Source organism: Anopheles moucheti, chromosome 2 (assembly GCF_943734755.1).
Source record: "Anopheles moucheti chromosome 2, idAnoMoucSN_F20_07, whole genome shotgun sequence".
In the NCBI taxonomy this organism is placed as follows: Eukaryota; Metazoa; Arthropoda; class Insecta; order Diptera; family Culicidae; genus Anopheles; species Anopheles moucheti.
In genome coordinates this window covers 19,133,243-19,267,018 of record NC_069140.1, presented here as the reverse complement: position 1 = coordinate 19,267,018, position 133,776 = coordinate 19,133,243, and the positions used below count along the sequence as shown (strand labels likewise).

Sequence of the window (133,776 nt, the reverse complement as noted above, 5' to 3'; positions counted from 1 at the left end):
TCATTGGTCGGTAAGAACTCTCTGCCGATCCAAAACAATCCCTATTTTTATGCCGTTCACCAGAGCTTTTGCTCGCTTCGTAGGAATACAAGCTCAGTCATCGTAGTATCACTTTTTTTCCGTGGTATCGGTTCGTGTTGTGAGTTCCTTCGTCAAAGCCAGCCGACATGGTTCGTTCCGGAAAGTGTTATTCAATGACACAGCTCAGCTGAATTCGATGACGAAGCATTTAAAGTTTTCAGTCTCGCAAAGCCGCTACGGCTATCCAGTTCTCCGGCAGGGTGCTTAAGGTCACACACAAAAAATGGTAACAACAGCGACACAAAGCACGGCCTGGTGTGAACCACACCTTTTATAGAATGAACGTTCGTAAGCTAACGTTGAAGAAAAGGAAGAGTTCGTCCAGAGATTAAACTGTAGATGGATTTCATTCACCTTAAGCTTACACCAAGAATCCACTTGTGTCCCGTAATGAATAGTCCAAAACCAAGACAAGCTTACAGAGATGTTCGCTGTTTTTCTACACTCTCTGGACAGGCCGGAATCGGAAGATTCAGATTGTTGTGTACACATTCGATTACAAACAAAAACATAACCCACTCACATACTGCCGATTGCGGCTTTAGTGGTCAGAAGGTGAAGAAAACAATTGATCAACGTAAAACACAGCGCAGCATAAGCAAACGCATGCAGACGTACATTAATTGAATGTTTTACGCAATCACAGCTACTGGTGTACCGTGTACCGGCGGGTGTTGGTACGCCCAATGCTACCAATGTAGTGCAGGCATTGGCAATGTTGCCATCAATCAATCAACAATGGCGTTCGCGTTCCACCGACCTGCTCATCCACACCAAACACACGGGGCACGGTTTCGGTATTACACATTCCACACATCGCACTCCGGGTGTCCTCGTTATTCCGTCCCATGTCGACCGGAGTTCGGGTGCTGAAGTTTTTAATCGCTAAAAGTACGCCCATTGCATAATGGGTGCGCGATCACCGACGAAGCACGTGGACGGTTGCTAATGGTGAATAACATTTGAAGCTTATGTTAGTTGATAATTATTTATAAAGATTGTCAAAAATCACTCCTTATCGGAGATGAAAAACACCTTTTATACTGTTTTTGTTATCGCATCCATAATTTCAATCATCTTACGCACGGAATGAATTGATAATTGAGCCATTTTCAGCCAATTTCAGACACACAGATGAACTTCCAGTTTTATCTGCTCCCTCGTCTGTCAGATTCATGCCAATATACGCTAAATGATCCAGTGCGCACATCTGGAGTTAATGGTGCTTATCGGCATCAAGAGGTCGCTTCACTCAGGCTACCAGCGCTATCGCAATGTAGGATCGACTTGCAGACGGGCGAGTTTCCGAGCTCGTTGCCTCCGGGTATTAGCTTTCCACTGGAGGCTTTTCCAACTGATGGAAGCATCGCACCAAGCCGCACGTTGATGTATCGTATCGAACTATCATTGAAAACGCTCGTGAAAAGCACACTCCGTGCGAGGCAAGGTGGAATTTTTGAAACTCCCATCATATTCACACTCCTGTCAAGTGATCGTGGAGCTAATTTTCAACAATAGCTTCATTGACACGTAAAAGTGAAACGATCCCATTTCGATGGAGACTTGCAGGTTAGGCAAATGATGATAATCGTTCGGTTTACAATATATCACTAGCCTACCATTCGATACCGTTTTATTGTACCTATTTGCCATGCCATCGTTTCGGCTTAAGCATCCATGAAACAGCGCGTACCCAAACAAATAAACTGCATTTTATTGTTCACCTCGTTTTGATGTGCCGATGCCTTAAGCAACGGCGCCCATGCTTTATGGTTAATCGCCCATGCATGATTGACGATCGTTTGGTGTCGGTTTTCCTCTGGCAAACAATCCATTTTAAACGGTCATCGATTGAATTAGCTTCACTTAGTGACAAAAGAAAATTGACGAAAATTGCACCCCACCGAATCATTTACCTTTAGTAGTTTTTTGTTCGCCTCTCGCCGTTTGGAAAACATTATGCTTTGTGTAAGTGATTTACATCAATCATATGGTAACAGTGGGGCAAACTCTTTAATTTATCGTTTGTGGTAAGTTTACTCCCTAATTGAGCAGTTACAGGGCAAGTTTTATTGTTTTTAAACAATTTAAAGAAAAATCTAGGTCATTCTCATACATGAAACGAATCACGACCTGTGCTAGATTGAGATTACAAATATGTCAAAACTAAGTCTAATCCCGTCCTTTTTGGATAAACATTGCACCAACGTTGATCACGATTCACGACATTACTTGAAGAAGCATCTTTTTCTCATCTGGATCCGTTCTATACTTCAGTGCTATAATTTAAATCTACTGTCCTCCATTCACTCTCTAATTATAATCCGTTTGAAGCTCACGAATTCGCTGACTCTAATCATCATCATTCGCTCTGGTCTACACCTAGCCCGCTTTCCCATTGGCAAACATGTCAAACTGATCGTATACTTAAGTGATATATTTGACAGCTACGATCACGCACTAGAGGTCGCCTCTTGTTGTATTATTGCTCTATTGCTTTACTACCAGTCACGCATAATATTAGCGCATGCGTCCATGTCCAGTTCACGCTGTCTATTCAACTCACACGCATAAAACTTTTTTTTTCTGCGCTATAGATGTGTTCCAGAAGTAGTCATACGTCAAGAACAATGCCCGATAAATATATGCCGATCGGAAGCAGCTATTTGTCAACGGGGTTTAGTGGCAATCAGTTTTTGCATACATCTCACTGTCCCTTCTCTTCGGCTGAACGCCAGAGTTTCAATGCCAATGGTTGTGGTTCGCTGTGGCAGCGTGTTGTTTGCGTGTCAGTAACCACTAGCAGCTCACCACTAGGTGACCGTTGCAATTTATAGCTTGCTGGTTGGTGTCCAAGCGTTGGCGGTCAGTGCTCGCGGTTTCCATCCAAGTGGTTGCATTCGTGAGAAAGGGGTCAAAGCTATGGAAGCGGGGTGAGAAGATGGTAAAGAAGTCGATAAATGCAACCGTATGTAGTGAACCAGCACACACACACAACGACCAAATGGTGAGACTTTTTAGTATGGCCGGCCGGCGATGACCATATTTTGGAGTGGCGTTGAGTGGAGTAGGGTGTAATTACTTTTATTTTCGGTTGGTCACGATGGGAACGAACCAAACCTAAATTTGACATTTACTGGTACATATGACAATCGACGGTGAGCGGCCCTAAGTGAATAAAAACATACAGTACAGTGGCGCCATCTTGCGCATAATTGTCAGAAAGAATAAATTGATTTTAGTTAATTAAAATAATAGTTACTTTTGACGTTATTTTACTGGGTTTACAAGTAAGTTTCGATCGTTTTACAAAACTTGTAGCCACGATAAATCGATCGAGTAAAGCACTAAATGAAAAACGGCCAGAATATGAAGCTAACCACGAGCCAGTAATTTTCGATGCTCAGTGAGAACAATAGAGGATGGGAAATTCTACCTTAACCGCCTAATACTTCAAAATGTCTTTGCTCGATAATTATTTTGAATGATGCAGAACGCTCTTACTAACATAAGCCTCTTTTTTCTGGGCTCCAAAGACGAGAGTTTGTGTTGATCTGGAATCCATAATTGTTCAGTAATATGGGAAAACGTTGTAGTTTCTGATAGCCAATCTACTGAAACATACGCTGTAAGCTATTTTGGCTATCTATAGCAAATCTTTTAAAGTTTCTAACTAATTTTTGTTTTGTTTTTTTTTACTAATTATTTTTTACAATTTCCCACAGACATGTTTTCCACTGAGTTTCACTTTCACGTTCCCACAATGCCCCATTAATTGAATATCACATAATAATGTTAAACATCGCATCGGTGACAAAAGTAAATCACGGTTTATATAAACCACCGCACATAACATGTGCAAGCCGCGAAGAGCTTGTTCGTCACAACCCAATAATCTTTCCGCGCCATTGTTGTCGCAAAATTGTCGCACGAGTATCCGCAAATGCGATAAGGTGCGTACGAGAACGGCTTTGGCCCAGTAACGTAACTCGGCAATCTGTAACCAAACCCTACAGTAAATGCATCTTGCCGATGTAATGCACGTAAGGATATCGAAACGTACAATCTTTCGCCATTATTGTAACGTAACGGCGCCAACAACGGCTGCTCTCAAGACGAATCGTTGTAAGATTATATCGGCATTATTTGAATCTCCATTACACACCGGAACCGGTGGTTGCAAAACATCAGCGTAGTGTAGCTTGTCATGGCTCGCTACAATTAGTGTTAAGCACCCTTTTAAGCTGTCAAGCGGTACAAGATTTACCGCAGCATTTTTGAAATTTGCAAGGAAAAACGCATTCCAACTCGACCGGACGTCAAATTCCAACCCCAAAATACATCGGACGCTACAAAATACCGGTAGCAAGCCCATTATCAGGAAGGAAGTGATCGAAAGGAGTATTTGCTCGGTATTTGCAAATCGTTAAAAGCCGTCCACTTCCTCCCCTTTTGAACACACACACATGCACACGCATACACAACGATCATGTTGAAACAGTATCGGTTTTGCCCTCGGTGGTATCGGATCGGCATTTGACGCTTGGTGCTACACATACCTATTGTTCTGCTGCTGCACTTGATTTTGTGTGTTTCGACCACCCAAACACTCCTCTATCGGCCGGGAAGCATATCCGCCCTGGAGGACGCTGGAGGAAGGGGTGTGTACGAGCTTGTTTGATGCTTAACGCACCACGCACACCTTTTTTTTTTTGCAACACCAACAAGCAGCATAAGCCGACCGCCGAAGCGTTTATGCTTACGCGCCGTGCCGCCGACGTTGCACAGGGTGTATTTGCCTGCAAGCACGCGGAAGATGCGCTTGTTGCCGCTTCCATGCTTCCACCCGCCCGTCTTGTGGGGCGGGAATCGTATCGGAACGGACGGTGGTGGACGGATTTGTTTGTGCGAGCTATTATCAAATTGTGCACAGGGCTCGAACGATGGCTCACTCCCTTTTTGCGCGAGCCGGAGTAGGGGTTTTTTTTTTGAAGCAGAAGGGGCCCTTAGTGTCAGGTAGACCACTTTTTGGGACTTCATTTACGATCGACGGTTCATCGGTGTTGTATCGGGGTAGATTAGTGGTGTGAACCTCACAGAACGCTACCGGACCTGTCATTCACCTGTTAGTGTTGTTTCTATTGCTCGCATAAAGTGTTTATTAGTTTCATTTAAGCGTATCTAGTGCTCTAAATATTAAAAGTGTAATCTGACGTGTTTTTCTTCGATTTGTTTTAGGGCTCGGACATTTCTCAACACTAACGCGATCAACGAGAATTTTAAAGTGAAAAGCAGTGCAACACAAGTGCTAAGCAGCAGCGCAGACACACACACAACAATATGATCAATCGACGAAAACCGTTCACAATTGCAGTGACAAGTGCGCTGTTCCTGCTGCTAGCCGGTAACTTTGAGCTCTGTTCCGGACATGGACGTTTGATAGAGCCACCAAGCCGTGCGTCTGCCTGGCGTTACGGCTTTTCGACACCTCCAAACTACAACGATCACGAGCTGTACTGTGGTGGGTTCAACAGGCAGTGGCAAAAGAACGAAGGCAAATGCGGTGAGTGTGGTGACCCGTTCGATGTGCCACTGCCGAGACCTCACGAGTTTGGTGGCAAATGGGGCCAGGGTGTGATAGTGCGTAGATACAAACCCGGCTCCACCATCACATTGCGAGTCGAGCTGACAGCAAGCCATATGGGGTGAGTGTGCGGCGATAAAAAAGATCTAGCAAAGAACATCGCGCTAAAATTGTTCCCACGCTTATTTGCAGTTACTTCGAGTTCCGCATCTGTGACAATGTGCAAGCGAAGCAAGACTGTCTCGATAAGCATCTGATGAGGATCATCAGCGGAACGCCAAGCATTCCACATCCAAATGATCTGAAGACTAGATTCTATCCTCGCAACGGTAGCCGAATCTACGATATGAAGGCAGAACTTCCAACAGGTACGCGACATCTACACGCTACTCGCCACGATCGTACTCTACTCTCTTTTCACTGTTCACTTCCTTTCATACAGATTTAAACTGCAGCAACTGCGTGGTGCAGTGGAAGTACGTCGCCGGCAATAACTGGGGCATCTGTCCGGATGGTAATGGTGCGGTTGGTTGTGGTCCGCAGGAAGAGTTCCGTGCCTGTGCGGATGTCACCGTGAGCGAAAAGGATGGCCAGGACAACCGTACCCCGCTGCGACCGGGACAGAAACCGACACCGACCCGTACACCCGACTCCAGCACGGAACCGTCCGAGGGCGAGGAACCGATCGAGGAACCACCGAAGGGTGTCAAGTATATGGGCCCGCTGGTGGCGATTATGTCGCTTTTTCTGGTCCTATGTGGATTTGCTGCACTTTATATTTATCACTATCATGGGGGGCGGATAAAGGCACTGATGCGCTGGAACCGGGAAAAGACACAGAAGAGTGGCCACGCAACGGAACCGGCCAGCGGGAATGGTGTCCCGCCAACACACCATACCGATGTGGAAGCGAACGCACCGGTACCGCCACCGAGGATGAAGCGAATTTCCAGCCAGATCCGCGACATCGATGCCCAAGAGTCGAGCGTACTGTCCGGTAGCACCAAGCGGCAGTCACCACTAGATATTAACGTGAGCCGGAAACCGAGCGGGACGGACTGAGCGGGTGGGCCTCGTGCAGCTAGACGTCCTGCAGCTTGTGTGGACGTGCATGTTATAAGTTTTTATTTATTTGTACCACAATGCGTACCATTTTACAACGTCGGACAGCTGGTTGTCACGTTGCAGCGAGAAGCGTCACACAAAGTAGAATAATTTGAGTAGTGTTTTTCGTTCCATGTTCTTCACACACACGATTTTATAGTATGAGTTGGGTAGTATGAGAAGTAAACCAGCGAAATGTGTTGTTACAAATTTACTATCGCGCCCTGCTCAGTGATGATGTTGTATGGGAAAATGGCTAACTCGTTGGAGATAACAGTTTTCATGTTGTTTCTACACCGATGTTCATTACATGCACAACTCCAAAACAAAAGTATACAACAAGCATTAAAACGTAGTAATGAAAAGACGTAAATAAAAGAAGAGATTTAATTCAAATAATTTAAATCGTTTCGTATACGGCGCCGAAAAGTATGCAAACTGCGACACACACATTGTGCATAGGGGTGTCAAATAGGGGTGTAGCTTTCGTTGATTGTTAAGTCGAACAAAAAGGGTAGCGAACTACTGTTAATTGCCGTAATGTGTTTAAAACAATACGAAACGAAGGATGCGGCACGGCAGTCGAAATTATAACCACGTGTTGATGAAAATCGTTTTCAGTAACACTCAAAAGAGACATTATCTACACCGAGGTACAGGTAGGTCGACAAAGCGCAACCAAAAAAAAAAGGGCAAACAAACATTTTATCTGATTCGCTAAAAATTATTATAAATCGCTTAATAAATTTTAACTGCATTAACTCTTTGGCGTATACATGTTCACGATGCAGACAAGATATCGCAACAATTTGCTACAAATGACTAGCAACAACTTATTCGTGTGACGATAATATTTACCACTGGAAATGATAACTTTTGCATTTGTTTTTGCAAAATCTTGCTTTGTCGAAAACAGATTTTTTTCTGTATTGTTTAAAAATATATTATAACATTTTCCAAACAACCAGGCCCACCATAAACAGGTGGTTAAATTATAAGAAAACATGTTTTTAAAAAACGAATAATACCGCACCGGTATGATTGCTCTAGTGAAGTCGCGCTAGCTGTGAATCCACTATCAATGGTGGTTTATCAATCTCGCGTGCCATAGGGCGACATCGAAAAAAGGGCCCATCGCATCACGTACCGTCGCCCACTGTTGGTTTAAACGTTCAGACGTTTCCAACACCTCGTGTGATCAGCGTACCACATTTTTTTCCTGTTCTACATGAAACAATCTACACGCGTTACAGCCGGATGAGGATAACTTTGCGGTTATTCGCGCCTATAGGGGTAGTCATCATTACGGGGTAGTACATTGAAAAGTTTTGCTCCTGGTCGTGGTCATCCTGAGCTTCCCGGTGGCTTATTGTTGCAAATGTGTTGTTTTAAAAGCGCCACAAACATTTGTAAACTATCGCCCAGGAGCGTTTGTGCGATGGTTCCCCACTGGCACATATTTCAAGTTCGACTGATGCGCCCTCAAATTCCGCCACTCGATTGTACTACTAGCTCATTAATGTATACGTGATTCTTAGTAGCTTTACCAACACCATCAACAACCGACGTGTGTTTACGATACGCGGTGTATCATCAACAAACCGTCCCACAACGCCACTGCACAGGGCGCTCTGACGTGAGTGTCGGTCGGTTTGAATGTTCTATTATAACATCCCCACCGCGATCGATCCGTTACGATCAGTACGTGTTCAACCGTTGCCCGCTGCACAACATACCCAGGGGAACCAGGACCGGACGATACAGCAGGGGGACAACCATTCAATCCACGGAAAAGCAACGGCGGATATGCATGTGCGGTTGGGTCTTATCATGCGCGTGGGTACAGTGGCTGTACAGTGATTTGTAACAACGCTGATGTTTATCGATTTTTCCCCGTGCTGATAGATGCATCCGACACAACACGGGCACGTTCGGCGCGTTGTTCTCATCACAACGCAGAAGTGATCCGCACAAAAGTGAACAAACAGCAAACGTTACAACCAAAGCATATTCTACGTCTAGTCCGCAACGCAAACGATTCTAGTTGCTCATATTAATTAGTGATCAGCAGTAGAACTATAAAGTGAGCGAGTGTTCCGTCCACGAATACGCGTGCTGTGCATTAAATGTTTTTTTTTTCTTCTCTTCGCCGCCCAGTGTTGAGTAAAAGGTGACGGAGAATGATCGGTTCATAATCGTCTGAACACAGTGGGTGAATACTTTTGCAGGCCCATCATTAGGCTGGATGCACACGAATTCGCATTAAGTTATTAAAGCTACGGACAAACAGGAAACGGTGCTTTCGGACGGTGACGGATAGTTTCGTGTGCGGTTAAGGCAGTGAAGAGAAAGCAGTCCCCTAACAGGTGACAGTTACCATTCGTCTAGCGGCGACTACACAACGCAACGCAGCACGGAAGAAAGAATGAAGTCAACAGTAAGGTATGATCGATTTAATTTAACATTCCACAAACAGGCCATTTGACTGGCAACAATCTAGTAGTGTTACAAACTGAAGGCATGTTTCAAAGGCATACCAAATCTGTTTATCGCAGGCGTCGCTTAATGGCTTGCAATTCTCAATCCAGCGCTTCACAATCTTGTCGATTGTCATTGACATTCATCTTCAAGGAGCGAAGCAAACAAGCGATTGCAAACAAACTGAAACAGTGAGCTTAAACAGCAATAAGCGCAGCTGCTCTTCTGCCTAGCCCGATGCGTCGAACTGCCGGCTGTGTTTACACAACTTAATACTTTAATAAATTCTGCCCCCCCAGAGCCGTAATAGAGGGTAATTTCAATTGGAAGTTTATGTTTGAGTGATTTATTTCTGATGTGTACTTCACGATGAATCACTGAGGCTGGAGGTGGAAATGGTGCGTTTTAATAACTTTCCCTAATTGAATGGAGCAATTAACTTCCCACCGGGGAATTAACTAAATATTCCACCGGGGTTTTTCACATCTCTTTGGTTTCACATGGCTCGCACACAGTTAGTAGAACAACACTATCAAACTGTTGCAAGATTGTCTTTTATGTGCAAGCAATGAGGCCTATCCATTTGCAATTTACCCCTCGAGTCGAAACCTTCAGCGATCTGCGTTATCATTCAGACGTCCAGCTTCAGTAAACAGCTGCATCACGTACGTATGATATACCTACAGACCCAGGCCAGGCCCAGCAAACCATATGTCCAGCTTTGTTCTTCACTGTTGTTTACGCAAAGAAGTCCGATGCTTTGCCTTATCGGACAGGGTAACCCTTCCTAGGCGAAACAATCATTTACAATTGCACCACCTTTGGGCAGGCTGGTAAATACGGGATGTAGACCTTTCGCACCGTATTTCGATTACATCGGCTGCACCGGAAAGCGGCACAAACCTGGGAAATAAAACCAAACAGTCGCAGCACTAGAATTTTTATTCCCGCCACTGTACACACCAACCTCGGTGGCTCGTGCTTGTCAAGGTCACAGCAGGCCGGAACAGGGAGGAACACCGTTTCGTTGATATGGCGACCCGTTGCCGGTTGTGAATTACAGCACGCCACCGGCAGCCGTGTTATAATACCATTAGTATGCGCAACTTGTCCAGTGAATTTAATTGGCGGTAATTTTATTCGACGCGTTGATAAAAAAAACGGGCAGATTCACGGGCAGCACATTTGCGATCTCGCTGCATCATTCTAGTACGAAACGTGGAGCAAACGAAATAAGTCAATTCATATTTTTGAGCGGAAAGAAAGGCAACAAAAACAATCAAAGGGAATCAAAAGGAGAGTGAAAGTTGTCCATTCAATTTGATTTTCGAAAGGTTCGTTGCTTGACGCGCGCTGTTGGTGGAGTCTTTCGTTTTCCTGTGCTGTCCGCATATTAAAATGTTGCCGACGCGTATCAGCACACCTCCTGAAAGCGTTCTAATGGATGTTTTTGATAAATTGATGTAATGATTAATTGATGAAACCAATCCAATAGGAATCGTGACACATTATTTCAAAAGCCGTTTTACTCTGACGTTAGTACACGAATGGGCCGAGCATTAGATAGATCTCATCTCTATGCATCCCACATGCAAATGGGGATCACCGTTTATTGTCTGCTAACCCGTAACCCTAGCACATGGAAGGCTTTGCCCGTGGTTCGTAATGGATGTTACAGAAAGTCCTAGTGCAACCACAAGCGATAATGCTGTTGGAGTCAAATAAATGTATAATTATTACGTGATGATCGATTGTTAATACGACGTCATGGAGCGTTGCTTTCAGTGGTTGCGAGCGAAAAATTGCACATAGAACCGTGCAAACCGATAGGGACCAACGATGCGGTATGTGCATTCTATCACAAAAGGTAGTACCGATTCTGTACAAAAGAATAAACAACCCACCCGGTAGTTGCCGACCGGTCTACCGGTCACGTTCGTTGCTGCAGTTGATATCAAATAGCTGCGTTTGCGCTCTTCATACGGAATAAAAAGGCACATCATTCCGACAGTTTTGCTCGTATTACCTTTTTTTGTGATGGGATTGCGTTCATATTCATGCAGTGTTCATCATCTAGCCGCTTGTTTTCCTGTTTTTAAACTGTCCTACTCTCTTTTCGTTGCAGACTCACAATAGCGAACCTGTGCGTGACGGCTATCTGGTTGCTGTCGGTTGGTCCATCACGGGGCGATGAGTGTGTCAATATGAAGCGTGATCGACACCGAACGATCATGGAGGAGTACCGCCATTCGCCCAACTGGAATGGCTACCTTACGGAGGACACGCTCAACCTTCGCAACAACGAAACGGAGGTGGATCTCTCGCGACAAGGCTTCAAGGAGGTGCACTGGCATTTGAGCAGCTTCGTCGGGGAAGGGTACGAGATATTTGAGCTGAATCTAGCGTTCAACAACTTTGAGGAACTGAACGAGCTGACGTTCCTAAAGTTCTACTCGCTGGAAACGCTCAACCTCTCCAACAACCGGTTGGAGTCGGTCAACAACCTTACGTTTGGTTCGTTGATACGTCTGGTCGAGCTGGATCTGTCCTTTAACCTGATCCACACACTCGAACGGCAAGCTTTCGATCGGCTGTACGCGCTCGAATCATTGAGCCTGCGGGAGAACTGTTTGATTACCCTAGCACCCAACCAATTCCACTTCAACGATCATCTGTCATCGGTGCTGTTGGATCACAATCAGCTGTCGTTCCTACCGTCGGTGCTGTTCGATCCGATCACGATGGTTGACGAGGTGTACGAGTTCGATCTGTCGGACAACAATTTTCGCCGGATGCCGTACATCGAGACGAAGGAGATCGCACTGCTGAAGATCGACAACAACCACATCGAAACGCTCACGGTTAACAAATCGTTCAATGTGCGTGCACTGCAGATTCAACACAACAACATATACGACGCGGATCTTTTCAAGTTTAACCGAGCCGAACACATCGATCTGTCGCACAACAACCTGGACAACATTGTCGGTCTTCATGAGATGAACCAGCTCGAATATCTTGACCTATCGTCGAACAACGTGTCCAAGTTCGACTATAACCTAAAGTACTCGATCCGGAACATACCGAGCCTGGTGACGTTGCGGCTACAGAACTGTAGCCTTAGCGAGCACAACATCCAGGGTTTGCTCGCGTCGGACTCGATCCTCAATCTCGATCTTTCACAGAACAACTTTGTGCGTTTGAATGTGAGTGAACTATCGCGGATGCGCTCGCTGCAGTATCTCAGCCTGAACTTCAACTACCTACGGGAGCTGATCAGCTACGAGCGGTTGGGCCAAGAGTTCCCGTACCTCGAGCTAGTCTCGCTCTCGTTTAACCGCTGGAACTGCACATACTACGATCAGCTGAACGCGTTCCTGAACCGCACGCACATCCGTTCGACGAGTGATCCACGTGATTGCTACATCAACGGTACGCACGTGACCGATTCCTACGTTACGGATACGTTCGAGCCCCAGTACACGATCAACCACATCAAGCGGGACATGACCGTTTTGCGCAATCTTGGCCGCAATACGATCTATTTCATGTACGCGCTGTACTCGTCGATCCGAGGACAGGGCAATCAGACCGTTGTGCACCAGCAGCAGCAGGACGAGGAGCTGCGTAACCTAGAACGGGACGTGGACCGATTGCTTGGCATGCTTGCATTTCTGGTTGCCATCTTTGCTAGCGTACTGTGCGTAGCCGTCGCCTACGGTGGATGGCGGTTGTTCCGCAGGTGGCAACATGACCGGGCGGTGAAAGTGGTGACGTACAATAAGCGGGCGAATGAGTTCAGCAATGGAGTCACGGTTAGCGATGTTATTCGTGACAACTCAGCAGCATAAAGATGTACCGGTTTACGGAAATAGCAACCTACATGAATAGTGATTGTTATTATTCTGATCGAAACGGGAATTTCCCGTATTCTAAAGAATTTGTACGTACCAAAACATATCTATATGCATACACACAGCTAATAAGATGGGTGCTGATGATCTTCAGTGTAGATCATCTTCCTGGGTATCCTTTGAAATATCCTTCCAGCCTTCAGATACAACGATCGTGGATCTTCCGATGCTGATATCGATGCTAATCGTACGCGGTGAGGACATCCGAACATTATCGCACATCTCGATTGCAGGTTGTACGGTGCGGTGAAAACTAAAATTGGCATAAAAACTAAACAAAATGATAAGTGGCCTATTGTGGCTTCATCAAATCTAGTTACCAAAAATAAAAGATATTGCTGACATGTCCAATAAACGTAAGAATTTAATTTGACCCACTACTTCAACGACCATTATTCTTGGCTTTCGACATTCCAAAACTAAACCGAAAGCAACTGCAACAGTTGCGCAACAACCATCGCTCGGTAACGGATTTGGGTGACTTGGTATAAACGTGAAATGGCGTAATGGTATGACGTGGAAATCGCTTTTTTATCTTTGTTAAAACCGGATTCGCATGCCGGATTGATCGCTATGAGCCAAAGGCACACGATCAAACGACACATTTGATGCGATGTTGAGAAAAAAAGGCACGATATCACAAGATGACTATCATCTGATTGGATAATATAAAGCAAAATAATTAATTTAAAATTTTACATTAACAATATTGCTGTCCAAGACGGCACAAACACATGCTCGTGATTATTGGCATCATCATTATTGCATACAACACAGTGCAAATAGGTTTGGCGCACGATCCGACGATCACATACACCAATCGCTGAGGATGCTATTTTGAACAACGAAAAAAAAATGCATTCGGACAACAAAGTGCATCTTGTAAATTCCCCGCACCGAACAGCAACAAGCAATTCAGTGCGAGGATTATGTATGTGAGAATTGAAACGCGATAGAATTTCTCAGGCTCGTAGCGTCTCGCGTTCAATTTAATCCCCGAAGCGATACTATCGCTCTCGTGGTTCCCATTAATTGCAGCCTGGCGTAACTTAGATTATTACAGTTCACATTTTGATTTGTTGTTGTGTTCGTCAGATGCATTCCAATAGTTGTAGTCTCACGAATAATTCCCATTTTTTGCTGCTCGGTGAGCTTAGGTAATCGATGATGTGCCGCTGGACGAAGCGTATGCGAAGGTTTGATCTGAGCGACGAACAAAGCTTTTTGGTGTTTTCGTTGTCCTTTAATGCACATGTAAAACACTGTAACAGGTGCACCGATTCTTTGCCAAGGTAGTTACTTTCATCCTTTCTGCACTAGGTCCTAATGCGGGGGTACTCAAACGCACCTTCTTCAGCTATGGTTCTATCCGAAGCACTAACAGGGACACATTTTTTTTAGGGCGGTCCCACACCCTTCAGCTACAACGGAAGCCAACCAAAACAAACCAGACAGGTGCTGGAATTCCCCACCAAGGTAGTTCATTAATGAAATCTTACTCGTGCCTAGTTTTTAGGGGCTGTCCAAGCGAAAGGTCCTCTTACCCGTTCGTCTTCGCGGTGGGTACTACTGCTGCACGTACACCCAGCAATGACGGCGACTCTAGCGGACGGGCCCATTCCACGGGTAATTCCCCACGAATGCTTGACTCAAGGCAGTTGACGACTTGGCACGGGTGAAATACACACACGCACACAACCACAAACGTGAAAGAAAGAGATCAACCTTGAGGGCAGGGTATGCGTACAGACCGTGAATTCTGCCGAGATGAAACCCGCATCGAGCGTCTCCCGCATCCACAGCCGTGCTGTGCGTGACAAAATACCTACACACACGACGGGAACGATGAAAAGTCCGACCGCGGATAACCGGTAGTGGGTACGGTGGTGTTAGTATCGAACAATAAACCGGTGGCGCTTGATGGCACTTGAAATCCCTTCCCACACCATTACCCTGCGAGCCGCTCATGTCCGTCAGCTAACCGATCGCAACCAACGGCACGAGTCGTCACCCGTCAAATCAGTGTGTATTAACATCTTCAACCGAACGGATCGTTGAATCGCGAAGTGCGCGTCGTGTGTTGCTCCTGACACGCACTTGTTATCAAACGCGGGAGTGTTTGGAGGCTGTCGTTTCCCTGATCTTTCCGATCCCTCGCACACGCACACATCGTTGGTACCAGTTATTTGTTCTCTGCTCTGTTTACGCACTGCTTTCCTAGGTGAGAGAATCATCCGACTCATCGCAGCATCCGATAAGGAGACGTATGAGAAGCCACGCAGTAGTAACCCCTGGCAGTGTCAAAACCGGAGCTTGTGGTTTAACATTTAGCATGCGATCGGATTCTCCCTCCATATAGACATCAAAACATTATTAGACCGAATGAATTTTAACACCGAATTGTTGTAAAACCTGTTTGGGTGACAAAGTGATGCGGAGTTTCCTGGATCAGTTATACAAAGTGTGCGATCAGTCATCAGTCAAAGTTTGGTGATAGTGGATGATTCTTCCGGATTCCGGAAAACTGAACGATTGTATCCCTTGGGTGAATTATTAGAAGGGAAGAAATTATGAAAATTCAAACTTGAGGTGGAAGAATCAGACGTGTATTGTGATCGTCACCTCCCTTCGCAGTGCTTCCTCGCAAAAGTGTACAGTGTTCCGTCCCAGAGAGACCCTCTGCTAGTAGAGTCATCTTCACCATGTTGACGGTACGAATAAACGTAGCCAACCGTTCGTCGCGATCATCTCCCACGTTCAGTTTGCTGATGCGAACGTGCGTCTGCTTGCTGGTACTGATCGGTCCTCTAGCACACAGTCCGGTAGAGGGTCAATATCTGCAGTCACCGTGTCCGAACGTGTTTTCATACCGACTCGACCCAGGCACCAACCAGGCGTTCGGCTACGTCGAGCTGCAGGGTCTACGCATCGGTCAGTTGGTCAAGCTGAACATCGATCTTTCAATTGGTATCGCCGTACCGCAGGTAAGTTAGACGAGAGAAGGAAACACACAACCAGAAACTTTAAACACTAACCTGCCCGGGGAGGGTTTCGCGAATTTCACCAAAGACCTCAACGCTCAAGGTGCTGGACTGTCTGTTGAATTTTAATTAACAAATAACAAATAAATAAGAACAGGTCGTCAGATGCGTCTTTTAGCAGGAATGTTTTTGGAACCGTTTTAAGCATTTTGGAATATTAAAAGCGAACTGTCGTTGAGTACTCTAAAGCCAACAGTATTGTCAGGCTTTTATAAAATGGCATAGAAATAGGAATACTACAATTAGGTTGCTATATTCATTTCGTAATATTATCTTAATGTTAATAATTTTTTGCGGTATGTTACCTAAACCGGTTCCATATTCGAGATGAAATTAAAAATTCCAATTTATTTTTATCTGTCCTTTAACCTTGTGATATCAGTCCCACCATCTTTCTCTTAAATTCGGTTCAGGGAAAACCGAATATTTTAAATTTATTCTATTTTATTTTATATCTATTTTAAATAGATATTCACCTAAATGTCATTTTCAAACCGTTGAAAAGTGTCCTCAACACGAATTGTGAGCATTATGTTTTACATTTTCTGTTCAGAAAACAACCGATTGGTCATCTACGAGATTGTCTCTTAGGTCAAAGCTTCTTGAATTCCCGCGCGGACTGTAGCGGATGTTTTACCTTTGTCAGAAACTCCATCAATTCGAAACGCGTATTGTGAATAAGCGAGCGAAAGCATCGTTATCGATCAGTATGGAAACAAAACTTGCTCTAGCGGTGGAAACCATCTTTTGAAAATTCCAGCCTGTCATCACTATCTGCTCCTATGTTGTTTATTCTATCAATCATGACGCGAGCTGAACGTGTTTGAAGATACGATGGGATTCCCTACCATGTCCTGTGTTCGAACTGCGCGCCAGAGAAACGCCATCCGAATGAAAATTGCTCGGTGCTACGATGACATCTCTTATCTCAAAAGCCGGCAAATCCAAAATCCATGGTTTTACACAGTTTTTGCTTTTCGTTTTGTTACACTGTGTAGGGTAGAGAGGGAGAAACCAGTTTTGGACAAAAGGTTTTTAATAGGACACGACGTTCTTCGCCGTTGTCTTTATCTGCGTACTTACTGCTATAAGTTTATTGAAATAATATTTCATGGGTTTCCTATTTCCTATTCCTGAATCCTATTCGGCTTTCTGTACCTTAACACAAATATACACTAATTATTCTTTTTCTTCATTTTAGAACAACGTTGGATCGATCACGCTAATTAAATCGAGAGAGCAAACGTTTCGCGACATCTACAACAACCAACCGGCACAGTATCGCGTTAATTTCCCGTTCAAAAATGTCATCCCAAGTGTGTTGGCAATTAGCGTGAACGGTCAAACGATCTGTACCGGTCAGAAAGCGACCGGACAGGTAGTGACCACGATAAACTTGGAGCATACACTCTTCACACAGATGCAACCCCTTTCGAACGGAAATGGTAACAACTTCAACACCATACAGTACCAACCGCCACAGAATACGGCCCCACAAGCTCCCGTATATCAACCGGTGCAGATACCTCAGCCGGTGGCAGCACAAAGACCTCAGGTGGTACAAACGCAACGACCACAGGTGATACAAACACAGCCACCACAGGTGATACAAACGCAGCGGCCAGTGCAACGTCCAGAAGTGGACACCAGCTCAAATGCCGACGAATCAAACATGTAAGTTGTAACAGCGAAATATCTACGATGGAACACGTAGGATATTTAACTAATCCTTCTGTCTTTTTGCTGAAAACCTCTACGACTAACCTATATTGTAGATTCTATAGATCGAATGTTTCGATATTCGATATTTTGTGGTATTCTTCAGTAGCCATGTTAAGAATAATTGATATTTTGCCATCTGTTTAACACAAATTTTGCACGTTCTTGTATTTTAGTGGATGTGGACAACCGGCAGCAGTTTTTAATCGTCTGTCGATCAACGGAATCCGATCGCCAAAAGGGCAGTTCCCATGGGCGGCACCAATCTTCGATAACGGCGCACCAACCAAACCTAGGTACATCTGCGGCAGTACAATCATTTCAACGCAGCACCTAGTGACTGCAGCTCACTGCATGTACGATTCGCTCGGTGTCCCACGAAAGGCGGAAGATGTAATAACCGTGCCTGGCATGTACAACATCGACAACTTCTTCGATGCGGATCTGCAGGAGCGTAAGGTATCGACCATCTTTATCCACGATGATTACTACTTCGAGGATTCAGGATTGGTGGATTCCGACATTGCGGTGATAAAGGTCGACCAGCCCATTGTCTATAGCAGCCTAGTGCGACCGATCTGTGGGTGGAGCGAAATTGACAACCTGGAACAGATCGTCGGCGTCAAAGGCTTCGTGTCGGGCTGGGGTGTCACGGAGAATGGAGATGCGAAGTACCCTAGCTATGTCACCGCTACGATCGTCAGCCGACCTGCATGCTCCCGCAATCTAGAAAAACTTATTGCCGGCTCGGCACGTTTGTTCTGCGGGGATGGACACGGATCGGTACCGTGCACCGGCGATTCTGGCAGTGGGCTTGTGATCAAACGTGGCCAAAAGTACTACCTGCGCGGAATCGTATCCATCGGCCAGTATGACCCTAATACACTTACTTGCGCACGTGACAAATACGTAGTCTACACGGATATAGCACCATTCCGTTACTGGTTGTCGAAAATTTTAAAATCTTAGGCGATAAAGCTGTGTCCTGTAGCCTGCGCATGCTCCAAGCTTGCAACTAATTCTGTGAAAGTCCTGACACTCGTACATACCCAAACATCGCGTACAACTGATTCTGAAATTACGCTCCCTAGAGCATAAAGTTTATTACTGGATCTTGGATTAAGGTAAAAACTAGATGCCTCATGCCCACCCGAGGTCGATGTGCTGCTCGCAGGGTTACTCGGCCAGTGGACAATCGATACGAAGTGTAAAGATAAGAACGCGAAAGATATGCGTTTGTTCTAATAAGTCGAATACACTGATGCGTAATAATTGTTTACAATAATTTTATAATAGTGTAACGTAGTGTCATGAGTGTAGGTAAGTAACTGCGAACACTCTTTGTTTCGTGGTTATTACAGATTTGTTACAAAACTGTCTCGTGCCTATCGCAAGAAACAAGAACAAATCAATCGTGATTTTATGACTAGAGCCGAGTTGATGAGTGTACATCTGTACAAAAAGATTGAGAACCAAAGTCGTTAAAATATTTACAATAAGAGTTTCACACATTCTACCACCGTAGTTCAACCTCATTTACAGCGTACATTTTTCTGGTGTCCCTTCATATGAAATTTCCATTGCAAACATTGTAAACGCAACGTTTATAATCCTGGCGTTCACTTGTTCAACAATACCTTGCTTTAATTTGGATGATAAACCTTCATCCATAATGACTGCTTCCTACATCTTGGTGTGCTAAGTCACGTTGGCCCGGAACCTTGTGTTCCAGCCGATCCGATGAGGTTTTTTCCCCAGATATGCCCTATGCTTCCAATAACGCCTGCAATAGTAGTTGATAATATTTACAGGAAACTCGATCAGCTGTATCCTATTTCCGGCAGGTTTGGCTCTACTTGGTACAGCCAACAAATTCTTTGTGCTACTCCGACGAGAACTTTGCTGGAAGGGTATGAATCCAAGATCATTTGCCCTAATCATTGTATCCTTCCGGCCATGCCCATCGTCAGGATACGCTCCACCGATCTGCTCAGCTAGCTAATGGTTCTACTCTTACTGATCACATCCTGCTCACACATCCGCCAAGCATAGTACACCACAGGGGTTATTCTTCATCGTAAAGTATCCGACAGAGGACATATTCAGCTTTCTCTAGCAACCATGCTTCCCCTTCTTCGCCATCTGTCTCCTTCAGCTCTAAAATTCCTTTCCAATCTAAAAACACTGCATTTCAACGGCAGAACTTGAGTTTCACAAATCGCCAGATCGTCCACTGGTATCGTCCTTTAGCTGGATACTCACAATTATGTAATCCTCCTCCTGTTTGTCATTATTATTTCTCATAAATACTATATCGAACAAATCTTAACTTACGCATGGGTGACTTACAAATCGTTGAGCGCACTTTCAAAGTCGTCCAAAAGTTCACCTATCTTAGGTCAAAGATCGACGGGATTATATAGAACTTATATACAGTAGAACGTCGATTATCCTGGACCTGATTATCCAGTGTGAAGATTATCCGTCGGCTAATAAACCACAGCTAGTAGAATCGTTTTGACTTTTTTAACCGTTCAGTGTTGCCCCGAGAAAAACTTTATAGTATAAAGAGTGTACCAAGTGAAGCCCCAGGAATAAGTGCTATATTGTTAGTAAACAATAAATTCTAATATTAAAATCATGTGAATGCTTTTAGCGATGACCAGTCATCTTCATCTTCAATTATTGCACGTACAAATCTGCAGGGTGTGTTATCTGTGGAAATCGATAAAACGGCCGGTCCTGATGATCGACGTTCTACTGTAGTTCCAGTACTCACTTACATGAGTATACTAAATATTTCAGAGACATGGACTTTGTCCGAGTTGCGTTCGAGAGCACACGGAGCACGCCATACAGCACGGTGCTTAAATCCGAAATCATCGATCTGCGAAAGATCCTTATATAAAATGATGTTGAGCTGCACAATCCTGTGCAAAACTATGTCACGAATTTTGTTTCTTCGGAAGGTTGGAATTATTTAATTTGTGACGCAATAACATCGATCGCTTTCTTGGGACTACTTTTTCATTTTCTTGATGTCACAACTGTTGCGAAAGCATTTGCTATGTTTATAATCCATTGTTCCGTATTTTTATCTTTCATTCGGCTCTTTGGGGCCGGCCCGGAGGCATGATGAGAGCGGTGCCGGTCTTCATACAAACGGACCGGATCAACCTCCCGTAGCAAGGACTGGCTATCCGGCCACGTGGTAAAATAAGTCTAGTAAGCCAGAAATTGCAGGCATGACCTATTAGGACGTTACGCCAAAAAGAGTTGGAGTCATCTTGGTCTTTCGTCGCAGTTGTATTTAGTCCCTAATCCCCATAAACACGTAGCAATCGCATCGTCTATAAGTTAATCATTAATTTATCCAAAATTTATTTTTTAGAAAAATGCTTCAAACGATTGTCAAGAATCCGTGTAGGCGATTCGTCAACAAAACAAAGCAAATAAATGATAAACTGCAAACAATTAACCGGTGATGTTCGATGGCACTTGAAATCCCATCCCACATCATTAGCGTGCGTCCTGTCCGTTAGCTAACCGATCGCCACCAGCGGCACGAGTCGTCACCCGTCTAAGCAGTGTGTATTAACATCTTCAACCGAACGGATCGTTGAATCGTGACGTGCGTGTCGTGTGTTCCATTCTGCTGTTTAGTTTTAGCTGTATTTTCCGCGCGAGGGCGGGCGAACGAATCGTTATACTCATCGCAGCATTCGGCAAGCAAATGTATGGGAATCCATACAGTAGTAACCCATGGTATTGCTAAAACCGAAGCTTAGCATTTATGGTTTAGCATTTATGATGCGATCAGATTCTCCACCCGCATGCGCTTTAAAATATTGTTAGAACGAATGAATTTTAACACCGAAATGTTGTAAAACGTTCGCAGTGCTTCCTCGCAAAAGTGTACAGTGTTCCGTCCCAGAGAGACCCTCTGCTAGTAGAGTCATCTTCACCATGTTGACGGTACGAATAAACGTAGCCAACCGTTCGTCGCGATCATCTCCCACGTTCAGTTTGCTGATGCGAACATGCGTCTGCTTGCTGGTACTGATCGGTCCTCTAGCACACAGTCCGGTAGAGGGTCAATATCTGCAGTCACCATGTCCCAACGTGTTTTCGTATCGGCTCGATCCACGGATCAACCAGGCGTTCGGCTACGTCGAGCTGCAGGGTCTACGCATCGGTCAGTTGGTCAAGCTGAACATCGATCTTTCAATTGGCACCACCGTACCGCAGGTAAGGTAATAAATAACCTGCTTGGGGAGGATTTTTGCGAAATTTTATGTCCACACTACCGGCTCAAGATGCTGGAACAAGAACTGCTCATCGGATGCGTGAATCAGGGACAGCTTTGAAACCAATTTAAGATTCACGTATTCAAATTGTTTACTATTTGGGGTAGTTGAGTTTTAAAATGTTTAACTTTAAGACATACATAGAATTCACTTAGGATTAATTTATTAAACTTCCAAATCGTCCACTAGCAAATGATTAGAATGTTGCTTCAATAAATAAGAAATGAGAATGAGAAGACTTGGAACTTTATTCATTTTATATCTAGATTTTATTTCACCTGAATGCTCCCCAAACCGGTTTCAGATGCGAGATAATACGAAACATTCCAAGATTTTTGTTTCTGTTCTTTAACCTTGTGATATCAGTTACGCCATCTTTCAGGGGAAATAAAAATAGATATTCGCCTAAATGACATTTTCAAACTGTTGAAAAGTTTCCTCAACTCGAATTGTGAACGTCATGTTTTACATTTTATGTTCAGAAAACTCCACGAGATTGTTTCGTAGGTCAAAGAATCTTAAATCCCCGTGCGAAAGCTACGTGATATTTCTAGAACATTATGGAAAGAAAGCAGTAGCAGGTGTCAACCAACTTTTGAAAATTCCGACCTGTTACCACAGAATAGAGGGCGAGAAACCAGTTTTAAAATATTTGGTTATCAAAAAAAATATGATACAATGTTTCAATATGATACAATGTTTTTCGCCGCATCCTTGAAACGGAACTAAAACAAGGAACTGAATCCTATTCGGTTATCTAAACCTTAACCAATGTAAATGTTCTCCAAATATCTTTTTTTTAGAACAACGTTGGATCGATCACGCTAGTTAAATCCAACGAAGATACGTTCCGCGACATCTACAGTAACCGGCCGGCACAGTATCGCGTTAATTTCCCGTTCAAAAATGTCATCCCAAGTGTGTTGGCAATAAGCGTTAACGGTCAAACCATCTGTACCGGTCAGAGAGCAACCGGACAGATAGTGACCACGATCAACTTGGACCATACACTCTTCACGCAGGTGCAACAGCAAACAAACGGAAATGGTAACAACTTCAACACCATACAGTACCAACCGCCACAGAATACGGCTCTACAAACCCCCGTATATCAACCAGTGCAGACACCTCAACCACAAGCCCCCGTGTACCGACCAGTGCAGGCACCACAACAACAAGCCCCCGTATATCAACCTATACAGAAACCTGTGCAACAAGCCCCCGTATACCGACCAGTGCAGACACCTAAACCTGAACGACCAATACAACGTCCAACAGTAGACTACAGCTCCAACGTGGATGAATCAAGCATGTAAGTTAAAGTAATATTGTAGTAATATTCATCTTATTATAGATACTAGAGCATTTTACGCTTTAGGCAACTATGGAACTAGTAACTAATTGGTTTTAACGGCAATATTTTACACCTTATATTCTAGTGGATGCGGACAACCGGCGCAAGTTTTTAATCGTCTATCGATCAACGGAATCCGATCGCCAAAAGGGCAATTCCCATGGGCGGCACCAATCTTCCATAACGAACGATCGAAACCTAAGTACATCTGCGGCAGTACAATCATTACTAAACAACACCTAGTGACTGCTGCTCACTGCATGTACGATTCGCTCGGTGTAGCACGCCAAGCGGACGATATAATAACCGTGCCTGGCATGTACAACATCGACAACTTCTTCGATGCGGATCTGCAGGAGCGTAAGGTATCGACCATCTTTATCCACGATGATTACTACTTCGACGAGTCGGGTCTTGGGGATTCCGACATCGCCGTAATAAAGGTCGACCAGCCGATTGTCTATACTAGTTTAGTACGGCCAATCTGTGTGTGGTCTGAAAGTGGCAACTTGGAACAGATCGTTGGCGTTAAGGGTTTCGTGTCGGGCTGGGGTATCACCGAGAATGGAGATGCGAAGTACCCCAGCTATGTCACCCCGACGGTAGTGGACCGAAAGTCATGCTCCCGGAACCTGGGAAAATTCATTACCGGTTCGGCACCCTTGTTCTGCGGGGACGGACACGGATCGGTACCGTGCACCGGCGATTCTGGCAGTGGGCTTGTGATCAAACGTGGCCAAAAGTACTACCTGCGCGGAATCGTGTCTTTCGGCCAGTATGACCCTGAAACACTAATCTGCGACGTTACGAAATACGTTGTTTACACGGATATAGCGGCATTCTATTCATGGTTGCTAAAGGCTGTTAGGTCTTAGGCGATTGTTCTGTAGTATGCGTATAAGTGATTGGTTCTCTGGAGCGCACCCACGATTTTGAACCGTAGCCGGCTAGTGTGACCACGTTACCAGCCTCCGAAATCATCTTAAATCGTCCGGATCTGTCTAAATCGTCAGCGTGGATAAATCGCGTACAACTTATTGCTGGATCTTGGAATAAGGAAAACATGATGACCCATGCCCAATCGATGTGCTGATTGCAGGGTTACTCGACCAGTGGACAACCGATACATAGCTTAATGATAAGATGCATGTCAACAAAACAAAGCGAAATAAATGATACTTTGCGTTGTATCATGTTGTAAATTTGTTACAATCTATTCGAACACTATCCTCACTTTTCGACAGAAAATCATGAATACAAAAGGTGTTGTTATACACGCGAAAATACGTCATTTGGCGTTCTCCGCTATGATACTGGTAAAAGTTATGGAATCGAAATAAATCAAATAAATTGAGCAAAAGTGTTAGAGTAACTTTACGGTTGAAATTAAGCAGAGAAGAGAGCAATCGATTCAAATTCTACACGCGCAAATATGAGGGATCATAACGATCTTAGATGCGTTACGAAAATTAAGGTTGCTAATCGGACGAGTGTCGGACGATTGCTACAGAACAGGACTAGCGAAGTAGTTGTAGGGCCGGATAGGAAAACAGATAAGAAAATGAAACCGAAAACTACAAAAAATGCTCCTGTTTTACTTCTGCAAACAGCAGATATTTTTCAAAGCAGATAGCAGATAGATAGGGATCTTAAACCCTTCAACCCTACAATCTTGTAATTTCAATGTACCAACTTCATTACCTAAAATATCTTCGTGTGATCGCATTCAGTACGCAAAACCATTGCCAACCAGGTGTTTGAACCTAATCTGCAGACTCTTCTTCCTTCGCTGAAACCTTGAACAACGAAGCTAAAGTTGGAACCAAGGCGAAAAGTTCTAACGTCCAAATCTGCTGCTGTAGCAGCCGGTTATGCACACTACAGGAAGTTCAAAACGAACAGCAACAAAGCGTGAACACGTATGTCACGGCATGGTTTCTTCCCATCCACGGTGACTCACGGTAAGATTAGTTCAGGCAAAACTCGTTCTCTGCTGCCGCAGTCGGAAACAGGTTGATCGGACGGAGCTAATTATGCATGCCCCACAAACACATGCACAGACGCAGCCGCGCGGATTAAGACAGGACGCTCCATATAAGTACATTATCACGAATGCCGCACGCGCTTGTAGTGCCGCGGTGCCGTTTCACTGTGATTACAGACGAGAAAATAAAAAAAACTTTATTCGAAACGGAATTAAGTTGTGGGCCGAGAACGGCCTTGCTTACACAAGTGGCGTATTTTCCCAATGCACGGTGATGTACTATGTTCTATATAAGCTTCGTTCGGAATTTACTGCCGTGGACTAGGCAATTATCGCGATAGCGGTTACGTCAGTTTGCCACTCACGAACGAGGGTAGCTGCAGCTCGTCATCCTGCAGAGACGATGCACCGCCCGGTGTAATGACCTGCTTGCGGTAAGTGATCTCCTCCCGGATGTACTTCACCGAGGTGCTGTTGTCCTGGGGATTGTTCGTCTCCTCCTTACGCTCGATCGTGCGCTGATACTCGTGCTGAACTGCTGGAGTATCGCCGGTGAGCTTCTGCGCGGAATCCGAGCCATCCTTCACCTTTGGAACAGACACCGGTGCCGCAATTACCGCAGTAGTAGGTACTGGGGGACTCAGCTGCAGGTTGAGATTCGTTGGCACCAGCTTCGTTCGGTCGCACTTTTCCTTGCACGAATCGGATCGCAGAAAGTGTCGCAGTGTAACGGCACTGACGAAATTGCCGCGATCAGCCGGTCCGGTGCAAAGTTCCCGCTCGTTGAAGATCACTTTCGTTATTTTTGGCAGTGGTTCCTGGATGGGGAAGTTGACACGGTACGTCACGCCGCGCCCTTTGCCGAACTGTTCCAAAATCTGCGCACTGTCCTCGATGGCTTCTATCGAGCCGACGTACTTCTGCAATGTCATGGTGCACGGGACGCAGAGTAGTTAGTGGACCGCAGAATCGTGTCATCGCGCCACTCGTTGTTACTTACCGAATGCAACTCCCCTGCAATCGAGAGATGCAGTTCCAGCTTGCCGATCTTGTCCACCTGCTGCTCACGCGTGTCAACGATACCATAAATTTGCTGCTTTACACTGTCGGTCGCGTACCGGAAGATTGCGGGACATGGAGACACTGCGTTGCCATTACTCAACGATGCACCGAAGGAACCTTTGGATAACTCCACTAGCACTGTGGCCATTACCAGCACCAGAACGGTCACTAATCGAACCATTATTCCGTACTGTTGTATACTGCCGTATATTCACCGAATGATACAAAGGAAGAACGCCGTGGCCGATTCTCAATCGTTGATGGAACCACACTAGACCTGTTAAAATCTTCCCGAGGAAATCAGTGTGTCCGTACGCACTACGTACACTGTGGCGAGTTCGAGCGCGAATAATAATCCCGGCCGCACTGGCACATGCTTAAATGTGAGCCGTTCGTACGCGGGTGTTCGTTCGTGAACGATCGAACTCGTTCGGTGACAGCGCGTCTTAGCGATCGTGCATCTCGGCGGGCGGATGAGGCGAAGCGCTACGTCTGCAGATGGAGCCGCAGCTTAGGGGAGGTTATTCGCGTACCGTACCCCAAAGCATCCAAACCACCCTCACCCATTTCATCGCAGAGTTCGTGTGGTGCTACTAACCATCTCTTTTTTTGCGTTCGATTTGCATTGATAATGATCCTGTAGGGGCTTACGAGGTCTTGGATCGATTTATTTCGCGGGTCACTTTTGATGGGCCTTGAGTTGTTTCTTTTTTTTTTTCTCGCGTACGTTTGACATGGTGCCTACACTAGGACGGGTGGCGTAGTATTGTTTTAATCGGTTTCCCATTTCCCAACCCGGTCCCGGCAGGCACTGGACATTGGTTTAAACTGCTCGCGATCTTGTGGAAGGTGTGTCCGATACATTTCGTGCGAATTAGGCGCGTGTACACTATGGGTACAATTCTAGACGCCCGGTGCGTGTGAGGAAACCTAAGATGATCAGCACACCCCACGATCGTGCCAGAATATCACCGTTTTATTGCGATCCATCGGTCGCAACGATACTTTTCTTATTGCTTATGGGGGTGAGAAAAGAAATACAATTAGTTGGATTGGATTGGATCGTACTTTGCTCCATAGTCCACTGGAAGGGTGTGTCTTTATCTGGAGCGCCTAAAGATATGCAAAATGTGTTCAAATCAACAACCATCCATTATGGAAAGCAGTTCTACCGAAAAAGCGGGAAATATCCTTAAAAAAGTGGGATAAAAATCAAAATTAATAACAAACTTCACAATTGGGTTTAAGTTTTTTTTTGCTTGAATAGACGCAGTCGATTTTCAAACCAAAACCTTTAAAACTCCAATATTTGATGCGAAACTATGATGGCCAGCATCCAAAAAATAATGTTTACTACATTCTAATTTTAATATTCCCATAAAAGAAAATACGTAAAGTTATCTTCATCTCTTAGTAGAGAAGAAAACGCTTCCTTCTCTAGGGGTTACTGGACGGGCGGAAAAGAAATTCGATCGCTGGCGCCAACGTTTATGCAAAGCGTTTAGCATTATAGTTTTAAATGGCGTCGGAGATCAAATTGACTACATCATAAAACTGTGGATGGAATTGTAGTTTTTACGGCTTATTAATGTTTAACCCTTCGGCACGGGTGGGCGAAAGAGAGCCCCAGACGGGATCTGCAGGTGTGACAACTTCACCCTGTTCCGCCAGCAGTTTAGCGTGCCATCCATTCCCGTCCCATATCGCGTCCCAGCCTCGGGGTTAAAGAATACCACCCACAGTGTGGGACTCCCGGCAACATGTGTGAAGCGTGTTACGAGCGAGTTATTCCACGGTTTCCCCATATATCATACTATCTGCCAGCTTAGCGTCTACCGGTAGCTTCTGTTTTCTGGCGGAATCTGCTTGCGAAGCCTTTTGTGGAGTTTGGGCGGTCTTACTTTGCGGCGAAATGGAAATGGCCGAAGATTCCAAAGACAAGCCGGAAAGCCGAACACTGGAAGCCGCTTACGCGGTGGACATTAGCGCGTGTGTTTGGGTGCCGCATACCGCAATAATCCTGTCAAATTTGGCGCATATCCGCGACGTACATCCGCATCCAGGCGCGACGGATCGTTGTCGGCGCCAGTTCTGGACCACTGGGATCACAGCCTTCGTTAGCACGTTGACGGTCATTAGTATGTCACACCCCGAGTGCCAATCCGTGCTACCGTGCCTGCTAGTTATTGCCCGTCTGGTGGCCCATGCAACATGACACCTCGGACCACCCTGGCCTAACAAGCCACCCAGCGTATCTGGATGCTCGCTGATGATCGTCGTGGATCGTTTGAATAATTTTGTGCTTTTATCGATTTGCTAATAACATATAAAATTTCTAACGACCCTCGCCCGCTGCTCTGTATGCCGTGTTGCTTTTGGTTCTTGTCACACTATCCGTTTCCGTCTTGCTGCAAATATTGTTTCATCTTATTAGGTAACATCAAGGCGCCACCATTTAGTGTCTGCTCAACATGATACATTTCCCACCTGTGGACTGGGGTGTTAACTGACGAGGGTGTTTTTGATTCTGTCGAACGAGTCGTTCTATCGCTTCTTTCGACAACCTGATTAACGCTGAAGAATTTATATACCAACAATCGTTCGTCTTTTTTTTTTCTTACAATCTATACATTATATACAAGTCTTACAATCAATACATTGCAGCAAAACAAACGTCTTAATTATCGCTTAATTTTAAATTAATACTAATATAAGCTATCAAATATATCCTAATCGAAATGAAAGAAATGTGCTGTGTTTCAATATCAAAATATTGTACAGAATAAATCGCTTGTGCAAGCAAAGAAAAATTTCCAAGATATACCTATTCTGGGTGGTTCGATAATAATAGTTAATAGAGAATTTTAAAATCCAATACCGCCCATACTTCTGCTTCTTTCTTCGACTTCTTTCGTAGCTGGAGAGGTCACAAGTCCTGCGTACGTAGAATTGATCTTGACGGGATTTTAGACCGGTCCTGTCGTGTGAAGACCGGCGCCGGCTACCAATACATTACCGGGCGGCCGCAAATCGCCCATCCAGCTCAACCACTAAGACTTCATGCTAAGCAGAACATTTACGTGTGCTCAAAACTAGAACTGGAAATCACAGAATCTCCGAAAATCGGATTGAAGAATCGGACTCACTATGAGATCCACAAACTTGTTCAATTTAAAATACTCTTTTCCGACAGCCGAACGACTGTACGCACATTCAAAAAGATTAGTACCGAAAAATATTAGTCAGTTTTTCTTCTAAATCTTCAACAAATGGATCTTGTGGCCTCTCGATTTGGTTCGCTGCGTTTTTTATGGGATTATCTCAAATTCATTATCTAAAAATATAACCTCCTGAACCGAGGAGCAGCTACAAGACAAAAATTAGCCACGCCAAATGTGATCGGATAGTGTACTGCTAATATGAGGTTGCCGCCATTTGTTTGTAATTCTGAACCCACAAATAACAATCACAAGAAAACCGAGAACAAGCAGAAGAATACATTTTTCGGTAAACTGCGGTAGCAAAGGGGAAGTATCTATACTTCGAATTTGCGATTACATGCCTAATAAAACGCCCACTTCACATCCGCAAGGTTAATTTGATTCGCAAACAAATCTATAGTATTTTATTCTTTTTCGACCAAGAAACTGGCCAGCTTACTAAAAAAAACATTTACACTTGTTTACATGTACACTATGCTACTAATCATCAATAATACCATCTATGGTGAGATTTGATGGTTTTCATCTATATATTTACCTCTACAAACGAATTTTCCTCAGTTGATAGTCACATTGCTCTCATTGCTGTTCCTTTAGATTTTTAACCCTTTGTTTCAATTAACACATATTTTTATAATAGAGACACCTTTTGCAAGGCTTTTATGTCCTTCTTTCGTCATCGATACTCTGCATAGTGATTCCACTTCCCTGATAATTTGCATTACTCGCAGATTTATGGCTCCGCGCCATGGCGATCGAGCACGCAGCGTCTAAGCTCCAAGCTCCCATTTGATAATGTGCGGTTCTATGCACAATCGTTGCAGCATGATCGATTGCATCACGTACTCGGTGGTGCAAATTTGACACACCGCGTGTTTAGTCTTCTGTATGAATGGCTGTATGATGACGCGATCCTCGGGACAGCTAACGATAACATAGCTGCCGGGTTTTTCCGTGTTTGCCTCGCGTATCCGCTTGATCGTGCGGGGATTTTTTTCCACCACTCCACCGCCCAACTCTATCATCTGCCGCACATCCTTCTGGGCTGGTTTCACCTGCGGCGTGACGAAAAACACTTTGCCCTCGAACAGCTTGCTACGGCCGGGTGCTTCCAGCACCTGGTGCAGATCACATTTGAACTGCTCGTTTAGTTCGCCTACATCCAATCGGTAATTATCGAGCGGAAGAAACTGGCCTGCTACTGCACTATCCGTTACCCACTTGCTGCTTACTAGATGACGCGCGGTCACTAAGGCTAGGATAAGTTTCACTGTGCGAGCGACTCGTGTCATTACAAGATGGGTTGCTTCTGTCGGGCTGTTCGTCACCTTTCCTCCAAGCGTTCTGCTTCAGCGGGGTGGGAAGAAGAAAGGGAAACGAATTAATGGTCAGATTCAACTGAAAAGTAGATCGTCACAGCAACTCTGCAAAGAAGACACTTACGTTATAGCGCGCGTCAGACCCTCGCTGTTATCGACCTGCGAAAACAGTACATGCGGTATGGCATCGGCGACCGGTTGCCGCTGGCATACTATCTCCATCGGAATTGACTCCATCGGTGGAAGTGTGCGTTGCTTCTTTGCACCCGTAATAGGTGGAGCCAATTCGCTCAGGGTTCGTTTTACCCGTTCATGCGATTCCTGAGTTAGATTTATCGGTGATTTCCACGCAGCTGTTTGCGGTAAAATTTGAAAACAATATCGTTAGCTTATCGGCGTCTTATCTATGAACACTTCAGATCGAACATCTCGTAATTTAATTGTTTTACTACATTGTTCTGCAGCTTTAATACTAAATTATCGAACACTAAGGCCACCAACGCCATGCGTCATAACAGAATACTTACTCATTAGATGCATCACCAGGTTGTAGTCGACGCGAAAGTGGCAGCTAAGTGTAAACTGCTGATATTTCGGCGCTTCGCACTGCTGCATCGCGTTCAGATTCCCCAGCAGTATATCGCTCAACCACACTGTGTTGACCGCAGGTACGTTCCACTCTTTAGCGAACTTATACTTTTGATTTTCGACCTGCCGGCAGATCAGCACGGTGTTCGACTTGGAGAAGTAGGGCGTCATCCGTGCCCCGGACTCTTCGATCATCTGCTTAATACGCATCCGTTCCTCACCCTCGAACCCGGTAATGGACATGTTGTGCTTCGTAGCTGGCTTCTGATTGCCGAAAATTGCTGGCGTAGGTAGATGCAGTGCCTGCCACGGAGGCAACAATTGTCGTTTCAGCACGATGTCATTCAGCCAGTATGAGGTGATGCATCGTTTAGCATCGCGAATGGCCTGCATAACTACGCCGTGACGTTGCGTTCGGCACAGCACATGTGTTACCTTCGGCCCATAGAACGACTCGATCTCGCCACCATGTTTCTTGATGATCGTCTTCCATTCGTCGATCTCAGCCGCGGTGTGCAGCTCATCGTACTCGATGATATGGAAAGTGCACCCGAGCAGGAACAGTTCCGGATGCAGCTTTAGATTCGGGTTGTGACCGTAGTATTGGGGTCGAGGTAACGGTGTCGGCCGTCCTGGACTGAACTGTGCGGGAGCTCCCTTCTGCATCATTACGCCTGGACCACCGGCTCCGGGTGGTATCGGGATGATTCCAGGGCCACCTCCCGCAGTTTGAACGACTACAGGGCCGCCGGCCGGGCCTACAACCATAGGAGCACCGCCACCAGCAACCGGCATTCCACTGTTGGTAATGTTACCGAGCGTACGACGAACGATCTGCTGCTGATGAACTTGTTGCTGATGAACCTGCTGTTGGACTTGTTGGTGTTGCTGCTGATGCTGCTGCTGTTGCTGCTGCTGCTGCTGTTGTTGTTGGACCTGCTGCTGCTGTTGTTGCTGCTGAAGTGCTAGCAACTCCTGAGAAGAGCGTCCCATCGTCTGTTGCTGTAACGATGCATTATGCTGCGCTGTCATCAATCTTAACGTACCGGCAGCGGAAGGTTCTCCACTTGCTCCACTCTGACCACTCGGACTACCATCTACTACTGTGGTAACACCACCTGCCGGAGCCGTTCCACCATTGCCCAATCGGCTAGACAACATATTTGCCAGCGCGGTTTTTGTCTTATTTTGCATCTGTTGCTGTGCCTGTAGCGAACCGACAGGAGTGCCGGTTCCATCGATCGGCGCTTGCGAGGGAACAACTTGTTGTTGTGTTCCTGTTTGCGGTCCAACAAGTGACTGCTGTTGCACCACCATCGTGCTACCATCCGCTCCAACCACCACTTCCGGTGCGAATCCTCCCCCTGCCGTGCGTGGAGACATCATTTGGTTCTGCAGGGGCGATGATCCAGCTTGCTGTCCTGCTACAGCAGTTGCTGCTTGTTGCTGATTTTTCTGAACCTGTTCTCGCTGTAGCTGCATCTGGAGTAGGCGATGCTGCTGCAAGCGCTGCTGTTGCTGCTGTGCCGGAGTAGCATTCGGATCCGTCTGATAGTTTGTTCCCAGAACCGGGCCAGGTCCAACAGTGTGTTGCGTAATTGGGCTTAGCCCCGGTGCACCGGGTTGGCGCACAACAACTTGCCGTGCGTTTTGTAGTTGCTGCTGCTGCTGCTGTTGCTGTATTTGCTGTTGTTGCTGATGATGCAACCAACGGACTTGCTGCTGCTGGTTCAAGCCCGGTGGCATTGGGCTCCGAATGACAATCTGCTGTCGAGCACCGGGATGAGCTCCCGGATGTCCTGGCCGCCCCTGAAATGCAGCTTGCTGACGCTGCATCAAGCTCTGTTTGGCTTGCAGACGATTTATGTACTCCTGCTGTCCGGCAGGATCCAGTTTCATCAGCTCTTCCCTTGCTTGAGTGTCGAGATGGATGAGCTGTCGCTGCATTTGCGGTCGAACAGTTGTGCGAATGAATTGTGGCTGACCGGGTGCCAAACCTTGTGGGGATTGTACTATCGTTTGCTGTACGATTGTCGCCCCCGCAGGTATCATGGAAGTTCCTTGCTGTTGCTGCTGCTGCTGCTGAACAGGAGATTGCAGCATTTGGGCTTGCGGTGATTGTGTATGAAAAACAGCTCCGGGGGGAGTCTGTTGTTGCATGGGGCTTTGTGGCGTCCATTGAGGTTGAGGTGTACCGGCTGATTGGGTTGGCGTTTGCGGTTGCTGTGGCTGCTGCTGCATCATTTCGTTCCCTCCAAGACCGGCTTGAAGCATCTGCTGCTGCTCTCCAGTGTTGCCAACAACCATCATCTGTTGTTGCTGTTGCTGCTGACCCCCATTAGACGTCAAAATTTGTTGTTGCATGATTGGTTGCTGTAAGCTTCCTGTTTGAATTTGCTGCTGCTGTTGCTGCTGTTGCTGTTGCTGCACCATCTGTGGAGTGCCGTTAGGCCCAATAGTTTGCTGTATTATCTGTTGCTGTGGCTGCTGCTGAAGCTGATTAGGCACTACTGTTTGTTGTATGATTTGCTGCTGATTTATGATTAACTGTTGCTGTTGTGGCTGCTGTACCATGGCACCTTGCTGTACGATTGTATTCGGCGGTTGTTGTTGCTGCTGCTGCACAACTATTGTCTGCGGTTGTCCGCCAGAATTGGTTTGGATGATTTGTTGCTGCATTGGGGGCTGCTGCCCCTGAATCGGAACCTGCTGCTGTTGCTGTTGTGGTTGCGGCCCTTGCATCATAGGAGAACTCTGCTGATGTTGCTGCAACTGTGGTCTTTGCTGCAGCATCACGGATTGACCACCGTTTCCACCATCCTGAGACGTGACAATGGTACGCTGGTGCATCATCTGTTGTTGTTGCTGCTGGGAGTTTGGGGCCATGGAACCAGCGCTGCTAACTATGATTTGCTGTTGTTTTTGTTGTTGTTGAATCTGCTGCATATACTGTAGACGTTGCTGTGGGTTCATCTGTTGCATTCCGGTGCCTGTTATAATTTGCTGCTGGTTAGTCGATTGGTTTATGATAACAATATTTTGGCCACCGGATTGGGCGGATCCAGGTGGACCTTGAAAGACTTGCTGTTGTACGATTCTTTGAACAACCTGCGGTTGCCCCGATTTCATTGTTTGCTGTTGCTGCTGCAGCTGGTGCTGCTGCTGATGCTGCTGCTGTTGCTGCTGCTGCTGCTGCTGCTGCTGCTGCTGCTGCTGCTGGTGCTGGTGCTGCTGCTGCTGCTGCTGCTGCTGCTGCTGCTGATGCTGCTGCTGCTGCTGCTGATGCTGCTGCTGCTGCTGCTGCTGCTGCAGCTGCTGCTGCTGCTGCTGCTGATGCTGCTGCTGTTGCATCGATTGTATTTGCACTTGCTGTTGTTGTGCGGGTTGTCCTTGATGCTGATCTTGCGATTGTTGTTGCTCCAAAACCACCTGTTTGGTAACAGTTTGATAATTCGCTCCCATAGGTTGATGGATTATCGTTTGCTGTATAAACTTCGGTTGGCCAACTTGCTGTCCGCTTGCGGCTTGCGTACCGCTAGTTCCCACCATCGCTATCTGTCCTGGTCCAGCAGACGGAGACGAAGTGGCCACTAGATTGCTTTGTTGGAATTGCATTTGCTGTTGCTGTCCCGGTGGATTCAGACCAGTACGCTGTACCTGTATAATTTGCTGTTGAAGCGGTTGCGACTGGGACACCTGCATCGTTTGTTGTCCTTGCTGCAGTTGTTGCTGTTGGCCCGGTTGTAGCTGAGATTGGTTTATCGTAATTTGTCTTACGATCTGCTTCTGCTGACCATCAGGACCTGTCTGGGTAGTAGTGACAGTTGCTTGGCTAAATTGTGGCTGCTGCATTTGGTTTTGGCCACTTTGTTGCTGTTGGAGCTGCTGTTGTTGCTGCTGCTGATTCAATCCGCTCTTATACAAAACTTGTATGTTTTGCTTTCCTGCTTGGGATTGCTGTTGCTGTCCTTGTTGCGAGTTATTCTGAATAGGTGTTTGTATTATTTGTTGTATAATGGTACCGCCAGGGGTCGTTGTCGTTTGGAAATTCATGTTTGTTTGCTGCATCGCCTGAGACGAATTCTGCTGCGGTTGTTGTAATGATTGTTGTAAAATATTCGTATTTGGAGTATTCATTGTAACCTGTTGCTGCTGTAACTGCAGTTGCTGCTGCTGTTGTTGTTGCTGTTGCAAAGCTTTTTGAAGTTGTTGTTGCTGCTGCTGCTGATGTTGCATATTCGAACTTTGTGGCCCAGGTCCACGCACCCGTGGCGATTGTTGCTGCTGCAATTGTTGCTGTTGGCCCTGTGCCCTAACAAACCGAGGAGGTGTCGATTGAATATGGTTCATGTTTGTCCCACCAGCTGTTTGTTTCGGTGCTGGTGATGCCTGTTTTGCGGCACTCTCTGTCCCCGATAGCCGGGTCTTGGGATCATCCTTTTTACCATTCGTAGGAACTTCTGTTTTAGCGATTCCTTCCTCAAAGTCAAACCCTAAAATGTTGTTTAGAGTTTGCTTTTCCGATGTCGCTTTCGCACCACCCATAGATGCTGATTGTTTGAAATACACCTGTTCCCGTAACAGTCTCGGATGATACACGGCCACCGGTTTCAGGCTGCTCGTTTTTAAACAGTCCGAAACCCAGTCTGGTGTCACTATTTGTACACCGGTACCACAGGTAAGAGCTTTAGTGTATGCCGGACCACGGGCACTACCACATACTAGGTGCGTAGTGGTACGATCTAACCGAGTGTTGAACGTGCCTCCATGAAACGTCAGTACGGCGTACAGTTTACGCAGATCGCGTAAATCTACCTGGGTTACGGCAAACCGAAGGCCACAAAATATTCCCGACTTTAACGGAAAGTAAGCTTTCGTCGAGGCTAGCCGACCCAATCGGGCAGACGCCACTACCCAGGCCTCGGTTACTGACGGTATGTCGTATAGCTCTCCGGCTTCAGTAATGTCATTTTCGTCGTAATTTTCTCCACACACGACATGTGTGCTGAAGTCCATGAATTTCGAAAGCGATACACCACCATCTTCGAGTAGTTTGGTTATCTGAAAGGGAACAAAACAGGGTCAAATACGCAGAACAAACTAAATACGTTACCATTCTAACATCTACCTTCGGATCAAGTGATCCCGTGATAAAACACTTAACACTTTTGAACAAATCATCCTTTATCTGGAGACCGTCCAAATTTATCGCCACAGTCGCCGAATCGGGATTCATTTTTCATGCAAATTTCTTGTGGAATATTTCTCTTTCACATAAAGCGGAGCAAGCGTTTAATAAAGTAGTTTTCTGCTGCTTTGAGGCACTCAATTTTGCTGACATTTGATGCGGGAAGGTGCACGTTCCGATTTTTCATTCCGAGCTAATAGCAGCACACTATATCACTAGATGTTTGTTTGTATATACTGTGTGGCAGGTACCGCACAGAACAATAGCAAAATCCTTTCAATACCAAATCCCTCTAACCCTAAGCATCTTATCCATCACGACTGCGGGCAAAACAAAACCACAAAACTCACTCGCGGACAGCATACATGCTTTAATTTCGACCCATTAGGATGCAATGGTAAAGGTTTGTTGGGCTTATTGGAGCTAGCCAGGGGCAAAGGAACCTTTTTGCATGCGAAACAAACACCGAAACTTATCGCTTTTCGACGCGCTTGATCTTTTTCTTTTCGGCTTTGAAAATTTCATGACATTTTGGACAGCGGACGTTTTGACATGGCGGAATATTGTACAAGGTGTACATAGAAAAGCAATACAAATCGACGAAAGTTTGTATTTTGGTTTGCTCTATCAACATATCATCATTAATTTAATTCGTATCGACAATCTCATTTAGTTGGATAAAAAATAGGAATTTGGAGCGAACCATATTAATTACGTCAAAAGCATCGATTTCGAGAGCATGAGTGTAAATTTTGGAAACGTAATTTCGGATGCCTATTATATAAAGCTTGGGAACAGATGTAAACAATCGATGATGGAAATTCCTATTCTAAATTTACGTAACTTCGCACGGCGTTGTCAAAATCCTGTCGATAGCAAAAGCAAACCCTGAAAAGTTTTGCAATAGTTTGCAATTAGCAAAACTGTTCAATTTCAACCACGAATTGCGAAGAAAGCAATAATGTCGGCCGTTAAAATCTTTTCCCTGGCAAAGCAGAGTAAGTACTAACCGTTAGTCGTATAGTGAAGCTTGTGTAACGTTGTTTTATTTCTATTGACGCGCATTTTGTAGGCAGCCGATTGATTCGCCCGTCTTCGTTTTCGGCTGCCGCCAGGTGCTACAGTTCGCAGCCAAAGCCTGCTGCAATTAAACCAGAAGAGTACTATTATGTGAACAATAAGGAACAGAGCATGGATATGAACGACATTACCGATCGGGCGGCACAAACGATCTTCTGGACCGAACTGTTTCGTGGCGCTGCTGTTACCCTTGGGCACATCTTCAAGGAACCGGCAACCATCAATTATCCGTTCGAAAAGGGTCCTCTGAGCCCGCGTTTCCGCGGTGAGCATGCCCTTCGTCGCTATCCGAGCGGAGAGGAACGTTGCATTGCGTGCAAACTGTGCGAAGCCATCTGTCCGGCCCAGGCGATCACCATCGAGGCGGAGGAACGTGCTGATGGTAGCCGACGTACGACTCGTTACGATATTGACATGACCAAGTGCATATACTGTGGCTTCTGTCAGGAAGCTTGCCCGGTCGATGCCATCGTCGAAGGACCGAACTTTGAATTCTCGACCGAAACCCACGAGGAGCTGTTGTACAACAAGGAAAAGCTGTTAAGCAATGGTGATAAATGGGAATCGGAAATCGCCACCAACATCAACGCTGATTACTTGTACCGCTAAAAAGGGAGCGCGCGCAATACTTTGGGCAGTCCAGACCCGTGGATAGCAAATATGTATCATAACAATTACCACTGAAAAATAAAGCTTTGAAGGCTTCATAATCGTGCGCCCATCCATTTAAAGACCATTGGTTAGAGAACTTACACGGAATTTATTTTTATCATTAAAAGGAATTTGATAGGGACAAAAATGCAATATACGTAATTAAAAGCCCATCCCTGTCAGTGCACAATATAGGTAGTTAAACCTTACTGACCCGGTCCGGATAGCGATTTGTCCATGAACTTCTTCTTGGCGAAACACAGCCACCATTTGTTCGGCTTACCGTCCTCACCAGAGAAAACACGCTCGCAAACACGGATGCCCACCTCCTGGCGCAACTGTTGCAAATACTGTCTCATTAGCTCGGCATCTGCTGGCGAATTCGGTCGGGCGTACACGGCATTTAGCGGAAAGCCCGCCTCACCCGGAATATCAAAACGAGAAATGGCCAGCGTGTACATTTCTTGCAGACCTTGATTTTTGTTCGAACATCGCTGCAATTTCTTCAGACACTCCGTCACATAGAGCGTGATGTAAATCAGCACCCGATCCACCTCGGACTTGATCTCGTACGTGCGAAAGAAAACATTGGCCTTAAAGTAGTACAGCGTTTCATCGATAATGTCCTGCTCCAGGCCAGGATTCACTGGTGCAGGACCGCGCGCCTGCGTTCGGATGGGCAGAATGGCCATATTTCCCACGGATTGAGAGTAATCCTTTATCTGCGAATGGTATGCCTACAATTGGAAAGTGGGAACGTAGCAGTATTGTTATCTATTCAGATTAATATCAACGACACACCCCGACATAATGATGACTAATGCTATCAAGAAAGCCCTGCCGTAAATCCCACACATCTGTTCATTTATTACGTGCACTAAATTGGCAAACTTACGGGCATCGTAGTGGCAGTACTTTGCACAACTTTGACTAAGTTTTAGTGATTATTATTAATTGAAAATATCCTAAACAAGAAGCTTTCGGGGTACCTATTTGGATGCGATTTTCTTCAATTGTTTTGCCAATTCAACACAAACCTACGTCAAAACGGTTGAAAGACCGGGCTCTGCCTTGGAGTACATTTTGACATTTTGTACATCTGACAACACGTGTCTGTCCAGTGCTGCCAACAAATAGCACGTGAACATAAAATGAAATTCAAAATTATAATGGGCAGAAATGGTTTACTAGGCAGAATGGTTTAAAGAAGCTGTTTTACTGCTTGATTAGCTGCAACTTTTCATGTTTTTTACTAACACAATTGAGAGAGTGTTTCAGAAGGAGTTGCTGTTGTTGTTATGATATGTTGTTTACTTCTCTAATTAGAAACAATTTTATCAAACCAGATAACCACGATGCTGGAAACGCAGAATTTTACTGAGTCAAGTCCCAATGGCTAAAACGCCATTAAATGCAAATAGGAAACTTCTTTTGAATGCAAAGCTCGGTAAAATCATAGTTCAAATAACAACAATCGTAAGTTCAAATCACATCCGCCAAGAGAACTGGCTTCTATCATCATCTTGATCATTGTACTTCACCGGGTATTTCAGGTTTGCGATTGCAGAATTGTTGCCGTCCATGTTTTTACGAGACGAGAAGATTTTTAGCAGGGTAATTGATGTTGGAGTGAGTATTCCAACTCATGATTAAATTAAATGATGCATATGGGCATCACAGTCCAGATGGGAGCTTAACGCAATCAGGAAGTGTCGTATATTTTTGCGATACATTTCAATCTTGATAACTGACCAACCCCGGGACTTCGGGTTCAGGACTAATCAACTGCACTAACTGTAGATATGACTAAATATCTACAACACGACGCTAGATGTCCAGATCATACGAATGGCTATATCAAACTGAGAGACGAACCAAGCCACTAACGTTCAAAGTCTGTTAAATCCAACAACAACAGAATTAGCTATATGTGACTTGGAATATGCTTTGCCAAATAGTTTTGATGAGAGCCGAAGTGGCCGGGCAGAGAAATTTGATGATTTATTTAACTGAATAAAATTAAATTAACACCTTCCACCAAGTGGGAAGAAAACCTCTTTTTAAACATCTTTGTAAACTCAAAGACACAACGGAATTCTGTTGCATAGCCCTGTAACCGGGCCGATTAGCTAGTTTTAGCAAATGTTTGTTTACCGTTGTCATCCTCTGAAGTGATTATTGTTAATTTGAATGAAGTCCTGCGGAATTGCTCATAGTAGTTCTGCAACAAGCGTTCTACCACTGTGGATAGAACTTGAAAAAAATAAACACCCCGAGCATAATGCTGCCGACTGTTGCAACATAATTGTTGCCAGTGTCATTTATAGATGACAAATCTTATTCACCAGCGTTCTGACCACCACAGGGGACACGTATTCCAGCGTCAGGGCCATTATGCAATTACCACGCAACTTGCACTCTTTTTGAGCCAACGGCAAAGCCGCATCGCATCATCCTTTACGAAACAAACCCACCGGTGGGTCGCACGATAACGTGAGACACACATAGGAACCACCAGGTTCAAGGAGCATCGGAAATGGCGCGAGTCGCAGCATTGGTGAAGGTCAATAGCAACGCACTGTACCACGTCATACAACACGTGCACGCTTGAACATATGCACACGGGACGCGTCGCACGGTTGGGACAAATGCCGCCTGTGTGTGTTTGTGTGATGAGATGTGCGCGGTTTATGACTCAACGGCAGCGACACGAAACCCCGTTGCAAGTGAAGAATTTAATGGTATGGATGGCGTGATGTTGTGTTCTAGTTATGTCTGTCGGTTGCGCTCTTTCTGTGCGTACCGCGGTTTTCTTCGCTCGCACGCTTTTGCATTCAATCAACAAACAACAGCCGATTTCGACGTACACCGCTGGTTGTCTCGTTTGCGCACGCATCGCTAGGAGCAACCGGCATATCTTCCCACCTTGTCTGCATGTTAATTTAGTGTGTGCAAAAAAATAACAACATCAACATATCCAAATGTTCTAGCTTTAACATGACTCTCTCAAATGCTCGCTGGCTGTTCGCAGCATCAAACAACGGAATCGTTACTAATACCAAACATAATGCACATTTGACTCACTTTTTGCATTGACCATTGGTACGTACTTGCGAGCCACCTATTGCGCATAATTCGTTTGGTACATTTCCTATGACGACGATTCTGATAGTAGTGTTTATAAATTGGCCTGACGCGCTGTAAACAAATCGGACAAAAAGAGTAATGCGTTATGAATTGAGATGGTGAAACTGTTCTGCTTTACACGTGACGCAGTCCATATTTGCCTTCAAAAACGTGCAACAGAGTGACGTCCGGTCAGTGTGACTTTCAGCGCACGAATGATGCACTACCCATTTCCCTAACATTAGCCACCTTATTTCTGGCACCTGATTATGGGTTATCATGAAATTCTTTCACTTGATGTACACGTGATTCTCATTGCTATACATCCGATAATAAATCATAGCGCCCATTCGTATCGAGCGTGTATCGAGCGAAACGATAAAGCACACCTGTCGATGAGCAATCGCGTAATGTTCAGCTTGCAGATAGCAAACGACAAAAACAAACCCTTATCTCGGGTTCCTTTTCTACAAGCTTGCGCGCGAAACAAACGCTAAAAACAATTCTGCTTTAAAGCCGGTTAGCTTTTAAATTAAGCGTGGGAACGGTTTGTTTTGGTATACGGGGATTTGCGAGAATAGCTTACCAGTTTCCAAAGACACGTGTTTGATGAATGTTCTTTCGTCAGTTTCCTTATCATACACTGAATTAAAGATCTGAACTGATAAATAGCTAAATAGATTTAGCATCAAGCCTGAGCTTGGACAATGGAAAAAAACAAAGACATTTGCACAAAAACATTTGCCCAGTTATAAGCTGCAAATTGCAATCGGGATAATTTGTATGTTGGTCGCTTCAGGTTAAATAGGATTAAACTGGGAATTACTAGTTCAAGAGCTCAGTTGAAGGATTTGTTATCGTTCTCCTCCAGATCTAATGCCTCTGTTTGCACGGACGTCCATTCATTCTATTCACTTATAGATATTTTGAGCAGGTTAATTCCTGACAGCAATAATATACAAATCGCATAACTCGATAATCGGTGTACTTCAAACACAGATAACAGAACAATAGTTCCCTTATGCTAAAGTCCATCTTTTGCTAGAGTTTCGTAGAAAATCCACTTAAAATCGTACAAGGCGAATTGTACGCAACGCTTCAAACCCCATTCGTTTGCGAATTGTAGTTTATCGTCGAGCGAACAACGATTTCAATACTCTCCCTAGCATAAGCGCCGGTTCATGTATGTATGTGTGTGCGTGAGCGATCATAGCAACCAACGGCGAATATCGTACGATTTCGCACAGTTTTCCCCCTTCGTAACCGGTACATTTTCGTTCAACTCTTTACAGTGCGTGGTCGTGTAAAGTGTTGCAGTGCTGGGGCCAGTGCAGTGAGCGTTTCGGGTTTTCTGGTGCTGCTGCATTCTGTCTCCGGTGGAAAAATTGCGAATCCAATACTGAACGGTTACTGAATCGGTGGATTATCATCAATCGACCCAGTTGATTCGGAGGTGGTGGTTGCCAAATATTGATAACCACACCAAGGTATGTATAGTGGGCGATTCTTTTGAAAAGAAAAAGTAAATAAAGTGAGTACGTGCACACCGGCGTGATTGTGTCCAGCAAATTGCGCAAATTGTGAGGTTACCGCTATGAAAAGCCTACATTTTACTGATAAGAACATGGTCGTGGTCAAGAGGATCTCGCTAATCCACGCGAAATGAAAGTGCCGTACCGGGCGGGAACTGGGAGACAGGGTGACCGGCTTGGAAAGCCAGTTTTTTGCCTTCACTTTCTTACTTTACGTTATTGTTGCTAACGTTTCTTGTCTCTTTCTCTCGCACACACATACACATTCACCGGGTGACGTGTGTATGCGCGCGGCGTGGTTTCCTGATTGAAGGAGACTCAGGACTTCGTGCTGATAGCGTAGGATCTTTTTGTCAGACACCCTTCCTCCATCGCTCCCTTCCGGAGAAGGAACGGAACGCGAGAATGCTCGGCCGGATGACGTGATGGGACAGATCACTACAGCTACAGTCACACGAACACGCACACAACACAGCGCTCTGCTGTGGGGAGATGTGTAGGGGGGCTTTTACTCACTGCAACACAAACCATGATGCGGATCCAACGCGTGCTTTGATCATATATAACGTTCCGCGCTCCATTCTAACCAGTTCAGTTCGACGAAGTGTCAACCGACGAAGTAGTAGCAGCAAACGCGTTTCTGTTCCGCAAACATCTGTTCCTGCGAGCGGTCTGTGCTTTGCGGCCGGAAACCGGAGTGACAAAAAGCTTCCATCCTTGGGAGTTTTTCGCGGCTGGTTCGCCCTTTCGCCAAAATATCAGGGCTTGCCGTATCCTCAAGCAGGCGGCGAAGGAAATACATACTTTCACATCTCTACACATTCTGGTAATAATCTTTTTTGATCGTGTTAGTGATTCGGTGTGTTTCTGTGTGCGGCTTCCATCACAGTGCATTGCGTGGATAAAGACAGACGCAGGAAAAACAGAGTGATTTGGGCGAGAAAAGCATAGGCGCGCTCCAATTCCAGATTCCAGGGTATAGTGGCAAAAAGTCACCGTCGTCGTTACAGTGGTCACATAGTGGTGAGCTGGTTTTAGCATTGTTGTTTAGCTTTATATTTTCGCCACGAAACAATGGCATTGCAACGAAAACAGCGCACCCTGTTCCGGTTGGTCGATTTACGCTCCTGTCAACGTGCGTGCGATGGACAGAGAGTTGGTCTTTTTCCCCGGGAAACGCCAAAGCGTAGGGAGAAAAATCGATTTAAAAAAACTTTTTTGTTTCAAGAAGACAGATTGGCGTTGGAACCTTTGCAATGTGGAAGATGTTCTTGATTATTGGACTCAACATTTAAGATATGTAATTTCATAAGACAACTTCTACCACGAAATGGTTTTTCGTGTGTAGCCCTACACACGTTGTTCCGAGCGTGCGTCTCCACCTTGATCATCGGCGAGAGGTGAGTTGTAGGTCATATTTCACCGTTAGCCGGAGACACAGGGTGTGAAAAATGATGCGATATTACGTAAAAAAGAAGCATTGCTGGCCATGGAAAACCCCTCGGATTGGCCCTCGAAGAGCACAGCACAGGGCTATACGAGCGTGAGTAGATGCAGCACGAACGTGCACCTTGTCAATGCTGAGGTTGGTGCTGTTGGCTTTGCGAAAAGATAGCATATTCTATACATGCCTGTATCTCATCTTCTCGGCTGAATGAAGGTGTGAAACACCTTCCTTTATCTCGTCCGGAACGGGAATTGATAGCGCGATGGCTTGACGATAAATGCATTCTGCATTGACCGGATCTCGTTTGGCACTTTCAATAAGTAGCTGCATGATCAACACCTGGAAACATTGAATTTAGCAGGCTTTGAAAGTGGTCTACTGCTTACTGCTGAGTAGCGGTTGTCAAGGCTACTCCACCCTCCCTACACAAGTTATGGGAAAATCGTATCTTTATAGTGACTCGAATCCCCAAGTTCCCAATTGGATGGAGTACAATGTGAAATCGTCAATTGCGAATCGTTCTATCACAGAATTGAATATTCCGAATCCCGAGTATGCCAACATTACAGCAAATAGCTCTACGAGAAAGTAAAAGTTAGTGGTAAGCTTTAGTAGCTGGAGCACATTGTATGTATAGAATTTAAGACTAAACAGTATGGTCCATTTGTAGGTATTGGATTGAGAGTATCGGTTTGTGTTTGCGCACCACGAATGGACGGTTGTTTAAATGTATCTTACCATTCAGCATTGTTTGGCAAGTGGAAGCAAATTTACCCGTCCCATCTCGTTTCCCGCTAACAGCGGTACGACATGTGCCACTGGCCACATCGAAGATCGATCCGTGCACGGGTTGCAAAAATAGAGCACCCATTACCAAGCATTTAAAAAAATGCAGTGTTCGCATATATACTTCTGTGTGTTGCTGACGGGAGAAGCGAAATTGGTTTTATTTTTACACGTTGTTCGGCTGTGCTATATCGTTCGCACATCTAACTAAGACTGAGCTTCGATTTATGGGATGCTGAACTCACCTGCTTTCTAATATCCCATGAGCGCATCCTTCGGTGAACTTATATTGCTCGCGAACGTATTATGCGAAAAAGGGTTGAGTGATTGAATTTCGTTTTGTTTGAAAATTCCATTCAAACAGCTCAAAACCCGACACGAATAGCATGCTGTGCAACATAATTCTCCATTGATAGGAAACTGGAGCGATTCGTACACGTTTGTGCCCCATGTGTTAAATGGGAAATGGTTAAATTAAATGATGTTAAAAAACTACACAAATCCAGGAAATGCTATAGCGCGTACCGTTGCAGTTTAAAAGCGAAATGAAAAACAGCTAAAATAATATGTAAAATGCAGTGCTGCACCGCGTTGCATAAGCAACAGGTGAACACTTGCACCCTCGTTCGCAGGCGGAATGTTTTATATGTTAGTATATATGTAGTTTGGTTAGTGTGTGTGTATGTGTAGCGCATATTGCATCGCTCTGTCCCTATCCTCAGCAATAGCGAGGATTGGTTAGTTTTGATAGCATTTCTTAGTTTACCTAATCGTGTGAAAGGTAACCTGATGTGTACCCCATCTCTCCCATCGTAGAAACCCACTGATGGCGAACGAACAAGCTTTCCGTTTCGTTGGCTCGCGGGAAGTGTTTGGACATGTGTGTTATGTAGGAAGAGCAATAAATTATTTGCGAGGGTTAAATATGAAGCATAAAAATCGCTTCCCCCTTTGTTGGGGTGTTCTTTGGGAGCGAGTGAACACTTCTTCAATAAAGCTCTGGTGTCGTTGGTGCCCTTTTTTGTAGGTCACCATTTTGAACGCATAGGAAGCTTCGATCGTCCAGCTGTTGCCATGGTGAAATGGGAATTGTGCTAATTTCTTTGCTCTCCTATTCAATAATGGAAGACAGTTGAGTTGGGAAGTCGATTTTGCGTGTTCCGCGATACGATTGGGCCTAGAGCAAGAAAGTCGTATAGTAATTTCATCAAGCGGTCAATAATTCGGCAGGCTGCGTCGTTATATTTCGGTTAATCTCTTTGTTCATCGTGTTGGGCAGTTTACTGAAGTAGGCTTGGTAACTGACTGCGCTATTCACTGTGGTTGAGTTAGGTTGCGGAAAACCCAATCGATTGAATGTATCCGAGAAGAAAAACATAGCGAAGAATGGGAAGAAAGAAGCGAAGGAAAACACCCACCGGCCAGACAGACAGAGACCGGCCGTGTCAAAATGTTGTGAAGTACGAAGGGCTATAAGGTAAGAAATGGCGAGGGCGAAAGCAGAATGCAACTAGAGCAACTGCCAGTAGCTTTTAGAGTAGTGCGCTGTGTTAAACCGCGTTATAGATACCGGCAACAGTGCAATAAGCTTCAGTTTGCTTACAAATATACTAGCCGGTTGTGGAGGATACCGCATACTTAACACGCACATACGCGAGTTGCGCCAACAATCCAGCCGCAAGCTGTAGAAAAGAGGTTCTTTTCGGCAACACAAACAGTACCCTTCGGACATTGCAATCAAAGCGTTTGGTTATGCGTGCATTTATTGTCTGTGAATATTTAACCCCCCCGAGCACCGTATGATGATTGCAAAGAAGATGGAATTAAATTATCTTGTTTTCGGGTTAATCCACAATTCAAAAACATATAAAAAACAATACATCCATAAACTTACATCTAATGGGACAGCGGTCTTTGGACAATTATGTTTATACAGAAAAAAGAAACACGCAACCACCATTTCCAGTTCTCTTTTTAAGTTGCGCAGCGACGGAACAGCGTAAAGTAAAAACATGTTTATTTCGCCCTACACAAACGAATGTCGGTTGCTTTCAATTTGCCACTAAGTACGAGATAAGCTAAACCCAGGCTCGTGTGCAGCTGTGATCTGTGGTTTTTTTGTTTTTTGTTTGGTTATTTGCTTTCTCGCAGAGCTGTGGTGTATAGTTTATCTGTATTTAATTAAAAAAAACATAACTTTTCAATTTGATCACGTTAACGTCATATCTCCTACCGTTCGAATTTGTTTAAATCAAATTGAACTTGGTGGACGAAATTTGCCTTTTTTCTTCCATTTTTATCGCACATACACGTGATCCAACGGCTGGACAGTGGCTAAGGAAGATCATAGATGCGTTTTGAATTTAACCGGTTTACAAAATCCTTTTGGCCGAAAGATCATTTCCAACCTCTTTTCAACTCCTCCATTAAGATCCAATTGTCTGGTGATTCTGCCTTGATTTGGGAACAAGGGGCTTCAACCTAATTTGATTTCGTGTTGATCGTGGGATTGACTTCCCTCCCGTATTTCTCTCGTGTTGGTGTGCATTGTGCTTACAATATGAATGCAAGCAAGCATGAAACATTGCTCAGTCGCACACAAAAAGCTTAAATGCAATCACTGCTGCAGTGGAGAGCGGACAAGAGTACGTCCAAGCGACGGAGGAACTGTAACACGTGACAGTGAGCTGATGCTGTGACGATCGTTTTGTTCGGTACCGCGAGATGGTGTGTTTCTCTTTCTCATTGTAGCTAGCCAAAGGAGTGAGCCGATTGAATGGGACGTTGGACAAATCGTTCGGAATGGATTTGAATTTGCTGCAAATTGCTTCAAACAATCTCTTCCTTAGGTTGAGAACGTGCTCAAGTGCACCGTGCATGGGTCTGTAACGATACTGTGTCTGTGATTCCACTATCAGACACTGATAACCGGCTTTTTGCTTACGAAGACGATCAGCTGACGGTAGCTCCGAATTGACCTCTCAGGGGTGGTACGCCAGAGAGTAGGTAATTGAGCCTCTTCAACTCATGCGCGCTTACGGAACCACACAGTAACAGATACCGGCACGGCCAGGGTAACGTCACGTTGTTGTGGCAGAAACAAATCGCGCCAGATCCCCCGACAGTGATCGCACACCGATCAATGGTGTCGATTTGACGTGATCGGGTGGGATGCTAAGCACTAGCGCCGCGTGCCATACCAGTGCCTCGCAACGTGCACCTGCATCAGTAGTGTATACAAGCGAATAACAAGAAGCATACATGCGCTACATTATTCTTGTTGTATGACCCCTCTGGGATGGCGTGGACGTCAAAGTTAGAGTTGCCGTTTAACAACATTCCACCTTACGTAGACGTTGGGTCTTATCAGCGCTGGGAATGACTTTCACCTCACGAATAGTGCGAGAATTTGTGCTGACGGGGGTTGATTGTGATACAAGTGGCCGATAAGACTTAGGACATTCTACGGCGATGGGGCGTTTTAGTATCTCCTTGACATTGGTAGTGTTTAGAACGGTTAGAGTGACAGTGACACTGAACTTGCGGTTGTTTTCACAGGTTAGCAGTTAGCACATAATTACCACCAGTGTGTTGTGTGTAGGTATTGCACTACTGGTAGATGCACGATCGTCATTCCCGTCGTATATTTTTGGCATTTTGGCAGTATCCAATTGACACACGGCGCTTTAAAAATAAAAACGCCAATGACGACACGGATCCGAATGTGGTGATAGTGCAGCCGCGCGATACACGGATTAGGCAGTAGGGTTAACTCTTCTAACATAATAGTGAAGAAGCTACAAAACTCCTTCATAGATTAATGCGTTAGATATTACAATACACACATATTTATTTAATGTTGTTTTTCAAAACAAGGCAACTTCAATTATGGCCATCTCTAGGCCATGAAAGGAAACGTTCATTGATATTCATATATGTTTTAGCGTGAGATAGATAGTATGGTATGGTGATGATCGATTCACTATGGCAGCTTAATCATATCTGTTTGTTTTATTGATCATTTGACCAACGTCAGGCTGTGTTGTGGGAAAGACTGCTTAACACATTACAGTTGGGACGGTTATTAAAATGGTGCGCAAAAGGCGGCCTGTGTCCGCACGTGGCCATCGTACGCTGCGACAGTTGCAAAGCTGCTTGCGCAGAATGTTAATAAGCATCGCCACCAGGAAGAACACACCAGGTTTGGTGGACGCGCGACGTACTTTAGGGAGCTCTGTGACGTATATGAGTAGAGTTTCAATGTGACTTTCCGGACCGCATAGTTACTGTGTGCCGGTTCTCTTAAATGCGTTAATGAGACAGTTTGGCGCTTTAATTAATATTTAAGCTTTCTAAAAGCAAAAAAAATCTCACACATGAGTTTTATCGATTCAAAGTGAAGTGCGTCATACCATGGAAAGCACACCAGCTTCGTAGTAGGTTCTTAAGTTGAATAAGCTCGTATCAAGGTTGGGGAGGAAAAAAAACTCTACAGGTGGTCTTTTATGTTTAATTAGCAGCACTTAATTAAGAATGTGGCTTTAGTTTTTTTCTACTTAAATCTTTTTTTTTTAGTTCCCTTTTATGCACGAACGTGAAACGTGCTTATTAGAAGCAATTAAAAAAATATCCTGTAGAAGTGGGTGGGAAAACTAACGAGATCATCAACAGAAATCCCGCATCTTCCACACTTCCAAAAGGAAAATGGAATCAGCTGTGTTTACTATCCTTAGGAATAACATTGTGTCATTCCATCCCAACCCCCAATGCTTGGACGTATCGTATCGATTTTTTGTGCCCCGTCGCAACATCTGGCCGCGAGACGCAGAGGAGCGCCGTGGGTGTGATGGGGCTGGGCAGAGAGATAGGCGCGACGACATCATGTCGGTCTCCCTTTCCATTTTATCGATCCCATCCAGTGCGCGCTGCACAGACAGAAAGTGACCGATAGGGGTGTGGGTGAGATTTTCTCTGCTCTGGCTTTTCGCCAGTGCTCTGCTGAATGCTGCTTAGTTTCCAGTTTTTCCCATATGATGTACCGAGAGAAAAACTATACCGTAGAACACATTTTGGCGAGTAAGAGAATGAGTGAGTGAACCTTGGAGAGGTTGGGAAGTAAAACAAGATATCTAATTATAATCGCACCGTGCTCCCCAATTCCTGTACACTCCGCGGGTTCGATCGTAATTATTTTGTTTACACATTTTATACTCCTAACATGTTTCATAGTTTGCTGTTTATTTAAGCTGTTCCCTAAAGTTCCAGAAGTCAGAATTGGCCGTAAAACATCCTGCAACTACCACGCATGCAGAGAGCCATCCTTTCCTGCGTTGGTGATTGTGCTGTTTTCCCCCGAATTGTGAGAGCAGAGCGAAACTTGTTGTTGCCAATTTTGCAAAGCAATTTCAGCTTTTCCATCAATTGTGCTGTGCTGCCAGTACCACCAACCGCGTTCTACCAAAACTGTTCAGGAATCGAAACAACGAAGACGTGCTTTTTGGGGGTGGTAGTTTAACAGCTTGCGAGGAAATAGCTTGTGTGGAAAAGTTGAAGTAGCTGAAGCAAAATTGTTGTTTGCGTATAAGCGTGTAAGTGTTTTGCTACAACTCTGCTGCTAACGGTGATGGCATTCGCAATTGCGTCTCCAATTTTCCTCTTAACTATGTGCGGGGCGTGCAAAATCCACCCCATTCATGCCATTTGCGTTTGCGTCTCAACGCAAGTACACGCGCGAGCACCGTTGCGTGCGTTGTTTGATTGCGTTTGTGTCGTTCTTGCGTTCTTTGTGTCTTTTGCAGGATTGATTAGTGTAAATGTTTTGATTTTGTTTCTTTTTCTAGTGCATTAAAACAAATTACGACCATTTTTATCGACAAATGGATAGCATTTACATGTCGTGCAGATGATAGAATGATTAGTAATGAGAAGGCTTTTATGTGAAAAAAACAACACCAACTAATTTACATCCCTCGTAAGGGGGAGATGGAAGAGGATCTACTCCTGTCAAATCCCTCGGGAAACAGACTACCATCGCTTCTAAATTGGCTGTGCGTGTGCGACGTTCCCACTCTCCAAACCATCTGTTGCTCCTGAATAATGCACGCGCTGTGAAGGGCATGTGGCAATATGGGTTGGGTCAGACACGGAAAGGGGGTTGTGTGATATGCAATGCAGTGCGTTTTTCACACCCAAAGTGAGGTTTTCAGCATTCGCTGGTTGTGATAAATGTGTAGCTATGTTCCACACCTTTACGCTATGGAAAAGTGGACGCACGCATGTCGAAGGATTTAGTCGTCTCTAAACTATCGAAACAATGGCGATAATGCAAGGAGCATAATTTAAAAAAAAGCATCGCATTTCCCGTGTAATTGGTGTGTATTAAACGAAATTCAATATTCAACACGCAGAGAAAACGCGATTTTCAAGCGATGATATTTTTGTCCATCAACATTGCTTGTGAATATTATCGATTAGCGCACGGGTTCTCGCCGCTGGCTCTCTGGTGCTGCGACTCATCGATGGCCCTGACCTTTTTTTGCATGGTGTGCACAAAAACGGGGAAGCAAAGAAAACGCCTGAATTCACACTCTACATATCCTCGTTGTTGATGTGTCAGGGAAAAATATATCCGCAGTGGCAGCAACACACACAGATAATAAGCTGATCGGCGTCGGTTGTGCGTTTAGCAAGGTTATAATTACAGCCGATTTCGATTTTCTCTTCGCTTCTTAGGCTTGCTCTGCTGGTGGAAGGTTGATAGAAACGTACAGAAAAAAGGTCAAGGGACAAGGATGGCCCCGAACGCAACTGTGGAGGCAACCGGCGTGCTGAACGAGCTTGACGCCGAAACGATCGACGGAGGTTTGGCGAAGGATGTGACCCCGCTGAAGCGTGCGGAAAAGCGCAAGATAAAGCTGGTTTGGAGGAATGTAATTGCATTTGGTTACCTTCATCTGGCCGCCGTTTACGGTGCCTTTCTTATGCTGACATCGGCCCGTCTCTACACTATCGCATTCGGTAAGTTTCCGTGCTGTTGCGAAAGCTGGCCCTCCCCCATTTCTCCCATCGCTGACAAACTCCTTCGTTTCCGCTTTCTTCGCAGCATTTGTTCTGTATGTCGTATCTGGGCTGGGCATTACGGCAGGAGCGCACCGACTGTGGGCCCATCGATCGTACAAGGCGAAGCTACCCCTGCGCATCATACTGGCCGCGTTTAACACGATCGCGTTCCAGGACTGTGCGCTGCATTGGGCCCGTGATCATCGGGTGCACCACAAATACTCCGAAACCGATGCCGATCCGCATAACGCAACTCGTGGATTCTTCTTTTCGCACATCGGTTGGTTGCTGTGTCGCAAGCACCCGGAAGTCATCGCCAAGGGCAAACAATTGGACATTGCGGACTTGGAAAGCGATCCCGTGCTGCGCTTCCAACGCAAGTAAGTACTTTTGCAAAGGAGATCCGGGAGTGGTTCTCACAATATGATGCAATCCGATTGAAATTGCTTGCAATGCGTGCACTAAGCTAGAAATGGCTTACTCATCGGTGCAATGTGCAATAATCGCAATAACTTGGTATGACTAAACCTGTAGAATGGATTAGTAACTAATACTTTTTCTGGCTTTCCTTTCACAGACATTACATGATTCTGATGCCGCTGGCCTGCTTTGTTCTGCCCACGATTGCTCCGGTGTACTTCTGGAACGAAACCTGGACCAATGCGTGGTTCGTTGCCACGCTGTTCCGCTGGACATTCATTCTGAACGTGACCTGGCTGGTGAACAGTGCTGCCCATAAGTGGGGCGATAAGCCGTACGATAAGTGAGTAATCATTAGCAAACGGACCGCGCACGGCTAGACACAGCAGCAGACACGCTTTTCCCATGGGCTATCAAATAGATTGTTTGTGTTTGGACACATCAACATTAAACAAATCAGTTATCCCTCCCCCTATTCGCACTCCTCCCTCTTTATCCACATTATTTGGTGTTTGTTTGTCGTTTGGTTATCAACAGCAATTATAAATTGAGTATTATTATTTTTTCTTCATACCTAAAGGTCTATCTCGCCCTCGGAGAATCGCACAGTGGCTTCGTTCGCTTTTGGCGAAGGATGGCATAACTATCATCACGTGTTCCCGTGGGATTACAAGACGGCCGAGCTGGGCAACTACCGAATGAACCTGACGACGGCATTCATCGATTTCTTTGCCAAGATTGGTTGGGCGTACGATCTGAAGACGGTCTCGCAGGAAATAGTGGAGAAGCGCGTCAAGCGTACCGGTGACGGTACCCACACGACCTGGGGCTGGGGCGACAAGGATCAGGATCAGTACGAGGTGAAACATGCAACCATCATCAACCAGAAGGAGGATTAAAATAATCATCATGCAAGGAGGGGATTAGTGTTACACCGTCCGAGAACACAACATGTTGGCGGAGTGATGATACTGATACACATCTTGGAAAGAATTCATAGAGCTCAAAACTCATTCACGATGAGAAGCAGGGAAGAGGTGCAGAGACTAAAATTGTAATGCTGTGTGATAGAAAAGAAATCGAATGAAGGAAAACAAATAGGTGGGTGTGTGTGGGGCGAGAACTCGCAGTTCTATTTAGAAGTTGCGAGACACAAAACAAATGGGAAAGATGGTTTACAAACTAATGCTCGAAGCAAAGAATAATAACATCAACAAAGGCTGGTTCACATAAGTTACGTAACGTTAAAAACACATCCCCAAACGCAAAACGCACTTACCGATTAGGAACACATGATCGGAAACTAAAGGCCGTACATTTTGGAAAGTAAGAATAATGTCAGATTGTCATTTGCACTTTCGTTACGCAACACCAGGCGTACCACAACAGATAATGGATGCGATATTGAAAAGAAAACAGGGTTTAACGTTAGTAGGGTTCCAGGATTGCGTGGGGACAAGGGTAGAAGCCTCCATTTAATGCACGGCACTGAGCCATCCATTGATTTAACCCAGTTTGTGACAGAAAGATTGGTGTAGCGAAAAGAAGTAACTTACCTCCCACAAGGGTTTGTGAGACAACAACACGTACGGCGGCAACTCTTTGTGATAGGAGCAAATGTTTGTTTTGCTTGTTTTGTTCTTCAAGATGAGCGCACTCTAGAGATTAGCTTCCATGTTCTGCCACATCCTTCGGATTAGTAATATGCGCTGATACAGTTCAAAACGGAAACTAGTGACTGTTCCAGTATAGTTAGGCGCGTGGGGTGGGCACGATTTTTTGGTTAAATAGTTTGTAGTAAGAGGGGTGGGATTTGGACGCCAATTTCGAACCGGTGTGGTTCATCGATGTTTCGAAAGTTCAATTTGCGTAGCTATAAGTTAGTAATTTATTGTTCAACTCCTCCCTCTGCGAGGGGTCACACCATGGCGCCATGCAATGAAGTTTTTCTCTCTCTTCGGGGTTAGAATTGTGTGTAATCTTTCTATACTCTCTGGAACAATACATTGCAGCAGTGCGAGCAATTGGTTGATATATTGTAAAAGTTCGTTAACATTTGAGAGGCCATCACCATCGGCAGAAACAGCAGCGCATTCTTGACGAAGCGGAGATACAGAGTTGGAGTTAGGCATACAATTGAATTGATTGGAGAGTCGGAGGAACTTATCTATGCATGTTGTGTGTAGGGTTGAAATAAAATGGAAAGCGTATACATTAGAATACAGGCGCCATGCATTGATTACTGTACCTGAAGTCCGGATAACTCTAGACCAAGGTCATGATACTCAGGAAGCGTAATTACAGTACAGAGTTACTGTAAACAATTACATGTTTGTTCGCTTTTGTTTCTTCGCATTTTGCTCGCCGTAATATGCGAACTTTCCGAAATCCTGTTCCGTTGGTGCGGCTAGAGATCGGAAATCTTTTCCGATCACAATCTGGGTTAGATCGTGTGATCAGCTTGAGTGAATCGAGATGGAATTCTAAAAGACAGCTCGGTTTAAGACTGTTCTTCGCTTTTGTAAAGTGAAATGAACATCGAGGAGAAGGCTGAATAACACCAAATGCACTTATATACGCAAGGACTTGGCGAGTAATGGGACAACGTTCCATCGGGCAGGCATATCGAGCAAGAATGGGGCTTTTCAACGAATTGGCTTTATTATTGTACAAGATCCGGCACCATTTATCTCTAGCTTGCACTTCAACGTCAAGAACTATTATCGAACTCGAATATTATCGAACCAGGGATGGTGTGTTAAAACAGTCCTTAACAGTCAGCGTTGAAATAAATAAAACTAAACAACGCACAACTCTTGTTCAACGGCTGATTCTAGTTCCCCGCATCTAACTTCCTTGTGAATCAAGCTACATCAAAGAGAGAAATCGGCAACGAAAATGAGGAAAAGCGATTGGGTGGAAAGAATATTTTATTAAATCAAATGTAAAAAACACACAAAAATATTAAATGTTAAATACATAATTTCACGTTAGCAGCGACAACGTGAATAAGAACAGAACGCAGAACAAATAATCCCTTTTTTAACTAATTGAATAGTAAAATGAAAAGTAAAAGAACAAAAAAAAAACTTCGTAATATACACACATACACACAGAATAAACCCTAAACACAGCACAAGAAACACATAGAAACTTTTCACAAAACCAGAGATAATGTGAAAAATTGAACAAACTCTAACCGGTATTCGGAAGTACAGTTTTAATCGTAATAATACATGCGAAATCGAACAAATAGCATACGCTTAAAACGGCAGCAAAATGAAAAAGGAAGAGAGAGAGAGAGAGAGAGAGAAAGAAAGAAGGTGATGAAGAGAGAGAGAGAGAGAGAGAGAGAGAGAGAGAGAGAAGGGGGAAATTTGCTGGAAAATAAAATCTAGTACCGAGTTCCAACAAATTGTTTCCCCCGGTGACGGCAGAGTCCATCAGGTTCCGTTTTCTTCGATCTTCCCCTCGGCGACTCGTAAGAATCAATCACTAATCGTACAACCTTTAAAAATCAAGAATCGTGTCCTTACGCTCCGGGACTACACGGAGGCTAGTGGCCTGTGGGAGAAATTTGGTAGTCTTACCGTACTTAAATATATTTAGAATAGCAAGAAAACCAGACGATAAGAAATAAGGTGTTTTTTGTTTCTTCTAATTGGCAGGCTATATGCCTAAGATGTGGTGATGTTCCAATTTACTTATCTGCTACTATTAAGTCATAATAAAAAGACTCTTGTCCACGCTTGCGTGCACGGATGATACGCGTGTAGAGCGACAACTTGTGCACTACGAAGGCGACGGCGAATTAGGGATGTGTTGGACAGTGTTGCGCGATTGATCGTAACTGGTCTTTTGCTAGCAACGGCCGAAAGGTTTCTATGGTACTGTATGTTTTTAACTTGTCCTTCCAATTCTTACTATCGGCCTGAACAGTGATCTAATTAAAGGACTACTAATGGATGTTTTCTTGTAATCAAAGAACTAACTTCAGGCCAATCAGTAGCTGTGTACGCTCCTTCTTTGTGTGGTGTAAGTTCTATCTACAGTTTCGCTGCAAACACAAATGAAACCCTGAAGATATAAATGTCAATGTTTTCTTCCATTACTTGCAATATACTTGCTTGTGACACGGAACAGGATTCCCATGGGTCATGTTGGATAGGAAAAACAGAAATTTTAGTAAACCTCTGGTTAGATAAATTTGTTGTATTTTTGCTAGCATTTTCTTTTCTTTTGATGACCGATCTAAATGCAAACCTGCGTGTAGATTTTCGAGTATTTAACCTTATTCATCATCTGCTCTAAATGCGCTAAATTTGTTTAAAAAGTTGTAAAACTCGGCTGGTAGTAGTGGCTGTACACCCATGTCCCAAAATAGAGCACCTATTTCACATATCCTCGATAGTATAGTGGTCAGTATCCCCGCCTGTCACGCGGGAGACCGGGGTTCGATTCCCCGTCGGGGAGAAACATTTTTTTCCGTTTTAATCCTTTGAATATATTTTCCTTCTCTTAACTAATACATGTTACAAAAATGGTTCATGATATTACATAAAACCTAATTTTTTCTTTCGTCTCATTTTTCCGGTAAAGATAACAACATATTGCATAACATGTAATTAAAAATTGAGCTTTTAAAGCTTACTATTTAGTAAAAATGGATACGTGAGCCTGTACAAGTTTAAATTGACTTTATACAACCGTCGCATTGGGTTATAGTTTCGATTCATGTGTCATCTCTGCCTTTTCCCAATCTGCCAGTTTACGCTCCTTGACTCCACTGAAGCTTCCGCCACGGCCGATCCCTTGCCGGAATTTTTCCGCCCCTTGTTTCGCTTCCTGCAGCAACTCGACAGAAACGTTCGATGCCTCGCGTTCTAGTGCTTCCTCCAACGATTGAGCTGAGAAGGTACCATAATACGCTGAATCGCGATCATGACGGATGCATAACTGTGGATACTTTGCTATGCTCATCGCTAGGTTGTAAGCCTGTCCGAGTCCTGCTCCGACGGCCACAACTCGATTGACCAGTCCGATTTCGAGCGCTTCCTTAGCGGATACCGTCCGTCCAGTAAGGATCAAATCTAATGCTCGCGAAAGGCCAATCAATGCTGGCAACCGGACCGTTCCACCATCAATCAGTGGTACACCGAACCGTCGATTATAGAATCCAAGCATGGCATTTTCCTCCATTACGCGCAAATCACACATTAGCGCTAGTTCCAGCCCTCCGGCCACACAGTACCCAGTGATGGCACAAACAAGCGGTTTCCGTATCATTCGTCTCGTGGGACCCATCACTCCTTCCGGGTTGTGAACAATGGATTGTGTCTTCAGTGGGTCGTCGTGTTGTCCTGCCAGCTCACTCAGGTCATACCCAGAGCAAAAGCTACCACCAATTCCGTGCAGCACTCCAACGTCCGCCTTGGGATCATTCTCGAAGTCAGCAATTGCGGCCGATAACTTCATGCCCGTCATCGAATCGATAGCATTGCGCACCTTTGGTCGGTTGATACCGATCAATGTAATGTTGTTTTCCTTCTCGACGACGATAGAGTCTGCCATTCGCTCTAAAAATCGGTACCCAAGACGAGAATCATCAAAGTAGCAGTAGGATGATGGATTTCATCCTTCGTGTTTACCTTTCCCTAGATCGTCCACCACAGTTGTACACCCACGGGAAAGAATTTTTAGTTTGTTCCTGCTTATGACCTGCCCACAACGATAGCTTTTCAACACATTCATGGCCATTTGCTGGCTAAAAGACGTGTTGATAACAGCTTAAAGATAAGCCAAATTGCGTCCACAGAGTTTTAACAAAATCGAACACCGCCGGTGTTTTTGGTATGTTTTGACATTTCTCCAACGTAAACAAACCTCAACACACATAGGCTAAGCCCACGGTCATTTGGAGGATTTTATATGAATAAAATTTATCCAAAAACTATTTCATTCTCCAAGCAAAATCACATTTCAACGCGCTTAAAAACGTGTATTCACTGTTGAAGCAAACATTCGAGACCAACAGTACGCAAAACATATGATTTTAAACACAAAACTGCTAACGGTGCTGTCGGAAAACAAGGCACAGCAGACAGCGTTATAGTGCGTTACATCGTTGGATAGGTAGTGTCGGAATTTCAAAACGACGGTTAAGCTTGGACATGGTAGTTCTATTTCAAACGAGCACATTCGATGATTCATGTGCTTTCACCATAATAAAAGTAAATTATTTTAAACACTTTCGTTCTTTTGAACATTGAACTGCATTTCTTTATTATCGCTTTCGTACATTCGTCTTGCATACTGCAGCAATAGAAATGTGTTACGCTTATTGCCACAGGTCCTTTCAGTTCGTATCACTTGCGCTCGTGAACGGTCGTACTTTTGTGGTTCAATTTTTCTACACATGCAGCTCCTAGCCAATTCCAATTCCTTCACAAACGTAGCTCTCTGCCAGTGCAGCAAGCTTTGTAGCTCTTTTTGTTTTATTCTTGTACCTCCAGCCAGAATCTTTCCCTGTCGCATGCTTAACGTGTTTGGGGCGGGGATTTGTTCTGTAATATTTTACGCAAAAATGATGTACATTTCCGTGTTTTTTCCCATCTAAAAGCGCAATTGAAACACATTCTATTTCCACCCGGGGGTGCTATAAATGTTTGTTGTTATTTTTCTGTAAGCCCACTCGGCAAGCAGTCAACTTTCTCAGTAGCTGAAGCAAAAACGAAGATCTTTCAAGTTGTCTTCCACTAATGAACGTACTAATCTTTCCACTGATGACTAACGGGTTTCTTTGCGGACATTAAAAGCATTGTCCAGCGCACATCAAAAGACGTTTCTTCAAATCTGGATGGATACGTTGCGAAGGAAACATAACTTGTGTTTTCAATTCTATTCCGCATCTATTCCGTTTATTGTAAACATATAATAAAAGACGTTATATTTTGATGGGCAATCGACTAGGCAAGGGAATTGCCTCACGCGAGAGCAGAAATTACCAGAGACATGTTCAACTGCACACTCGAGAGAAGCACCAAATGAATGGACCTAGCCACACTTGTTACCAAATTAGTCTAAAATGTACGGAAAATCTACACCATTGCACAACGAGAAGGACAGGTATGTACAAAGGTAAGTAAATGTTTGTATTGTTCTTCTCTATGGATCTTTTGCTGTGGCAGCTACTTCTCTACAACAATATTTTTATGGGTTTGTGGTTTTTTTGTGGTGTTAAAACATTGCCTTTTTTGTTGGTTTTTTCACTGATTTTTTTTTATTAGACTCCTGCTCTTTGGGAAGCTGTTCCTTCTGCTCTTGGGAAGTACTGGCAGCCAAGCTGGCGGACGTATGCGGTGTAAAATATTTCTTATGCTGAGTCGTTACATTTGTTTGTTTGTTTTTCCGTTCTTACTAATTTTCCAATATAAGTGAGCCATTTATTACAGTTTGTATACAAAAACACAAATTCCAAATCAAACTGTAAACTAACATACGTAAACGAGCGATATGCAAACGATACCGTTGGATGGAATTTCATATTTGGCTTTAGTGTCGTTTTTTCATCATGTTTGTAGAGCTGTAGCACTCACTTCTGTACTGCGTTTGAAACAAAACGCTCTATTGCGTTTGACGATGGCATTTTCCGCATGGGCTTGTCGTACTAAAATGGGCTTACATTTTTTTTTGCGAAATTTTCTTCTTATTCTTCCACTGCCCGAGTTGGTTAAAGAAAAAGGTGTTATTTTTAAGCTTCGCAATAATGTTTTGCAGTATTTTTTTTGTACCACACAGTTTCCAGTTACTGGTTGGGTGATTTTGGGCGAAATTTGAACTAAACGCAATAAAACTTTCCTAATCACTTAGTACAGTGTTTTTTTTTTACTAGAGACAACAGAGAGCAAAAAGCGATGAGGCTAGAAAATGTACAGCTTGCAGCAAGAGAGTATAAAATGGTGTAAAACAGTTGCTTAAAATTAAACCACAGCATCGTTAACGTAACAGTAACGCACAGAAAACAGCAACAGAAAGTAACGTACGCGACTGTAAAAGGCGTGTATCATAATATTGCACCAATATGGAGATCGACTGAGATGATCCTAGCAACCGGATATTGCGCTCCTCGCGTATTTACAAACAGCAAACAATGGGGTCTTAAAAAGTTTACATAAATATGGGACAAAGGGGCAATCTTCCTATAGTTACATGGCCACCCGTGGCCACCCCATCGCACCGGTGACAAACGTACAGTATGTATGGTAATGGATGATTTTGTGTAATTGAACTACGCATAATATGTTTAAGTACACGCACCGATTGATAACTAGGCAAAAGAAATGGGTGAACTGGTTCCTGCTTCGTTTCATGTTTGGTAACCTAGGTGTGTGAGTTTAGTTTTGTCTTACGTCCCGGGTCGTATCGTTTAAGACGGTTACAAAAGGTACAAAAATCGTAATGCTTCTACTATTCCCACCAATGGCGTTATTTACATTTTTCGCTACAAAATGCACCAGCCGATTTGTCTCAAACCTCACTGTCACGCTACAAAATACTCTTGCGGTTCGCGGCTCTGGCCTGACTAGAAGACACGCTGGATCATGAGTAGATAAGAAATGGCTAACCCACAAGCTAATACAGCGCTGTAACAAAAGGTAATAAAGTGTTGTCAGAAATTGTTTCAATATTGCAACCATTAGCTAAGAGCGACTACAGCACGCAATGGACGTTTTCCCGGTACGTTCGGTGACTTCTTTAATGCTGGCGCACGCAATGAATTCGAAAAGCAATTGTCGGCTCCCTCGCTGGACAGTTGCCGTATAAAACCTAACCCCCACAATATGGAAACGCGTTTGATGTTTTCAGTTTAGCTAATTTCATGTTATCTAACAATTTGTGGTCACCTTACGCGCCATGGCCATGTGTTGGGCTGAAGGTAGGTTGGCGTTGTGGCTTCTATTAAAACAATAATTATAATGGAATATTACACCCTGCACAGTTTTGCTGCACGGCAGCTTCGTCTCGTCGTCCAAATTCATTTCCCAACTATACAAGAAAGCGTCGCCTAATGGGTTTCTCCTCATTTCATTCATTTAAAATGCGTCCTTAATCCCCAAAAGATGCTTTAGAAAAGAACACAGAATTCGCATCCTATCCCGTATTATGTTCGTACTTTTCCGAACATGACCATTCTTCTCAAACTCGACCGTCTTACGATGATGTTTTGTTTTTGCTTATGCATTACACTAATGTTAATGATATGTGATACGATGAAAATGATCGACATGGAGTAACAATTGGCGAATGAGTAATGAGGTGACATGAAAATGGGAGTTGAGGCTAGTCAAGTGGGCGAAGTCGGCACTTCTCCAAGACAACAGCAAACGACAACGACAGCATACGGGGTGGACAATGGTTAAAGCTCACACCGAAAGATGACTAAAGCAACATATCGAACTATCCCGGATGCATGAAGCGCAATTATTAACAACGCGAATTTTACAACACCTCTACGCCGCTCCTGCACAGCGCCAATCGTTTGTGATATGTAGAGCACTTTGTTTGGTGGCCGGCGAGGTGCCATCACTGCACCACATCAGTGAGTGGGGAGTGGCAATATTTTAAGGCGATTAGTACTTGGTGACTCGGTCGTGGACGCCGGCATGCAAAACGAAGCAAAGCGCACACTATTTAAGTCGCTGTGTTACGTTGGCCAGTGCGACAGCAAACGCTTGCAGCGCCGAGAATGGGTACTGAAAGTCGAGCGTATATGCGTTACCATCGATGCGTCCAAACTGCATAACCTAAAAGTGTAAACAAAACAGAACAGGTTAGTCGAAGGAGTTTGGGTTGGTACGCTTCTCAGGAGACTGAGACTGTGAACTGATCTTTGCCACGGTGTGCGTACCTGTTTACCACGAAATTCGATTTGAAAGTTTTTCGCCGATTCCTGCGTAACGCGCCCTCCGAAATCTAGCTGATAGACTTGACTGTTCTCATTCCACATCGGGGCCTTATTGTGCATCACAAACTCGCGCCGTACCGGGGCGGGTGATTGCGAAGAGCTGGCCACACCGTTCGGTTCGATTTTTCCACGCTTTAGCTGTAAAAGGTAGATCACAATCGCAAGGATGACGTGTTACTGCTTCTACTACTAACTTACTGCTACTAACCTTCTGTCGTAGCTGTGCCTTCTGGAACGTTTCAAGGTCTCGGTACTGTTTCGCGCTTGTACTGCCACTGCTGTCATCCGTGTGGTTACTAGGGCTGCTGTGATTGTGGCTACCACCACCACCATTCTCATCGTCTGAGCTTTCGGTGTGCTGCTTTTTCCGCTGCCTCCGATTTAGCAACGGAGAGTTCAGAATGTGCCTTATGGGTGAAGCACTCTGATGCCGTTTGCTTTTTTTGCTTGGTGTTGGCGATGCCGGAGAACTTCGCGCAAGCCGGGCTGGTGATGCAGGTGGTGTAGACTGACGACCACCGTCCTCCATATCGCGCCATCTACTTATAAGCCCGGTCGGTCCACTATGTCCCGATCCACTCGGTCGTGGATCTTCCGTTTGTGACGATGCGGAGGCCATCCCAGCGGATGATTCACCGCCATCTATCGACGGCTCGTTACTCGGTCCCGGGCAACTTCCGTTGCGACGATGCTTCTTCGGCGAATCGACAGAGTCTGCTTTACCGTGCTTGTTGTGGCGGTTTGCGTTCCATCGCAGCAGAATCGGTGTGCTGGATTCGCTCGGTGGTTTACTGGAGTCTGCTCCGCTTTCCAGTGCTTTGGCTTGTCGGTTGCGCCGTGAAAACAGTGGACTATCGGTGAAGCTCGTTACGATCCGGGCCACCGAACGGGAAGGTGTGCTATTGGACGGAGCTGGTGCTGCGGATGGGTCCGGAATACCTGCCGGACATTCGCTACTTGCTACCTGTGACTGTTGCAGGTTCTGTTGCTGATGGGTGGATGATGATTTACGATCGAAAAATCCGCCACCTTTCCCCGAGGACGTAACTGCACCGTTGGAGTCTTTCCCGTTCGAGTGATCTCCGTAGTGATTACTACAAGCGGATCGGATATACTGACCAAGAGTGGTACGTTTAGCTTTGGGTGGTGCCTGCGGTGGCTTTCCGGCGCTCACCGTATCATGGCCGTTTGCAATCACCTGCGAATCAGTCGACGAGGTTGTACTCGGTACACTCACCGAAGGTTCTTTTCTACAGTCATCAGCCGGCATATCCTGAACGACACCACCTTTTCGACACTTGACACAAATGGGTTCGGTGGAGTTAACCGTTGGAGAGATCTGCTTGCAAATGGAGCAACTTTTTGGCCTTTCTTTACGATTCAGTACTGGAGTTTTCGATCCACCCTGGCCGGATACCCCCGGGCCAAACTTCATCGGTGCACCTTTCCGTGCGAGTATACCGCTAACCTCCTTTAAACAACTCTTCCCACCAGCAATCAGTTGATCGGACGAAGAATATTCGGTTTCATTTTCGGATAGTTCGTTCACCTTCGGCATCTGGCGAAACAGGTTGATAAGATCTCGGTTTAGGTTGGGTACATCCTGTAGAATGTCCGAGCAGGAGTCAAGGCTTTTGGATTTTGCGTCCACCCGTAATCTGGTCGCTTGGCGCAGCTCGTCTAAGTTGCGTTTGTATTTTTTCTGTCGCTTCTTATCGACTAGTACGAGTCGCTTATAAGGTGCATCACGTCGCATCATTGAGAGTGCCTCCTCGCCCGGTACAATCGTCATGTTGTCCAGATATCCGACACTGCAGCTACGCGTAATTGAGTCGGGAATACGGGTAGACGTAGCTCCGGAAGAAGCCACAGGGATGAAAGGCATCATCGAGGCAACGGTAGGAGTCCGGTGCATACCGCCTATCGTTTCCGACATGGGTGTCTCTAGTCCGTTCGTATCTACAGCGGTTGGCGGTGCAGCGGAAGAAGCTACATTAGTGGTAGAAGGAGCCTGTATCGCATTCGGAACGACAACAGTAGCCGATGTACTGGGCGTCGATTCTTCATCGATGAATTTGAGGTTTTGCTTTTTCGGTGTACATCGGGCATTGACTAGTTGTGTGTCTTTCCCACTGCTACCGTTCGTGCACATCGCGCGGTTTGTATCCGCACGATCAAGGTTGAGATTTAAGTTTAATGGCATTGTCGTATTCACTGTGCCACGTCCATGATGGTGATCGGATGACACAAGGGCACTCTTCACCTGCACCAAGCTACCAATGTAGTCGTTATTGCTTGAATAGCTCATAAGCGTCGTCTGTCCTGCTGGTGGGCGATCGAAAATAATATCACTCGGTGCAACAGCGTTCTTGGGCGACTGAAGCGTTGGCACGGAACCCTCACAGTACAGTGGACTGATGGCAACGCGTGATTGATTGCTGGAGGCGGATGATGGCCGACTAACGAGACTGTACCCAATGCTTTGCCGCGGAGGAGTTCGTGCGGCTGCACTGTGAAGATCGCTAACGACTACAACGGATGATTCTGCCCCATCCGTATCGTCCTCGTACGATTCGGCACGTGCAAGTGGACCCAACCCCGGGACTCCATTGCGAGAGAGTCCTCCGCTTGCCGATGAACATCCGGCCAATGCAGATGGTTGATGCTGTTGCCGGCGAGGCCGCGAAGGAAAGCGATTCGGACGTGGAGACATCGGCGCAATTGGAGGCGCACTTTCGTTCAGCAATTTTCGGCTAATAGCACCGGAACCGGAACTATCTCTAGAGGACGTGCCTAACGATTGGCCGTGTGTTCCATTGGAATGGTGTTGTGAGTGATGTTGCAATTGATGTGTGTGCTGTTGATGATGCTGATGTTGTTGCAGCTGTTGCTGATGCTGCTGATCTTCCTCGTCTTCGGAAAAAATGTTCGGATTAAAGTTGGGATCCGGACCGGTGGGGAAGTCATCGCGCAGCTCGGTGATGACTAGCTTCATCTGGCGAGGCTGGAGATGTAGTAGCGAAGTTTTGTATGTGACCTGCCCGAGATTAGCCGGCAGAGTTTTGGCTAGTCCATGTATCTTAAACTTCGTTCCCCAGATGTTGGACGTTACTTCGACAAGCTTCACATGCTGAAAGATACGATACGAACAAAACTATATTGCAGCATTCTGCACGGTACTCTAGGATGACGCATTTGTTACGTACCTCTGGTAATGTGTCGAGATAAGCTAAATCTTCATTATTTTCTGTAGAGTCAGAATTTTGGTTTGGAGATCGATCGTTGCTGCTAGGGTTGCGTTTTTTCGTCCCATTCTTTCGTTTCCGATCTAATCTCGGAGATCCTACAACAAGAGAAACTTTCACATATTTGTTCGACTCATAAACTCCTTAGCTTATTGGCTTACGGCATTCGTCATCGATGTCACTCTCCGAGCTATCTGATCGACCGTTCGTGCCAGTTGTCGAGTGACTAGACGTCGAAGAACTTTTCGTCGTGGTTGTGGTTGTGGTCGAATCAGATGAATATGTACAGTATGTAGAAACTTCTGTGGTAAATACATCAATCAACGTTAAACCATTGCACAAGCGCATCAAAACAGCACGACCATCTTACTCACCATCAACCTGAGGATCGAATATCACAAATTCTGGCCGTATTTTGGAGGTTCGTTTGCCTTTGAGCAGTGGCACAAGGCCACCGAGAAACTCCAAGTAGAGCGTGTAGCATGTCCCTGAGCTCTGGTTGGAATCGTCGTCGTGTCGTATCATCGTACAGTGCAATCGCGTCGAGCAGGCTGGCGGACGTGACACAAACTCTCGAAGTGACTTCAAATCGGGAACACAGCACTAGAAGCAAGATTAGAAGTCATTAAGCCATTAAGACATTTGATAATGGTGTTCGATCGTACCCGTATAGTTTGAGCAAACAGATTCCCGATCAGTGCCTTTATCCGACCGGGCAGGGGCAGTCTTGGCAGCAATGCTTCCGAAGCCAACGAGGTTTGAACTTTCAGACGACAGAACAGCTGCAGCGATGCGACGCGCCTTGAAACCCAAGCAATATGTACTTGCGTTCCCGTCGCTATGAAGATACGCTTATCATTATGACCCCAAGTAAGGGCGGAAACAGGATACTGCAAAGTGAAAGATGTCGTTGCCGTTGAAAATGTTATGGAGCGTTTAAAACTGTCCGAGTACTTACCGTACTATTTGGAATTTTGGCGGTGTAAAGAAGATTACCGGATTCGGTGTAGAACTTGAGTAGATTATTGTACACCGTAGCACCATGGATATCAGTCACGTGCGGGCTGCCCAGCTCGGTCCCGGCCACGGCCAACAGTTCCCGCGAGTTACTCCACTCCATCACAATTCCTAGCTCCCCGTTCATGCCCGTGTGGATTTGGCTTGGGGTGATATCGTCGTACGACTTCAGCAGATAAATATACCCGTTCTGGAAGCTCACGGCCAACACGAAGCTACGCTTCGATGCATTGGTAACGCCCGGTTCCGTATCTTCACCTTCCTCCATCTTGAACTTTTCGCACGACCACGCCATTGCGGTAATGCCTACGTCCGAGCTGAGCGGTACCTGTGACACCATCGCACCGTGTACATCCATCACAATGATTTGTCCCTGGGTAGTGCCGAAGTACACCTGTTGGTCGTCCGGCGTCCAGATGCCGCAGGTAATGGTTGCGTCCAGGTTCAGCATCGACGACCAGTACCGCTGCCCAGCGACGGAACCCACCAGCACGAAACCATCCTGATAGCAGATCAACGCCATCCGCCCATCGTGTGACCAAGAGAAGTGTGTCACCGGTGTGTTACGATCGTTGATGAGCTCCACGCTCCATCGACCTTCATATTTTATCCATACGAAGATAATGCCGGAACTATCACAGCTTGCCAGCTTCTGGTAAGGTTCGTTCCACTTAACCAGGATCACCTGGATGGTATAAGATATAATGGGAAAGAGACAAGGTTTAGCAAGGAGTCGATATCTTAAGGATCGCTGCGTTACACTTACATCGGACCGGTGCCCACGCAGGTTGTAGTTAGTGCGTAACGGGTAATCGACATTTTTCTTGCAGTGTGAGGTCGTGAACGTGACTCCGACGATGCCCCGCACATTCCCCGTGGCTAGCCATCCTTCCTGATAGTAGTTGGTACGGTTTAGTTTCCATCCCTCTTCCTGTAAAATAGTCCCAAATCGAAACACACAAAAACATACGCAGTTAGACAATGTGATATATACGCATTGATGCACAGGGAAAGGAAACTCCGTAAAAGGCAAAGGTGAACAAAACGCCATGTTCCATAAATTGCGTGAACTTGTCTTCGCTTGTCACAACTGACGATTACAACGCAACTATAGCGCAATCCGGAATTCAGGAAACACACACACACAATCTAGCAAAAATAATCGTCCCAATCTAGGATATAAGCATTTCAGAGCCAGAATCATGCTGCAGAAGTATCAAAACTTCCGCTGTGCACGTTGCACCCGCACGCGTACGTTTGAGGGTTCAATTGCGTGCCATAAACATATTTTGCAACTTTGGCATGAAGGCTTGTTATTTTTTTTGCCAAGCAGAAAGTACTCACTGCTGTAGTCAGAAGCAGAGCCACCGTTCGTCAGATTGATCGACGGCGTTCAGAAGTTCGTTAAACATTCGCAAAGTTGCCACGATATGGCAAAGCTGTTCTAAGCCAACATTGCCGGCCTTCCGCTTCATCAAGCCTGGTTGTTTATTGTTGTGATACACGACAGTGTTGTACTAAAGAATAACAAAACAAGAAAACGCTGGAAACGATTGAAAACCCAAGAATAATTTGAAACGGAGCACTTTACGTAAATATAGCCTAAAGCATAGGGGTGTCGCACGAACAAGGAACGAATTTTGTATATTTCAAAACTAAAGATCCTCCCATATTACATCTGTAAGACCTCCAAAAGCAAGGACGATTAATTTAGAAACATTCATTAATCATCTAATGACCATCAGACACGCTATATCGTCTACGTCGCCTAGGTACGATGGAGCAACCAATGTTTATTTAGCCTTTTAGTAACAGTAGAGATTGGAACAGCACTCACTCACAACGGACTCTGGACTCGGCTGTAATGGAAGACCAATAGTAATATGGAGTAACGTAAGACTCTACCCACGCGACATCCACTTACATTTCAATTGATCCAGTAAACGTTCGGTCAATAGTACAATCCACGATAACGGCGTGTTCCATTCTATTCGGAAAATGTCCCACCCATTGTACTATTATCATTCCAACCATGTTCTACTTCCGAATGCTCGCCAGTAAACATTCTTTCGAAGCTGCTGTATTTGCTTTGGGATTATAGTTTACATTGTGGGGACGCTTTAGCGGCCTAGTTCAGGCGTCCTTTCTGGCTTCACCCCGTAGCAAGTGTCACCCTTGCTCCGAAGATTATCTTTCGCGCAAATGGCGGCAACTGGTCTGGTGACCTACAAACACCGACCATGCCCCTTGCAGCTAGTCGGGATAGGAAGCGCACTAGCGCATTCCAATCGTTACTAATATTCCGTCCCTACCCGAGAATGTTTCAGCATTCAGGGCGGGCCAGTGTCCCTGCAGTGGACGGTTGGACGGTTGGAAAATCGATTAAAACATCCACCATCGTGGTCGTGAAGATACTTTACCGCCGGTAACGTTTGCCGCTAATGCCGTTACAATTCCTCGTCCCACTGCAGGGGTAGTAGAAAGTTTTATCACCCGCGTACGTTAGGGGTGGACGCGGAAGTAGGAAAAAGAAATTCGATTTAGCCGCTATAAATAGGATGATGTTCCATTATGGCAACCGGCATGGTACCATCATCAACCTGGACAGTGTTTTTTTTATTATTATTATTTTGTAGCAAATATCGTTCAGAATAGCAGTGACCGCTCTACCGCGCGGTGCCACGAAGCAAAGGCGATGAGACAAAAACGGCAAACCCATCGACGTTGGCAAACGATAATCGACAGCCGGAAATTCGTGGAGTAAATCGTGCCCGGGAAGCAGCACAATGTGCAGCCCGGGCACGCGTTTAACAAAGAAGCTTTCAGGCATCCCGCCCGACTACGCGACCGACTGAAGGACCGAAATGGGTGACGTTAATTTACCGGCGACGAAAATGGTACCGCCCGTGTTAACGTCCGCAGCGATGTCGTACACTTAATTGAAACATTGTTGATGAAGCTTTTCCTGCTAGCTAGTGTTTGGGGTAGTTGGGTGGGTGAAGGGGTGGGGTTTGAGCCAGTGCGGGAAAAACGTTGCCAGTGTTGAGTGTATCGATAATACAAGAAAAAAGCTTGAAGCACGCTTGAAAGTGACAGAGGAAACTAAACGAGTTTAACGAGACACTGGAGTTGTAACGATACGATTGGTCCATTAGGGCAAGAATATAAAAACAGGGTAGTATTGTACGCAATTGCATGAAAAACATTGGGTAGAAAATTAAGTTTACTTACTATACTTTAAAACAGTATCAATGACAAGACATGGCAGTCTACCAGGATGTATGTACAAGTATTGTATTACTAACATGCAAGGTGCTGGCAAGCAATTGTCGATCTAATAGGTGCAGGACCAGCTGACAAAATGCTGACAAAATGCTGACAAATTTGTCAAAACGGAGCTTTTATCACTATTTGTGAGCGCCACGACAGAACGCAACGCAACGGTGTAGTGGTTTTTTGCAGTTGACAAGCTGATTTTGTCACTTGACAAATTTGTCAGCATTTTGTCAACTCTGGTGACCCTGCACCGAATGATTATGTCGACTTATACCTAACATTTTAAACCTGAAGAATTATTTACTATTAATGCCACAACGGTGACCGACCGGCGGTGTATGGGTCTTCACATGACAGGATCGATCCAAATTCCCATCCGAGACCAATCCTCCGTACGCAGGACTGACTATGCGGCTACGGGTTAATAAAGTCAAAGAAAGCTAGAAATAACAGACCTCTAGACCTCTTGAAGTTGCCGATGAAGAAGAAGAATGTCACGAATGTGAGCGCCATTAGGCACAACACCTTCTCACAACATAAAAGAGTCATTTTTTTTAAAATACGACATAACAAGCATTCAAGGAATCTTCATTTGTTGCTTTCAATGATTTTTTTTGCTCGTAAAACAACTTCAGACAAAAATTGCACCCCTAAATTCATTTAGTTGAAGCTTCCGCGCGGAGCACACGCAAAGCTTTTGCTGTTGCGAAGAACGATGTCATTCTTTAGAACCATTATTCCCGCATCAGGTACATCATGCATCATGAGTCACCAGCTACCCTTGTAGCTACGTACCATCACCCTTCCCAACAAAGATGTCGTCTAACATGGCTCTGCAATCGCTGGTACCACAACAGAATTTTCCCCTCGGCTGCATTAGCTTCGCCGATTGTTTGACGCTGATTAAATTGAAATTTATTGGCCGTTGTTTGTTTGCTGGGAGAAAATTTATTATCTCCCATTCCCGTACCCCTTCTTTCCCTCGTGATATGCTGACCGGCGGCAAGGGTATGCGTTGGTTTGGGTAAACCACATTGGCAACAAGGATCACGTGGCGCCGCTTTCCAAGCGGCATCATCATGATGCACGTTCCCTCGGCCATTCGAGGTGCACGTACCTCGTGTTAGCTCATGTACGGTGAACGGCCATCATCCAGCACTCCACCGTACGGGTGTTGTCAAGCGATAACAACGCCTTTTTCTCGTTGACAGCATTCGGTTGGGACCAAACGGCAAACGGCGTCGGGAAGCACCGGAACCAACAGCATGGCGAAACGGCCAATCCCAAATGGGTTAAGTTTACCGACCGTGCTGGATTATTTCCCATTATAAAATTTTCCAACTGACCCACTTCCGGACGTGAATGGAGAGGTAGGGAAAATTTAACAAAACGCGTACTGTACGCAACGGGAAAAAGCAAAACCGAATAAAAGGAAGGAAATTTGAAGGCACTCTGTGCAGGGAAAACTTTTCCTTCAGCAAAATGGATGCAATTCAGCTGGAGCGATGCAATTTGTGCTGCGAAAGCAGCACACGAACTGTGCCCAGTTTCAAAGAAGTTGTCAATGAAAAATAATTACACTTCTTTTTGAATTTCTGCTGGCTATTCTATCGATTAGATTAATTAAGTCTCAGGTAAGCAATTGTTGCTTGTGCCCAGAAATATGCCATCGAAACACACCGTTGTTGTTATCCACCAGCATAGGAAAACAATTATTGTAAGACAAAGTTATCTAAATTCTACATTGGGATCAACGGCGAATCAAACGGTAGGCGGAGTAGGCGGTCGCCGATTGTGCGATTTTTGAAAATTTAACAGCAGAATTAATTTAAAGCAAAGAAATTAATTTAAAAGGTAAAAACATTACCAAAAACATCTTCCTTGGTTATATAAAACATTTGTTTCTATGTGATAAATTAAATGCAGAGAAGAATATCGACTTTGTGACTTTAAAGTGTAAACGAAATTGCACCAGGATTTCCGAATGTATAGTACCAGGAATGTATAGTCCACGGAAGAGGTAGGTCCTGGTACTGCGCCGCAAAAAGTGTTGTGAAATTGTTGGTTTAAAGGTTATCTAGATGAATGTTGTGATGATATTGGATTAGTAAAATATATGATCGATTGGTTAATGTAAATCGTGAGATAGATTTGTACAGATTTTAATATCGCCGTTGTGCTGTGTAATTTGCATGCGTTAGTGGCTGCAAAATGAAGTTGCGAACATGTCGAGTTGTACGTTGGTACGTGTAATAGGAAAAATCCAAAATCCTGTGTATGCACCTCGAGTGCCATTCAATGCGTGTAACTGAGCTCCAGCAAAAAAATAAATAACACACGCAGCAGCAGCAACAGTCCAATCTGGGTTCAATCGTTCCCGGGTCGATTTGGATTTGGCTGATGGACAATTCACTGGGTAAACCAACACAATCACGAACTGGAACTCGAAAGAACCGCGGGCTAAACGTACATCAACCGTCGAACAACGGTGCACCCTTCGTACAGAAGTCCTGTTCAACCCTAGAGCTTGGAGGTTTTGTGGGAGGTTTTCATTGGTCGAATTTCTTCTTCGATGTTCTTCGACGTTGGACAAAGTATCTGTGCTGTACGAGTCGGCATTTGACATGACAGTGCGCTGGAGTGTTCGAAGGCTAGTTCGAAGCGTGTAGAATTTTTGCATAGCACCACATAGACGATACTCGAACTTCCCTGCGAGACACTGCTCGCGCGTAATTGGATTTTCATGTCGATGGGTTTCCATCTATTTTTTGCACCCTTTTTTTCACCCGAACGCCAGGAGGGTCTTCTCCAAAGCCAGTGACCGGTTAAATCGGATGACCAGACCGCTACTGCCATCCATTGGCCAGTATTAGCCCGGGGATATTTTGATGATTCAAGAATGTATTTTTCACGCTACTCATATCCCGGAAGCGTTTCATTGCTTTCCGGGTCGGGTGATGATGGAAAATTTGAGTGGTAACTTTATTCGCCAGCAGCCGCGAGAAAGCTCATATTGAATGCATGAAGTAAAAAAAAAAAGATAACAAGTCTTTTTATTTGTGGACGGGAAAGAAAAAAAAAAGAAAGAAAGCCGAATAACTCCTGCTAGAACGTGTGAATCATCTATTTTTGCCCAACATTTCCGGAAAACACTTTCGGATTCGGTTCCGTTAAAAAAAAAGGGAACGAAAAAAATGGTGAAAATTTTGTGCTGATTTTTTTTCCGGACCGGCAAGAAAGTTATCGTCTTAGAATGCGCCGAATGCGTTTACCGTGTGTGAAGGAGGGGTTACATTTTTTATCGTTATCGATTTTGGTTCATTTTCTCCTTTGCCCGGAAATAGCCAGCCAAAGATGGTGGGTTCAAAGTTGTGCCGTTTGCATTGAATCTCGGGCCGCTTGCTTCGATTGGTATGTCATCTCGTTCGAATCGTGTGCCGCTACGATTGGATTTTTGACCACTTTTGCCTGAAGCATTTGATATCTAGAAATTTCCAGTAATAGTTTAACATATTTCAACTTAATTTACAGAATTTACCTCCTATTTCCTTGTTTTTACCAATTCACAAACGAGTTCCAACTGGCTACACCGTAAGAACACGGTCTAAGATGTCATGTATTCGATGTATTCGAACGATATGGCAAGACAATCGTAGCAAGCGGCACACGATTGAAACGAAGGTGGAAACTGGTGCATTCCGTACAGCACACTAATTTCACAGCTCGTTCGTGACAGTTGTCTACGTTATAGCCATGAACAATATGATCCACCCTTTTTTGCACACACGTGTTTGTTCAGCATCGTTCTCAAGTCAGTGGAAATTTTTCATTAACGCTTGTTATAATTGTTACTCCTGCTCCTAATCGCCATAAAAAAACCTCATCCTGCCATTTCTGGCTTCCTTTGATATAATTTACCGTCTTTTACCGTCCTTTGATATAATTTACCGTAGCTGCCGTCCAGAAGACCGGCCCCGCTACTAACATACCACCGAACCGCCTTAAGATAGATGAATGTTACTATTACGGGGAAAATTGTACGTTGTTTCCACTTTGTATATCGTTTTTAGTTTTCAAGCAACTGACGTAAATTTCCGCGGTACATATTCTACCATCAATGGCAGCTGTAATCGAAATCGTAGCCACATCAACACCTTCAAGGAGAGCAGTTCCTTGGTACATTTATTGGATGCCAAGCAGACGAAACCTTCAGCCGAAATAAAAACCGATACCGTTGCATGGAGCAAAAAAAAAAAGAATTCAACATTGCCATCTTCCTACGTTCCTGCGGTCGACATTTCTTGCCGAATCCTTGAAAACGAATGCCAACAGCAGAGACATCCATCGCTTAGTCGCTGGAAAAGAGCATCGTGGTATATTGTTTTTCTTTCTTGTTGTTGGTTGGCATCGTGTCAACGAAAATATGTGCACCGTTGGGACGAGAATGCCGAGGTCAGCGAAGCGTGTGAAACTTTCGTGATTTACTCTGCGCTCCATTTACACACCTTCCAGTCTTAGACACTTACGCCAGCCATACTGACTCAAAACCTTTAGACTAAGTAAATGTAAACGTACAGTGTGGTTTCTGAGTAGTAAAAGAAAGGGTGACATGTGTGAACATGGGTTCGTGTCAAAATGCGGGATTCACTTAAAGAAACTTTTGTGGAAAAAAGGACAAAAGGCGCTTGTCCGCATGTTCAGCGAAGGTTAAAATGTGACGTTTGTATAACCCGCAAGTCATAAAACGTATTGTATAGCCGCACATATCAGAGCCAAATGTCATCCGGCAGAAGGCAACTTTAGCCAATCGAGTGCTTGCAGGTGCTTCTGCTAGTAGCAGTCACTCCAGAAATCGAAACCACGGTATGATTGGCCGTCCACCTAGACCGGGACCGGGAGCGTACTGTCATAAACTATTGTCGAATAGGGTACCCCGCATGAAACTCGGCACAAATGCAAACGCTAGGTCGAAGCGGAGGACGCGTTTCTACGTACCTACTCTATTTGAACCGCACTGCACTGCAAAACGAGTGCTGATTTCGAGTGACGTAGATGATGCCAAGGTCGTGGTTTTTCTCTCGACTAAAGAAAGAATCGTTACATCATTCTGAACTCTTTGGTTCTGAAGCACTTTTGCAATTGCGTTTGCGGAACAATTCTTTCCCAGTCTCGTTCGTACTGGCATTGCCCCCTCGTTCATGTTCATGAAGATCGCTACAGGAAGCTCTCGAACGCGTTTTCAACTATAAAACGATAATCGAAATTCTACTCCGTACCATGGCGTGGATACTGACAGAGATGCGAAAGCAATCGTGGCATTCCGTCGTGCAGAGTTTTGCAGTCGATTTAAAATTAATGTTTAATCAGCAAAATTTGAACCTGGTTCTCGTGAACAAGTTGCGCCGGTGAGAGTTGCCACTCAAGTGCGATTCTGGCTAGAGGAACAAATTTTAAACTTTGGCTCAATGTAAACAGAAGCGAAAGGATAAAGTTTCAACGGGTGAGGAAGTTGTACTACATTTCGCAGTGTACTTATACACACTGCATTGGAAATGTTTTGATCTATTGTAGTGAAACTATTGGTAATTGCAAAAGTTCTTAAAAACTTGCAAGAGTATTGGTAAACATCCATAGAACAACATCTTCCATAGAATCATCTTTCAGAATATTGGGAGAAATGGGGCCAAGATCGCAGATTACAACCTGGGTGATCTTAGCCTGCCGTTGGTGATATTTTGTGTCCTATGATTATATACTTCCAAACGATATAATTTCTCTAAATATTTCATCCTTTAAAAACTGGAAACCTTTATCCCTTTACTCGTTTTAGTACAAAATAAAATTCAATAATCTGAAAAATGAATGCCCGGTAACGCAAAAATGAACACGAATGAGTGCCAGTAATAAACAGAAAAGAACGCTTTAGTATCTACCCTTGTCTGATAAGATAAATTGATAAATCTCGCTTAGCGTTATTGCTGACATAACACATTGACTTAACATTCTGATTGGTTATCAACAATCTGTGACATGTTCCGTACAAATCAATGATTGAAAATAACAACAAAATGTTTAACTTCATTGTGAGTTACAAGCGGTACGCTACAAAAGATGTAAGGCTATATATTTTCACATAAGTATTACACATTAGCTTAATTAGCCCAATTAAAACCATACACCGTCATTGTTACAACGAATTCTGTTATCGGTGTTTGGCTTGTCAGCGTTGTTTGAACATGTTTGCTAATATTTTCCGGAGGAGAGGAAAACGAACACGAAGACGTCGATGCGGTCTGCACTTCGGCGAAGGTAATCTCCTGGTTTAACAGTGGGCTTGCTTTATAGTCGAGATGTAATTGTAGATTTTCCGGTCCTTCGGTGGCACGTTTTGTAACACGAATTGTGTGCAGCACATATTCACCTGCGATGAAAATGATGCAACCAACGCGTGAGTCAACCGTTCACGGGTGATCGAGTCTTTTACGCTTACCTCTGACACGCGTTCCAAGACCGAAATTGCACACCCCAAACACAGGTGTCAACCCGACAAGCAAAATGATTGAAAGAGCTAGCAACGCTGTAGGTAATTTCATTGTGCACTGGGGTAAAGATCAACACGAACTGGGATACTTTAATTCCTCCTTTGTATAAATCTACGGATTTCTCCAACATACGAACGGGAACATATCTTATCGCTTTGCACTACCGTTATCATCATTTCCGATAGTAATTCCAACTGTGAATTGTGAGCTGGAATTGGGGACGTTTTGAAATCAAGATTAGCCGTTATCGGTTTACGATAGAAGCTTGTCTGAAGGGAATTAGTCATGAAAAACAAGCTTATTCCGATTGGCAATACATTCCAAACAGACCCATTCTGTTGCGTTTGGAATAGAAGCGGTGAGTAATAGGATTCGCATTAATCCATTGTTTTTTGTCTACACCAGCATTTCCATAACGCATCATCAATCGCTTACTTATTTGAGCAGGTCGAACGAATTCCGATTACTTGCATAAATATGCTAAACATGTTACGTGGCCGAATACCACTCGTTACCACATCCAATCTGTGAGAAACATCGTACCGCTGCGTGATGTTAATCCTTTTTTGGTTTGATCCACAATCACATACACACGGGGAGGGGTCTCTCGGGATCTTAATTTAGGGTTCGAGAATGATGAACGATTGATGGAAATGGAAACTACGGCCTCCGGTCGTACCATTCGGCATACCGAATCGTTGTTTCCCGTTTGGTGAGGGAGATTTATTCAATTTTGGATTGAACGATGGGTTCGAACGAAGCTTCCGTATCGTTAGGAGCCCTTCTGCACACCAATCGTGTTGTTGGTGGGCTTCATGTTGCATCGTAATTTTCATGATGATGACTGAATTAGATGATTTATAAGCAATTTATATGACGAGGAAGGAAAAATGAGCATAATTTATACCTTTACTAAAGCGAAGCTGTAGCTATTGTGTAGGGTTGTGCCCTACACTGATAGCATTTTTAAACTTGCTAGTCGAGTATGTCTATGCGATCATAAATCAGCAAACATTTCAAATTCATCAGAGAATATTTTCAATTGTTTAGTGATCGCTATCCCGCTAGAGATTCACACTTGATTTGCATGCTGTGTAGTTTGCGGATAAATAATCACTTGCTTTTTTTTGGGGAATAATATGTGAAAAGGTTTTATTATACTTAATGCTAACAAGTAAGAAGGTCATCATTATAGTTATATTACAAATATAATATATTTAAATCCCCGATCGACGGTCCGCTGGCGAGGAAGAATAATTAAGTAAAGTTCGTGTCGCTAGTGACTATTACGAGTTGGTCACGGCATCACACGCTATCTGCTTCATGATAAGCGCGAGACTACTCCAGGTCATGTAATCACTGCGAAAACTTGTCCACTACTATGCCGTCATATCGTTCCTTACTCCAAAAGGATCTTGCTCTGTTGCTATTTAACACAACTAACAGCCTTGGTTTAGTATTTATCATAACTCACATGTGGCGCTAGGTGGCTGGTTTTAAAATGTACTACCTTGTAGTAATTTGTTTTAGTATGACGGAGTGCCTATACGCTAGGCGTTTTTTTAATCCGCAATAGTCATGCTTGTTTGAGTTATATTTAGCAGAAAATTTCAAATTGAAGCACTTAGTGCATTGAATGCACTTACTATAAAACAATGGACATTTTAGTGAAGAAAACACTTCTTTCAATCCGAAGAGAATCAACCCCCCGTTTCCGGAAAGAGACAGAAGAACTGCACTCTTGCAATACAGCTCCATTAACCGCTGGACATTTAATCTGTCAAGCTGCCGGCACATTTTTATTGCAAATTGTGCACAAAAGTGCCCCATAAAATGAATCTCTAACCGCAGCAATCGTTAAGGGATTGTCCTCGGTTGCAGTCGTAAGGATGTCTTGGCGTTAGGTTGGTGCATACAATGTATTTACAGTGTAGTGGAACAGTGAAACAGCAACACATCGACGACCACGAACACTACTTGCAAGTGCTGGACAATGTATGCTCTTGGCGAAACAGTAAAGATGAAGTTTCGTTCTTTACATATGCGACGGATGAATATTTTATAACAAAAAAAAAAACTGTACACCATAAAATGAAAAAGCATAGTAAAAGTTTTACTCTTCTTGGTGCAAAGAACCGAATGTCTACTATAACTGATTTACTAGTTACGCGCTAAGGCGGACAAGGTTGTTACGTAACAACAACAGAAAAATGGTAGTTTGGAGCACAAGAGAATAGTGTTGTTCCGTGGGAAATATACATGACACGCTATAGTTTCAGATGATTACATTAAGGAGAGGAAACATTTTGATTTATTCAAACTCGTAACCCATCCTATTGTACTCAACCATATCCTATATCAATTTGAGCTATAAAATCTCCCCCCCTTCACTATTTCATCACTTCCGGTAAAAGGAACGTTACACTGAACGAGATGCGGATGCAGACAAAAAAATTAGCATTTAACGAAGATGGAAAGCGCTTCGTGAGTATTTGAAGTGCAGGGATGAGGGATGAAAGCAAAACCGCAATAACAAAAAGTGAAAGTCCCGACCACCCGAGCGCTCCTCCACACCACATCGCGTGGCGTAATGCGATACAGCGAAACGAAATGTCCTGAATAATGTGCCCATAACAGCACAAGTGAAAATAGTGAAAAGTTCATCAGGGCGAAACAGTGTTTATGTTTTCCTCCAGTCAAAACCACTCGCCCCGGTGCCCGGAAGTTGCCGCAAGGGCAAGCCCAACCACGGACAGTAAGACGGCACAAAAATCGACCGAAGAACGATGTCGATTATTTGTCGAACAGGGCCGCACAGGGCGTATGAAGGTGGGACGAATAAAAAGGCAGTGCCGAAATAAAAGAAAAATACGCAAGAACCAACATTCTGGCAAAAGCATCTCAGATTCACAGCGAGCGTCTTTAGATCGAGCACAACGACGATGATTCATCTCTCCCCCGGCCAGCTGGTACACCGCCGGGAACCGAAGGAACTAGTTTTCACTCAATGGGTTTTTGGAGCACTCGGCGGGACGGAGGGTTGGGGTTAGAAGCATGGAAAGAAAAACACACTGCAAGATTGATGACGAATTGTGCTGGGAAGGATATGAACGGGGCAGTAGCGGAACCGGCTCTGTCAACATGAATTGACCTATTTTGCAGAAAAGTTGCAATATTAACGAGGGTTACGACTAGCGCGACTTCCTTCAATTTGAAGCGTAATTTCTAATGCGAGAAAAGACAGCTACGGCTTCACGGGTGCTGGTGGATTTCCATCGGCTGTTCTGGCACCGTTTGACATTTATTCAATAACATAGTTTGAAATTTGTTGCAACGATATGAATCGGAACGTAACACAACGATCCCCATTTATCCTTAGGGTTGGATGGAAAGCAATATATGGGGACGGGCAACATAAGACCCATGTACGGTCGCAAAGTTTGCTGCGAGGAACTCGGCGATATTACCATTATTGGCGTAGCAGTACACCACTCCTGCACTGCCGTCGGCTATCAAACGCGCAGCTGCGAGGCTAATTTCCATCAGCCGTAACTGAACCCTTCCGGAGACAGCAGACAAGGGAAGCAGCAACGGTTCCCGAACCATACACCGCGTACGGGTACAGGGGGTAGTGGTATTCCTCTGTTTAATTGAGCACATTTCGCTCAATTTGCTGAATTTATTATCACCTCGTTACAAGTGCCGCCAATGTGAAATGGAAATTTTATTACCTTTTTTTTTGGCTGGTGATGGTAAACAGGCAGTTCGAAAAGTAACTTTGAACTGAATTGAAGTTTTTCGTCCATGTGTGAAACACCTTGATTGTATAACGCGTTGTGGATCTGTGTGGAACATTTTCACATTCAACAGACACAAGATGAAAGGATATTTTTGGCAGATGATTCTAAATTCATGTATTGCGTATATGCGTTGTGTTCAAAGGACCTTAATTGGAATGAGCCAAAAGAAACACATACCAAGGTTAATACAGCAAATTAGTAAGTAAATAAAATTTTATGTTCGATCATATTCACCTGCGTAAAAGGTCTGGGTATAATGGAAATTTGAACTGTATTGCGTAACTTTTACTCAGGAAAAACTAGCTACGATTAATTCAAGTCCCAGATAACCAGTCATTAGGCAAGACCGATCAAATACAGGTTTAAGTTTCACATCAAACCAATGAAATAGGAAATCACCAGAATAAAACGAATGGTAAAATTGATACATAAATCGATGAACTTTCGTTTATTTAACTTACTATACTAATTTAGACACTAAAAAATATCATAAAAATACTATGCTTTTCTTAGCACCACAGCACTCAAACGCTACACGTTATACGCCCCTTCAAGGATGCCTAAGGGAAAGGTCGACCCTTTGTTGCACAAATTGTCTCACTCTCTCCGGCACTGGCAGCAATACACGTACGGTGAAGGTAACAGTACTCCACATAATCGTGCCGAATGCCTGTAGGCGTAAAACTGGCATGTTCAAGTTTCGGAAAGATTGTTTTAGACACACCCGCGATCATCCCAGTCACGTTCCGTACTTCAAAAAACCGATGCCGGAAAATTGCCGCTGTTCCGCAAAAAGGGTGGGTCCGTGTGGGTTCCACCTGTTCATCCCGGGCAGCAGAAACAGGAAGTGTGAGCGGATTTCGCGTGTTTTTTTTTTGCTCTGCTCAAAACTTCGCTTCACTTCCCTTATCTGGAATCTAGCATCCGATTGCTGCCTACCTGCCTATAGAGGTACGTATTCCTTATCGGGAAAGCGGAGAGAAAGTGGAATTCTGGTGGGGATAATCACAAGAATGGTGTGTCGGCAAGAGTGTTTTGTTATGTTTGCCAGTTTTTCCCTGGCTTGCTGTTGTCAACTTGATTTTTCATCGGTTCATCAGTGGCTCACTGGGGAGGGGGGGACAGGAAAACGATGCTTTCGAGCACCGATTGGACTGAAGCCAAACAAGCTAAAAATGGGGTGGCAGACACATAACATGGAGCTTATAAATTGTTGCTTGTCTACTGCGCGAGCAAATGGTAAATTAATTCATTTTTCATCAACCAAAAACAGAACTACCTCTCCGCGAATGGATGAAAGGCATGGTTGATACAAAGAAACAACAAACATGTTGTTCACTGAGTGCCAAATGTTCAAAATGCTGCTGGAGCTTTGATCTTTTTTTTTTTTTGGTAATTAATTTATACACAGGATGGATGCCAATTAACAGATGGAAAGTAAATGGAATGCGAAAGATGGAACAATTATAAAACATGGGAACAGGCAAAGTATGATAAGGAGAATTATTATTTATTATCGCGCTTCGCACATTGCTTTCGACGAGTTGTTATGGAAGAAGGATTTTAAATGATTTTGAAAATTGCATTAAAAAAATGGTTATATTTTTGTAACAACTTTCCTTTGCTTGCTTCATTGTCCCCCAAAAAGTCCTTAATGCCTATAGCAAAATGGTGACATTGAAGGTAATGGAAGGAACCATGAGTTAATCCTGTTTGTCGATCACTTTTTGCTCGTATAAAACAAACAATTTCTTAATGCATGACCGGGTAGCATGACCGTATGTGATTATTTTCTGCAATCGCTTCCCGTCCATTCCGAACGTTCCACTTATCCGCATGTCACGCGCCACGACATTTATAGACAAGGACATCTTCGACCGGCCGGTTGTGCAAAGCGATGATCTCACCTTTTTTTGTTGCCGAAAGAATTGTTCACAATCCCTTCCAACAACTGCACGGGAACCATTGAATACCAACGACATGCGGTTGGATTCCTTTCTACAGCACGTGAAAAATGCTTCGCACCGGAAGTGTGTGGTAAGGAATCGATGAAAGTATAACATCCGAGTTTCGAGGCAGCGTAGGCACGGATGGGGATGGGCTCGAGCACTCGAGTGCTTGATTCGAAGTCATTTGCAGTCGGCACATTCTCTGCCCAAGACACATGCGGGCTGCTTCAAGGACTCCGCACCAATGCCCAAGCAGTGGCGATGATGTAATGGATTCTTTTCCCTCTGTTCTCTAGCCGTCCCGACCAAGCGCCGGCTTGTGGATTTCAAAACGGAAGGCTTCGCGCAACTACGCCGACCGAGTCAGCGTGACTGGTGCTACGACTGGTGGACTGTGCATAACTTTCAGCCCCCGGAATGACAGCACGTGGCCGGTCGGTAAGGAGCTGCTGAATAAGTTATTCCTTCCATTCCCACCCAAGAAACACCATACGTGAGTAAAGCGTCCATAAAGTCCAGGGATTACGTAGCACGCTGAGGACAATCAACAGTCGAGCACTGCCTCCGGCACGATTGTAACGAATCTTTCCGCGACGTTACCTCAGCACGTCAGCCATCCACGGTCACACCGAATCCCAAGAAGCTTCGCCTGGCTCTACGGCACACAAATCGCCTACCGTCGGGGACGGGGCACTGCCCATGTAATGTTGGTCTCCGTGATGGTGCACGTTTGCGGTACGTCTACGGTAATCCTCTGTGTCACACGTCCGGGTGGCTAGACAGCACGCAGAAAGCCGAGACTCGACCTGTCAATGCAAGAATCGGTAATGACTCCGTGCCGGGCCGGGCGTAGGTTCTGTAGCGGCCAACCCACACCTTCCGGTGGCAATTCGGAAGGCAAATCGGGTGGAAAAAGTGCTCACACGTCTTGTTGCTCATGCAAAAGGAAATGTTGTAGCGAAATGGGCAAAGCAAACGCTGCGCGGTAGTTTGGTAAATTGAATTGAAATCGGCCCTGGACCCAAGGCGCCATATCGCCCTGTGGCCACGTGAAAGTGCATGTGAAATAAACTGTACAGCTGCTCTGCCGGCACAGCGGAGAGTACCATTTTAATAATTTATGGCAAGTAATTTACAGCCCAGCGTGTGGAGTCTACAGATGGAAGTCTACCGAGGGTACCACAACGCCAGCGAGCAGAAGGACGCGGTTCCGAATTGATGATCAGTCAAGGGTGTGATGGATAACTTACTAACACCGGATGCATCCACAGGGATGGTGGTGGTCAAATGGTGAACCATTTCCCTCGTAAAAGTTGCTCATCGGAGCAGCACTTGGGCACGGCATCGTCAATGGGAGCGTAATGAGGAATAAGGGGCTGGGGCTGTGGTAGCTAATGTCAGTCTATGCTCTATAATGCATGAACGCTTAGTTTACTACCGGCAAATGACATCATGCAGACGGAGGAGGATCTCATTTGTTGAAATTGTATGTGAATGGTTTGAAAAGTTCACCGTAATGGATGGGCACGGTGCAATTTAGTCCCTTCACTTTGCAGCGAGGTTTCACCTAATAGGACAACATAGTCACCATTTATCACGAATACAGCAGAAAACGTTGTAAAAGCTTCAGACAACAATATAATGTCACAGATATCGGGCGGTTTGGTGGCGGCGATGGTCCCACCTGACAGGCCCGAGACAAAATCCCATCCGGACCGTTCTCCCGCAGCAAAGGACTAACTATATGCGACCAAGTGGTGTATTAAGTCTACTAAGCTCGAAATGACTGCAATGACGTAGTAGGTCACTACTGCAAGAAGCATAAGAGTAAGAAGAAGTAGAACAGTATTAAGTAAAACACCTCTAACTTACAGAGAACGTTCAAGACGTCCAACAGACAACATGAAGTCCGTTAAGTGGATTAATGGCTTGATTCTAGCGTGCCCATACTTCAATAAGATATGAGGGGTTTTTATGTAATGCAAATTCCTCCAACAAACATCTTACGTAAGTAATTCTTCTATCGTGCACATTAGCAACAGCATTATGCAATTAGGTGTACCGTGAAAAAGTGAAATCCTTCCTGAGTACACAACCATTACATACCATTACAAACGTTCGTACCTGGCATAAAAGGATCGCATTCATTACACGTCTAGCCGGTCTAGTCATTGTTTACCGCAACAGACCGGCTAACATACAGCCTGATGGTAAGTTCTAGCCCGCAACTCGATGAAATGCAAATTTCTCTCCCTCGACGTTTCCGTCGGTCTCGTCACCTGGCACTTCATAACATACCCAATTAAATCAGCGTCATCATTCGCGTTATCGCCGACCCGAGCAGGCAGACGAACGGGTGTATGACAAACGACATATCTGTTTGCTTAGTACCCGCCGTCCCAAAACACCCGGGCTTGCAACATTCCGGAACACTGCTCACTCTCGGTATTTCCGGATGGTTGGAACGTTGCCGAATAATTTTCCTAATTTGCACACCCGTTCGTTTCGTTCCATCGGACCCTACAGTCAGGTCCCGGATGACGTCGGAAGTGTGTATAGCGTGCCAGTGAGTGAGCGTCTGAGTGCAAACACAAGTGGTGGCATGGCCGTGGTTGTTGAGGTTTTCTGGTTCTTTCAAGTGCAGTCGCGCGTATCCGACGCTTTCTCGCGTTAAGAATTACTTCGTTAAAACGAGGCAAGTACAGGTTTGAAAGGCCCCCCTTTTGCAATCTGTGCATAACGAGACTGGGAGACTGAACCATTTTTTCAAAGCAATCATTAATGGCGTTGGGGGGAGAAAGGGTACACGGTGGGGAGGTGCCCATGGGAAGGCGATACACCTGAGAATATACTTGCAAAGTGTATAAAATATTCAACCCTTTTCAAAATTCAAACAACAAGCGGGAGTTATGAATGTACTTGAGTATATCCGATCCACAAACTCCGTCTCTCCCTGCTCTTGTTATAAAAAACCACACGCCAAGGGCACCAAGGGCGAGAATACTTCAATCACAGGTTGGGTGCAATTGTTTACCTTTCTGATCGCTTGGAAGAGTCGAAATTTTCTTATTACTGCCAGATCCGGGTGAAGCACATTTCCTGTCAATGAAGCAAAAGTGCAACTCCACTGGCTGACGAGCGCGTCTCCATTCAACATCCGGAAAGGCGTTACCGTTGTGTGTGATGTTAGACGTACCCGGCACAGAACCAGCGCGTTCTTTGCGCTGGTTACGAATGTAACACCAACGAAACCGATGTGCAATAATCCCTCAGAAACACACAAAACATGTGTATGCTGTCGCCATCCTTTGCCGATTCGGTTCACATTTACCACATCATCGTTTAATCCGATTAGTAGCCAGACCAATAGACACTTTTACGACATGTACTTTGCGACCTTTTCTTGTTGGTGTGTGGTGATTACCGAAGAAGAATATGGGGGGAATACTGCAAATCAATTGTCTTACAATACAAAAGTTTTAGTTTTTATGTGTAAAAATACTGATAAGTAGATTATAGACGTTCACAGAATAATATTCGAATTTCATTATTAATAACCTTTTCCTCCTCTTTTCTATCAACCATATTATCGACATTCGATTACCCTAACGATTTCTCATTAGATTTGTGTTGTCCACAAAGATTTCCCAATCTTTTCTGCTCAAAAAGATTTCTCTTCTCTGCTCGAATACACCAACACATGCAAAAAAAGATTTGTAGAGGGTGAAAAATCGAGCAGGAATTGCATCGTGTGAACATACCTAAGGACCTTTCTAAGTAATCGCATCTACACAACGCAATAATCCACCTACCAAGCTTAAAGAAATCCAACTAGATGTCGTGTTGGACATTGTTCAACAAATAGAGAATAGTTAATGATGTTGTCTTTCTTTAAATCGTTCCTACAGTAATGAGAAAAGTTCCCGAAAAACAAAGTCCGCTTAACTGTAGACTTAACACTATCTTCTCAATAACCAAATTAAAATATTCACGAAGCCAAAACATCCCCCATTCAGTATCAAAATTCAGTTTTTTTAATCGTTCGTTATCAGTTAGATTTCAACATCCGGGTTTCTATGTACGGTGCACCGAGTAATCTGACATCTGGCACTGCATAATGTTGATGCTTTGATGGAGTCACAATAGCTCTCGAAAGATTGAATTATTATTTGCCATGCAATCGTATTTAATTTACTCTCACTGCTTTTCCTAGGCGAAATCCGTAAATTTCTAACGTCGCCGTTAGCTCGGTAACATTACCGGAGCTCTCTATTGTATGAAACACACGGTTCTTGTCTTTTGAATTGGGTATCACAATCGTACATGTAACCGAGCCTTGCGTTTTGGTATAGGTGATCTGTTCGTTTAGAGACGGATTTGCTTGGTAGCTGATTACAAGCGATAACGGTTTCGGTTTGCCTGCTGTTGAGTTTTTAAAGTGCAACTGCTCTAGCAAGACGTCCCCTAGAAGTCGATTGTGATGGAGAAACAAAGGTTAGTATTACAAAAACATCCACACCAATGTTACAATAATACCTTACCAAAAGTGCGATTGCCCAACCCAACATTGCAAACACCAGCGACCAATGGAATTGCAATTAATGCGATGCAAATTACAAACGCCGTTCTGTCCATAGCGCCGGTATGATAATGACTGAACGGTCACTTTCGCGAAGACACTGAGCAAATCTACAATGTTCTTATCAGGATGGGTCGAGCGTAAAAATACGAATTCTGATTATTTTGTTTTGTGATTTGTGTCTTTGGGGACAGCGTTTAGAAAGGCATATGCGAAACGTTGTTACAACCCTCAGGCTAATGACTGAAGCAGGGGTAAAGAATACCGCCACACTTGTAGAGAGAGTTGTCCAATTAGTGTCCCGCATACATTCGTGGTGCATTCTTTTTAACCTTGCGAGGCTCTGGGAGCTTGGTATCACGCTCTGTGCAGCTCTTGAGCACGTTTAGCATCATGCTAGCACAACCATAAGATAGTTTGTTTCAAGACCGAATGGTGTCACTAAATGTTCGGAGGGCAAAACCATCGTTTTTAATTTCCACTAGAAACATTCTTGCCTACAACTGTACAACTACAGAGACCGACTTCAAATCAGAAGACTAAAAGAATCAATTTCAATCGATGCAAGTATACAACATTAACAATAATAGTTTCAATGTTGTACTTTATTCAAATGTGAATAGCTGTAGTGGTTGAAATAGATCTACATTCTGTTACAGAAATACTGGGAATTGTTCATTAAAAAATCGAATCACACATGCATTTTAATTTTTTCTTCCATAGAATTGTTCACACAACTGCCACCACACATTGCCATGCAAGTTTTTGACGTTATCTATCAATTAGTATGACATTAGCATCTGCTGTTATCTGTTGTCCTTGGTGATTTTTTTCGATGGACAAAAATATCGACCAAAGGATATGTTTGAATTTTTGTGTGTATGAACGGAATTTTGCGTTCGAAATCATTGGAACTGTTACATAAAGCAACGCAATGCTTTGTCAAAAATTGGAGCTCACGAGTGGTATAAAGCATTCACAGTTGGTCGAAAGATTTGTACCGTTATGACCAGCCCTCAACGTCATCAACTGATGAAAATGTCAAGAAACTTGAGAAGATGGTGATTGAAAACCGTCATTTGAGTTTAAGAGAGATTGCTAATCATTTAAGTATATCTCACGAAAAGATTGCCAGGATTCTAGAAGGTCAATTGGCCATAGAACGTGTCGACTCGTTCCAAGAGAGTTTCACTTTCCCCAAAAACTTCATCGAAAGAAGGTGACAGACGAGCGAGTGTAGTGATTGAGAGTGTATTCTGATACTGTATTGAGGTGATCAAGAAGTATTCGCTGAAGGAATTGAGGAACTGCAATTCAACCACCGAGAATAAAATTGACCTTCGTTTAGTCTAGTGATGTGTACGATGTATTACAGATGGTCCATAACGCTCAAAATTTGTGACACTCAATGTATTACTCTTTCGGTGTTATAAATTACATAAAAATATTTAGGTAAAATTATTGTTAATCAATATGCTTAACATACTGCTCAAAATATACTGATTAAATTAATTTCAAGATAAACTCAAATAAGTAAACAGTACTTACCTCCGGTATATCATCCGGCACCTTGCCCATCCAGGACAACGACAGTATCGGGCAGTCGCATCTTGTGTTGGAGTTTTTCTCAAAATGCAAATGCATGATGTCGGTCTCGGCAACAGGGTCACGTGAACGCTACTGCTCTCTCCCACATGCAACACCTGACACACAATCGATTCACGACATTCACAATTCACACCTTAAAAAAGGACCTGCACCGGTTTCTGTTCACCTTTCACGTCACTAGCTTGCCGGGTAACGCAGCACGGTGGTCAGCGTTCTGCGTTTGGCGATATTAAAAATTTTCCTGTTAAAATTCATTACCGCATGTGCGAAAGGAAAGAGATACGAAAACACATGTCACAAGCCGGTTTTTGAATGTCGATAACGGTCCGGATTTTACCGGTATTGCGTTGTGATGCTGAGGGCTGTTGTAATACATCGTTTGAAAGGATCACATCAGCACCATCTGTCAAATGTCACCGATGGTTGCTGCGATGAAATGCTGATGCGCTCTCGATACCCTACAGTTAAACCGTTGCCAAACGTTTCCGACAGCCACACGAAGGACATGTGTCACCATCTGTTGATCGCCGTAGTCATTATGACACGTTTTGTTTATGCCCACGCGGCGATCGCTTATTCACTTGCAACCGGGCACCCACACCACGCCGCAAATGCAAACAATCAGCACGAACGGATAGGAAAAGTTATCCACCGCACGAGGGTATAAGTTAACGAAAACGATTGTCAGCCGTGATTGGCAACATGTGTACCCACTGCCTCCCACGGCGAACCTACGCGCTCACACTTGGATGCCGCAAACCTTCAAACCCATGCTGCGGTGCTATTTTCGGCTAAGCGTCATTAAAGCGTCAATGTCAAGGCATCGTATGGCGTTTTCTCTTTCGATGGTAGATACGCCCGATTCCTTGCGTTGGTTGATGTTCTACATGTGAGTAAATGTCGAAACCCATGGACAGAAAACAAGATTGTCTGGTGGTTATTTTGCTTATTCTCGGTATCATTACGGCTGCTAGATAATTCATAATTAATCGCCAACGTTCCATAAATTGTGGTGTGTAAATGAGCTTCACAAGCACCGCAAGATGCATGATTGGGTCGAAGTGGTTCGGAAAATTAGCTTGATTAAACGCTGCTCGACCACAAATGACATTTTGTTGGGTACGAAATTAGTGCCATATATTACTGTGTGCATACATTCAGGCGTAACTGTCACTGTTAGGTGATACTAAACATAGCCCATTGGAACCGCAAAGCTATGGAGCGAGGATAATCGTGTTTTAAAGCGAGATTACAGAAATGTTCCATAGCATGCAGTAATCCAGGGACTTAAGCATAATTCAATAAAGATATATGTTTGGAAATAAAAACTATATCCCCGGTAATTCAAATAATTTCACATGTTGTGTTTGAATATTCAAGGGGAAATTTAATTCGTCAAATGGAATTCATGAAATAATGTCGAAAAAAATGCTGGAAATAGCCCTTTTAAGAATAACAGTATAATAAGAATATTAAGAAGTCTTCTCTATTGCATGTAGAAGCAATGAAAAAGATACTGTTCATAAGTATGTGTGTCTTCCCGGTAGCATTATGTGCTTCTGTTGTTGTATCGTTTTCTCCTTCTATTCATAAAAGTTAAAATTTATTCATCTTCGATAGCTACGCAACTTCCGCCGTCAGCTTGCCGTTGATGGTACAATAGAATTGAGAAAATATTGCTTCCTCATCCGGCAGCGTTCGTTGGGATGAACATATTTTACAATGTAATAAAGAGAAACCCGCTGTTGGAGTTGTTACGTACGATGGTTGGTCGACTTGTATCGATTCATTCCTGCTGCTAGAGTGTCATACCGAGAGTGGAGTGCGTCCAGTTGGGCCACTAGTCACTTAATGAAATCGTTATGCAAATTCAAAGCGGACAAAATGCCAATGCTAACCTGCCCTACCCTACCACTTCTGTTACCACAAAAATTCTATCTCGTTGACAAGCAAACTGTTTCGCTCGCATGAACTACCATGCGGCTCCATCACTGTGAAAATGTGGAATATCATGAAACTCAAGCATAAAAATAAATTATATCCTTAGACTATTTGGGTTGCTGCAATAACATTTCTTATTGGATAAAGGATTAATGAGCGTTTAAAGCATATAACATATATCAACTTACTTGTGCTTTCCTTTGCACAAATTGCTACCATGCGCCTCCATCACTTTATAGTGTGAAATAAAGTGATGTTCAAACACAAAAGAAAACATGCTCCTGTGTCACTGTAAATGTACTTAACAGAAAAAGATTGAAAGATTGTTCTAAAAATAATACATGCACCAACATAACAACGCAATTGAAAATCTCGATCGTATCGAGACTTCGAGAGCAAAGGCTTTATTTTTATAGCCCGTATGTTCCGTACATGGTGTTTCGCTTTTTCCTGCCGGCATGCCTACATCGGATGGAAAAACCCTGGCTGCCTGGCAACCGTCTAGGGTTCATCAGCCGCTGGAGAAGCCAACATGATGTCGTGAGCAATGGCGCAACCGGACTGTAGTGTGGGCAGGAAAATCGACCATCCGGCACAGACGATGGTGTCATCGAATGAATAGCGTACCGGAACTGGTATCATTTTCCGACGCCCACGTGTGCGGTCTGCGACGGTGTAGATAAGAACGGGAAAAGAAGTACTTTTGTAAAATTTCATTCAACCTTCGAAAAAACCTGTATTAGATGAGCTTTGTACATTGGATCATTGGTTGTTTTTTTCATCAGTTGCTATCAAATAAAATACTCTAGAAACTTTCGAAAATAATGGTTTTTTTGTTGTTGTGTAGGTCGCTGCCGTTTGATGTGTTATAGAAAATGCTTTCGTTTATTTTCTTTTTCCATTTTCTATACACACTTTCATTAACCGATCAATCATCGTAACGTCTATTTGAAAGGCGATCCTTTTGAAAATCGAATCTCGGAATCGGGTTTTCCACTCAGTCAGGCTTCATTCAGGACCATGTGGGTGTACAATCGCTTTCACAGCACCGTATCGCTTACGTTACAGGGTTAAAAGCTGTTACCTATTGTCGTTATCGGGGAATTAAATAAATCATTTTTTTCTCACAATTCCCCGTCGGTTTTGGAGGATAAAAAAGCTCCGCGAGCTGATTACTTGGAACGAGATGGTTTCAATCGCTTTCATACCTTTTCATGAAAGCATAAGTGGGTTTTTTTCGTAGAAAGAATCACCTTAATATACCACAGCTCCACAACAACAAACGACATTCGCTTAGTGAACTTTTTTCACAGCTTTTCAGAAAATATTGTGGGAACGGAGCAGATAGCATTGAGTGGGAGGATCATTAAAAGTTTGACAAAATAAAAGCTTTTTCCCCTACACATGTGTTTCGTTATTCTAACATTTCAGAGATAATTTTTAAAATTTTTGTTCCACTAACACATGAAGTAAATTAAACGGACACCGAATTTCACGCCGGATATGAAGCATTTTATTAAGAAAAAGTCAACACCACATTTGATTGATGGTGTCTAATGCCGATGAGTACTCTAATTTTGGTGCAATATCGATCCATTTTAATCGCAATGATTGATCTTGATTCGGCACATTATAATAAGGCCATCGGTGTTGGCACAGTTCACAGCGCAATGGTATCAGGGCCGAACTAGTTGTGAGTGACTAGTGAAATTTTAAACCAAAATATCGTGTCCCGGTGTGGAGCGCGACGATGAACTGAACATGGCAACTTTATTTTATCACATGGATCAGCAAGTGGAAAAAAGGAATGCAATTTGATTGATCGCTTCGTATAATTGTAGATAAGTATCTAAGTCGTCTGACACGTGGAATGAGTGGACAAGGCAAAGACTAATCATTCAAATGAAAAGTAACATTACGCCCACTTACGTATTGGGAGTGTAAAATAAGCTGAGGGATGTTACCAGTTATTTAAAAAGTGACTTAATTTGGTACAAATAAACGTAAAACAAAACAATATTGAAACCCCTCGACCAATTTTGATCAACAAAGGAACATTTCGTTGATGTCACACATATTTTGCACAACAATTTACAAAACCATCCATCTCAGCTTCCCGGGATCGGGTTCCTTCCCTCGATTGCCTTTTGATACCGCGTGTGTGTGTGTGTGTGTGTCTGTATGTGTTTGATCATGTCAAACGAGTTGCTGTTGGTGTGTGTGACGAATTGACTAGACACTACTTTGCCCGCCATACGATACCTTTGCTACAAATCCACAGCACAGTAGAGCTCTGTTGTCTGCTGTTGGTCTTGTTGACTAACCTTCATGGGCAGGTCAACATGATAGCAGAAGGCAACAACACACACCCGAACATCCCCACCAAGAAAAAATCCACCTACAAAGGCGTCGCGTCCCCATCGCAGCAGGGAAAGTATATTTGGACGAAAGTACAAGTGTGGGATGACAAATTCTTAGCGGTGTTGTGAGTGGTGTAGTAACCTTCGGAAAAAATATCCCCCATGTCAGCAGATAGGACGTCATCGAAACGGTTGGAGCGTGTTTGGTTTTTGGTTTTTTTTTTCGTTCGTGTAAGGTTGGGCAGCCGCGTAGTGTGGACGAGATCCGCTATTTTTAGCACCGAATTTATGGTAATGAACTTACTTGCTCGATCAATTTCTAGGTCGATAATGCAAAAAGCGTTGCGAACTGGTTGCCCTCTAAAAATGAAATTTCACAAATAAATCACATCGATGCGTGCACATAATGGACCGGATGTGTTGTTTTTCTTGGAGAACTGTCACTAACTACTAGATCTACTGTTTTGATCGATTATCCGTGGCTCCGAGTAGAGTCATTGTTTTGACAACCAGAGAGATAAATGTCGTTTCAATTGCTGTCGTTCGGCTCCAGGTTTTGCTCTGAGCGTTATGCAATAGCCATTTAGTGTCCATCGACCGGGTGGGTAAAATCTAATTCCACAGCTCCTAATGTCTTCCCCGTAAAGGGGACACGTTGGGACTCCATTGGATTAGTCTCTGCGGAGCGCTCTACCCGAACTATAGACCGATAGTGCTGATGTGCGAAAATCAAAACCTGACGACTAGTTTTTGGCACTGTTTCGGAACTCTGCGCGCATTATTCATTGCGATGCTTGCTGACACTCCACCCTGCCCCATTCGTGGATGATTTGCGAAATCAATTGTTGATGGAAAACAGGAGTCCTGTTTGGCAATAAGGATTTGTTTTTTATTGTAATTTTAACATTTCAAAGACATTGTACGGCTCTATTTTTTTAATTAAACTGTTTAAATGTTTGTTTGCGTTCTATTTCAAATCGAGGATGTTAAATCCTTTCGAACTTCGACAACTGGGATCATCCTGGACAGGACTAGGATGAAAGAAGGAAGAAATGAAATGAAATATTCAAAGTTCACAACGTACGAAAAAGGTTCTTTCCTGCAAATACAGAGTTTCTAAAAACATAAGTACTAAACAGGCATGTTTCATTTATCAACGTCCTTAGCTTTTTCTTTGCTGCAATTTTGTTTTTTTTTTTGTTTATCGAGGCCCGCTTTCAGTTATTACACACCACTTGCTGCACACCGGGACAATAAAGATCCTTTTCCCATCTTCGGACCCCGTAGGCACATCATCGTGAAGGTGACAAGCGAAAAACGGTGGAAAACGAAACCCACAAAACGACAAGCAAATGTACGAAAAATGCCGCACAACAACCGCCGAACGACCGGCACAGCAATACGTATTTTGTGTACGGATCTACCAACACGCAACGGTGCCCAAGGCACCACGAAGCCGTAAGGTATTTATCGATTTAATAACAATCCTGTAGCTAAAAATAAATTATGCATAAACTTCACTTGCATACATTTTCGGTCGCTTTATCGCCACCCATCTCGGTGCTTCCACCGCAAACACACCGGGCGTTCTGGCCGTGTATCCTGTCCATTTTAGGATGGGGGGAAGGGGGAGGGGAAGGCGAAAGGCAAGGAGTCACGTTAACGAGGTCGGCGCCGATTTCCTTTGGAGCGTTTTGCTCGGACCAACACCACCAACACACGCAATCCTGGGGACCAGAACATTTAACTACACGCACTCACACACACACATACACGTACAAACAATCACATTCGATGTAATACAGTTGAGTTGGTTTTGTAAGGCGAAAGGAAAATTGCACAGTCGCAAATATCATCAGTGTGAAAAAGAAAACACTTTCTCGGCACACGACACTGACAGTTAGCTGTACTGGACGAGATTGTCAGCGTAAGGATGTGTGTGTGTGTATGTTTTTTTCATCGCTCGCCTTCTGCGATTCATTCATTTACGGGCTTGGGAAAAGCTCTCCCCACACACACCCACACACACATACACAAACACAAATACGCGCGCGCTTACGCATTGATGATTGCGAGACATGAAGTGCTGGATATACTACTGGAACATCCTTCAATCCACCCCCAACCGAATAAGCTTTTAAGGTGTTCCCGTTCATATCACATGTTAAAAAACGCACATGTTTATCTGTAAGTTGTTGGTTCTCTTCGACAGCGCTAACTTTATCACCGACTTTTTGCCGCCCGCCAAATGTGGCACAGTAAATGAAAGCTAAAACAACACCGCAGCTTGGTTGCTCCATTTTCCTCCTGGGGGGAGGACGGGATGGGGTGAGAAGAGGAAAAACGGGCCAACAAACTTCCAATCTGGTCCGTGGAAAACCGAGATACGCAAACGAAATGAGACCAGGCACACTTACACCACACTCAAAACTGCACAACGCTGATTTTACTTAAAACTCTACGGCAAAAACCACTGTTCTACGAACTGCGCGTCACTCCCGGGGTGTACAAAAAAAAAGAACGCCCCGTCGGCACTCCGGGATCGGTTTATTGCTACACCTAGCTTGGCAACGTTAAATCTGCAACTGCGAGCTGTGCAAGATTTTCCACAGGCTCGCCTTACCGCGGTAGAGAACGGACGTTGCGAGAGCACTGAGAAAAATTGTGTGCGGAAAATCAGCTTGTGAGAGCGATAGAGAGAGCGAGTACAACCGACACCTACACATGGACGCTTGGCTAGTAAATTGCCCTTATCCTGGGAGTGTGTGTGTGTGTGCGTTTGAGCGCGATATTGATTTTCCGACGGAACCAATACAATTTCAGGGGAATGCGAGAGCGCGAGAGACAGAGCGGGAAGAAAAGATGTATAAGGAAATTGGTTTTCATGTGACGGAATGATGCTGACGTTGGTGTAGCGCATGGTGTGTGGGAAACCGTGGGTGCGGCTCTGGCGAAAAAAAAAACAAGTTGCGCACGTGGAGAGAGCTATACAATTGTGCGGCGAGGCCACTGGCGCTCACTGTTGCTCGTGTTGCTCCCGGAAGCCGGGAAAACTGGTTACGCTCTTGCGGAAGCGAATGCTGGCCCGCTGGAAGGGGTTTTCATTATCAGCCAAACGCACACGTGCAGTGGTGGCGGTAACTTTTACGCATGATGCCACCTGTTTTCTCCGGTATTCATCGTTCAGGTTGTGTTTGGCTTGTTAATTTGATTTGAAAATGTCACCGGGTGTAAGTAATGGGTTTGAAAAGTTGGCTGATTCGCAATATCTTTACGGAATAAGAGTCTATCGGTATTGGAATGTTAGTGAATAATCGCTAAAAAGTGCAGCTTTCATTAATATAAACGAAAAATTGCGATCCAATCGAGGTATCATTAACTTGTTGGGGAGTAATGTTTAATAAGGAATTATGTTCGTGTTCGAAGAACACGTTTCAATCGCTTGGTTTAACAAATGCTATCGTTAAATAAATGGCCCACATGCTGGTGGACAATTTACATAAATTATTATAATTTTGATGGTTTATCAATACAAATTTAAACCTCAAAAAAATCTCTGTAATTGTCAAATTGAACGTCCATTTAGCTTCCCGCCGTATTTTTCTCACTGCCCATGCGTGATAACGTTTTTTTTTTCTCCTGCTGTATACTTTATTCAACCCAAAGCGAAACATAACTGTTGTGAAGGGTATTTTTGTATTAAAATTAGTCAAGATTTCGTATTTGCTTAAAGGAAATTGATGTTTTTGAATGGGAACAATGTAGTGTACATACATTTTCGTTTATTAATTTTCGTGGGCGAAAGACCCAATGTAATGGCTTTTAAATCAAGCACTATACTCGACTCGTCTAATTGTAATAACCGTTGCTGCGCATAAATAGTAAACCGCACTATTATGCCTATCAGTTTACGTACCCTCGCTTAAAAATGTGCATATTTTATTGGCGTTGTTTCTCTAAATCGTGCACCATCCCGATACACACACGCGCGCGCTAGTTTCGCGAGTTGATGATCAGTGTTCGATTGAATTTTACATCGGAAATGTTCACACACTCCAGCTGGTGCGTAGCTTCGTTAATGCCCACTACCATCTTAATCTCGGCAAATGTGCAATTGCTGTGCTCTTCGTTCAGTTTCGCACATCCCTCGATAAAAAACACCTCCCCGTCCTGGCACTCGTTCGGTATGCAGACCGGGGTTTTACCATTCGGTTCGATGTAAATGATCTTCCTAGTCGGACAGAATCCTTTGGTGTACAATTGATAGCACCTTTGCTCCAGCGGATGATACACGAACGCTGTGGGAAGTACCCCAGAAACCGAGAGAGAGAGGGATTTTTTACAGCGGAATTGCTAAATACAGCATTCACCATTCTGTACAACGGTGAAATGTGCTGATAACGAACCTACTGCCTTCACTTACTTGGCTTACAGTCGCATACCCAATCGTTCTCATGGTCCCCCGGATAGAGGATCTCGTTTTCGGCGCATCGTTTCGGGATGTAGAGGGGTGTACGGTTCTGCAAATAGATGAGAATTGGTTAGGAATGGGTGCACTTCATCTGACAATTGTTACTGTCTGATCTGAATCTGATTTACCCGAGCATTTTGCTTCGACTCTATGGCCGACTGTTCAGCTGGGTACGCGAAAAATTCCGTCTTGCTACTGTTATTGCTTTCCGTTTTCGATGCAGTATCACTAGCGGGCATTGAGCAGCCCTGTGCGATAAGGAACACAAAGCAGATCACTTTGGTGATGGTGTCGAAATATTGCTCCGTTCGTGTCATTGTTTAGTCTTTCGGCACGCAACTGATGTAGCCACTATAGATGTTTTTTTTACAAAACACCGCTTAAGGTCACCACTAACAATCCTTGCCTGGCCGGCAGCACGCAAGAAACTAAGTCGCACAACTGTTCGTTCTGCAGCTTCCGAGGCACACAGAGCACAGCGCAAGATCGCGATCGCACGCCGACACGTGCAAACCACGCGGCACGCCACACTCACACAAGAGAGTCAGCGAGCGTATGTTGATAGTGCCAAAACAGGCCCCAGCACGGAGTTCCTGTTTTAGCCAGTAACGCACCATCTCGGGTGGGAAACCCCTACAGCAAACCTAACCAGTCTTGGTTTGCGGGAACTGTGATGGGTGCGAGGTGGCTTGGGGAACGGCTCATGACACAAGGGCGCGAAACCCGCAGACGCGCTCGACGACCTTCGTCGAGACCCGCTGCGATCCATCCGATGAGCGGGGTAGTGGAAGACTCGTTGGACAACTTACGTCACCGTTGCCGAAGCCGTTTGTGATTCTAAGTCAACGTACGGTGTGCGATAGGCGAACTGACCGAGGAGCGAAACGGGTTTTAATTCTGTATTATTGTTAGCTATTATTTTACTTATACCGTGTCGTTTTAGTAAAACAGGCGTTAAAATTGTGAGGAAATAATCGAATACTATTTTAGAAACAATTGGAAAATATATCACCAGCGATTCATAGGACCTAATTTAAACTGGAACTGTACAACTGTAGAAAGAACTTAGTAGATTTTTTAAGGAATTAAACAAATTAATTTCTATTTTATAGTTTTTCTATGCAATATAAACATCCACTGCAAAATACACTGTGAATTAAGTTAATAATCGTAAATGAAAAAAAAAACTATTCTTCATTCCTGTAAGTATCAATACGATTGTACGTGATAGGGCAGGGTTGCTAGTAATTATTGCAATTACTAATAAACCAAAACCAAAAAACCCAACTGATTGCGATGCCATTCTTAATACAGAGGCGCTGAAAACAAGCATAACATTTTTTTTGCTTCAACGCTTGATGCGAATCTTATCATCACGAAGAGCACATCTGAGTGAAACGCCCCCCTCGGGATGATGATGAGGATCTGGCGAGTTCGTGCGATGGGTTTCGGTCCAGCCATTTCGTACCAGTCGTAAGTTGACCGGCGTCTTTAACGGATCGATCACAATGGCATTGTCGCGCTTCCTGGTTGTGTGTTCGGTTTTGGGAATTGCGATACTGCTGCAACCGTACGGTGGAGGTCAAATTTGGGCCCAGGAATTGTTTGCCTTTCCAGCGGATGTAGTAGTTAATCCGTACTTGGAAAACGCCCGTGTAAGTACTGGTTCGGTTCCCCTGCTGTGAAGTAGAATGAATCCCGCAGTTATCAGTACTGCAGCAAAAAGGTCAAGGAAAAAAGTAAAAAAAACACTGCAAAAATGATGTGAAGTGTGTTGCGTATGGCTTTAGAAAACAAAGGGATGCGTGTGCTAGCTAAAAGTAAAGTTGTTAACATTATACGCATTTACCACACCAATCGCAATGCATGAACCGGTATAGGAGCGCTGTGTTACGACACTAATTCAAATGGCAACTTAACCTTGAAAAACTAATATCTTGGTTAGATTAAAGAGCTGATCGATCACAGCGTATCGATCAGTTCCTGGAGTTAATGTACCCCAATCACGGACAAAGTTTTTTTTTACTTGACCTAAAATTCATTCGAAGGGGAAGTGAAAGTTATTAATGAGTCGCTTGTAAGGGAAAGTTAAAATGTCCAAAATGATCGAGGATGATCTTTGAAAAATTGTGTCAAAAATACCACTACCATTACCCGAAAGAAGTTTCTTTTGTAATCGTTTTGTTTTTATATCTCGTTTAAAGAATCGCACACCTGTTTACGTACCGGGTAAATGTAGTAAAAACGAAATTCTCTATCCTGGTGATCACGACAACGATTGGGTGTGTGACTGCAGACCAGGTTTGTAGCGCCTGAAGCATTTATCCTCTCTAAACCTACGAAAATAGGACTTATTTGTTATATTATTTGTAATTCCATATTTCAGGATATGTTTACGCCCCGCTCCAGGACAGTTGCTTCCAACTGTATCAGCAGGGTTACTGTCAGCCGGGAGAATACGTCGACTTAGAGAGACCGTCGATGATCGTTAAGTGTACGCGCAACATTTGTCCCGGCAAAAATGAAGTACCGTACATGAAAAAGTGCGTGCAGTTGCATCAGAACAATCGGTTATGTAAAATTGAGAAACGCATCAGCTGGGTGATCGCTGTAAATACTACTACGTTGGAGTTGGGTTGTGTACAGGGCACTACAGACATGCTCGAAGTGGGTGTGAACAATCGCAACACGGAGGATAATGATGAGACGCTTCCAATGCAGATGAAAAGGGAACCGGTCGTATACTTCGAAGGTGCCACACTGTGCCACATTGGTACGAAAGCAAAGCATAATGGGCAGTGCCATTGAAGTTGAGTACCTCTGTTGATCGCTTTCGCACAGCACAGTGCCGCTAACGTGTTTCAGTGTATTTACTGCAATAAACTATGGGTACACATCGTAAATGGGTGCGCCTATCGCTATGCATCTGATCGTTTCCTCATTTTAAGACTCTTTTCAGCAATTGTGTGTCGTTCGCCAGACTCTTCGGTCATATCCTCATCGTCTAGGTTTCGCAGGAGGCGCTGCTTATGCTTCTGACTCTCCACCGCCTGCATGAACGGTGATTGGTGGAATTCGGACCAGTTGATAAACTCATTGAATAACGTTAATACCTGCGTCGGCGTCAGTTCGCCGAACTCGGTATAAATGTTCATATTGTCGGCGTAATCGTTCGATGACAGAGGCGACGATTTCTGCAGCTGACTGGGTAACACGCTTGCAACCGGTGCTTTTTTTGTGGATCTTGGCGTATAGTTTGCGTTCAGTATTAGTCTGGCACCACAGTGTGGTATCCAGTGTCTGAAAATTGAACGAGTTGAATTAAGAATTTTCCGCATCCAGCGTTACAACTGCGCTTCCACTCACTCTAACGAAGGAATAATCCGATTTCGTCTGCTTACGTAATGTTGCGTTACGAACGAAGCAAACAGTCCCAGATTGTCGGGCAGCAGGTGCTCGTGTAGGTTTTTCCGTGGCATAATCTTTACCAGACACCACTCCTCGGTTCCATCTTCAATGAGCTTTTGGTGGAGTGTGCGGAACTTCTTCACACTACCACTAGTACACCAGGGTAGGAAGTGTTTGCGTGGTACCTTTCCCAACAATTCGTGCTCAAAGTAAACTTGAAACACGATCGTACTTCCCCGGTACAATTTGTATCCAGCAGCTGTGGTTGATGATATTTGCTGCAATGATATTAGTACATAGTTCAACCACATTCCCCTATTAATTAATTGTACAAAATAGTTTAACTTACTGCGTATAGTAAAGGTGACATCACTAGAAACATTTCATACCGTCCGAGGGAATAGAACTCGGATTGATGCGTGATTGAGTTCATGACGTAGCGCAAAAATTTCACCGTCCCGATTACAGAAAATAACCGGAAGCTGACTTCGTCGTTCAACTTCCGTTGTGGTATACCATCCAGCAGCTTTAAGACACGCCGACCGTTGTCTAACCCATCCAGATACGATAATCGCCACAAGCCATTGAAATCTCCTATTCGGAGCACATCTTTGGGCAGGTTAAGTGACGACTGTAGCCACATTTCAAAGGATGCATCCGTTTCGTAAAGGCGCAGATTGGTAACATTACGTTTCATAATTTGCTCAGTGAGTAGTCCAGGACCAGGATTTACTTCCACCAGCAAGCGATCAGGCGGTAGATCTTTAGTAATAACGTTTGCGATTTGTTCGGCCGTTGTTCGATTCGCGACGTAAAATCGTTCCGTGTTTAGCGTGCTTTTTCGCAGTATCGATGGTGGAAAGTGTTTCAATACGGACGCATCCATTCCTTCGGCGTTTTGAAAGTGTTCGAGTATATTTTTTGGTACAGCAATGTCGGTTGATTTGGTTGTTGCTTTCGGTTTTTGGGTACGCGCTGTTTTGGGTTTAAGCGATGCTGCATCGTACACTATCATTCGATACAGCGAAGTTTTAATGTTTCTCCACCGGGCAAATAGATTTCGAGAAATGTGTAAACTGTTGCCGGTCATATTTATGCTGTGCGTATAATTTTTCAGCAAGCACCACGAGATTATATTGTGGATCTGTACGAGAGTAAAATATTTGTTATGTTCTCCAGTTCCTCGTAAAGAATACAATTGCGCTGAATGCAGATTTATCCCGATATAAACGTTACACAGTTTTGGAACCACGAGTTTCCCTCCGTTTATTTACAAACTGTTGCAAATGAACGGCTCGGGGTGTTATGATCTGGAAAGTCATATCAATTTTGACAACGCGATGCGGTCGTCCTATAGTTACAACCGATCATTCGAAACTTCAAATCCAAGATTCGTATACATATTTGTGTGGTGAACTGAAACAATTTATGTTGGCATTTAACATTCTCAAACTTATTACCTAGCACTTTGCTTGGTACTGCAAAAGCTTTAATAAATTCGTTCTTTTGTTAATCCTTTCGCATCCTTTAGCCTAATTGTAATGCGTTAGATAATTTGTAACGTTTCTATCAACCTCGATTTCTAGCACCGGCAGTGCTCGAATGTACGCAGTCACAACAGCTGCCCGAATTGTTCGTTAGGACGTGGCCGAATTAATACCGATGCAATTCCACGCGTCAACATAACTTCAAAATAACTTCATTAAATGTAACATCGTCCAGCGTACGTGCTGTTTCTGCGTTTATTCTGCTGCCGCGTCTAGTTGTAAATAGTGTTACCGAGTGTAGCTACCGGAGTAAAACGACGTACTCTTGTTACAATCGTTACAATGCAAAAGTTTTTCGTACTACTGCTGCTGGCGTTGCCAGCCGTCCTGCTGACGGTGAATACCGGTAAGTTGAGGAGAAAAGCGTGTGCGAAAGAACCGCTTTGCGTGATTTTCAACGTGGCACAAGCCTCGTTGTTATGGTGAAAGTGATATCGTGTGCATTAACCCATTGCCCCATTACGCGCAGGATCTAGTCCGTTCGCCTTTGCCGCAGAAGATGAGCTGGATGAGGAGCTGGTTGATGTGGAAACGGAAGATGCCGCTGTCGTGGCAGATGAAACGGAACCGGAGGATGAACCCGAAACGACAAAGTCACCGGATGCGGACACGTACTTGCTCTTCACACGGCCATTACATGCGACCGGTTCGCAGCTCGAGCTACCCGCTGGTTACCCGGTGGAGTTCTTGGTTGGTTTCACCAACAAGGGCGAATTTGAGGATTTCGTCGTCGAATCGGTCGAGGCTTCATTCCGGTACGCCATGGATTTCAGTTACTTCATCCAGAACTTCTCGGCCGTCCCTTACAACCGTGAGGTGAAGCCGGGTCATGAAGCGACGGTTTCGTACTCGTTCTTGCCCACCGAATCGTTTGCCGGGCGTCCGTTTGGGCTGAACATTGCTCTCAACTATCGTGACGGCCGTGGTAATCAGTTCAGCGAGGCGGTATTCAACGAAACCGTTCAAATTACCGAGGTCGACGAGGGACTGGATGGTGAAACGTTCTTCCTGTACGTGTTCTTGGCTGCCATCGTGATTCTGCTGCTGGTGCTCGGCCAACAGTTCCTGGGATCGTACGGCAAGCGGAAACGTCCGACAGCTGCCCGCAAGGTCGTTGAAACGGGCACTGCCAGCACGAAGGATGTAGACTACGAATGGATTCCATCGGAAACGTTGAAGCAGCTGCGTAAGTAGATTACACAGCCATCAAATACGATGCCACTCACTGATGGAACCCTTTTCTTGCTCTCAACAAACAGAAAACTCCCCCAAGGGTGCTCCCAAGTCTTCGCCGAAGCAGAGTCCTCGGCAGCGAAAGGCAAAGGCTGGCGTGCAGTAATTGCACCATGTCGTCGTGCGTTACAATGAAAGACTCGCCAGCGCCACTCCATTCCGTGCTGGATCTGAATTGTGTGCGCTTTATCACCACAACTCATCCCTTCCCGTACCTTCTTTTCCACCACAGCGTCGTTTCGCAAGCATCGTTTCATTTCCTTTAGTGATTTACAACGCAGTGTCGCTGTCATCTCCCTTGACTCCTGCGCTCGGTAACTTAGAATAATACCGCTGTACACTCTTGAGACTGCAACCGAATGAGAATGGTCAGTGAGCGTAAATGGAAACGCGTGCAAGCAAGTTAATGGTAGCAACAACACCTTCGCAAAAGGACATTGACATTAGGCAGCAGGCAAATGATTTGAGGCTTCCAGCGATCGTGATCGTATGATCTTCTTACCCATCGTACGATCATGAAAGTAAGCACAACAAAACAAAAGCCCTATTAGTTATCACATTTGGGGAGTGCATTTAGCGCTTCCAGCACGTGCTCGTTCGGTAGAAATTATATTACGCTTCTGCATAATTTGTTCGTCGTTGGACTATCCTTTCGATAGCGAAACGCGCATCATCATCACCTCAGAGAACGCTGCTGCAAAAGCACAATTATGGAGGAAACTTTACTCAGCGGAGAGTCCGATAGAAAATGTTTTTTTCTTTCTTTATCCGTAGTTGAACTGTTTATACTACTAATTTAATGAGAATGCGTGAGTACAGAGAAATAAAAGAGGAGAACAATATACTTGATTTTTCGTCTTTGCGTCTAGAATGTGGTGATTATTGGAAAGAAACGGTACTATTAAGAAATTGTTCTTGGAGAGCTAATTTTAATACAGCAGCGCTTGTTGTTCAAATTAATATAAACAATTAAATGACTTCCAAAGGAAAAACAAATTGTTTATCCACAATCCTCGCCTTTAACTGCTCATCCAACAGAAAGTGTTGTTGCATGTTTGATCGCGATGTTAGCGACATGGTTGATAGCAAAGCCACACGAGCTTGTATGCAGGAATGCAAATCGAAAAATCCGTTGGTTGCGATTGATTTCAGAAAAGCAAAATGCAAAATGCTAAAAGCTATGCAAATCTAACCGGCTGTGCATAAATTATTAATATTATTATATAAAATTTGCGTTGTTTGTTTAAAGGGATACTTAAGGGTATAAAAGAATCGAAATTCACAACTTAGTAACTCGCTCATTCTGTATTGCAAAACGTACTGGACTATATTCCTGTTATCAAGATTGTCCCGGTTAGGAAGCTTCGTGTTATTTCCGGGCAACTTGGATTACTAGTCACGGTGATGAACCGATCTGGTATGCCCAAAGCACGAACAACGACCATTGAGTTTTGATACTGTGCCCTCATGTATCCGCCCGCAATGATGGTCCAAGGACAACCCGTTCGAAAGATATTTGTGGATCGATCGATCGACGCGCGACAGGAACCGACTCTTGCACCGGGAATTCCATAGGAAAATTGGACAAATGTGGTTGCAGATCTGCTACGGTTTGTTCAGCACCAGCAAGATCTATCAACCCCGCGTACATTTTGGTTCGAAGCTGTGCCTAACGTCCTTGCATATATTTCAGATGCTGCATTGCAGGCCGACCACCTTGCTGTACTGGTCGACACAGTTCTGCTCGAACAGTCACCCGGCACAATGCATCAGAGTATGAGCGATCTCCCGCCAGGATATGCGATGTGCGCCATATTCACGTGAAGAAATAAGAAGTTTTAATAGTAAAATAAGAAGTTTTATACAGATGAAGTTATTATTAGCACTGCTAGCATGTTTTAAGCTAGATTGCTTGAACCCAATCGGGCTGAATTTTATTATAGTGAACGTAACTTTAGAATTGTAACGCCCTTAGAATAATGTCAAGGTGTCAAGTGCTTTTTGTTAGAAAATATTAATAATTGGATCTGTTTGGATATTTGTAAATCTGTTGAACTCATAACCCCATGTTAACATAACCAATTTCAAAGCTATGTTTTTCCAGTTTTTCAGTTTAATGAAATTTAACGATCATTGTTTAAATATATTTTTCTAAAACATACATCATTTTTTCAATACTGTTGGCTATACGTATGCTCTATGAATATTTTTCTAATACAATCTTAAATAATTTAAAAATTAACAATCTCCTAATATTAAATCAATAAAAATACAAATTCTAATCTATTGAACAAAGCTACTGATTTCGGATAATTGCTAGCAGTGCTAAAAATAATTTCATCTGTATAAAGCTTCTTATTTTAGACGTGGAAATCATAATCTATAAGGATTAATGAATCTTTTGAGAATCGACTTATGATTTGAATGATTCCTCGTTAAAGATTCATATGAATGACTCTTCGCCAGCGGCGGATCAAACGGTAGGCGGAGTAGGCGGTCGCCTAGGGCCTCGCCGTGTTGGGGGCCCCAAACAACTTGTGCCGATTGCGCGATTTTTGGAAATTTAGCAGCAGAGTTAATTTATAGCATAAAATCTAATTAAAAAGGTAGAAAATTGGTTATCCTTGGTTAGGTAATTTTTTTTTATTTGATTAGCTATATCGGCCCGGTTACACGGCTACGCAAGAGAAGTATGCAGTGTATTCAAACTCCTTCTTCTTTATCGGCACGACATCTTCAGGATGTTTAAGCCTATCATTTCTTTTTTTTTACTTTATTTACCCGCAGGATAGTCAGTGCTGCGTACGGAGGTTTGGTGGTCCAAATGAAAATTTTCCGTGGTCCGATCTTGTACAGACCGACTGCGCTACCAATACACCATCTGGCCGCCCCGTGAACCCTTATATGCCCTTTTACTTCAACCTATTCATGTATTCTATTTCTTGAACGGGATTTTTTCATCTGTTCGTAAATGATCCTACCGTTAGATGCTAGAATAGAAACCATGCTTGTTTTCTCTACCGCAATATTCGCAAGCTATTGCCATTGCGATACTCGTGGTGTGGTATTGTTTTCTCTCCCCGATTGAACCGTGAAAATGTCCAGCCTGCGTGTTTCGAAACAGTATTGTGGTGGAGTATTGCAGCGGCGGATCAAACGGTAGGCGGAGTAGGCGGTCGCCTAGGGCCTCACGGTGTTAGGGGCCCCAAAAAATTGGTACCGATTGTGCGATTTGTGGAAATTTAGCAGCAGAGTTAATTTATAGCACAAAATCTAATTAAAAAGGTAAATAATTGATCAAAAATATCCTTGGATTTTATATATCTTTGGTTATATAAAACATTTGTTTCTATTTGATTAGTTATATCGGCCCGGTTACACGGGTACGCAAGAGAAGTATGCAGTGTACTCAAACTCCTTCTTCTTTATCGGCACGACATCTTCAGGATGTTTAAGCCTACCATTTCTGGCTTTTTTTTACTTTATTTACCCGTAGGATAGTCACCGGAAATAATAAGCAGCGTGGAATACATTTGCCCATCACTATTGCATTGCATACTATCAAACCCGTGAGAGCGATCGCTAATGTAAGATCGATAAAACGGAAAGCATCCTTCATCTAGCTCAAACTTCCCGTCGGCTGGTACGAAATTCCATTCAAAACCAGCTGATTTCAGCTTCCCGATACCAGGAAACCATCCACGAAAGAGGTAGCACCTTGTACATCAATTTTGCTCAAAAACCGCCGAAAGGTATACAATATTTAAAACTAACTTTCGCGTTGGTCATGAAAATTTTCTTGGAAAACTACCAGTTTTCGAATGTATAGTACCAGGAGAGCATCCACGGAAGAGGTAGCTCCTGGTATTGCGCCGGAAGGTATGCAATCAACTTGCAATGCAATACGCCGTAAGGTATGCAATGTTTAAACACTAACTTTTCATACAAACCAGCTGTTTTCAGATTTCCGATACCAGGAGAGCATGTTTTTCAAGAGGTAACACCTGGTACCAGCAGAACAAGATGGCGCCCAATAATTCATGAAATGTTTCATGAATGAAATTTTCATGAATGAAATTTTCATAAATGAAATTTTCATGAATGAAATTTTCATGAATGAAATTTTCATGAATGAAATTTCCATGAATGAAAATTTCATTCATGAAAATTTCATTCATGAAAATTCCGTGAATGAAATTTCCATTAATGAAATTTTCATGAATGAAATTTTCATGAATGAAATTTTCATGAATGAAATTTTCATGAATGAAATTTTCATGAATGAAATTTTCATGAATGAAATTTTCATGAATGAAATTTTCATGAATGAAATTTTCATGAATGAAATTTTCATGAATGAAATTTTCATGAATGAAATTTTTATGAATGAAATTTTTATGAATGAAATTTTCATGAATGAAATTTCCATGAATGAAATTTTCATGAATGAAATTTTCATTCATGAACATTTCATGAATGAAATTTTCATGAATGAAATTTTCATGAATGAAATTTTCATGAATGAAATTTTCATGAATGAAATTTTCATGAATGAAATTTTTATGAATGAAATTTTTATGAATGAAATTTTTATGAATGAAATTTCCATGAATGAAATTTCCATGAATGAAATTTTCATGAATGAAATTTTCATGAATGAAATTTTCATGAATGAAATTTTAATGAATGAAATTTTTATGAATGAAATTTTCATGAATGAAATTTTCATGAATGAAATTTCCATGAATGAAATTTTTATGAATGAAATTTTCATGAATGAAATTTTCATGAATGAAATTTTCATGAATGAAATTTTCATGAATGAAATTTTTATGAATGAAATTTTTATGAATGAAATTTTCATGAATGAAATTTTCATGAATGAAATTTCCATGAATGAAATTTTTATGAATGAAATTTTCATGAATGAAATTTCCATGAATGAAATTTCCATGAATGAAATTTTTATGAATGAAATTTTTATGAATGAAATTTTCATGAATGAAATTTCCATGAATGAAATTTTTATGAATGAAATTTTCATGAATGAAATTTCCATGAATGAAATTTCCATGAATGAAATTTTTATGAATGAAATTTTCATGAATGAAATTTTCATGAATGAAATTTCCATGAATGAAATTTCCATGAATGAAATTTTTATGAATGAAATTTTCATGAATGAAATTTCCATGAATGAAATTTTTATGAATGAAATTTTTATGAATGAAATTTTCATGAATGAAATTTTCATGAATGAAATTTTTATGAATGAAATTTTTATGAATGAAATTTTCATGAATGAAATTTTCATGAATGAAATTTCCATGAATGAAATTTTTATGAATGAAATTTTCATGAATGAAATTTTCATGAATGAAATTTTCATGAATGAATTTTCCATGAATGAAATTTTCATGAATGAAATTTTCATGAATGAAATTTCCGTGAATGAAATTTCCATGAATGAAATTTTTATGAATGAAATTTTCATGAATGAAATTTCCATGAATGAAATTTCCATGAATGAAATTTTTATGAATGAAATTTTCATGAATGAAATTTTCATGAATGAAATTTCCATGAATGAAATTTTTATGAATGAAATTTTTAGGAATGAAATTTTCATGAATGAAATTTTCATGAATGAAATTTCCATGAATGAAATTTTTATGAATGAAATTTTCATGAATGAAATTTCCATGAATGAAATTTTTATGAATGAAATTTTTATGAATGAAATTTTAATGAATGAAATTTCCATGAATGAAATTTCCATGAATGAAATTTTTATGAATGAAATTTTCATGAATGAAATTTTCATGAATGAAATTTTTATGAATGAAATTTTTATGAATGAAATTTTCATGAATAAAATTTTCATGAATTAAATTTCCATGAATGAAATTTTTATGAATGAAATTTTCATGAATGAAATTTTCATGAATGAAATTTTCATGAATGAATTTTCCATGAATGAAATTTTCATGAATGAAATTTTTATGAATGAAATTTTTATGAATGAAATTTTCATGAATGAAATTTCCATGAATGAAATTTTCATGAATGAAATTTCCATGAATGAAATTTTCATGAATGAAATTTTCATTCATGAACATTTCATGAATGAAATTTTCATGAATGAAATTTTCATGAATGAAATTTTTATGAATGAAATTTTTATGAATGAAATTTTCATGAATGAAATTTTCATGAATGAAATTTTCATGAATGAAATTTCCATGAATGAAATTTTTATGAATGAAATTTTCATGAATGAAATTTTCATGAATGAAATTTTCATGAATGAAATTTTCATGAATGAAATTTTCATGAATGAAATTTTTATGAATGAAATTTTTATGAATGAAATTTTCATGAATGAAATTTTCATGAATGAAATTTCCATGAATGAAATTTCCATGAATGAAATTTTCATTCATGAACATTTCATGAATGAAATTTTCATGAATGAAATTTTCATGAATGAAATTTTCATGAATGAAATTTTCATGAATGAAATTTTCATGAATGAAATTTTCATGAATGAAATTTTCATGAATGAAATTTTTATGAATGAAATTTTCATGAATGAAATTTTCATCAATGAAATTTTCATGAATGAAATTTCCATGAATGAAATTTTCATGAATGAAATTTCAATGAATGAAATTTTCATGAATGAAATTTTATGAATGATCATGAAATGTTTCATGAAATGTTTCATGAAATATTTCATGAAATATTTCATGAAATATTTCATGAATTTTTCATGAAATATTTCATGAAACATTTCATGAAACATTTCATGAAATATTTCATGAATTGTTGGGCGCCATCTTGCTCTGCTGGTACCAGGTGTTACCTCTTGAAAAACATGCTCTCCTGGTATCGGAAATCTGAAAACAGCTGGTTTGTATGGAAAGTTGGTGTATAAACATTGCATACCTTACGGCGGAAAATTGGTTGCAAAGTTAGTGTATAAGCATTGCATACCTTACGGCGCAGTACCAGGAGCTACCTCTTCCGTGATGCTCTCCTGGTACTACACATGCGAAAACTGGTAGTTTTCGAAGAAATTTTTCTCCACCAACGGGAAAGTTAGTTTTAAATATTGTATACCTTTCGGCGGTTTTTGAGCAAAATTGATGTACAAGGTGCTACCTCTTTCGTGGATGGTTTCCTGGTATCGGGAAGCTGAAATCAGCTGGTTTTGAATGAAATTTCGTACCAGCCGACGGGAAGTTTGAGCTAGATGAAGGATGCTTTCCGTTTTATCGATCTTACATTAGCGATCGCTCTCACGGGTTTGATAGTATGCAATGCAATAGTGATGGGCAAATTTATTCCACGCTGCTTATTATTTCCGGTGACTATCCTACGGGTAAATAAAATAAAAAAAAGCCAGAAATGGTAGGCTTAAACATCCTGAAGAAGTCGTGCCGATAAAGAAGAAGGAGTTTGAGTACACTGCATACTTCTCTTGCGTACCCGTGTAACCGGGCCGATATAGCTAATCAAATAGAAACAAATGTTTTATATAACCAAGGATATATAAAATCCAAGGATATTTTCGATATACCAAGGATATTTTTGATAAATTTTTTTACCTTTTAAAATAGACTTTGTGCTATAAATTAACTCTGCTGTTAAATTTCCAAAAATCGCACAATCGGCACAAATTGTTTGGGGCCCCCAACACGGCGAGGCCCTAGGCGACCGCCTACATCGCCTACCGTTTGATCCGCCGCTGTGTATGACTGAACATCCGTGTTAGTGGATTGCGTGTGATAAATACCCAGGATGCAGGATAGACTATATCGATTAAGTTCACCACCAACTAGTGCTTGAGTGTTTTGTTAAGTTAAGTTAAGGTCAAAGAAGTATAACTGAGTGTTGCATGGCGAATCTCCCGGAAGCACAGCGAGCGAACCAAATCAATGGCAAAGTGCTCCTTGAATGCTGTAGTTGTAACTTCCACCACTCGCACCACAGCTTCTCGAAGTTGACGCACGTATGAATGTAGCTCCATTTAGAAGAGTACTGATACTATAGTAACTGGTGTTAGTGGTAATATAGTCGTTTCCAATATTGTATTCGAAGATGATGATGGCCCTGGCGGACCATTTGAGTAAGTTGATTAGTCGCGGCCCTGCGGCGGTTCAAACGGTAGGCGGAGTAGGTCCCTTCTTACTGCGCTTTCAAGAGCTTCAATGTCCCCCTTCCCTCCTTCATCGTTTTTAAATTTAGAGGCCCCAACTATAATTCCGCTCTGGGCCTCCAAGGGGATTGATCCGCCACTAGAGTATTGTGTTTAGTATTTCGATTGTCACAATTTCTGCAAGTTTGCAAACCGGTAATGATGTTATAACCGACACAATCTGTCAGTGTACTAGGAAATAGCTAGCATTGTCATAGATTATGAATAAAATCATATTGCAATCATTAGAACTCTCTTTTCCGTTTGATATTTCATACCTCATGGTTCTTGGAATACCTTTTCTGTCTTTCTTGATTATTACTTAATTGAAGCTGGATTGTAGGTTCAGCTTATGTCCACCCATCCCAAACTGTCCAAACACTTCATCATATCCCCGTGTAGAAAACTGTTCAAACTACATTGTTGTAATCTCGGTAACATTTGCATCGTTGTTAGACTGAAATTGTTCTAAAATTTCCGATTCTAAATCCATACGGTTGAAGATCATCACCGCGAAATCGTTGGTCTAAATTAAAAAAAGAACACGAAAAAAGATACTTCAAGTATGCATTGATATAAAAACGATGTGTTCAGTGAAGAACCTATCATAGTAGTATTGCTAAAACATTGTCGTGCGTGCTGAAAGCGGTCTCGTTTTTTGCATTGAAAACTCAGTTTGTTTGAGAAAAATTAGTGAGTGCTTCGTGGTTTTGTATCCCTATAATTTGCTACTGACTATCAAATTGTGCCTGAGGAGCACATAGTGTGTTTCATACTGATGTAAATGTGCAAGTGTAAATGTGACGAAATTATCGCAAGTGTCTTCACAATGAGCGAAGAGATCGGCCCAGAAATTCTTGGATTTATTGACGCACGGACAACCGACCTAAAATTGGAGCATCAAACTTCATACGCGAAGATCAAGCGAACGATCGAAATTCACATTAATGTGTGCAGGGCCACGAGAGTTGACAAATTTGTCCAATGACCAAATCAACTGGTTAACTGTGAAAATCACTATACCGTTGCCGCGCACACAACTGATTTCAGATTTCCGATACCAGGAGAGCCTGTTTTTCCAGAGGTGACATCTGCAGCTTGGGACAAATTTGCCCACCACTATTGCTATTGCATACTATCAAACACATGAGAACGATCGCTAATAAGTAATATCAATAAAACGGAAAGCATCCTTCATCTCGCTCAAACTTTCCGTCGGTTGGTACGAAATTCCATACAAAACCAGCTGTTTTCCGATTTCCGATACCAGGAAAGCATCCACGGAAGAGGTAGCACCTTGTACAGCAATTTTGGTCGAAAACCGCCGAAAGGTATGCAATATTAAAACACTAACTTTCCCGTGGGTCGAGTATAATTTAGCAGCAATTTTGCTCGAAAACCGCCGAAAAGTATGCAATATTTAAACACTAACTTCCCCGTTTTTCGTGAAAAATTTCTTCGAAAACTACCAGTTTTCGAATGTATAATACCAGGAGAGCATGCACGGAAGAGGTAGCTCCTGGTACTGCGCCGTAAGGTATGCAATGTTTATACACTAACTTTGAAACCAATTTTCCGCCGTAAGGTATGCAATGTTTATACACTAACTTTGCAACAAATTTTCCGCCGTAAGGTATGCAATGTTTATACACTAACTTTTCATACAAACCAGCTGTTTTCAGATTTCCGATACCAGGAGAGCATGTACTTCAGGAGGTGACATCTTCCATCCCCCTCCCCCCTTCCCCTCAAGATAGCGACCAATATGGCGGCCAAGATGGCGGACAAGATGGCGGACAAGATGGCGGACACAAGATGGCGGACAAGATGGCGGACAAGATGGCGGACAAGATGGCGGCCAAGATGGCGGACACAAGATGGCGGACACAAGATGGCGGCCAAGATGGCGGACACAAGATGGCGGCCAAGATGGCGGACACAAGATGGCGGACAAGATGGCGGACAAGATGGCGGACAAGATGGCGGACACAAGATGGCGGACAAGATGGCGGACACAAGATGGCGGACAAGATGGCGGACAAGATGGCGGCCAAGATGGCGGACAAGATGGCGGACAAGATGGCGGACACAAGATGGCGGACAAGATGGCAGACACAAGATGGCGGCCAAGATGGCGGACACAAGATGGCGGACAAGATGGCGGACACAAGATGGCGGACAAGATGGCGGACAAGATGGCGGCCAAGATGGCGGACAAGATGGGGGACACAAGATGGCGGACAAGATGGCGGACACAAAATGGCGGACAAGATGGCGGCCAAGATGGCGGCCAAGATGGCGGACAATTTGGCGGACAAGATGGCGGACACAAGATGGCGGACAAGATGGCGGACACAAGATGGCGGACAAGATGGCGGACAAGATGGCGGCCAAGATGGCGGACAAGATGGGGGACACAAGATGGCGGACAAGATGGCGGCCAAGATGGCGGCCAAGATGGCGGACAATTTGGCGGACAAGATGGCGGACACAAGATGGCGAACAAAATGGCGGACACAAGATGGCGGACAAGATGGCGGACAAGATGGCGGACACAAGATGGCGGACAAGATGGCGGACACAAGATGGCGGACAAGATGGCGGACAAGATGGCGGCCAAGATGGCGGACAAGATGGCGGCCAAGATGGCGGACAAGATGGCGGCCAAGATGGCGGCCAAGATGGCGGACAATTTGGCGGACAAGATGGCGGACACAAGATGGCGAACAAAATGGCGGACACAAGATGGCGGACAAGATGGCGGACAAGATGGCGGCCAAGATGGCGGACAAGATGGGGGACACAAGATGGCGGACAAGATGGTGGACAAGATGGCGGACAAGATGGCGGCCAAGATGGCGGCCAAGATGGCGGACAATTTGGCGGACAAGATGGCGGACACAAGATGGCGGACAAGATGGCGGACCAGACGGCGGACACAAGATGGCGGACAAGATGGCGGACAAGATGGTAAACAAGATGACGGACAAGATGGCGGACACAAGATGGCGGCCAAGATGGCGGCCAAGATGGCGGACAAGATGGCGGACAATTTGGCGGACAAAATGGCGGACACAAGATGGCGGACAAGATGACGGACAAGATGGCGGACACAAGATGGCGGACAAGATGGCGCACACAAGATGGCGGACACAAGATGGCGGACAAGATGGCGGCCAAGATAGCGGCCAAAATGAAGGACAAAATGGCGGACAAGATGGCGGACACAAGATGGCGGCCAAGATGGCGGACACAAGATGGCGGACAAGATGGCGGACAAGATGGCGGACAAGATGGCGGACACAAGATGGCGGACAAGATGGCGGACACAAGATGGCGGACAAGATGGCGGACAAGATGGCGGCCAAGATGGCGGACAAGATGGCGGACAAGATGGCGGACACAAGATGGCGGACAAGATGGCAGACACAAGATGGCGGCCAAGATGGCGGACACAAGATGGCGGACAAGATGGCGAACAAAATGGCGGACACAAGATGGCGGACAAGATGGCGGACAAGATGGCGGCCAAGATGGCGGACAAGATGGGGGACACAAGATGGCGGACAAGATGGCGGACACAAAATGGCGGACAAGATGGCGGCCAAGATGGCGGCCAAGATGGCGGACAATTTGGCGGACAAGATGACGGACACAAGATGGCGGACAAGATGGCGGACACAAGATGGCGGACAAGATGGCGGACAAGATGGCGGCCAAGATGGCGGACAAGATGGGGGACACAAGATGGCGGACAAGATGGCGGCCAAGATGGCGGCCAAGATGGCGGACAATTTGGCGGACAAGATGGCGGACACAAGATGGCGAACAAAATGGCGGACACAAGATGGCGGACAAGATGGCGGCCAAGATGGCGGCCAAGATGGCGGACAATTTGGCGGACAAGATGGCGGACACAAGATGGCGAACAAAATGGCGGACACAAGATGGCGGACAAGATGGCGGACAAGATGGCGGACACAAGATGGCGGACAAGATGGCGGACACAAGATGGCGGACAAGATGGCGGACAAGATGGCGGCCAAGATGGCGGACAAGATGGCGGACACAAAATGGCGGACAAGATGGCGGCCAAGATGGCGGCCAAGATGGCGGACAATTTGGCGGACAAGATGGCGGACACAAGATGGCGAACAAAATGGCGGACACAAGATGGCGGACAAGATGGCAGACACAAGATGGCGGACAAGATGGGGGACACAAGATGGCGGACAAGATGGCGAACAAAATGGCGGACACAAGATGGCGGACAAGATGGCGGACAAGATGGCGGCCAAGATGGCGGACAAGATGGGGGACACAAGATGGCGGACAAGATGGCGGACACAAGATGGGGGACACAAGATGGCGGCCAAGATGGCGGCCAAGATGGCGGACAATTTGGCGGACAAGATGGCGGACACAAGATGGCGGACAAGATGGCGGACACAAGATGGCGGACAAGATGGCGGACAAGATGGCGGCCAAGATGGCGGACAAGATGGGGGACACAAGATGGCGGACAAGATGGCGGCCAAGATGGCGGCCAAGATGGCGGACAATTTGGCGGACAAGATGGCGGACACAAGATGGCGAACAAAATGGCGGACACAAGATGGCGGACAAGATGGCGGACAAGATGGCGGACACAAGATGGCGGACAAGATGGCGGACACAAGATGGCGGACAAGATGGCGGACAAGATGGCGGCCAAGATGGCGGACAAGATGGCGGACACAAAATGGCGGACAAGATGGCGGCCAAGATGGCGGCCAAGATGGCGGACAATTTGGCGGACAAGATGGCGGACACAAGATGGCGAACAAAATGGCGGACACAAGATGGCGGACAAGATGGCGGACAAGATGGCGGCCAAGATGGCGGACAAGATGGGGGACACAAGATGGCGGACAAGATGGCGGACAAGATGGCGGACAAGATGGCGGCCAAGATGGCGGCCAAGATGGCGGCCAAGATGGCGGACAATTTGGCGGACAAGATGGCGGACACAAGATGGCGGACAAGATGGCGGACCAGACGGCGGACACAAGATGGCGGACAAGATGGCGGACAAGATGGTGGACAAGATGACGGACAAGATGGCGGACACAAGATGGCGGCCAAGATGGCGGACAAGATGGCGGCCAAGATGGCGGACAATTTGGCGGACAAAATGGCGGACACAAGATGGCGGACAAGATGACGGACAAGATGGCGGACACAAGATGGCGGACAAGATGGCGCACACAAGATGGCGGACACAAGATGGCGGACAAGATGGCGGCCAAGATAGCGGCCAAAATGAAGGACAAAATGGCGGACAAGATGGCGGACACAAGATGGCGGACACAAGATGGCGGCCAAGATGGCGGACACAAGATGGCGGACAAGATGGCGGACAAGATGGCGGACAAGATGGCGGACAAGATGGCGGACAAGATGGCGGACACAAGATGGCGGACAAGATGGCGGACAAGATGGCGGCCAAGATGGCGGACAAGATGGCGGACAAGATGGCGGACACAAGATGGCGGACAAGATGGCAGACACAAGATGGCGGCCAAGATGGCGGACACAAGATGGCGGACAAGATGGCGAACAAAATGGCGGACACAAGATGGCGGACAAGATGGCGGACAAGATGGCGGCCAAGATGGCGGACAAGATGGGGGACACAAGATGGCGGACAAGATGGCGGACACAAAATGGCGGACAAGATGGCGGCCAAGATGGCGGCCAAGATGGCGGCCAAGATGGCGGACAATTTGGCGGACAAGATGGCGGACACAAGATGGCGGACAAGATGGCGGACACAAGATGGCGGACAAGATGGCGGACAAGATGGCGGCCAAGATGGCGGACAAGATGGGGGACACAAGATGGCGGACAAGATGGCGGCCAAGATGGCGGCCAAGATGGCGGACAATTTGGCGGACAAGATGGCGGACACAAGATGGCGAACAAAATGGCGGACACAAGATGGCGGACAAGATGGCGGACAAGATGGCGGACACAAGATGGCGGACAAGATGGCGGACACAAGATGGCGGACAAGATGGCGGACAAGATGGCGGCCAAGATGGCGGACAAGATGGCGGACACAAAATGGCGGACAAGATGGCGGCCAAGATGGCGGCCAAGATGGCGGACAATTTGGCGGACAAGATGGCGGACACAAGATGGCGAACAAAATGGCGGACACAAGATGGCGGACAAGATGGCGGACAAGATGGCGGCCAAGATGGCGGACAAGATGGGGGACACAAGATGGCGGACAAGATGGCGGACAAGATGGCGGACAAGATGGCGGCCAAGATGGCGGCCAAGATGGCGGACAATTTGGCGGACAAGATGGCGGACACAAGATGGCGGACAAGATGGCGGACCAGACGGCGGACACAAGATGGCGGACAAGATGGCGGACAAGATGGTGGACAAGATGACGGACAAGATGGCGGACACAAGATGGCGGCCAAGATGGCGGACAAGATGGCGGACACAAGATGGCGGCCAAGATGGCGGACACAAGATGGCGGCCAAGATGGCGGACACAAGATGGCGGACAAGATGGCGGACAAGATGGCGGACAAGATGGCGGACACAAGATGGCGGACAAGATGGCGGACACAAGATGGCGGACAAGATGGCGGACAAGATGGCGGCCAAGATGGCGGACAAGATGGCGGACAAGATGGCGGACACAAGATGGCGGACAAGATGGCAGACACAAGATGGCGGCCAAGATGGCGGACACAAGATGGCGGACAAGATGGCGAACAAAATGGCGGACACAAGATGGCGGACAAGATGGCGGACAAGATGGCGGCCAAGATGGCGGACAAGATGGGGGACACAAGATGGCGGACAAGATGGCGGACACAAAATGGCGGACAAGATGGCGGCCAAGATGGCGGCCAAGATGGCGGACAATTTGGCGGTCAAGATGGCGGACACAAGATGGCGGACAAGATGGCGGACAAGATGGCGGCCAAGATGGCGGACAAGATGGGGGACACAAGATGGCGGACAAGATGGCGGACAAGATGGCGGACAAGATGGCGGCCAAGATGGCGGCCAAGATGGCGGACAATTTGGCGGACAAGATGGCGGACACAAGATGGCGGACAAGATGGCGGACCAGACGGCGGACACAAGATGGCGGACAAGATGGCGGACAAGATGGTGGACAAGATGACGGACAAGATGGCGGACACAAGATGGCGGCCAAGATGGCGGACAAGATGGCGGACACAAGATGGCGGCCAAGATGGCGGACACAAGATGGCGGCCAAGATGGCGGACACAAGATGGCGGACAAGATGGCGGACAAGATGGCGGACAAGATGGCGGACACAAGATGGCGGACAAGATGGCGGACACAAGATGGCGGACAAGATGGCGGACAAGATGGCGGCCAAGATGGCGGACAAGATGGCGGACAAGATGGCGGACACAAGATGGCGGACAAGATGGCAGACACAAGATGGCGGCCAAGATGGCGGACACAAGATGGCGGACAAGATGGCGGACACAAAATGGCGGACAAGATGGCGGCCAAGATGGCGGCAAAGATGGCGGCCAAGATGGCGGACAATTTGGCGGACAAGATGGCGGACACAAGATGGCGGACAAGATGGCGGACACAAGATGGTGGACAAGATGGCGGACAAGATGGCGGCCAAGATGGCGGACAAGATGGGGGACACAAGATGGCGGACAAGATGGCGGCCAAGATGGCGGCCAAGATGGCGGACAATTTGGCGGACAAGATGGCGGACACAAGATGGCGAACAAAATGGCGGACACAAGATGGCGGACAAGATGGCGGACAAGATGGGGGACACAAGATGGCGGACAAGATGGCGGACACAAGATGGCGGACAAGATGGCGGACAAGATGGCGGCCAAGATGGCGGACAAGATGGCGGACACAAAATGGCGGACAAGATGGCGGCCAAGATGGCGGCCAAGATGGCGGACAATTTGGCGGACAAGATGGCGGACACAAGATGGCGAACAAAATGGCGGACACAAGATGGCGGACAAGATGGCGGACAAGATGGCGGCCAAGATGGCGGACAAGATGGGGGACACAAGATGGCGGACAAGATGGCGGACAAGATGGCGGACAAGATGGCGGCCAACATGGCGGCCAAGATGGCGGACAATTTGGCGGACAAGATGGCGGACACAAGATGGCGGACAAGATGGCGGACCAGACGGCGGACACAAGATGGCGGACAAGATGGCGGACAAGATGGTGGACAAGATGACGGACAAGATGGCGGACACAAGATGGCGGCCAAGATGGCGGACAAGATGGCGGCCAAGATGGCGGACAATTTGGCGGACAAAATGGCGGACACAAAATGGCGGACAAGATGACGGACAAGATGGCGGACACAAGATGGCGGACAAGATGGCGCACACAAGATGGCGGACACAAGATGGCGGACAAGATGGCGGCCAAGATAGCGGCCAAAATGAAGGACAAAATGGCGGACAAGATGGCGGACACAAGATGGCGGCCAAGATGGCGGACAAGATGGGGGACACAAGATGGCGGACAAGATGGCGGACAAGATGGCGGACAAGATGGCGGCCAAGATGGCGGCCAAGATGGCGGACAATTTGGCGGACAAGATGGCGGCCAAGATGGCGGACAAGATGGCGGACAAGATGGCGGACACAAGATGGCGGACAAGATGGCAGACACAAGATGGCGGCCAAGATGGCGGCCAAGATGGCGGACAATTTGGCGGACAAGATGGCGGACACAAGATGGCGAACAAAATGGCGGACACAAGATGGCGGACAAGATGGCGGACAAGATGGCGGCCAAGATGGCGGACAAGATGGGGGACACAAGATGGCGGACAAGATGGCGGACAAGATGGCGGACAAGATGGCGGCCAAGATGGCGGCCAAGATGGCGGACAATTTGGCGGACAAGATGGCGGACACAAGATGGCGGACAAGATGGCGGACCAGACGGCGGACACAAGATGGCGGACAAGATGGCGGACAAGATGGTGGACAAGATGACGGACAAGATGGCGGACACAAGATGGCGGCCAAGATGGCGGACAAGATGGCGGACACAAGATGGCGGCCAAGATGGCGGACACAAGATGGCGGCCCAGATGGCGGACACAAGATGGCGGACAAGATGGCGGACAAGATGGCGGACAAGATGGCGGACACAAGATGGCGGACAAGATGGCGAACAAAATGGCGGACACAAGATGGCGGACAAGATGGCGGACAAGATGGCGGCCAAGATGGCGGACAAGATGGGGGACACAAGATGGCGGACAAGATGGCGGACACAAAATGGCGGACAAGATGGCGGCCAAGATGGCGGCCAAGATGGCGGACAATTTGGCGGACAAGATGGCGGACACAAGATGGCGGACAAAATGGCGGACACAAGATGGCGGACAAGATGGCGGACAAGATGGCGGCCAAGATGGCGGACAAGATGGGGGACACAAGATGGCGGACAAGATGGCGGCCAAGATGGCGGACAAGATGGGGGACACAAGATGGCGGACAAGATGGCGGACACAAAATGGCGGACAAGATGGCGGCCAAGATGGCGGCCAAGATGGCGGACAATTTGGCGGACAAGATGGCGGACACAAGATGGCGGACAAGATGGCGGACAAGATGGCGGCCAAGATGGCGGCCAAGATGGCGGACAAGATGGGGGACACAAGATGGCGGACAAGATGGCGGACAAGATGGCGGACAAGATGGCGGCCAAGATGGCGGCCAAGATGGCGGACAATTTGGCGGACAAGATGGCGGACACAAGATGGCGGACAAGATGGCGGACCAGACGGCGGACACAAGATGGCGGACAAGATGGCGGACAAGATGGTGGACAAGATGACGGACAAGATGGCGGACACAAGATGGCGGCCAAGATGGCGGACAAGATGGCGGACACAAGATGGCGGCCAAGATGGCGGACACAAGATGGCGGCCAAGATGGCGGACACAAGATGGCGGACAAGATGGCGGACAAGATGGCGGACAAGATGGCGGACACAAGATGGCGGACAAGATGGCGGACACAAGATGGCGGACAAGATGGCGGACAAGATGGCGGCCAAGATGGCGGACAAGATGGCGGACAAGATGGCGGACACAAGATGGCGGACAAGATGGCAGACACAAGATGGCGGCCAAGATGGCGGACACAAGATGGCGGACAAGATGGCGAACAAAATGGCGGACACAAGATGGCGGACAAGATGGCGGACAAGATGGCGGCCAAGATGGCGGACAAGATGGGGGACACAAGATGGCGGACAAGATGGCGGACACAAAATGGCGGACAAGATGGCGGCCAAGATGGCGGCCAAGATGGCGGACAATTTGGCGGACAAGATGGCGGACACAAGATGGCGGACAAGATGGCGGACACAAGATGGCGGACAAGATGGCGGACAAGATGGCGGCCAAGATGGCGGACAAGATGGGGGACACAAGATGGCGGACAAGATGGCGGCCAAGATGGCGGACAATTTGGCGGACAAGATGGCGGACACAAGATGGCGAACAAAATGGCGGACACAAGATGGCGGACAAGATGGCGGACAAGATGGCGGACACAAGATGGCGGACAAGATGGCGGACACAAGATGGCGGACAAGATGGCGGACAAGATGGCGGCCAAGATGGCGGACAAGATGGCGGACACAAAATGGCGGACAAGATGGCGGCCAAGATGGCGGCCAAAATGAAGGACAAAATGGCGGGCAAGATGGCGGACACAAGATGGCGGCCAAGATGGCGGACACAAGATGGCGGACAAGATGGCGGACAAGATGGCGGACAAGATGGCGGACACAAGATGGCGGACAAGATGGCGGACACAAGATGGCGGACAAGATGGCGGACAAGATGGCGGCCAAGATGGCGGACAAGATGGCGGACAAGATGGCGGACACAAGATGGCGGACAAGATGGCAGACACAAGATGGCGGCCAAGATGGCGGACACAAGATGGCGGACAAGATGGCGAACAAAATGGCGGACACAAGATGGCGGACAAGATGGCGGACAAGATGGCGGCCAAGATGGCGGACGAGATGGGGGACACAAGATGGCGGACAAGATGGCGGACACAAAATGGCGGACAAGATGGCGGCCAAGATGGCGGCCAAGATGGCGGACAATTTGGCGGACAAGATGGCGGACACAAGATGGCGGACAAGATGGCGGACACAAGATGGCGGACAAGATGGCGGACAAGATGGCGGCCAAGATGGCGGACAAGATGGGGGACACAAGATGGCGGACAAGATGGCGGCCAAGATGGCGGACAATTTGGCGGACAAGATGGCGGACACAAGATGGCGAACAAAATGGCGGACACAAGATGGCGGACAAGATGGCGGACAAGATGGCGGACAAGATGGCGGCCAAGATGGCGGACACAAGATGGCGGACAAGATGGCGGACAAGATGGCGGCCAAGATGGCGGACAAGATGGCGGACACAAAATGGCGGACAAGATGGCGGCCAAGATGGCGGCCAAGATGGCGGACAATTTGGCGGACAAGATGGCGGACACAAGATGGCGAACAAAATGGCGGACACAAGATGGCGGACAAGATGGCGGACAAGATGGCGGCCAAGATGGCGGACAAGATGGGGGACACAAGATGGCGGACAAGATGGCGGACAAGATGGCGGACAAGATGGCGGCCAAGATGGCGGCCAAGATGGCGGACAATTTGGCGGACAAGATGGCGGACACAAGATGGCGGACAAGATGGCGGACCAGACGGCGGACACAAGATGGCGGACAAGATGGCGGACAAGATGGTGGACAAGATGACGGACAAGATGGCGGACACAAGATGGCGGCCAAGATGGCGGACAAGATGGCGGACACAAGATGGCGGCCAAGATGGCGGACACAAGATGGCGGCCAAGATGGCGGACATAAGATGGTGGACAAGATGGCGGACAAGATGGCGGACAAGATGGCGGCCAAGATGGCGGACAAGATGGCGGACACAAGATGGCGGACAAGATGGCGGACAAGATGGCGGCCAAGATGGCGGACAAGATGGCGGACACAAAGTGGCGGACAAGATGGCAGACACAAGATGGCGGCCAAGATGGCGGACACAAGATGGCGGACAAGATGGCGAACAAAATGGCGGACACAAGATGGCGGACAAGATGGCGGACAAGATGGCGGCCAAGATGGCGGACAAGATGGGGGACACAAGATGGCGGACAAGATGGCGGACACAAAATGGCGGACAAGATGGCGGCCAAGATGGCGGCCAAGATGGCGGACAATTTGGCGGACAAGATGGCGGACACAAGATGGCGGACAAGATGGCGGACAAGATGGCGGCCAAGATGGCGGACAAGATGGGGGACACAAGATGGCGGACAAGATGGCGGACAAGATGGCGGACAAGATGGCGGCCAAGATGGCGGCCAAGATGGCGGACAATTTGGCGGACAAGATGGCGGACACAAGATGGCGGACAAGATGGCGGACCAGACGGCGGACACAAGATGGCGGACAAGATGGCGGACAAGATGGTGGACAAGATGACGGACAAGATGGCGGACACAAGATGGCGGCCAAGATGGCGGACAAGATGGCGGACACAAGATGGCGGCCAAGATGGCGGACACAAGATGGCGGCCAAGATGGCGGACACAAGATGGCGGACAAGATGGCGGACAAGATGGCGGACAAGATGGCGGACACAAGATGGCGGACAAGATGGCGGACACAAGATGGCGGACAAGATGGCGGACAAGATGGCGGCCAAGATGGCGGACAAGATGGCGGACAAGATGGCGGACACAAGATGGCGGACAAGATGGCAGACACAAGATGGCGGCCAAGATGGCGGACAAGATGGCGGACAAGATGGCGAACAAAATGGCGGACACAAGATGGCGGACAAGATGGCGGACAAGATGGCGGCCAAGATGGCGGACAAGATGGGGGACACAAGATGGCGGACAAGATGGCGGACACAAAATGGCGGACAAGATGGCGGCCAAGATGGCGGCCAAGATGGCGGACAATTTGGCGGACAAGATGGCGGACACAAGATGGCGGACAAGATGGCGGACACAAGATGGCGGACAAGATGGCGGCCAAGATGGCGGACAAGATGGGGGACACAAGATGGCGGACAAGATGGCGGCCAAGATGGCGGCCAAGATGGCGGACAATTTGGCGGACAAGATGGCGGACACAAGATGGCGAACAAAATGGCGGACACAAGATGGCGGACAAGATGGCGGACAAGATGGCGGACACAAGATGGCGGACAAGATGGCGGACACAAGATGGCGGACAAGATGGCGGACAAGATGGCGGCCAAGATGGCGGACAAGATGGCGGACACAAAATGGCGGACAAGATGGCGGCCAAGATGGCGGACAATTTGGCAGACAAGATGGCGGACACAAGATGGCGAACAAAATGGCGGACACAAGATGGCGGACAAGATGGCGGACAAGATGGCGGCCAAGATGGCGGACAAGATGGGGGACACAAGATGGCGGACAAGATGGCGGACAAGATGGCGGACAAGATGGCGGACAATTTGGCGGACAAGATGGCGGACACAAGATGGCGAACAAAATGGCGGACACAAGATGGCGGACAAGATGGCGGACAAGATGGCGGACACAAGATGGCGGACAAGATGGCGGACAAGATGGCGGACAAGATGGCGGACAAGATGGCGGCCAAGATGGCGGCCAAGATGGCGGACAATTTGGCGGACAAAATGGCGGACACAAGATGGCGGACAAGATGACGGACAAGATGGCGGACACAAGATGGCGGACAAGATGGCGCACACAAGATGGCGGACACAAGATGGCGGACAAGATGGCGGCCAAGATAGCGGCCAAAATGAAGGACAAAATGGCGGACAAGATGGCGGACACACGATGGCGGACAAGGTGGTGGACAAGATGGCGGACAAAAAATGGCGGACAAGATGGCGGACACAAGATGGCGGACAAGATGGCGGACAAGATGGCGGACAAGATGGCGGCCAAGATGGCGGCCAAGATGGCGGACAATTTGGCGGACAAGATGGCGGACACAAGATGGCGGACAAGATGGCGGACCAGATGGCGGACACAAGATGGCGGACAAGATGGCGGACAAGATGGCGGATAAGATGGCGGACAAGATGGCGGACACAAGATGGCGGCCAAGATGGCGGACAAGATGGCGGACAAGATGGCGGACACAAGATGGCGGACAAGATGGCGGACAAAATGGCGGACACAAGATGGCGGACAAGATGGCGGACAAGATGGCGGACAAGATGGCGGACAAGATGGGGGACACAAGATGGCGGACAAGATGGCGGCCAAGATGGCGGACAAGATGGCGGACAATTTGGCGGACAAGATGGCGGACACAAGATGGCGGACAAGATGGCGGACAAGATGGCGGACAAGATGGCGGACAAGATGGCGGATAAGATGGCGGCCAAGATGGCGGACACAAGATGGCGGACAAGATGGCGGACAAGATGGCGGACAAGATGGCGGACAAGATGGCGGACAAGATGGCGGACAAGATGGCGGACACAAGATGGCGGACAAGATGGCGGACAAGATGGCGGACAAGATGGCGGACAAGATGGCGGCCAAGATGGCGGACAAGATGGCGGACAAGATGGCGGACAAGATGGCGGACAAGATGGCGGACAAGATGGCGGACAAGATGGCGGACAAGATGGCGGCCAAGATGGCGGACAAGATGGCGGACACAAAATGGCGACCAAGATGGCGGACAAGATGGCGGATAAGATGGCGGCCAAGATGGTGGACACAAGATGGCGGACAAGATGGCGGACAAGATGGCGGACACAAGATGGCGGACAAGATAGCGGACACACGATGGCGGACAAGGTGGTGGACAAGATGGCGGACACAAAATGGCGGACAAGATGGCGGCCAAGATGGCGGACAAGATGGCGGACAAGATGGCGGACAAGATGGCGGACAAGATGGCGGACAAGATGGCGGCCAAGATGGCGGACAAGATGGCGGACAAGATGGCGGACACAAGATGGCGGACAAGATGGCGGCCAAGATGGCGGACAAGATGGCGGACAAGATGGCGGACAAGATGGCGGACAAGATGCCGGACAAGATGACGGACAAGATGGCGGACAAGATGGCGGACAAGATGGCGGACAAGATGGCGGACAAGATGGCGGACAAGATGGCGGACAAGATGGCGGACAAGATGGCGGACCAGATGGCGGCCAAGATGGCGGACAAGATGGCGGCCAAGATGGCGGCCAAGATGGCGGACAATTTGGCGGACAAGATGGCGGACACAAGATGGCGGACAAGATGGCGGACCAGACGGCGGACAAGATGGCGGACAAGATGGCGGACAAGATGGTGGACAAGATGACGGACAAGATGGCGGACACAAGATGGCGGCCAAGATGGCGGACAAGATGGCGGACACAAGATGGCGGCCAAGATGGCGGACAAGATGGCGGCCAAGATGGCGGACACAAGATGGCGGACAAGATGGCGGACAAGATGGCGGACAAGATGGCGGACACAAGATGGCGGACAAGATGGCGGACACAAGATGGCGGACAAGATGGCGGACAAGATGGCGGCCAAGATGGCGGACAAGATGGCGGACAAGATGGCGGACACAAGATGGCGGACAAGATGGCAGACACAAGATGGCGGCCAAGATGGCGGACACAAGATGGCGGACAAGATGGCGAACAAAATGGCGGACACAAGATGGCGGACAAGATGGCGGACAAGATGGCGGCCAAGATGGCGGACAAGATGGGGGACACAAGATGGCGGACAAGATGGCGGACACAAAATGGCGGACAAGATGGCGGCCAAGATGGCGGCCAAGATGGCGGACAATTTGGCGGACAAGATGGCGGACACAAGATGGCGGACAAGATGGCGGACAAGATGGCGGACAAGATGGCGGACAAGATGGCGGCCAAGATGGCGGACAAGATGGCGGACAAGATGGTGGACAAGATGACGGACAAGATGGCGGACACAAGATGGCGGCCAAGATGGCGGACAAGATGGCGGACACAAAATGGCGGCCAAGATGGCGGACACAAGATGGCGGCCAAGATGGCGGACAAGATGGCGGACACAAGAAGGCGGACAAGATGGCGGACAAGATGGCGGACAAGATGCCGGACAAGATGACGGACAAGATGGCGGACAAGATGGCGGACAAGATGGCGGACAAGATGGCGGACAAGATGGCGGACAAGATGGCGGACAAGATGGCGGACACAAGATGGCGAACAAAATGGCGGACACAAGATGGCGGACAAGATGGCGGACAAGATGGCGGCCAAGATGGCGGACAAGATGGGGGACACAAGATGGCGGACAAGATGGCGGACAAGATGGCGGCCAAGATGGCGGCCAAGATGGCGGACAATTTGGCGGACAAGATGGCGGACACAAGATGGCGGACAAGATGGCGGACCAGACGGCGGACACAAGATGGCGGACAAGATGGCGGACAAGATGGCGGACACAAGATGACGGACAAGATGGCGGACACAAGATGGCGGCCAAGATGGCGGACAAGATGGCGGACACAAGATGGCGGCCAAGATGGCGGACACAAGATGGCGGCCAAGATGGCGGACACAAGATGGCGGACAAGATGGCGGACAAGATGGCGGACAAGATGGCGGACAAGATGGCGGACACAAGATGGCGGACAAGATGGCGGACAAGATGGCGGCCAAGATGGCGGACAAGATGGCGGACAAGATGGCGGACACAAGATGGCGGACAAGATGGCAGACACAAGATGGCGGCCAAGATGGCGGACACAAGATGGCGGACAAGATGGCGAACAAAATGGCGGACACAAGATGGCGGACAAGATGGCGGACAAGATGGCGGCCAAGATGGCGGACAAGATGGGGGACACAAGATGGCGGACAAGATGGCGGACACAAAATGGCGGACAAGATGGCGGCCAAGATGGCGGCCAAGATGGCGGACAATTTGGCGGACAAGATGGCGGACACAAGATGGCGGACAAGATGGCGGACAAGATGGCGGCCAAGATGGCGGACAAGATGGGGGACACAAGATGGCGGACAAGATGGCGGACAAGATGGCGGACAAGATGGCGGCCAAGATGGCGGACAATTTGGCGGACAAGATGGCGGACACAAGATGGCGGACAAGATGGCGGACCAGACGGCGGACACAAGATGGCGGACAAGATGGCGGACAAGATGGTGGACAAGATGACGGACAAGATGGCGAACACAAGATGGCGGCCAAGATGGCGGACAAGATGGCGGACACAAGATGGCGGCCAAGATGGCGGACACAAGATGGCGGCCAAGATGGCGGACACAAGATGGCGGACAAGATGGCGGACAAGATGGCGGACAAGATGGCGGACACAAGATGGCGGACAAGATGGCGGACACAAGATGGCGGACAAGATGGCGGACAAGATGGCGGCCAAGATGGCGGACAAGATGGCGGACAAGATGGCGGACACAAGATGGCGAACAAGATGGCAGACACAAGATGGCGGCCAAGATGGCGGACACAAGATGGCGGACAAGATGGCGAACAAAATGGCGGACACAAGATGGCGGACAAGATGGCGGACAAGATGGCGGCCAAGATGGCGGACAAGATGGGGGACACAAGATGGCGGACAAGATGGCGGACACAAAATGGCGGACAAGATGGCGGCCAAGATGGCGGCCAAGATGGCGGACAATTTGGCGGACAAGATGGCGGACACAAGATGGCGGACAAGATGGCGGACACAAGATGGCGGACAAGATGGCGGACAAGATGGCGGCCAAGATGGCGGACAAGATGGGGGACACAAGATGGCGGACAAGATGGCGGCCAAGATGGCGGACAATTTGGCGGACGAGATGGCGGACACAAGATGGCGAACAAAATGGCGGACACAAGATGGCGGACAAGATGGCGGACAAGATGGCGGACACAAGATGGCGGACAAGATGGCGGACACAAGATGGCGGACAAGATGGCGGACAAGATGGCGGCCAAGATGGCGGACAAGATGGCGGACACAAAATGGCGGACAAGATGGCGGCCAAGATGGCGGCCAAGATGGCGGCCAAGATGGCGGACAATTTGGCGGACAAGATGGCGGACACAAGATGGCGAACAAAATGGCGGACACAAGATGGCGGACAAGATGGCGGACAAGATGGCGGCCAAGATGGCGGACAAGATGGGGGACACAAGATGGCGGACAAGATGGCGGACAAGATGGCGGACAAGATGGCGGACAATTTGGCGGACAAGATGGCGGACACAAGATGGCGATCAAAATGGCGGACACAAGATGGCGGACAAGATGGCGGACAAGATGGCGGACACAAGATGGCGGACAAGATGGCGGACAAGATGGCGGACAAGATGGCGGACAAGATGGCGGCCAAGATGGTGGCCAAGATGGCGGACAATTTGGCGGACAAAATGGCGGACACAAGATGGCGGACAAGATGACGGACAAGATGGCGGACACAAGATGGCGGACAAGATGGCGCACACAAGATGGCGGACACAAGATGGCGGACAAGATGGCGGCCAAGATAGCGGCCAAAATGAAGGACAAAATGGCGGACAAGATGGCGGACACACGATGGCGGACAAGGTGGTGGACAAGATGGCGGACAAAAAATGGCGGACAAGATGGCGGACACAAGATGGCGGACAAGATGGCGGACAAGATGGCGGACAAGATGGCGGCCAAGATGGCGGCCAAGATGGCGGACAATTTGGCGGACAAGATGGCGGACACAAGATGGCGGACAAGATGGCGGACCAGATGGCGGACACAAGATGGCGGACAAGATGGCGGACAAGATGGCGGATAAGATGGCGGACAAGATGGCGGACACAAGATGGCGGCCAAGATGGCGGACAAGATGGCGGACACAAGATGGCGGACAAGATGGCGGACAAAATGGCGGACACAAGATGGCGGACAAGATGGCGGACAAGATGGCGGACAAGATGGCGGACAAGATGGGGGACACAAGATGGCGGACAAGATGGCGGCCAAGATGGCGGACAATTTGGCGGACAAGATGGCGGACACAAGATGGCGGACAAGATGGCGGACAAGATGGCGGACAAGATGGCGGACAAGATGGCGGATAAGATGGCGGCCAAGATGGCGGACACAAGATGGCGGACAAGATGGCGGACAAGATGGCGGACAAGATGGCGGACAAGATGGCGGACAAGATGGCGGACAAGATGGCGGACACAAGATGGCGGACAAGATGGCGGACAAGATGGCGGACAAGATGGCGGACAAGATGGCGGCCAAGATGGCGGACAAGATGGCGGACAAGATGGCGGACAAGATGGCGGACAAGATGGCGGACAAGATGGCGGACAAGATGGCGGCCAAGATGGCGGACAAGATGGCGGACACAAAATGGCGACCAAGATGGCGGACAAGATGGCGGATAAGATGGCGGCCAAGATGGTGGACACAAGATGGCGGACAAGATGGCGGACAAGATGGCGGACACAAGATGGCGGACAAGATAGCGGACACACGATGGCGGACAAGGTGGTGGACAAGATGGCGGACACAAAATGGCGGACAAGATGGCGGACAATTTGGCGGACAAGATGGCGGACAAGATGGCGGACAATTTGGCGGACAAGATGGCGGCCAAGATGGCGGACAAGATGGCGGACAAGATGGCGGACACAAGATGGCGGACAAGATGGCGGCCAAGATGGCGGACAAGATGGCGGACAAGATGGCGGACAAGATGGCGGACAAGATGCCGGACAAGATGACGGACAAGATGGCGGACAAGATGGCGGACAAGATGGCGGACAAGATGGCGGACAAGATGGCGGACAAGATGGCGGACAAGATGGCGGACAAGATGGCGACCAGATGGCGGCCAAGATGGCGGCCAAGATGGCGGACACAAGATGGCGGACAAGATGGCGGACAAGATGGCGGACAAGATGGCGGACAAGATGGCGAACAAGATGGCGGACACAAAATGGCGGACAAGATGGCGGCCAAGATAGCGGACACACGATGGCGGACAAGGTGGTGGACAAGATGGCGGATAAGATGGCGGAAGAGATGGCGGCCAAGATGGCGGACAAAATGGCGGCCAAGATGGCGGACAAGATGGCGGCCAAGATGGCGGACAAGATGGCGGCCAAGATGGCGGACAAGATGGCGGACAAGATGGCGGACAAGATGGCGGACACAAGATGGCGGCCAAGATGGCGAACAAGATGGCGGACACAAAATGGCGGACAAGATGGCGGACAAGATGGCGGACCAGATGGCGGACACAAGATGGCGGACAAGATGGCGGACAAGATGGCGGACAAGATGGCGGACACAAGATGGTGGACAAGATGGCGGCCAAGATGGCGGACAAGATGGCTTACAAGATGGCGGACAAGATGGCGGACAAGATGGCGGACAAGATGGCGGACAAGATGGCGGACAAGATGGCGGATAAGATGGCGGCCAAGATGGCGGCCAAGATGGCGGACACAAGATGGCGGACAAGATGGCGGACAAGATGGCGGACAAGATGGCGGACAAGATGGCGGATACAAGATGGCGGACAAGATGGCGGACAAGATGGCGGACAAGATGGCGGACAAGATGGCGGACAAGATGGCGGACATAAGATGGCGGACAAGATGGCGGACAAGATGGCGGACAAGATGGCGGACAAGATGGCGGACAAGATGGCGGACACAAGATGGCGGACAAGATGGCGGACAAGATGGCGGACAAGATGGCGGACACAAGATGGCGGACAAGATGGCGGACAAGATGGCGGACAAGATGGCGGACAAGATGGCGGACAAGATGGCGGACAAGATGCCGGACAAGATGGCGGCCAAGATGGCGGACAAGATGGCGGACAAGATGGCGGACACAAGATGGCGGACAAGATAGCGGACACACGATGGCGGACAAGGTGGTGGACAAGATGGCGGACAAGATGGAGGGCAATTGGGGAGTGGGTGGTGTCCCGTGGGAGGTGGGTGGTGACCCGTGGGAGGTGGGTGATGACCCGAGGGAGGTGGGTGGTGACCCGTGGGTGGTTGGTGGTGACCCGTGGGAGGTGGGTGGTGATCCGTGGGAGGTGGGTGGTGACCCGTGGGAGGTGGCACGGCATTTCGTTCGTGGGGATGGTATTTCGTACCAGTCGATGGAAGTTTGAGCGAGAGAGATGAGAGATACTTCCCATTTCATCCATCTCACTTGCACTTGGGATTTGCTAACTATCGGGAAGCGCCGGGAAGTGAGCGATGAAGGAGGAAAGGGGAAGAGGGAGAGGGAAGATGTCACCTCTTGAAAAACTTGCTCTCCTGGTATCGCAAATCTGAAAACAAATGTGTGCACGGGTATGGTAAAGTGGTTTTCACAGTTGACCAGTTGATTTGGTCATTGGACAAATATGTCAGCATTTTGTCAACTCTTGTGGCTCTGTACCTTATGGATCAAAGAATGCTATAAAACATAATCAA

The 133,776-nt window shown here is 45.7% G+C and overlaps 15 protein-coding genes and 1 non-coding gene across 17 annotated transcripts; 9 read left to right on the top strand and 7 right to left on the bottom strand.

Moving 5' to 3' along the window:
- The first annotated feature begins 5,421 nt into the window (after positions 1-5,421).
- Positions 5,422-7,147, top strand: LOC128297811 (uncharacterized). The gene is made up of 3 exons (XM_053033512.1): positions 5,422-5,786; positions 5,858-6,033; positions 6,108-7,147. Exons 1-3 carry the CDS (start codon positions 5,422-5,424, stop codon positions 6,725-6,727), a joined length of 1,161 nt encoding a protein of 386 aa, XP_052889472.1. The 3' UTR covers positions 6,728-7,147.
- A 1,371-nt stretch (positions 7,148-8,518) lies between these two features.
- On the top strand, positions 8,519-13,530 carry LOC128309839 (toll-like receptor 13). The gene is made up of 3 exons (XM_053046321.1): positions 8,519-8,605; positions 8,927-9,211; positions 11,373-13,530. Exons 2-3 carry the CDS (start codon positions 9,195-9,197, stop codon positions 13,096-13,098), a joined length of 1,743 nt encoding a protein of 580 aa, XP_052902281.1. The 5' UTR covers positions 8,519-8,605; positions 8,927-9,194; the 3' UTR covers positions 13,099-13,530.
- Positions 13,531-15,351: 1,821 nt separating this feature from the next.
- LOC128296973 (serine protease gd-like) lies at positions 15,352-19,421 on the top strand. Its single transcript, XM_053032513.1, has 3 exons — positions 15,352-16,145; positions 17,404-17,876; positions 18,098-19,421. Exons 1-3 carry the CDS (start codon positions 15,864-15,866, stop codon positions 18,888-18,890), a joined length of 1,548 nt encoding a protein of 515 aa, XP_052888473.1. The 5' UTR covers positions 15,352-15,863; the 3' UTR covers positions 18,891-19,421.
- A 2,466-nt stretch (positions 19,422-21,887) lies between these two features.
- On the top strand, positions 21,888-24,516 carry LOC128299283 (serine protease gd-like). The gene is made up of 3 exons (XM_053035191.1): positions 21,888-22,169; positions 23,032-23,540; positions 23,668-24,516. Exons 1-3 carry the CDS (start codon positions 21,888-21,890, stop codon positions 24,455-24,457), a joined length of 1,581 nt encoding a protein of 526 aa, XP_052891151.1. The 3' UTR covers positions 24,458-24,516.
- A 1,165-nt stretch (positions 24,517-25,681) lies between these two features.
- Positions 25,682-26,934, bottom strand: LOC128298154 (uncharacterized). Its single transcript, XM_053033895.1, has 2 exons — positions 26,567-26,934; positions 25,682-26,486 (listed from the first exon to the last, which is right to left on the bottom strand). Exons 1-2 carry the CDS (start codon positions 26,807-26,809, stop codon positions 25,911-25,913), a joined length of 819 nt encoding a protein of 272 aa, XP_052889855.1. The 5' UTR covers positions 26,810-26,934; the 3' UTR covers positions 25,682-25,910.
- Positions 26,935-30,212: 3,278 nt separating this feature from the next.
- On the bottom strand, positions 30,213-36,992 carry LOC128297567 (PAX-interacting protein 1). Its single transcript, XM_053033237.1, has 5 exons — positions 36,885-36,992; positions 35,108-36,817; positions 31,696-34,975; positions 31,293-31,521; positions 30,213-31,193 (listed from the first exon to the last, which is right to left on the bottom strand). Exons 1-5 carry the CDS (start codon positions 36,990-36,992, stop codon positions 30,620-30,622), a joined length of 5,901 nt encoding a protein of 1,966 aa, XP_052889197.1. The 3' UTR covers positions 30,213-30,619.
- An 811-nt stretch (positions 36,993-37,803) lies between these two features.
- On the top strand, positions 37,804-38,725 carry LOC128309376 (NADH-ubiquinone oxidoreductase subunit 8). Of its 2 annotated transcripts, none has more exons than XM_053045745.1 (2): positions 37,804-37,942; positions 38,017-38,725. In XM_053045745.1, exons 1-2 carry the CDS (start codon positions 37,906-37,908, stop codon positions 38,631-38,633), a joined length of 654 nt encoding a protein of 217 aa, XP_052901705.1. In that variant the 5' UTR covers positions 37,804-37,905; the 3' UTR covers positions 38,634-38,725. The 2 variants fall into 2 exon arrangements, with proteins under 2 accessions (XP_052901705.1, XP_052901706.1); XM_053045746.1 differs by having other exon boundaries at positions 37,825-37,946; positions 38,021-38,725.
- Positions 38,726-38,764: 39 nt separating this feature from the next.
- LOC128309377 (actin-related protein 2/3 complex subunit 3) lies at positions 38,765-39,710 on the bottom strand. Its single transcript, XM_053045747.1, has 2 exons — positions 39,571-39,710; positions 38,765-39,412 (listed from the first exon to the last, which is right to left on the bottom strand). The coding sequence occupies exons 1-2, from the start codon at positions 39,574-39,576 to the stop codon at positions 38,882-38,884; spliced, it is 537 nt and encodes a 178-aa protein (XP_052901707.1). The 5' UTR covers positions 39,577-39,710; the 3' UTR covers positions 38,765-38,881.
- A 4,190-nt stretch (positions 39,711-43,900) lies between these two features.
- Positions 43,901-55,769, top strand: LOC128310199 (acyl-CoA Delta-9 desaturase-like). The gene is made up of 5 exons (XM_053046782.1): positions 43,901-44,159; positions 52,299-52,583; positions 52,669-53,005; positions 53,203-53,388; positions 53,626-55,769. Exons 2-5 carry the CDS (start codon positions 52,358-52,360, stop codon positions 53,942-53,944), a joined length of 1,068 nt encoding a protein of 355 aa, XP_052902742.1. The 5' UTR covers positions 43,901-44,159; positions 52,299-52,357; the 3' UTR covers positions 53,945-55,769.
- A 1,677-nt stretch (positions 55,770-57,446) lies between these two features.
- Positions 57,447-57,518, top strand: Trnad-guc (transfer RNA aspartic acid (anticodon GUC)). The gene has a single exon. It is a non-coding gene; the product is annotated as a tRNA-Asp (tRNA).
- Positions 57,519-57,531: 13 nt separating this feature from the next.
- On the bottom strand, positions 57,532-58,802 carry LOC128297864 (short-chain-enoyl-CoA hydratase-like). The gene is made up of 2 exons (XM_053033577.1): positions 58,694-58,802; positions 57,532-58,621 (listed from the first exon to the last, which is right to left on the bottom strand). Exons 1-2 carry the CDS (start codon positions 58,800-58,802, stop codon positions 57,765-57,767), a joined length of 966 nt encoding a protein of 321 aa, XP_052889537.1. The 3' UTR covers positions 57,532-57,764.
- Positions 58,803-61,478: 2,676 nt separating this feature from the next.
- Positions 61,479-95,844, bottom strand: LOC128310801 (uncharacterized). The gene is given in 10 exon segments (XM_053047522.1): positions 61,479-62,848; positions 62,953-63,147; positions 63,218-66,139; positions 66,216-66,556; positions 66,629-66,857; positions 66,920-67,144; positions 67,213-67,956; positions 68,038-68,202; positions 88,966-89,239; positions 95,744-95,844. Coding segments are annotated over 9 exon segments (5,034 nt in total). The 5' UTR covers positions 89,062-89,239; positions 95,744-95,844; the 3' UTR covers positions 61,479-62,731.
- Positions 95,845-97,040: 1,196 nt separating this feature from the next.
- On the bottom strand, positions 97,041-98,150 carry LOC128297898 (uncharacterized). The gene is made up of 3 exons (XM_053033613.1): positions 97,926-98,150; positions 97,750-97,846; positions 97,041-97,624 (listed from the first exon to the last, which is right to left on the bottom strand). Exons 1-3 carry the CDS (start codon positions 98,112-98,114, stop codon positions 97,320-97,322), a joined length of 591 nt encoding a protein of 196 aa, XP_052889573.1. The 5' UTR covers positions 98,115-98,150; the 3' UTR covers positions 97,041-97,319.
- Positions 98,151-99,214: 1,064 nt separating this feature from the next.
- Positions 99,215-100,722, top strand: LOC128299279 (uncharacterized). The gene is made up of 4 exons (XM_053035187.1): positions 99,215-99,225; positions 99,269-99,452; positions 100,002-100,098; positions 100,184-100,722. Exons 1-4 carry the CDS (start codon positions 99,215-99,217, stop codon positions 100,603-100,605), a joined length of 714 nt encoding a protein of 237 aa, XP_052891147.1. The 3' UTR covers positions 100,606-100,722.
- LOC128309902 (dimethyladenosine transferase 2, mitochondrial) lies at positions 100,617-102,404 on the bottom strand. Its single transcript, XM_053046400.1, has 4 exons — positions 102,215-102,404; positions 101,555-101,908; positions 101,164-101,483; positions 100,617-101,097 (listed from the first exon to the last, which is right to left on the bottom strand). The coding sequence occupies exons 1-4, from the start codon at positions 102,293-102,295 to the stop codon at positions 100,716-100,718; spliced, it is 1,137 nt and encodes a 378-aa protein (XP_052902360.1). The 5' UTR covers positions 102,296-102,404; the 3' UTR covers positions 100,617-100,715.
- Positions 102,405-102,860: 456 nt separating this feature from the next.
- LOC128309997 (translocon-associated protein subunit alpha) lies at positions 102,861-104,834 on the top strand. Its single transcript, XM_053046524.1, has 3 exons — positions 102,861-103,098; positions 103,222-103,938; positions 104,012-104,834. Exons 1-3 carry the CDS (start codon positions 103,035-103,037, stop codon positions 104,089-104,091), a joined length of 861 nt encoding a protein of 286 aa, XP_052902484.1. The 5' UTR covers positions 102,861-103,034; the 3' UTR covers positions 104,092-104,834.
- Positions 104,835-133,776: the final 28,942 nt, after the last annotated feature.

Excerpts from the sequence above, each read along its gene's own strand:
- LOC128297811 (XM_053033512.1), top strand. The coding sequence starts at position 5,422 with ATGATCAATCGACGAAAACCGTTCACAATTGCAGTGACAAGTGCGCTG. Across the intron at positions 5,787-5,857 it reads CTGACAGCAAGCCATATGGG|TTACTTCGAGTTCCGCATCT; the intron begins GTGAGTGTGCGG and ends GCTTATTTGCAG. Across the intron at positions 6,034-6,107 it reads GAAGGCAGAACTTCCAACAG|ATTTAAACTGCAGCAACTGC; the intron begins GTACGCGACATC and ends CCTTTCATACAG.
- LOC128296973 (XM_053032513.1), top strand. The coding sequence starts at position 15,864 with ATGTTGACGGTACGAATAAACGTAGCCAACCGTTCGTCGCGATCATCT. Across the intron at positions 16,146-17,403 it reads TTGGTATCGCCGTACCGCAG|AACAACGTTGGATCGATCAC; the intron begins GTAAGTTAGACG and ends TCTTCATTTTAG. Across the intron at positions 17,877-18,097 it reads AATGCCGACGAATCAAACAT|TGGATGTGGACAACCGGCAG; the intron begins GTAAGTTGTAAC and ends CTTGTATTTTAG.
- LOC128299283 (XM_053035191.1), top strand. The coding sequence starts at position 21,888 with ATGTTGACGGTACGAATAAACGTAGCCAACCGTTCGTCGCGATCATCT. Across the intron at positions 22,170-23,031 it reads TTGGCACCACCGTACCGCAG|AACAACGTTGGATCGATCAC; the intron begins GTAAGGTAATAA and ends TCTTTTTTTTAG. Across the intron at positions 23,541-23,667 it reads AACGTGGATGAATCAAGCAT|TGGATGCGGACAACCGGCGC; the intron begins GTAAGTTAAAGT and ends CTTATATTCTAG.
- LOC128298154 (XM_053033895.1), bottom strand. The coding sequence starts at position 26,809 with ATGGTTCGATTAGTGACCGTTCTGGTGCTGGTAATGGCCACAGTGCTA. Across the intron at positions 26,487-26,566 it reads TTGCAGGGGAGTTGCATTCG|AAGTACGTCGGCTCGATAGA; the intron begins GTAAGTAACAAC and ends ATGACATTGCAG.
- LOC128297567 (XM_053033237.1), bottom strand. The coding sequence starts at position 36,992 with ATGAATCCCGATTCGGCGACTGTGGCGATAAATTTGGACGGTCTCCAG. Across the intron at positions 36,818-36,884 it reads CGGGATCACTTGATCCGAAG|ATAACCAAACTACTCGAAGA; the intron begins GTAGATGTTAGA and ends GTTCCCTTTCAG. Across the intron at positions 34,976-35,107 it reads AGCAAGTGCAAATACAATCG|CAGCAGCAGCAGCAGCAGCA; the intron begins ATGCAACAGCAG and ends CAGCACCAGCAC.
- LOC128309376 (XM_053045745.1), top strand. The coding sequence starts at position 37,906 with ATGTCGGCCGTTAAAATCTTTTCCCTGGCAAAGCAGA. Across the intron at positions 37,943-38,016 it reads CTTTTCCCTGGCAAAGCAGA|GCAGCCGATTGATTCGCCCG; the intron begins GTAAGTACTAAC and ends CGCATTTTGTAG.
- LOC128310199 (XM_053046782.1), top strand. The coding sequence starts at position 52,358 with ATGGCCCCGAACGCAACTGTGGAGGCAACCGGCGTGCTGAACGAGCTT. Across the intron at positions 52,584-52,668 it reads TCTCTACACTATCGCATTCG|CATTTGTTCTGTATGTCGTA; the intron begins GTAAGTTTCCGT and ends CTTTCTTCGCAG. Across the intron at positions 53,006-53,202 it reads GTGCTGCGCTTCCAACGCAA|ACATTACATGATTCTGATGC; the intron begins GTAAGTACTTTT and ends TTCCTTTCACAG.
- LOC128297864 (XM_053033577.1), bottom strand. The coding sequence starts at position 58,802 with ATGGCCATGAATGTGTTGAAAAGCTATCGTTGTGGGCAGGTCATAAGC. Across the intron at positions 58,622-58,693 it reads GGTGGACGATCTAGGGAAAG|AGCGAATGGCAGACTCTATC; the intron begins GTAAACACGAAG and ends ACCGATTTTTAG.
- LOC128297898 (XM_053033613.1), bottom strand. The coding sequence starts at position 98,114 with ATGACACGAACGGAGCAATATTTCGACACCATCACCAAAGTGATCTGC. Across the intron at positions 97,847-97,925 it reads AGTCGAAGCAAAATGCTCGG|AACCGTACACCCCTCTACAT; the intron begins GTAAATCAGATT and ends ATCTATTTGCAG. Across the intron at positions 97,625-97,749 it reads GGTATGCGACTGTAAGCCAA|CGTTCGTGTATCATCCGCTG; the intron begins GTAAGTGAAGGC and ends TACTTCCCACAG.
- LOC128299279 (XM_053035187.1), top strand. Across the intron at positions 99,453-100,001 it reads CGTACTTGGAAAACGCCCGT|AATCGCACACCTGTTTACGT; the intron begins GTAAGTACTGGT and ends TCTCGTTTAAAG. Across the intron at positions 100,099-100,183 it reads GGTGTGTGACTGCAGACCAG|GATATGTTTACGCCCCGCTC; the intron begins GTTTGTAGCGCC and ends TCCATATTTCAG.
- LOC128309902 (XM_053046400.1), bottom strand. The coding sequence starts at position 102,295 with ATGACCGGCAACAGTTTACACATTTCTCGAAATCTATTTGCCCGGTGG. Across the intron at positions 101,909-102,214 it reads CTTCGCTGTATCGAATGATA|CAAATTATGAAACGTAATGT; the intron begins GTGTACGATGCA and ends CTACTCACTGAG. Across the intron at positions 101,484-101,554 it reads TGTCACCTTTACTATACGCA|CAAATATCATCAACCACAGC; the intron begins GTAAGTTAAACT and ends ATATCATTGCAG.
- LOC128309997 (XM_053046524.1), top strand. The coding sequence starts at position 103,035 with ATGCAAAAGTTTTTCGTACTACTGCTGCTGGCGTTGCCAGCCGTCCTG. Across the intron at positions 103,099-103,221 it reads CCTGCTGACGGTGAATACCG|GATCTAGTCCGTTCGCCTTT; the intron begins GTAAGTTGAGGA and ends CATTACGCGCAG. Across the intron at positions 103,939-104,011 it reads GGAAACGTTGAAGCAGCTGC|AAAACTCCCCCAAGGGTGCT; the intron begins GTAAGTAGATTA and ends CTCAACAAACAG.